This window comes from Ptychodera flava, chromosome 11, assembly GCF_041260155.1.
Source record: "Ptychodera flava strain L36383 chromosome 11, AS_Pfla_20210202, whole genome shotgun sequence".
NCBI classification, from domain to species: Eukaryota; Metazoa; Hemichordata; class Enteropneusta; family Ptychoderidae; genus Ptychodera; species Ptychodera flava.
In genome coordinates, this window is record NC_091938.1 from 39,612,995 (window position 1) to 39,731,994 (window position 119,000).

The following is a 119,000-nucleotide window of genomic DNA, read 5'->3' on the forward strand; positions in this document are numbered from 1 at the left end:
AGATGCGACGGTAGGCTTATATCATGCTATTTTGTCTTGTGTGCAATTTTTTCTGTTGTTAACTCAACAAAGTATTGTATTCTGAAGATTTCCAATACTCATTCTCAGTTCGTCATGAAATGGTTCTAAATAAAAGTGTTCAATTGCTAGAAAGTGCACAAGGTAACTGTTGTCTTCAGATACAACAGGATTGGAAGTAATTTGTGAGGATATTAGGATCTTTTCATGTTCAAATTACCAAACGTGTTAGGTGCCAAATAACTGAAAATTGTAATATTACAAATTGCAAGAAAAGAAAAGTAGATGTGAGCTTAAATTTGCTGCTTAATCCAACATTACCACGACATCCAATTATCCCAAATTAGTTCCAATTATATCATATGCATAGTTTCCTTTCCGTTATTGCACTGTTTCTGTAATTATACCTTTGTAAAGACGTTTCGCTTCCATTTACTTTATTCATCAGCTCCTTCACAACATTATTCAAACTGTTACAATAATTTTAAACATTCACGATGCGATCTCAAAGTCACGATTCGACGACGAGGTTTTGTGAAACCGAATGCATTATCACTTTGGTTCTTATTTTCAACAATTTTTCACTAAGACATCCCGATAACAACAGGTTTTGTCTCATATGACGACTGGTCAATACCTGATATATGTTTTCGCAATGGCGTTTTAAAGTGATACAGGCAACGTTTGCACAAATACTGGAAGTTACGGATCTTTACAGACGAGGGAATGGAACGATTCTAGTCACCCAATTTGTCTTTTCTTGTTTGGGTTCTCTCATTGCTTGAACGCAGAATGAGCCTCGAGGACACATATTCGGACTTAGAAACTTGTTCAATACTTTGTGCGTCTTCCACTCGTGGGGGCTCATATTAAGCTGATGAAGTAAATAAAGTTTCAGCGGCTTATTGTGAAAATCTAAAAACTTTACATTTCCCCGCAAAATCAACACAGGAAGAGCAATAAGACAGCAGCCTAAAGATACATTTATAAGAGTAACACAGTAGTGGTACCTAAAAGGGGTAGATATGATGTGATGGAATATAATATCTGTTCTGATTTAATCTGATCTGATCTGATATAATGAAATGATATGATATGATATGATATGATATGATATGATGCGATTTGATACTGTATGATATTGTCGGGCACTTTTTTCTTTCTGGCGCTGTTAAAGCTATGTTACTTCTGATTAAACCATTATATTTTAACAAAGAGCAAAGCTGTATCAAAAGGGCAATAGAAATAGAATGCCTATGCATGGTCGTGCTTGATACACTACATTTCGAAGAGATCAAATTACAACATCCATGAGATAATTATACAAGAAACTATGCTTCATCTTCGTTAGATTACAAACCTGTAACTGTGACTGAAATGACAACTTCAGTCGAACCCGACGCCGGACACTGTCAAATTACACCAAAAGAAGGTATGTCACTAATTAGGCTTGTTGAAGTATCACAAAGCAAAATTGATACGTATACCAATATCATCTTCCGTACGACCAAATCGATTCAGTGTACTTACTCATATATGCAAATTACTCACTTATGTAGATTGTTTTTCTAATTGCCTTTACGTTCATTGTCGAAAATTAGTGATTACGATTTGCATCACTTATTTTCAGTAGAATCGAATCATTTCATGTTTGTCTTCTTACTCTGTATTCGAGTAGAATTTCATCTCTTAGGGACATTATTTACATGTGAAAATTTCATCTATGTATTAGACTTTGGGACTACATTCACGTTCCAGAATCATAGCTGTTTAGACTATCTATAACAAAGAAATCAAAGACGATTTGAACTTCTTGGGATTAATGATATGAGAGTAATAATAAACAAAGCAACAAACAAACAAACAAACAAACATCAATTATTAATCTACCTCTTCAATTGGGTTCATTTTATGAAAGCGTCTTATTCAAGTAAACCTTATCCTTTAGCTGCCGTTTTGTCACCACAAACTGAATACAACTTGTAAATAGTAATGACCCTCGCTCCTTTATTAGTTCATAATAAATACTAAATGATGTCTGGGTATATTCATAAGTGGCCCTGACTGACCACACTGAAAATCAATCAAAATACTTCATGTTTTGGTGGGCATATAACAGTATTAAAATTTAGATTAGTACTTGTATTTGAGTAAAAACTATTGACAAGCCTTATATTAACATGAAAATATTAATATTGGTCACATGTTTTGAATGACACTGAATCAGATACTGCCATACATTCACTGGTAACATTTGCACAACATCGCAATTTATTCAAAATTGTTTTTAAAAAATATGCAATTATTGTATAACCTATCAATCTTGTTCATTTTTTAACAAATTTGCAAATCCAATTATCCTAAATTCGTTCCAATCTTGTTATCATTTCAAATTACAGGAACATCGTTGATTGATAAATACAAGGTTGACTGTAACCAATGGGAACCGTGGGGTCAGAGGTCATTCTGCACAAACAAAGACACGGATGAATTAGTTTATGAATTGAGAACAATTAATACAAATTCATCAGACCTGATATATAAACACAAGAAGAGCTCGTTCCCGTTGCTATGGTTACCAAGCGGCGACAAGGAAAGTGCCTACAATTTAGATCTCGTAGTTTACGTCAGTGATGACTGTGGTCAGATTGGAAGATTTGCTTTGAATGCAACGGTAAGTATGATGAATAAAATCAGCTTCCATAGCATGACAACTAAAAGTGTACATCGAGGTAAACTGTTTTTAATAAGGGTTCTACTTGTTGGAAGAGGAAACTATAGCTAAAAAGTACACGACACAAGGCCTTAGATAAAAAGTTGTTTTTATACTTACACGATATAAGGCTCGTTACTAGACGTTTCTAAACAAAGTTTAATTTCAGTTTGTCTAGCTGACTGTAAATTCGTAGAAAGAAATAATTTCCGCTAAACACTTGAGAAAGGGGTATCTTGTATTGACACACACATGAAAGCGAAAGTCCGACAACTAAGGGAACCTTCAGTAATTAAAGGAGGTGGGCTAGGGGATTTTTCCGCACCTCTACTGTAAAATGTGACCCTCCCCTATCCGCTTGTCTAAAATTTGACCATTCCCCCTTGTCCGACATTCTTAAACTTGACCCTCCCCAATCACTGCAGTATTCTCCAAGGAATAACTGAACCAGTACCAGCTAATCTTTATAACAATTGGTTTAACTGTTATATAACTTAGGGACATAAATTACAGGTGGAGAGCTTGCGTTTTCGGAGGGAGGGTAGTAATTTAATCATCGTCACAAGCATTTTTGAAGGGTCATAAATTTGCGGGAGGATCGCCATATTTTGCGCACTAAAACAAGGCAAGATGCGGTTGATATAGTTCTTCACCAAAAATATCAAATCATAACACATTGGAATCTATAAGGCAAACTATTGACAGTTTTCCCACGCAAAACAAGCTATATCTGTACATTTATATATGTTTGATGATATATATAAATGTACTTTGCTAGAAGTGGGAAGTAAACCGTGCATGTGTATACAAGATATCGGATTTTGGAATTACACGGAAAATGTTGATTAACTATAAATGGCAGTCTGTGAGGAAACTATGAGTATCTTTGCCAATATAAAACTTGTTAAATCTGTGCAATTATGTACTATTCATTATTGATATTTATGTTTTTGTTAGACTTGGGTAGTTACAAGAGGATATGAGTGCAAGAAATAAGACTTTGGAATTTCACCGAAATGTTGATTCACTATACATTGTAGTCTATGAGACAACTATGAACATTTTCTTTCCAATATAAAACATAAAACTAACAATATCTGAGCATTTATATACGTTTGGTCATTCATATACATTTTCCCACCTGTCCCATATGTTTTTGTCTCTTGTCTTTCATTACTTTTAACTGTTCAATGTGTTTAATGTGGATACCACTGCATCTTCTTTGCTTGTGAAGCTTGTCGATAATGTGTATGCATTTAAAAGAATCAATGTATTTCGTCGGTGATTTCCTATTGAGGAAATGTAACATGGAAAATCAAAGGTTTTGCCATACAATCAGCTTCTGTTAAAAGTGACCAGGCAAGATATGTTTATAAAAATGACCCTCCCCTTGGACAGTTTTCTAAAAGGTGACCCTCGCCCAAGTCCCCCGTCCAACCCCAACCTGTAATTACTGAAAGCTCCCTAAAAACTCACAATTCAATGGAAGTGAACGTAGGTCACTTGTGAACTGAGTGTAGTATTTGCTTTGTTCTCACTGTCAGACTGATTAAAACTAAAGCATGTGACAAAATATGTGAAATGAGTGACTTCATAATGACTTGCGATAATTGTCATTATTTACAATGTTTATTGTTCTTTACCTGTTAGGTATATAGCGCAGACACATCGAATGCTAATATGGAATGGACAAACAGCCTGGTCGAGGATATATTAAATTTAAATGACACTGCAGAGGCGATGGGAGCCTTAAGTATTGTTGCACAATCAGTTGGAAGTACGCCTGGGGTAGGTCACAAAATGTATCGTCTGTATTACTAAATATTTGTATATCAGTCCCCGTTATTATCACAAAAGGTTCAAGGCTGGCCTGCCTAGTCGTACCATTAACCAGATATGAACTGAAAATGCTCACGTGTTTCATACAGTTATGTGTAAATTTGAACCTTTGCCACATGTTTGCAACTTCATTGAAAGTATTATGATCAACATAATGAACAATAATCACCGCTGATTAATTCTCAAAGGTCATGAAGTATACAAATATGTAATTAGCTGAAATAAAAATATTAAAGTTCTTTTACTGCTGTCATTTATATAGCAAGTGTAATTACCGTTGGCCAAGTCCTTCAAGCCATATATGCCGAGCTGTGAAAGCTCATTAGATATGCAAATTGTAAATTAGCTGACATGAAATGTGAAATGACTTTCGATATTGTTTTAACCAGGTATAATCATCAATGTTGTCATGTTTTGCCAACTTTGATCAAGTAAATCCCAGTATATATCCCTAATAAGCAAAGTTCATTAAATATGTAAATTAGGAATTGACTTAAGTAAAAATGCTTAATGATTGTCAATAATGTTGTATCATGGTATCTGCAATATATGTAGCAAGTTTTGTCAACTTTGGTCAAGTCAATTCAGATATATATCTCTAATTAGGAAAGTTCATTAAACATGCAAATTAGGAATTTGCTGAAGAGAAAATGATTAATGACTTTCAATAATATTGTATTACAGTGTCTGAAATGTACATAGCAAGTTACATCAATTTTGATCAAGTCAATTCAGATGAATATCCCTAGTATGAAAATTCATTTAATATGCAAATTAGGAATTGGCTGAAGTAAAATAGCGTCAATGACACTGTAGCTCCCATCCTGGACTATTTAGTGTTTGTTCTCTGGTCAGATATTTGAACATGTGTGAAAGGGATAAAGTGCATGAAGTGAAAATACTTAAATGAAAGGTACTGGAGACAGTGAAATATGTTTAATGTAATTATTCAGAATATAAAATGGAAAAATACAGAATTAGATATATCGAATACTGTGATACAACCATTAACTCAACAAGTCATTTACAATGACATAGTCCCCACTTGTAATAGGAGTACTAGTCTTGATGGGGCAGGAAAATGTGGTCATTAAGAAGTATCATTGGAGTGTATATGTTGAGATCTATGGGCACATAGGTCTATGTCGTTGTTCCCAATTTGAAACACATGAGGCATGTCTAAGTTACGGTTCTAAATCGGGAAAAAGATCAGACCTCTAGCAGTATTGGCCAGCCAAGAAATACATATGCGCATTATAAATGAGGTACAAGATGTGACATCTTAAGGTCTAATATCCTATCAAAATTGGAGGGTATAGAACTTGTGGTTACTGAAATATGCATATATATGTATAATCAAGGTCAAAGGTCATCAAGGTCACATGACATTTTCAAAAAAAATTATATTCCTAATTAATCCCTATATGCCAAAAAAATCAGATCTCTAGCTCTATTCGCTTGCCCAGAATTAGATGTGTACATAATTAATGAGGTAAAGCGTGTGTTGTCATAAGGTCTCCCATCCTACTAAATACAAAGGACATAGCACTTGTGGTTACTTATTTATTGACATAAACATATATTTTAGGTAAAAGGTCATCGAGGTCACATGACATTTGGTCAAAAAATTTCTCTCCTATAGTTATCCCTATATACCAAAAATCAGACATCCAGCTCTATTGGCTCGCTCAGAATGAGATATGCACATAATTATTGAGGTACAGTATGTGGCGTCATAACGTGTCCCATCATACCAAACATGAAGGGTGTAGCACTTGTGGTTACCAAGTTATGGAAAAATATGTATATTGGAGGTCAAAGGTCACCGAGGTCACGTGACATTTTGTCAAAAAAATTGTATTGCTAAGTTATCCCTATATACCAAAATCAGACCTCTAGCTCTATTGGCTCGCTCAGAATGAGATATGCGCATAATTAATGAGGTACAATATGTGGCGTCATAAGCTGTCCCATCATACCATACATGAAGGCTGTAGCACTTGTGGTTGCTGAGTTATGGACAAATATGTATATTTGAGGTCAAAGGTCATCGAGGTCACATGACATTTTGTCAAAAAAATTGTATTGCTAAGTTATACCTATATACCAAAAATCAGACCTCTAGCTCTATTTGCTGGCTCAGAATTAGATATGCACATAATTAATAAGGTACAGGATGTGATGTCATAAGGTCTCCCATCATACCAAATATGAAGGGTGTAGCACTTGTGGTTACTGAGTTATGGACATATACTCATATTTAAGGTCAAAGGTCATCGAGATCACATGACATTTTGTCAAAAAATTTGTATTGCTAAGTTATCCCTATATACTTATTTTCACTTTGTTTAGTGTGATTAGATATTATTTTAGCTGAAAAAAGGGTCCAGGGAAAGTAAGGAAAATCCAGTATTCCACAGTGTAACAATTGGCTGAAAATATAAAATTTCTTTCAGTCTCTAGAATCCGAAACCGAATCCGAAACCGAATCCGAAACCGAGTCTAATTTCAGCATCGTCTAGCCAGAGTGTAACGTGGGGATAGCGCCCTCAAACCACAGATACCGGCTTCCCATAGACTACCATGTATCAGAAAATTAAAACTGTGATAACTTCATTAATATGCAAGCCACGCCTACCAAAACCTTTTCAGTTCTAGCCATTTGAATTCTTAAGATGTCTACCAAATTTGACTGAAATACGTTCAGCAGGCCGTTTTTGAGAAAATGGACCAACAGACAGACAGACACACAGACAGACAGACACACAGACAGACAGACAGACAGACATCGCTGCGACATATGCTCACGTGTGTGAACACGTGAGCAAAAAATGGAGAATCATGCAGCCAATAAAACAGCAACATAATAACTACAGCAAAATATAGATGACAGACTAGCTGTTTGTGACTTACTTTTACATAAGTTGAGATACATGAGGGGAAACTATCATGATGTTTATTATCTCCTTAAATCTATACCAATAATTGTTTGATGCTGTATCCTTTGACACTTGATACCAATATGTTTTTGTTTTCACTCATGCTAAGGCCGCGTTCAAAAAAAATGGTGAGGGGGGGGGGAGGCTGGAGGAATCGCGATTGAAATCTTATTTTTTTTCAGATCCCCCCTCAATACCCTCAAAAATTTTCAAGTCCCCCCCCAATTACCATATAGCCGCTTATTTATTAGGAATGCACGCAGAGTAAAAAAAACATGTAATGTGTGGTTCTGCACGCAAATGTTCAACACTACCTCTTATCAGCAGGTTGTAGAGCCATATACCTAGGGCGAGTTCTTAAATTGATTTTTTTTAAATGCATCAGTGAACTTTTTGGATTTCTCAGTCTAAGCCGACTTGAGTTTATCCAACTCTGGCCACTTCAATGGCATCAGTTGAAAAGCACACAAAATGACAATCATGAGAGAGTATGAAAATTGTGTATTCCTAGCTACGTTTTGTGAAAAAATGAGCACAGTGACCTACCGAATTTTTTTTCAAAAGTACAAGACATATACAACTTAGATGCCACTTATGAAATGTTTTACAAAATTGACAATACTGGAAGGTTAAAATATTCCATGAAATTAATGTTTTAATCTCAGAAATTTTGGGTGTAATAATGGCAAATTTGATAAAAATAAAAGATTCCATTTAGTCACACATTTTTCCATTTAAATTAGAGTCTTTACTGTTCAAAGTTTTACTTTTGTGTTATTGGTACAATGAGATGTGAAAATTTCATTCACTGCATGAACTTGAAATGAATGGTTTTATATATTGATTTTAAGTGATTTTAGAAAAACTGACTTTTCATCGTACATTTGTATCAGATCAAGTATGGTGACCCCATCTTTTTTCTCTAATATTTGATTGTTCTCATATGCCAGAATTCAAAAATCCATGGTAACTGTTAGTTCCCTAGTCTTCTATGTGTTGCTCTCTGGCTGGATCCTGTGTACAAGTAGATGTATGTTTCACTGTCGATTGAGTGTCCTATGACCGAAACTCTTCTTAAACTACATCAGAGCCGCAGAGCTACATGTATCACTGTCACTGCCAGTATGTAGTAGCAGGGCAGTAGTTGTATTAACTTTTTATTTTGACAATATTTTTGTTCAGTTTATACAATTGTGTTCTTGCCCAGCTATCCAGTATTCATCTTGCCAACACAACCTACGTGTACCGTGCATTTGCATCATTCAATTATCACCAATATTTAGACAAACGGCTTTGTTGACAAACTGAACATTGTCTTTTTCAGCAGCATGCTGTAGAGAGACACCAAGAAACTGTGTTTGATACATTGCATAGAAATATTGAAAAATTATCAACAGTTGTAGCTCCTGCCCCATTACAAGGCCAACTTGCTCTACGAAAATTTAATGGCATTCATACATTTTTAGACTTTTTCGAGATTAAAGACATAAAATATGACAAAACGGTTCTAGATTTTGTTTAATTATTACTAACATTCGAACCATCATAATGTTGGAGTCAAAATATTTTGTAGGTCCCCCCTATAGGCAGAGCAAAACTTTCAAGTCCCCCCCTCGAATACCCCACAAATTATCGAATCCCCCCCTGAATTCCTCCAGCCCCCCCCCTCTCCACTTTTTTTGAACGCGGCCTAAAGCTGGCAGTATATATATCCATCAATACGCATTACTCTATTCTGTGGCTGTCTGCAATGTTGTCCTAAAATGTTTATTCGTGCAGCATTATATCATCACAGCATACCTCTAGCCCTCTTTATCCTGTAAATGTCGATTAATGTTAACAATCTCTTTTGGAACTCAAGACAAATCTTTGACCAGACAAATTGATCATGATGACAAGGAATACACTCCACGTTTAACAGCGTCTTTACTGTTAGTGGAACAGACCAAATTGGCAGCTTATCGAGAAAATGTTGTTGGAGAACGAAAATGCTTATGAGAAGCCTTGATTTACTTGAATTCTCTCAAAGACGACATTAATGGTTTGTTAAATATAAAGCTAAGTTTTGCAATGTAACATCAAACCTGCTATCAAAAGGTGGGTAAAAAAGAAATATCAATAGTGCCCAGAATGTGTTGGTAACGTTATTTTCAATAGCTCACAAAACACTATGCTACTAGAGGTTAATACAGCCAGTCTGGGGAAACAGCCAGCGGAAACACCAAAATTTATATCTGCTTTGACAGCAGTTCAAGAGCATTCATCTTTAGAAAAATAGAGACTGATTTGCGAAAATCTCACATTCTTTCCGGTTCTACAGCTTTGGTGTTTTCTACAGTTTATGCTTTTTTGTTAATATAATGTGCATATTTGTACTACAGTTGATTTCACTGCTGAAAACTACGATAACAAAAAAGCAACAAGAATAAATGTTTGTCGAGTTTTTACGTCACATAGATTTTGCTTACTTTCTTACGGTCTCAAATTGTATTTTCCTTAGAGGTGAAATGCTTTAGTGCAGTATCAAAATCATATGGCCAGTTTAAAGAAATTTTATGATTTTCTTATAACTTTATTACTTTATTTCCATTATCACTATGTAACACTTTTCCCATCCACCTATCCATATATGGATGTAGTATTTGTCTTTATGTATCCATCCACCCGTCCACCCGTCCATCCATTCGTCCATCATTCCCATCCAGCTATTAATCCATACCTGTCTGTTTACCTACCTATATACCTATACCTACCTACATGTTGTCATACAGCTATCCACACACACACACACACACACACACACACACACACACACACACACACACACAACACACACGCACGCACGCACGCACGCACGCACGCACGCACGCACGCACACACACACACACACACACACACACACACACACACACACACACACACACACACACGCAGACACACACACATGGTTTACACTGAAAGCCGGTAGAATGACATTGGTCGAAAACACTGACATTGAATTGAGTTATTAATGTCATCGTGTATAGTTGACAAGTGTCAAATATACTGCAATTCGTTACAGGCAAAAGCTGCCCTAGTTAATGCTCTTTCAAATATGTACTCGAATGACGAAGATCAGAGTTTAGACATTTTGGAACCGGCATCGCAAATATTGAGAGATATCACATCACGTGATGCATCTGTTGAATTGACACTGGATACAAAGGTAATAACTTTCAACAATATTTTGAAATAAGATGATTTTTGCAGCATTGTGATACACACACCTAAATGAAAATTTCATGGTGCAGCTTTTTATGATTAAACTAGGTTAAACTACTGAATTTTATTTTCAGCATGATGTTGGCTTTAGACATCGGATCACTTTCTTTATTTGACGTATAGATGTTAACTAGCCGTCCGGAATTTCTTAAGACTTTGTATTTCAGGATATTTCTCCTCCCTTCCTTTCTTAAACAGTATACTACTGTCATTATGGGGTTCATCCCTAAGTAAACAGCTATTCAAATTGTAATCAAGCTATGATAAAGGATTTTTTGAAAAATATTGTCGAAATCAATGATGCTGGGTTAGAAGGTTCGAGGTTTCTTCTATTCGTGGCTATGCTGTTTGTTTTCTCATCTTGGATAAAAGCTTATTTGCTACAAAAATAAATTGATACATTTGTTGTGTTACATCAAATGTCACCATTTTGTAAATAAAATAGTTGTCACATTTCCAGTAAACGAAATCAACACGTTGGATGAAAACAGCTACAGGCTACCACAGCACTTTTAGAATAGCTTAATAATTTATTTCCTATGATATTCGTTACAGAGATTTTCAAATGACCTAATTTTGTCCTTATAACTTTTGGAAGTATAGGTAGGTTTCATGCTGGTGATATTTACAATGGTAATATTGAACACCGGAATGAAAATTATTGTTTTCATTCTTTATGAGATCATTACTGCAGTGCGATTTGTTTTTGTGTCGCTTAAGTACGTAACTATATTAGAGACTACAATTAATTTATAAATATCTAAAATTTCTACAGGGTACAGTCGCATCTATGGTAGGCGATACAGTAAAGTCGCTTTCCTTGACAAACACTAACATGACAGATATCAATGTACGTTCTACTCAAAAGGTAATCTCAAGTAAGTAATTGTCCATGTTCCATAACACAGTAACACATCATACGACATATAATACCGGGCTTGACAATATGTAGAAAGTAGTAAATCACCAGCGACTCCTAACTGGGCCGAGACTGGTTGGCGGTATAAAACACTTTTTCACTAGACGTAATGCACCCGTTTAGGGTGAACATTTAACATTTACTGCAACACTTTCGTGCATAACTTACAAGTTAACTTAAAGTTAAATTAAATATCTCTGACTGAGTAATATTAATCAGTCAAAGATATTGAATTTAGGTGTAATTAGAATGTATATCGTCCTTTGAATTACAATGAGGTTTTGATGAACGATAGCAATAGGAAACACCAAAACAAAATCACTTAAGAATTCTCCCGTAGAGCCATTTTTATGGCCCCTTTCAATCTCGGAAAAACTGGACGTCACTGATAATGCAGCAAATCTTTATAACAGCCAAATCTTCGAAAAGATGACACGTGATAATTTCTCCTGTACGTAACATCTTAAAGGGGTCCATTCCTTCAATTCAAGCAGTATTATTAGAACAAGGAAAAGTAACTGTTTGATCCATTATCATTAATAATTTCATTAATTAATGATGTCGCTCTCATTCATTCTGATACGATGATAGACATTTTCACCGCATCGTCAAGTATCTTCGGTTCATTGATCGCTGGGACGTCACATGAAGAATCAAACAAAGATAAAGTAAGTATAAAAAGTCTCTAAAACCCTTGGGTTAGCTTTTTTTATTTGACGATTCAATGTAAAATGCGATACAAAAATACCTGAAAATGCATTATTATTAATGAATAGTGTCTTGAACACGGTTGGAACTAATTTGGGATAATTGGATTTTCATATTTTTCAAATTTTTAAAAAATGTTAGGTGCCCTATAGCTAAATGTTGCGATATCACAAATTACTCATAAAAAACAAGTGTGGAACTTAAAAAGAAAAGCAGATGAGCTTACATTTCCAAATCAAATAGACATTACTTCACCATCCAATTATCCCAAATTAGTTCCAATCGTGTTCTTGTGTAAAATGACCACCTGCAAACTGTACAACGCCCCGACGTTTCAGGCAAATCACTGAATCGTATCAAATCATTCGGCAATCTACGTTTCTTCAACTTTTCCTCACTTTCACGTTTCATGAAGGTAACAGAAAATGAGAGTCATGAAATTAATATTTTCCATTACTTTGCAGGAAAAGACAATCCTTGCAAGTTTATCGAAAGCTGCTGATGTTGCGCTTGACGTTGCCCTGCTTACACTAGATTCTGAAGAAGAAGGTTCTTTTACTTTGGTGACAGAATTCATTGAAGCGACTGTGGAAAAGAGAAATTCATCTTCCCTTAAAAATAAACAACTAACTTCGAAGTTTGGTGGCTTTACTCTGCCAGGATGTGAACAGGAAAATGGAACTCGAGTCCGGTTTGTCAAGGTGATTATACGTCACATTGACTGAGTCAAGGAAAACGCTCGTCAAAATATCGTGTCAAATTCTGACTCATTGATTCCGTACGAGCCCTATACATAGCCCCTGGACGCATATATATGTATAAGAACGGTAAATTCAGTTATTATGTCTAACATAGACCATATCTAATTTCCTCTTCATCAATCTTTTCACGCTTCATATTCTTCGATGCGTGATAAAATCGTCCAATTTACCCTTACGTTTCAGTTTCTTTCTTCGATGGTAAATACACACCTGTTTGAGTCCCCGGATGTACTGCAAGGTTCACCAGTCGTTTCCTTGGAGATCAATGACGAAGACGGCGTACCTAGTCCATTAGATGGCATCTACACAATCAATATCGCCAAAACCGATGTCATGGCAGCGCGTAATAACATGACTGCAAGAGCAAGTAAACTTAACATCTCAGAAACAGCACCTCTTGAATTATCCTTTAACATCATACATCCTGGTAGTGTAGTATCCATGACACTCGAGTCTACCGATTCATCAGCTCTGTACGGGGTGTACATCCAAGAAGGTTCGATGGCTAATGAAACCATTCATGATTGTGGATGGACAATTCCTGGCAAGCCGGCTCAAACTGTGACGTATAATGCTACGAATATCGGGACCTATTACGTCATGGTTAAACTTGGTACGTTGCTTCATGTAGAAGTACATTGAAGTTCACTAACAAAATGTGTGCATGGTCTACCTAACGCAGTTACAAGCACGATGTGCCCTCTGGCAACATCATTGAGAGACGCTCAGGGCCCTTGCCTTCCACTGTAATAGATATATCCACAATGATCAGGCTTTACTGTTCATTTATATTTAAGTGTGATGCTGCCAACATATTAAGTATTCACCTTTGCATTTTAGCTTATTGTTTGGTTGTTAGCATCTTCACTATTTTATAATAAAACAGAGTACAGCTGATCAGATATATTTCAAATCAATAAATTCACGCTCATTCTTGTGTTTATAGAGCGTCATGGAACTCACTCTGACGTCCATGGAATTTTGATTTATGTTTCCGTCAACATTTGCCGCTTCTGGGATGACACCAAAGGAGAGTGGCAAACCGAGGGATGTTGGGTAAGAATGGCATTTCTTTCACCATTCAAAGTTTCCGTTTGTATATATGATTTTTCATTTATGTTGTTTACGAAAATAAAGAAGATGATATTCTGCATTTTGTGCTGGTACACTGTCCAAGGAAAATGCCATCATACAGTTCCAAAAATCATAGTAACGGTCACCTGTCACCGTCGTATACGTATTTGAAAATTCACTCACAAAAAGAACCACTGAGAGTGGCAAAATGATGACAACACAGTTAAAATCAACATAGCAAAGATACATCAGGCATGGTGACAGTGATAACTGAACTGTTCATTACGTCACGCTCTCTCCCAGGTAGAGGGATGGTGATCCTACAGATACTAATGTTATATTTTGTTCTATGGGTAACATACTCATTCTTGTATCGGTACACAGAAGGTTTCCAAGTGAGCATGAAAAAACAGACTGACTCGTCTAGATCGACGCACGCAAGGATGACCAGCAAAACCTTTCCTTTTTGACGTTACAAATATTCTTGGAAGTTGTGCAAGTGCAAAAATGAAATGAAAAATGGGGGTCACCACGCTTGTTTCCATGGAAAAAACTGTCGTTAAAATGGCGTCGTTAGAAATAAATAAAAATGATATAATTCACTTAAACTAAAGAAAGCAATCATAACACGCTTAGCAAATGAGTTAATTTTAACAAATACCAAGACTTAAGATCCATATCTATCGAATGTATAGTTTTCATGATGTTTGTGAAGAAATTTTGACATAAATATCGATTACAAAATGACGATATCGAATTATATCACTACATAATTTTCGAACTTTCTTCCTGTCGTTTTGAATGGTGTCATTTTGTCCAAACTTGGCGAATAAACTCCTGACATGATACCATTTAGTTTACACTTTCAATGAAAGGGTGTTACCACGCTACTTTTTACAATATCTCCAGGTGAATGGGTAATTTGCGCCATATAAATGGAGAGAAATGTTAATTTTTCGCTCATATTGAATAAAACCCAGCTTCCTAGGGGGTCTAAATATGACAAGGTTATAGGTCACATGTATTTCTAAGAGACTGGGTCAAAAACTTAGGTAAAAGCGCAATTTCAACAATGACAGGTGATGTTAAATACATGCGCAACAAAGTAACCCATTTCCGACAGGCTGGAGTTAAATCTGCGCACAAAGGTTCTAAAGCGTGTGCGCGTCCGAATTCGTCGCCCTTTACCTTATATCGTGACTTGGGATGGAGATGCTGCAAATAGGTAGAAAGACAGGTAGCTAAAATTTGTATCTTTGCATAATTAATTGATTAAATATGTAATTAATAAGGCAATATAAACAAAACATCTGTCAGGAGTGTCATAAATCTTTCTGCGTTGGCAGAGATCTGCCTCTGTCGGTCAGTGTGCATATACAGTGGAATTTGATCGAGTGTCCGTTTTGCCTTGCAGAGATCGACAAGTCTACATGTTGCTTATCATTAGAAAAGTAAACATTTGCAACAAATTGAGTCTTTGATGTTAGATCATACAGCGCGCGCGGCGAACGTTTCCCAGACACTGTCTAGTCTACAATCATGACAGTCGTTTCAGCATGCGCGCCACTCATGCACAACAAGCTTGACGCCACACTATAGCTATAGTACATCATCAAAGTATTCTTTCAGCTAATTTTGTGTACTTTGATTTGGGAAATACTTTGATTTGGGAAATACAACTCAGATAAAACTCATTGGCATATTTTTCTCGAACAATCCTCAACATCAACCGGACTGACGCTGGGCGTGTATGATGTCGTCCGGGAAATTAAGTGCCAAAATACAGTGAATTATTTCAGAAACACTGGGTGTGTTATTCAATGGCGCAAAGTGTACCGTGTTGATTGAATTGCACTTGCATGCGCAAAATCAACACTTTTCTTCAAGTCTATTTTGTAGCTCAGAGAAGTGTCGATTGAGAAAATTTCATTTAGCTGAACAAAAGAGAAAGCGGGATTAAAGTTTCATGCAGGAGTGTTTAGCATTTTCTGCTTGACAATATTCAGTGTTGTATCGTGTCAAACTTGTTGATAGAGTAGACTGCACTGGCAATGCTACAGACTACATGCTGAAGGAACTGTTGTCGTGATTGCTGACATCGAGAGGAGAAGAAAAGTTTTTTTTAAAGAATTTACTTGTTTCTTCATAATTTTCTTCCCAATTTAAAAGTAAACACCTAAAAGGAAACTGGTGATGTGCATGTAGTGCAGTGTTATGCTTGTTGTGAGTGACATGCTGAAACGACTGCAGTGATCGTGACGAGACAGTGTATGGGAAACGTTTGCTGCGCGCTGTAATCTAACACCAACCAAAGACGAAGACTCAATTTGTTGCAAATGTTTACTTTTCTAATGATAAAGCAACATGTAGACTTGTCGAGCTCTGCAAGGCAAAACGGACACTCGATCAAATTCCACTGTATCTACACGACTACCACACCATCTTTCTGACTCTCCACTGACCTTTATTTTAGTTTCTCTGTTTGCATGCCTAACTGATTCATTTTCTCAAAGTTTTTCCAACTGAATGTGGCATGCTTTGGTAGCCTTGGCTACTGTCCATGTTTAAAATGAAAATCTACCTATCAGCCTTATCTCCTGTTTTCCTCTTACTTGCAGCCCGACAAACCAGACAATGTGGCAGTTCTGACCTGCAAATGTAATCATTTGCCATCAGTCAAGCCTACGGATTAAACTAGACTTGACGAAGACGCGAACACACTTAGACGAACAACCTTAGTGGGACTCTTCTCAACAACATTGTTGTCATTTGGTGTGTGCTTTAATCATATATCTGAAAGAGCATACAACAAGACAATCTCTTTCATATACTGACAGAGGGCGCTATATCCAGACATGCCTTTCAGAGTTATCCGAAATCACCCATTACAGTTTTCGAGATGATGCTAGTGTTTATTATCTATATCATTGTATACTTCTACTATATTAACAATTTATGAATATTATGAGTCTGATCGGAAATTGGATTTTTCATATTTCTTTGATGTGTTTGCATTAGTGAAATGGAGTTGTTATAGAAAGAAAGAATAGGTTTGAAAGAAACTATGTAGATACAAAAGGGAGATATGTTGATGCATATAATATAAGTACATGTACATCTAAGCCTCTCCCTCCCTACACTTGTCCATAAAAATGAATTTGTAGATGTCGGTAAGCTTTTAAGAGTGTGGGTTTATTTTTCTCGATGTCCACACAGCTTATTTTGACTTTAGAAAGCTTCGTTTAAAATTGTTCAATGTACATGTATTTTTGAGAATTGGTGACTGTACTATGAGCAGGAGTAGGAAAAATTGCCAAAGATTTGAGAGAAGTTTTTAAAAGTCAATCCATAAATTGTTGGTAGGCAACATTTTGAGGACATTGTTTATGATGTATGAATCGTGTTACCGCTCCAATAAAATGCGCTTTCGAGTTTGTACCAAATTACTTTTACAGTGTTTGCTTATTCTACTTTTCATTAAGATTATTAGAGTCATTTTATTGTAATTATTATTATTATAAACATTATTATTAATAACATTATATCATTATTGTTGTTGTTGTTGTTGTCGCTGTTGTTGTTGTTGTTGACGTCGCTGTTGTTGTTATTGTTCATTATATTGTTGCTGTTATGTAGATTGCACAAGGATGAAAATATCCTTGAGATGCTTATACAATATTGTGCCAACAATATAAAAATTACAGAAAACTTGACACAAATAATTTCACATTATTTTCCCCAAATGTTTTAGTCCATCACGAACAGTAATTTAGAACATCACTTCAGTTTGTCAAGTTAAAAAATAGTTTTGTGCCATCCGATTGTTAATATTATTATTGGTGTTGTTCTTGCTGTTGTCGTTGTGCTGTTATTCTTGTTTGATGTTTAGATTGTACGAGGATTAAAGTCTGAGATTCTAATACATAATTTCTACGAACAAGATAATATTGTAAACTAAAACGTATCATGCTAATACACCCAATTTTTGTATTATTTTCACGGAATGTTAAATTTCGTCACAGAAAGTAACTTGTGACATTTTATAACTTTTGCCGATTTAATAAATACTTTCGCACCATCTCAATCATCATATTGTTGTAAGAATGGTGTGTTGTTCGGGAATGTGAGAGAATAGAAAATTAGTTTTACAGGCTTTTTGTTAATAAAGACATTTTTCAACGTTGTTCATTTAGTTTAACCCCAAACTATGGACATATCCTTCTGCAAGTTCTAAGTTAGAACTGTGTATGGTATACAGTAAAGTTGATGAGCAAGGATTGTATTCTCGTATGTTTTATGGTTTTATGGTAGGCGCCGATTTTTGTTTAGGATTGCTTTTCTTACTCATTAAATTCAATGTTGACTGTATATGGAAATGTAAATAGTTCAATTCTGCTTTATATATCTGTGTGACGTTGAACGAATTAATATGGAAATATAATTTTTACTATACCCAAACGGGATTCGAACCCCCCACACACTCACGGCAACATCGCCTAGCTGCTAGGCCTCACACAAAACCAGTCGGCTACCGTTTCCAACCCAAAAGAGTTGGTCACAGCAACCGAAGCGTTATATAAATGATATTATATCGACATATTTGCGAGACGTCGTCATCGGCCTGAGCAAATACGATTTGTTGAAAGTTTGTTAATTCAACAAATACGATGAGAAAAGTAAGACTGCAAGTCATAAACATCATATAAAATCAACAGTTGCTTTTTGCCGACAATTGGGAAAAATGACAATTAACATACTTCATGCGTCGGAGTCTACTCACACCAGCGAAACATTGAAGCGTGTGTTTAACCCAACATGAACTACTTCAGGGATATAGCTTATGAGACTGGAATGTTTATTTTGGGGGAAATGAGTGCGTTTGTGTTTAAATAGTAATTTAACGAGATTTTTGACATTAGTCTATTTTACAGACCCATTCATTACCTAAACATGCAGCGTAAGCTATATTAGCCAACGCATGTTGTTCTTCATCTTATTTACAGGGAGAGATACGATTTTTCAAAAAATATGTTACAAATCTAAAAAGACAATTTCATCTTATGTAGTTTGCAACCTCCGAGCTTTACCTTCAGAGCTCTCTCTCTCTCTCTCTCTCTCTCTCTCTCTCTCTCTCTCTCTCTCTCTCTCCTCTCTCTCTCTCTCTCTCTCTCTCTCTCTCTCTCTCTCTCTCTCTCTCATACAACACGGAAATATCCTTTCAGTCATTGAATAAACAAGTTCGACATTCTACACTATTTCAATGAAGACAATCACATTGCAAAGTCAGCTATACTTAGTAGTCTTGTGTCATCTTCAGCTGTTATAAGGCTTGTCACTGCCGCGTTGAATGCGATTGGTTAAAATGAAAATGACCGAAAGGGGATTCCCCTTCTTCATCCCATCTTTTCCCTCGCAGTCGTTTCAATAGAAAGTCGTTCCCGGTAGCTGAGGTGCCAGATAGAATGTTTTGCTGTCTGCGCACCGGAGAGAGAGTGGGGATACTTGTTTTTAACCACTGTTTGGCATATTAGGAAGGAAATTTCCAACCGAATCCATCGACTGTAAGACACGTAAGGCAATATATTTCAATTTAGTAGACACGCATTTATGTTTCAATTTGTCGTTTGCGCGTTTTCTGATTTGATCTTAACATATCGCGTATTTCCAGGGTGTATGGATGTAATATATTTGCCAATTCCAGTCATGACCACCCTTCTTATATCCGGTAGAAGAACAGGATGTTCAAAAATCACCATGTAGCGTTTTGTGATGAAGCATTGTAAAAGAAAGAGATATTGAATAATCGCCTGCTTAATTATGTATACATTTAGACCATTCCAACAATCGCTGTTTTTTTTGTTAATTCCTGAAAATAATTATAGAAAATAAAATGAATGTCTGTATAATAAGCGTTTCCGTAGCAACCGCGACTTGTCACGTGACTCATCGTTACGGTCTACGTGTTTCAGTCAACAACGCATTAGGTTTCTTGCTATCTCGACCTGGTGGACGCACAAAATTTCATAGCTTGATAGAGGACAAAGGGCAGGAGACTGCGTTTACAGCTAGTGACATAGGAAGCGAGTGTAAAGGTTTGACTACGCACGTAATCTTGAACCAAAATTTAGTTTGCTGACCTACTAGAATGGATTGATTGTCCAATGATGGCAGCTGTACTCTTGACTACAACAGTTTGGTTCTTGATATATTTTTCACAGCAACAATTATTGGTATATATCAACAGAAGGCAACCATTGCCTTTGTACGTGCCAAAATGGTGCTGGATGTGTCAAAAAAGTGAACCAAAACTGTTACTAAGCAATGAAATAAATTTATGATGTCTTTTCTCGTTTATGCTTTACAAATACGACAAGAAAATTGTGACTAACAAGTGAATGAATGCATTTTGTTTCAGTTTCTCTAGTTTGTATTACATGACGTCTTGGTGCCAGATATCTGCGCAGCGATACATAGAAAATGAAGATCGTGGCTTTCACTTTAGGGTTCTTTCTATTACTGATATCGATTGATTCCTCAAACGGATTGGATTTTGGAAAGTGAGTATTTTGTCTGATCTTCAATTTATGATCTTCATTTTTTTCAGTCATCATATCGTTTTAGCTGATCCATTAGCAACTCAATAGGTCGGTCTGAGTCATACAGTGTGTTGTTGTATTGTGTTGTGTCAATTTTAGAGTGTGTTGATAGATTTGATGAATGTTTTGTACGAAGGTCTATCGACAGATCGTTGAGATTTTTTATGGGTTCCTTCATTTGCAGCATTAGAATGATGGTTTCTGTTCAGTTTGTCAGAATTAATGGCCAATGGCGTATACTATTAGAAACTACGCCATGTCTGTTTGCCTCACTAAATCACTTCCCACAATCCATTGCAAATTAACATGAAGTTAGAAATTCATCGCTGGTGACACAAGATGATGAATGTAATCCTTGAACTCAAATATAAGCTCTCATCGATAACTGTTTTTGAAGATGACGTTTTATCTATTGGTACGAATGTATGTTTATTTTGGTGAGTTTTTCATGTGAAATAACAACGTACATTCACAGCCTCAATGTGTGTGAAGGAGGGACCGTTGAGTCATATAGCGTCAGATATCAACAAATGTATACCACCAACTGTGGAGGGTTTTTTCCGCTGACATGTAGTCGTCTCAGGTAAGATGTAATTTATTTCAAACAGACAACGAACTCCTCTGCGATCACATCACTTATAAGTTTTACTCTCAATTAGTAAATGTCCCTGCATTATCAAGATAGTCTTCGACTTGTATGGCATTTAATGATTCGTCCGGAATTAAATGAATATGTTATATTATACATGATTGAGTAGTCTTCCGTATCCCTCATTATCCACTATATTAACACTGCTTCTGTTTTACATACAGGACAGCATACCGAGTAGAATATAGGCATGCATCCGGGACTTTGCGTTGTTGTGAAGGTTGGCAAGAGGAGAATGGTCACTGTCTGCGACGTAAGTAAAATGACTGAATGTGACTCATGATCTGCCGGCAATGGAGTGACTGGAAATGTCCATGCGATTTATCAAAGTCAAACCAGTAAATATCATACACAGACTTTCTCAAAAAATATTTTGATGAAGAATGTATTTTATTTATTATTGAATGTATTTTTTGTTGTATGATTTATACGTAACTTGCTTTTCTTATACTTTCAGCAATATGTGACCCCCCGTGTCAAAGTGGCGGAACCTGCATAGCACCCAATGTTTGTATATGCCCGTCCATTTTAACAGGCGGTACATGCACCCAAGGTAAAGACAGTTCAATTATCCTACCGTATCGTACAGCGTACTTTAACCTTTCATCGGTATTCCAAATAATTGTTTCTGTAGTCGTCTGACATTTGCCAAAGAGAATTACAAAAACAGCTCCAGGCGATTGTTGAGGTAGCAGTCAGATCATTCTTTAGAATAAATAATCCATGTCTATGTATAGCGATAATAAGTGCCATCAATAAGTCGACTATTAAAAAGAGAGCAACGACCTGGCGAAGATGTTCTCTAGGATACAACATGTAAAAATGCACTGTTACTTTCGTAACGCCAATTTAAATAGTCAGGTTAAAACCAAGTAACGTTCTTCATGTTAGCCATTTTAAGTCACAATATCAGTGTCTGGATACCGACAGCTTTACATCGTTGTGCACAGAATAACGATCTAAAATCATCTTATACCGATTATTTAGCCTCAGATGACTGTCCTGATCCCGGTGTCCCATCTAATGGTATGAGATTCCCTGCTCCTGGAAGTACAGGCTACCGGGCAGGTGACGTCATTTCTTTTTCCTGCAACCCTGGATATATTCTGTCGGGTAGCCTGAGTAGTAGTTGTGATGATGGGGTGTGGTCAAATGTCCAACCGACGTGTCAAGGTATATAACATATTAATTTAGCATCTTTTTAGTTAAGGTTACATAGAGAGAGAGACACACACACACAGAGACAGAGAGACAGAGACAGACAGACAGACAGACAGACAGACAGACAGACAGACAGACAGACAGAAAACTAGTTAAGTGCATGCTGGAGGTTAAAGCGCTCTGTTCATCTAATGAGATATTGAAATTTTTCACATGAATTTGCATGTACATGGATAAGCTTTGTTCTGAAATCGTAAACTCATGACACAACGAGTACATTTACAAATGATAGAAATATGTGATGACAATTAAATAAATGTTTAAGAGAATCAATGCCAAGGCATACAAAACAGCTTTATCAGAAATATGAGGATCTGTAGTTAATGTGATTTTTGTTTTCACTTCTTGCCTCGTCTGTTACTGTGTTCAGACTGAAACTGTCTCACTTTGCGTGATATTCCGTCAATAGCTTTAAACGATTAATGGATTAATATCACTTTCTAATGGCAGGATGATATATTCTTCTCATACTGTCCCCTTTCAGACGTAGACGAGTGCACATTCAATAATGGTGGGTGTGACGGTAACTGTACGAACACCGACGGCAGTTTTTACTGCAGCTGCCCTACTGGCGACACCCTTAACGAAGACGGTAGACGATGTGACGGTGAGAATTTGCTGGGGATGCACTATTGATTCCACTGAAATATTAAACATGGACCATGGATATATGATGACTGAGGATCACCTGATTCCCAAATATTGTTTTGGACTGCGCAATGGGTGTGCACTGAGAGTTATGAGAACATTTTATTACTTCGTTTATTTACCTAACTCTAACAATCTTAGAAGCTGCTGTGAATGTAAGCGACGGCTGATACTACTTCAAAAGTGTCTCAATGGTAGAAAAGTAAACGTGTGACCATAAATTGAAAAGTTCAACCTTTTGAACTTTGATCCCTGGATCATGTCATAGGTCATCAGGGTGTCAGATCCAAAATGTTTTATGTGCAGAACAATGCATTGTGAGACTTATTTACTTTTTCAGGTGATACTGACATCGTAGAGACAACCGTAGCAAACAATGGTATTAAGGGAAAATTTGAAGAAGATGATGAAGTTCAAGATGACTTCAGCATTGTTCCAGTCGCCATAGCAATAGCCACAGTCGGCGTTATCGTCATCATTATCGTTATCGTATTGTATCAGAAGTAAGTTGTTATTACCGCCTTTCTAAATCTGTTCTTATCATGCCCAGGCGAGTATTTACGAATGGAAGTCCATTAGGTAGAAACCATGCAATACATGGCCATCAAATTTCATTCCGTCCCATAGGGTTACCTTTAAACCTTTAAAACCCCTGACATTTTCAACAGGAGAATGTGAGAAACTTGCATGTGCGATTTTGAAAACTTGTGCGATCATAAACCTTTTTATTTCGAGGACATAATTTTATTCAAATTTCAAATATACAACTTAAAATCATCATTACCGTTTGTCTTAGCCTTTTCTCGGAAGAAGTCGTATATTTCATTAAACGTAAGTCCATATAATATAGAAGCCTCTTTCGTTTTCAGATGCGGGCGTAGAAATAAAGTGATCAACAACAGAGGCAGCCGTGACGTGCCTCTGGCAAACATGAATATAAGTCATGCAACCAACAGAGGAATTGACTCTGCCATATCGGCGAATTACACCACTGGAGCCGTTCAGTCGCGGTACACGGAAACTCAAGTTAACGACAGGTATGCTGTGACGTCAACTCAACGTAGCGTTAACTCACAACTCCCGGATGTAGAAGTTCACTCGTTTCCCACGGTACTACCACCACCTCCATATGTACCACAAGATTGCCAGCTGTTTTCCATGTACGGCAAGCCACCGGCTTATTCCGAAGTTGATGATGTGGCTGAAGCACGATACACTTGTAAAACTGTGGATCTGAAAGACACAGAAAAGTCTCGTTTGGAATAACTACATGAAATACTCAGAAGTGAAGCTTAAGGGAGCAACTCGATGAAATCAATAATATAGCATTGTCATGCTTTCAATCAAAATATCGCATTTAACTCACATAATTGCTCAATTCAAGCATGATTTGCGCACTTCATTGCTTGAAGCACAAGCTCGTGCTGGATATAGATTAGCCGGGTTTTTCTATTGAATGAGTGCAGGGCACAATAGGTTAGAATATCATACTATTTGGATCCTATATTTAACAAAGTGCACTTATCAAGGATAAAGACGAAGATTAAGACGTTTAGCTTGTCAGCAATGTGAAATACAGAAGGATCCCAAGATTGTCCTTAATTTACAGTTTGCAATAAATACCATGGCACTTTAACAGGAAAACAGATATGATATTTGGATTTTGTAGATCTCTCACGGATTTTTTTTAAATATTGCTCATAGCTTATGGTAATAGCAAAAGAATTTATACATTATATTCAATGTCCATACATTTTTATACAGGTTTATTCGCAAAAGTTAGCAATTTTGATACAAATTGTTGTTGTGCTCTATACAGCTTCATGCAACATCATACTTTTATTTACATCAACACTGTCACAGTGTACTATGTATGTATGTATGTATGTATGTATGTATGTATGTATGTATGTATGTATGTATGTATGTATGTATGTATGTATGTATGTATGTATGTATGTATGTATGTATGTATGTATGTATGTATGTATGTATGTATGTTGTATGTATGTATGTATGTATGTATGTATGTATGTATGTATGTATGTATGTATGTATGTATGTATGTATGTATGTATGCTGAAATGCAAATAATATTACTCGTCATTGCCAAGTCGTTTAAACAAGTCAAACGAAAACCCCAATCTCCTGAAGATGATTAGAGTACCATAGAAGTGAACATAATATACAATAAATGTTGGAGTTTAATATTCATTCTTCGCTGTTCTTGTATGATCAATCGTTTAACATCGTAGACAAATGATGTTAATATTTCAGATCATGTTCTACGTTGTTTTGTTTGCTTCCTGTTAGAGAAACTGATTTCAGCCATAGACTGTCTATGTTTCAGCGCACATTAACGACTGAACACTGTTTGTTTCACCTGGCACTGTACGCATGACTGCTCAACCACTTGAAGTCAACCCGGACACAAACCCGGATGCAGTTACACGAGTACCTATTGATCGTCATGATTGTTATATTACAACTCATTGTAAAATTTGCATTTCTGTCCGTGTGAATGTTTTTTCGGTTTTCTGTACCCATGGATTTTTAAGCGGCATGTGTAAACGGTATAGTACGGTACAAATAAAAGGTATACTAGTATATAAACCTCTTTCATGAATTGCATAGTTTACTGTAATGGGACTCTCGCAATAGGGGCAGACATGTCATTAACCTTCCCCTATGTCTTTCCCCAACTTGATATTAAGCTGCTTTGATCACTGCTGCTGTATGGGTAAAACATTGACTCCGCCCACTCTACTGAGCACCTGGACGACCGAACTGAATGTTTCAGTCTAAACGTACATGAACGGCTGAGCAGGGAAGAGGACATGCATGATAAGTGGTTCAGGATGGTCAAATTTAATGTTGTAAATAAAATATATCTCACAGACCTGGTAATGTTTCATACCTTAAATGGACCAGTACAGTTTTGTTGTCAGCCTGAGATTGTTGGCCTCTCCTCCTGCGTTTTTAAAGATCCCGTCCCACCAAACTATATCACTGGCAACTAACCGTACACCTGACAAAACCAAGGTCTAAAACAATTGCTTTAGCCTTCAATACACCTTTATATGGAAAATAATGGTCCGACACCCATTACCAGGTCTTTGATTTACCTCTGTCATTGATGTCTTCGATTGCCATTGAACTGACCCACACGACTGACTATAATAATACACAAATATTGGAGTCACTTTGCTGATTCAAGTCGATATCTACTAATAAGTCAAATCATTTACACCAGTTATTTTCCGTATTTATTGCAATTAGTTGCAGAAGTATTATCTGTGTGAAAAATGTCTACTTCAGAAGGTTTGAACGCCATGTTTGGCAGGGGTTAAAAAGAACCGACAGTCAGACATTTTTAGGTTTAGTCATAGCTATTGTCGCACGATGTGATGCCGTGTTTTGATGGAATTCGTCCATTCAAAGCCCCCGAGAACTTAAATTCTATCAGCTTCCTTGAAGAGAATAATAATAGAAGAAAAGAAATTACAACAATGCGACGAAAATAGGCCATGGAATTTCCTGAATCTCTCTGTGGCGAGCTTTGTGCTTCACATAACCATGACTGAATGTAAGAAGACAGAAGTAATGTCTGACTCATTTATTCTTTTTTTATACAAAGAACCTGATATATCGGAATCTAGAATGTCTTTCGATCATGCACTTCCTTCATAAATCGCACTGAGAATACACATCTTAGGCAATCTAAGTCTTTATTGAAGTTTGAATGTGCTCTCGTCCATCGCTACAGTTCAGGTCTGAAGATGACATTACGCGATAGAGAATACATTCATGTAAATTCAGTGGGAACAATTAAAGTTTATGATTGTTTATTCGAAAACAAAGTTTGTTGGCAGCTGTATTCTCACAAACTGTTGTCGAATCTGTGATATTATGAAAAATAATTTTGTCAATGAGTTTTTATGCCTATGATATTTTCTAAATTATCACATAGGAATCTTTCTTGGGAAAGTAACGTAACCACGACTGATTTCAAGTGTTTGAGCGCGGACTAAACTTTTGTTTATCTTAAAAAACTGAAAAAGTTGAATTTACATATCTATTCGTGTTATTCAATTTTGAAACGGAACTACTTAGAAAAATTCACACACAGACGGAACTTGTAGTGAGCAACTCAAAAAGTTCAAACGATTCATCCCATTGTGTGATATCATGCATTGGGACTTCCGTGAATCGATGCCTGTGCGAGTTTGACGTTCAGTAATGTTATAAATTTCAGGAATTGGTCTGATTAACTATTATGTGTACATCGTGGCAGTATTTTTCAGTATTTTAGATATTCCTTGGTTAGACATACACAAAACGCCCAAGAGTTACAATATGATTGGAGTCTTCTTCCTCTCACGTGACACGGTATACGGACTCGGATGTAGACAACTAAGTTTCCAATAATTGAAGGTCGTGCGAAAATTGAAAGACTGATATTTTTTGCCATAACTTTCCCTAAGAAAACTATAAATCATTTCCTTTCGAAGTAAAAATAAAAATCTGATTTGGTACCCGAGTAATAAAAAACCCAATATTTACTGACACCTTAAATTCAAAATGGCTACTTTCCATGTGATAACTCCATGGGTAAATCTTTTCGATCTTCACAAACATAAGACAGTGAAAAGTTTAGTTGTTCCATGATCTTGGAAATTAACCCCCACAAGCGGTAGACCAAATTAGTATTTTAAAAGTTTGAGCGTCCGCATACCTGTAACCGAGAAATTCTACCTTAAGATCTAACAGTTCTGAACGCATCTTTGTTAAGGTACAACGCGCCTCGGGGACAGAAATTCGGAGTTTCAAATTAAATCAATTCTCTTCTGATCTACCACTTGTTGGGGCTTATTTCAAATCTCTTGATCAAAAAAAAGTTTTCACCGTCTTAGTTTTTCAGAAATCGAAAATTTTATTTTTCCCCATAGAGTTAACACAGGCATGGTGACCATCTTGAATTTCAAATATCATGAAAATTTTTGGAGAAGTTTAGAACGTAATTCAAATTTATTCATTACAGACACAAGGATCCTGAGATAGGAACTCTCAGCCAATCATAGACGTTTAGTTATACCCAATCAGACTTTGGTATGTTTCCCACTCAAATTACTTTGCTACTTTTCGGGATGTTTTCTCCAGCGTTCATGGTGACGCCACCAGTTAGGATAGGAACTTGCCACGCTTCTAGTTTAGCATGTTGGAGAGAACTCTATAGATAGCTGATGCTTCACAGCATGGCTGGCCAAGCTTGCTATTCTGGTGTTACTAGTTATTGTTGTTGGATTCGAATTGTAATAAACCAACCTTGGTTTTTACATTGAACCGAATCACTCGCTTCTGTTTCGACGTCAGTTTAACTCGAACCCACCCCGGGGGATTCTCATCGTCACTTTACTCCCCCACATTTTTGGTGCCGAGACCAGGATACCCGAGAAAGATGTCGGAACAAGAACACAACCCTCCACCAGAGAGACAAAACAACGAGGACCAGACAGCCACAGTGTTATTGAAACTATAGAAGAGATCACGTCGCGGTCAACGTGCACAGTGACCCGACGATTCAACCGGGCTGACGCTCTCATGAAAAAGTTTGGAGACGTTGATACCGACCAATTGACTACACTCGACACGCTGGAAGCGCTGAACGATCAACTCTCAAGTAAGATACCTCTACTCGCCGACCTTGAGATCAAAATCCTCGATATGATCGACGAAGATCACTTTGACGAAGAAAATGAAGCTTCAGGCGATTACCAAGCGGAAATCTACGAACGCAACCACGGCATTGCAACATTTGTGAAGAAAAACAGACCAGAGACGCAAACACCGAACGATTTCATCGCAACGCAGAATGGCAACACGTCGTCTCTCGGTAACACGCAACGTAAAACAGTCGCTCTACCGAAGCTCCAGCTGCTACAAACTTTCTCAGGTAATGTACTAGAATGGTCGACTTTCTTCGACGTTTTCAAGTCCTGAATTCACTCGGACTCTAGTCTAGGCAACATTCAGAAGTTTACCTATCTGCGAAGCATGCTCAAAGACGAGGCAGCGAGAACAATCAGTGGATTGTCACTCACCGACGCTAACTACTCTCACGCGATTGACCTATTGAAAGAACGATACGGACAATCTCATCTCATAGTTGATGCTCATATGACTGCCTTGTGGAACCTGCAGAAACCAAAAAACGATGCTCAAAGTTTGAGAAACTTCTACGACTCGATTGAAAGTCACGTTTGCGGTCTGCAGTCGTTAGGTAAGGAGGAACGCACTTACGGCGAACTTTTGGTTCCATTGATACGAGAAAAATTGCCTCAAAACATCCGAAAGCAAATAGCAAGAGACCATTGTAATTCTGCATGGACACTATCGGAACTACGGCAAGCAATTCTACACGAGATAAACGCGCTCCAAGCCGGTATAAAGCCCATAGATGAGATGCCAACAACCAACGACTCCAGAAATCACAGCCGCGTTTCACACAACCGCGCAATCGCCGAACCGACAAAAGTCGCGCACCGCTCCCAAAACCTGCCCGTTTTGCAAGGGATCGCACTTCGCATCAAACTGCTCCGTAATAACAGATACTCGTCAGAGACTAGACATTATTAAGAAGGACAGACTGTGCTTTAATTGTTTCGGAAGACATCGAGTTTCCGAATGCAAGTCGCGATATTCATGCAAGAAATGTAAGAAACGACATCACACTGCGCTACACCGTGATGATGTTGCCGTGGCAACAAGTACCACTATGGACGGTAGGGAAACGCGCCCAACGACTCCTGAGGTTACAGTAACATTTACTAAAGCTGATTCGCTCCCAGACAAGAAAGTGAACACTGGACCCGTGCTACTAAAGACTGCGTTTGTACCGATCTCTGCACACAACGGAATTCCCATTCGCGCTGTTATTTTGTTTGATGAAGGAGCAAACCAAACTTTCGTCTCAGAGAAATTCGCGAGTCAAGTTTCCGCGAAAGTTACGCGTCGCGAACAAATCAAGTTGTCAACATTCGGCGACAAAACTTCAAATGTGCGTACCATGGCATTCACCGAACTAACTGCTCACGAACTGAACGGGAATACTTCAACCATTGACGCGATGATTATTCCTGAGATATCGTCGGACTTAACTAATCACATTTCGCAGGAAGTTCATAACATGAGCCATTTGAAAGGACTGATGCCTTTCGCACATCCAGTCTCGAGTGACAAGTCATGGCCGATTGATGTTCTAATCGGCGCCGACCAGTATTGGAATTTCGTTGGTTCCCACGTTATTTCAGGTACGTCTGGCCCGACTGCTGTATCGTCCAAGTTTGGATATTTACTCTCCGGACCAACTGGAATGCCTCATAAAGTGGATTCTAATGTACGTATGTTTCATGTAATATCTAGAACGGAGAACTCTGTCGATACGCTTAATGGAGATCGCACAACCGAAGACAATCCAGCTGACCGATTGACCAGAGGCATTGAAAACCTACAACATTCTAACTCTAATGGGCCACTATGGCTGAAAACAAGTGATTGGCCAAGTTCTGTATTCGATGCAAATGCAATGCATTCTGTGATTGAGCCTAGTGAAACTGACATTATACAACCACATCTGAACAAGGCCAGTGACTCAACTACTGAAAACAGGGAAATACTTGTACCTCCCAGAGAAACCACGACTGATGACACACCAGAGAAGACTTATCCAAACAACTGCGGCATCCACCGCATAGTAGATATCTCCAGATTCAACAACTTGGATAAGTTGTTGCGAGTGACAAGCTATGTTCTCAGATTCATCGCCCGGATGAAGAAATCCTCCGATGTTAAGACTGAAAGAAGTACCCCCGAGCTGAAAATATGTTGGTAAAATACGTCCAACTTCAAGAATATGGGGACACAATACAGTCGGTGAAACTGAATTTGAGCAAGTGTGCCCCAACCGTGAGACAGCTATAGACTTGTTTGTTGACGATGATGACGTACTCCCTTGTGGAAGTATAATTCATAACGCGCACCTCGATTTCGTCACAAAGTTTTCCGCTTTGATACCGTCGCATCACAAACTAACAGACTTTATCGTACGGAAAGCACATGAACTGATGCTTCACGGGGAGTCCAGTAAACTGTGACTCAAATACGACAGAGATACTGGATCCCTAAGATACGGATCATCGTACGTAACGTTCTACGAGGCTGTGTTATATGCAACAAAGTTACAGGGAAACCTTACGCAAATCCTGTACAAGCACCGTTGCCAAGCTACCAAGTAAACATGGTTCCAGCGTTTACGACAACCGGTGTAGATTTCACAGGAAATCTATTCACAAAAGCGAAAGATGGAACGCGTGGAACAGCTTACGTATGTTTATTTACGTGCGCAGTGACGCGTGCCATTCACTTACAGGTCGTACCGGACATGTCAACGAAGACATTTATGCACGCATTCAGAAGATTTGCCGCAAGACGATCTTTGCCAACTCGTATGCTGTCTGATAACGCTTCGACTTATTTAGCAGCTGCCGATGAAATCAAGACATTGTTTGACACCCCAGAAGTCAACAACTTTCTCGCCGCACACCGAGTACAGTGGACATTTATACCAAAGCGTGCGCCCTGGTTTGGCGGTTTCTGGGAGAGACTGATTGCATTAACAAAAAATGCGATAAAGAAAACCCTCGGTCGAGTGTTCATATCCTTCGATGAACTCTCAACAGTTGTAACTGAAATTGAAGCCGTCCTGAATGACAGACCATTAACATATGTGTCATCCAGTATACACGACAAGATTGGATTGACCCCAAACCACCTGCTGCATGGGAGGACACTAACTTCATTGCCGTACATTGAGGTCACCGACGAGGAGGTAACCGATCCACCGTACTCAGACCATCACGAAGTCAACAAGAGATATGAACATTTATCCAGACTACACGCGCAATTTTGGAGAAGATGGTCGTCTGAGTACTTGACAGCCCTGCGAGAACGACACCTGACTACAGGAAGTCGCAACAATGTCATCAAAGTTGGTGATGTAGTGATTATACACAGTGACACGGAAAAACGTCAGAAATGGCATCTGGGAACCGTAACAAAGTTGATATACGATAACGACAAACTGGTTCAAACAAACAGACCCATCCAGAAGTTATATCCATTGGAAGTCGTGTCTGAACAGCTGACAACAACAGAGCATGAGGAGGAGCTTACAGATGTCAGATCAGACTCCAATACAAATACAGGGGCTACTGTGAATTCGACGCGTATTCCCGGTGACAACACTCAGAAGGCGGATGACGTCTTTCCTAGACGACCGATGAGAGACTCTGCTGTAGCTGCTCGAATACGAATAGCGGGCCTTATCTGTCTCAGACAATTTACACGATTTGCATGCATTCTTTATTCCATCGTGTTTGTTGAAAGTCGAAATATGCTCTCGTGGACAATTTGAGCAACATTTTAAAGTTCTATATATGATGGACATATTAGTGGAACTTTATATGCGATAACTTTCACGTTTTCTGAGATGCAGTGTGTTCATGTTAGCGGTGCATCGAATTATGCATCGCTCATGAGAATGAATGTTGCTGGAGTTGAACAATAAGGGTTTTTCTAAGGCTCTTTATCATGCCATAGGCAGTATAAGAGAAATAAAATGTTGTATCATTAATTGGTCAAGTTTCGCCATTTTCAAGTGTTAATTTTGATGAACTTGTACATGGAACATGGAAACGGGAAACTTCAAATGAAAGTTTGGCGAGTAGCCTGTCTCCAGTCTTCAAAAGGTCATCATATGAGACCGACACCACACAAGTTGCCTTTATCTAAGTTGCTCATCATTTCAACATTTTGTTATGCTTGTGGCGTGTTTTTACACTCTTTGAAACTTCAACGAATATTGGTGGACTCTTCTCTGAATACTACATAGGTTCTGACATGTAAAAAGTATAATGACATGTCTTTAGAATAAGCGTCTCTTATTGATCAGAATGATGATAAATTCAGGGATAATTCTGGAGTCCACTGTGCATACATTCATTTTATCATGGTGTTATGTAGGTCATTTTCCCCCACACTCATGACCTGAGTTCAATTAATCTAGAAAATTCTCAAGGTCACTGTCCTTCACGATCTCACGACCTTGAATTCAATTAATTATGTTTGGAACCTTCTAGAAATTTAATAAGTCATATAAGTGGAGATTCTTTTAGGGCAGTAATTAGCATATCAATAGACGTTTCAAATTGTTCTTATATTCTCTTACATAACCATTTAAGTATAAATACTTGAACAGCAGGCTTGCAGGCAGACATTTTGAGATCGTGTCTCTGACGTGTTACTTCAAGACTTTGGAAATTCCAGCAGTATTTATTTCAAGATTTTTAAGACCTTCACAGCAACGCTGGATTTATTCTGTAGACTTTGCACTACCTCAAGCTTGCGAGAAGGAAATTCAGTACAATATTGTCAAATATTTAGTCAGTGTAGGCAAATATAATTTGAGGAATCCACCTTGAATGATTATATGCCTGAATCCACCATACAGTCCACCATGGAACTCAAAAAATTAGAAATGCAGGCAGATTTGGAGCTTAAGAAATTGGCATTAGAAAAAGGAAAAATTACAAATGGAAGAAAGACAGAGAGGGAATCAGACATGAAGAAAAAGAAAGACTAGAAAGATTACAAATGAGAGAAAGACAGAGAGAAAAGAATCGCAAATGAGAGAAAGACAAAGAGAGAAAGAGAGAGAGGAAAAAGAAAGGGAAAGAGAATTAGAAAACATCGACTACGGGTAGAAATGGAACATTTAGAGCTCGGAAAGTCAGGAAAATTCTTCCCTTCAGACAATTTTGACATCACTAAGCATTTCAGGTTAGTTTCCCCTTTCAAGAAAAGGATGTTGACAAATATTTTCTTCATTTTGAGAAAATTGCTCAGAGTCGATATTGGTCTAAGACGTCCTGGTCTATGCTTTTGCAGAGTACTTTGGTAGGTAAAGCCAGAGAAATTTTCATTCAGTTGTCAGTAGAGCAGGCTTAAGATTTTGATTCTGTGAAGGAATTAATACTCAAGGGCTATAAGTTGGTGCCTGAAGCTTAGAAATTTAGGGACCTTGAAAAAGTGAAAGATCAAACTTATGTTGAATTTGCTCGAACAAAATAATAACTATTTGATCATTGGTGTTCTTCTGAAAAATATGACACGATCATGAAAAATAACGCCAACTTATTTTGATTGAGGACTTTAAAACGTGCATTCGGAGTAACATCAAGACATTTATCAATGAACAAAAGGGCAGATACATTGGAGTTTGCTGCACGTTCGGCCAATGATCACTCATTGACCCGCAAAACTTCATTTGTCAGCAAACCATCCCAGTCCTTTTCATATCGAAACAATGCAGGGAAATTTAACCCCTCCTTTTCATCCAAGAATTTTTCAAAGGAGAGTAGAAAATCAAAGGACAACAGTTCACAGAATTAAAGTAACACTTCGACATTATTGGGTCAAAAGTCTCAATTTCCTTCTGGCAAACAATTTGGTACACTTTCTTGTAACAATTGTAAGAAAGACGGTCATTTAATGTCAGATTGTTTAAAATTGAAAAGAAAACATGAAGGTCAAAGTGGATCTGAGCCCACCGGCTTTATTTCTTCATCATCTCAATTAGAGTCTAATAACGTGTGCAACACATTTTATGATGTTAAACCCCTCTTATCCCCAATTAATGAGGTCAATTCTTCTCAAGATAGCATTATGGCTATTTTCAAACCATTTATGCAAGATGGTTTAGTATCACTTTGTAGTGATTTATCTTCCGCTACCCCAGGTCAAAATTTTAAGAGATACCGGGGCGTCCCAGTCTCTTTTGTTGGCAGATACCCTGCCATTTTCTGAAAAGTCATTTTCAGGTTCTTTATTTCTTATTAAGAGGGTAGATTGTAATGAATACATTACTGTTCCTCTCCATAATGTCTATTTGTCTTCGGACTTCGTCTCTGGACCTGTGACTTTAGGTATTAGGCTTTTCTTGCCTTTCAAAGGGGTTACCCTTCTCCTTGAAAACGACCTTGCTGAGGACAAGAACATTACTAATCCACTTGTGACTGATAAATCTAGTTTAGATCATGATCCAGAGCCAATTGAACAGGAAATTCCTGATTTGTATCCTGCCTCGAGCCATATCAAAGAAAACTTCAGAGAATCAAAATGTTCACAAAACTTATGTCACAGATGTTAACTTAAATGACACCTTTCTCAGTCAGATGTTTGATACAGATCAGTCCATTATCCCTAGTGGATTCAAACTTTCAGTAAAACTTCTGCTGACCAAGGTCAGACATTTTCTAGATCAAATCTTATTGCAGAACAACACAGAGACCCAGATATTTTGTGTTTTTTGACACAGTTGAGGACGAAGGTGAAACGTCGAATAGTCCTGTCTATTATTATAGGAAATCTGGTATTCTAATTTGCAAATGGACCTCCAGATGTCTTTGGTGATGACAATTGGGCTATAGCGCATCAAATTGTGGTTCCAAAGTCCTATCGTGCTGAAATATTACACCTTGCCCATGAAACCCCCTGGGCTGATCATTTAGGAGTCAGGAAGACATATCATAAAATTCTCAGTAATTTTATCGGCCTAATCTCGGGCACGATGTAGCACATTTCTATTAAACTTGCCATATATGTCAAATGGTAGGAAAATCATTCAGACCATTCCAAAGGCCCCTTTACAGCCAATTCCTGGTTGTCAAGAACCATTTAGTAGGATACTTATAGACTGTGTTGGGCCCCTACCAAAAACAAGATCAGGAAATGAGTACATGTTGACAATAATGTGTACATCTACTCGGTTTCCAGGAGCCATACCACTGAAAAATATAAAGGCAAAGGCTATAGTGAGAGCTTTAGTCATTTTTTCCACTTTATTCGGCCTTCCTAAATGTGTCTAGTCCGATCACGGCTCCAACTTTATGTCTGGAATTTTTCAACAAGTAATGGATCAACTGGGCATCCCTTACCGAAAATTATTTCTACTGCAAATTTGCCGTAAGTTTGCTGCAAATATGCAGCAAGCATATAGCTTGCAGGAAGGAGTTGCAGAAGTTTGTAGGTAGATGTGACCCTCCTGCAAACCCTTAAGTCAGTTTGCAGCAAATTTGCGGTAAACGACTAAGTTGCTGCAAATTTGCGGCAAACCAGATTATTGCTGCAAATATGCAGCAACACATGATTGACATATTTCCCACTATTTCATTACCAGGGAGTACACACTACACACTGAGTACTGTTGCACTTCGTGACCAGTCATGTGTAAGCAACATAAAATTGATCTTTCATTTATATTTTATGTTCCTTTATTTCATAACAGACAATCCACTTTTTAAATTATAATAACTGGTAATGCTAGATAATGAACAGCTTCAGTTATGCTGGTGAAAGCATTGCATGGATATAGAGTGCATCTATAGTATATACTGTAGTGACATGATGTAATAAAAGTGCCCTTTGACAATCTGGTTGGGTAAATTATGGTTGGATCGAAAACTGAATTTTCAGGGAAACAAATTTTTGAAACAGGGAGGACTTGTCTGTCTTGCAAGTTACACCCTGTATTTTCTGCGAATGATACCAAAATGCAAACAGTTTCGAACGAAATGTGCGTTTGATGATGGTCTGTAAGGACAGGTCGTAGACTTTGTTACTGCAAATCTGTACAGTAATGTTTCCGCTACTACCTCCAAGCAGAGTAGTGGCTGTGCTCCAAACTATTCATCCATCAATATAGTCACGGTCCTCCACAGTGGAGGGACCGTGATATAGTACATGTATACGGTACGTACAATGCACTGAGCTTACAGTCTGTCCCATCGATGCCGCTGACAAAATCTCGCCTTCTGATAACATGGGTAAAAGGCTTTTGTCCATGTTTTCAGCGTTAGAGTTGTATTGCCGAGCACAAATTTGAGATTTAGGATTACACTCCATCCCGAGTCGCTGTAAGAAAATTCAAAGCGCCGCTTCACCAACGTCCAACATGTATAACACGTACTGTGTATCAGCTGCGAGCAGCCGACATGTTTACACTCTCCGGTCACGGTTCATCAAGGTCAGTTCGCGCATTGATATTGATTCTTCGTGCTGAAAGAATTTTTACTCTCTTTTTAGTCTTTCTATGATAAAAATAACCATTTTCATTAAACTAATAAATTAAATGCTATATTAAGTATGAAATATAACGGATTGGAGCAGATGTAGAGTCAATTCCAGCATTTAAAAACGGGACTACATATCAATCGCGTAATGATTTATAGATCGCACTTCCGTTATCGTCATGAGGCTTGATCGGCGCGAAGTTAGATTTTAATACCATCGGCCAGTGTCGGCTGCGTACTTGTGAGCAGGGAGTTTTCTAGTGGACAATTTCGTGATCTTTCTATGGAATCGCCAGCCAAATGATATCACATAGTTGCAAAAACGTGTATACAGTACCAGGGACAGGCGGAGTTCTAAATTTGTGAACGCGAGCGGCAGTAAAGATGCCGACTATATTTTCTGAGTACGGTATTTACACACAGCACGGTGAGACCTGCAACCGGACCGGGAATCGTCCAGCGTCTGCGAGCCGTTCAGAAATGTAAGTCAATGTACGGTCGTATGTACATCGATCGCTATAATTATGTTCTGTAATCGTTGTATTGCAATCTTTACGTAAAGATAAATTGTCGTTGAGTACTGATTCATACTGAATGCACTTTCGTTTCACAACAGTTACTTACAGTAAGTGCTGAGATTTTTGCAGATTGTCGCCGTCGTGTATGTAAACAACATACGGCGAGTTGTCCGTTGTCGGACATTTTAATCAGTATTAATTTAATTTCGATCATGAATATTTATGCATTTTCTGCTTCAATTTTCAACTTGATTTTGTCTCATTTTCAAATAATTATCGATTTCTTTCATGAAATTTACAATGTTTGGTCAAACGGTAAAGACTTACACTCTTCCCTGAACGATTTATATTTTTCAGAATCCATTGCTGTTACACTATAGGGACAAGAAATTCAGAGAACAGAAAGCCAAATCGCAGCCTTTGACAGTAATGTAAATGTTACATGAAACTTCTCAAGTCAAAAGAAAATCTTGACATGATCATGACACTTATGTGGCATGAAATGAACATGGCATATAAAATAAATTGTACCACAATTGAATTTAACCTTTTTTTCTCTGTCATCTTTTTGTTTATAATAACTTTATTTGCGCTGACCATTGTTTCTCGTGAAACTGGTATTTCAGAGTTAAGTTGGATAAATAATATTTATATATTGGCCGACTGTGGACAGCACAAGATGTGTTTTATCCAACTAAACTCTGAAATACCAGTTTCACGAGAAACAATGGTCAGCGCAAATAAAATAATTTGCTGTATGGAGTTTGCGGCAAATTTTCAGAAACATTCAAATTAATTTGCCGCAAGTTTGCTGCAAGGATTGTGCCGCAAATTTGCTGCAAAGAGTTTGCAGCAACGTTGCGGCAGGGAGTTTGCTGCATATTTGCAGCAAGTTCACAAGAAACCTAATTTGCATCTGAAAAATGAACCACCCGCATATTTGCGGCAAATAGTTTGCTGCAAATTTACTGCAAAGCTTGCGGCAAATTTGCAGTAACAGTTTGCGGGAGGCCTAAAATTTCGGTAAGGGATTAAACAGTATAAGTCCTCCGCTTACAATACAGAAAGTCAGGGTGCTCTCGAGCGATTTCATCAGACTTTGAAAAATATTATTAGGACCTACTGTTTCGACACAGAGAAGCAGTGGGATAAAGGAATTCTTTTTCTGCTCTTTGCTGTTAAAGAGTCAATTCAAGAGTTATTGGTTTTAGCCACTTGAACTTGTATTTGGACATACAATTCGTGGCCAACTCAAGCTTTTCAAAGAGAAATTTCTATCAGATGATAATGATTGTTCTGAATAATTTTGCAATATGTATGAGAATTTCGTACAAACTTACAAAGGCATGCGAATTAGCATCTCAGTCATCTCAGCAGTTCATGAAAGTAAAATACGATAAAAAACCTCAAAAGGATGTTTGAACCTGTTCAAATAGTACTTGTTTTTCTTCCAGTTCTTGGCAAAACCCTCCATGCTCGTAACTGGAGTTCGACTTGCATACTTGTGCCAAAATCAGATCATAGTTATCGTATGTGCACGGACTACAGGAAAGTGGAGACTCTAACAAAGACGGACACTTTCCAAAATTCCAATCCCAAAAATTGATGATTGCATCGATCGAACGGGAAAAGCAAAGTAAGTGACAACATTTGATCTACTCAAGGGATTTTGGCAAGTCCTTCTGACGGATTGTGCTAATGAAATATCTTGCTTTGTTACACCAGACGGATTGTTCCAGTTCAAGCTAATGAAGAACTCTCCGGCCACATTCCAACGGATGATTAACGACATCATATCTCGGACAAGCCCCCAATTTTATTACGTGAGAGAAAACAAACAAAACGGTGAACTCATCAATAACCTTTAAACGAAATTTATTACAAAATAAAACTAATCGCTAAGTCAAGGGATGGAATACAAACTGTAAAAGTATACAGGCTACTTATTTCAGCTGGGACGGCACTAGCTCCAGTGTCAGACAGTGAGACAGAGTAAACAGTTCTTTGGCTTGCTTGCAGGCTTGAAGTTGTGCGAAGTCTACAGAATAAATCCAGCGTTGCTGTGAAGGCCTGAAATATCTTGAAATTTGTATTGCTGGAATTTCCAAATTCTTGAAGTAACACGTCAGAGACACATTCCCAAAATGTCTGCCTGCAAGCCTGCTGTCCAAGTATTTATACTTAAATGGTTATGTAAGAGAATATAAGAAATATCCAGAACTTCTATTGATGTGGTAATCTCTGAACTAAAATTATCTCTACTTATATGATTAATTGAATTTCTAGAAGGTTCCAAACATAAGTAACAGCATTCAAGGTCATGAGGTCGTGAAGGACAGTGACCTTGAGAATTTTCAAGATTAATTAAACTCGGGTCATAAGTGTGGGGAAAAATGACCTACATAACAATGGCAGATCTCTTTCATGTGAGCTCTGGACAGATTGTCTGCAATTCCCCCTTTTCTTGGAAATTTTGGACCTCCACAAGTTTATTGAGCCTGTGCACATAGCATTAATATAACTACATGCATAAGAAGTACTATTCACCGGTCACACCTCTGCGCCTCACTTTCTCATCTAATCACGTGATTTACTATTGTTGATAACACACTGCTCGCTCTGCATTTGAATACAATTTACATGATGGGGATTTCCCCGTTTTGTACCTGCTCAGTTTCAAGGCTGTTGCAAACAGGTATGCGCATAGATCTGTTAACACAGACAAAATTGAGGAGTCACAAGAGGGGCGACAGTCACTCGCTTAATGTAAGTTTACCGTCGATTTTAAACGTATTGCTGTGATTCATATCTGCGACTAGGAGTTAAAACTGATAAATGAGTAAATTAACATATATACGGGGCTGTATCGTATTTAAAGTTTATACAACATAAGTTATTTCTTCACATTTCTGTTTCCTCATAATGTCACTGAGTATTCCTGTTTACTTCAGTTTATATTTTTATTTGCGTCTCTCTCTTGTTTCCATAATTGAGATACCATTGTTTACACATTGTCATTTCATGTATGAAAATGCATAGTCATTAGACTGTCGTTTTCCATCATTGCTTTCGAAAACAAATGCGTATTCAGAGGTCGGGTAGTATAGTATACTCGATAAATAAAATACCCTGGCGTTTCGAGGATATCACGCTCAGCACAAGTTGATTACACTTTCAACACACCACTAGTTGGAAGCTATCTTCCTTGTGAGTGACAGGATATTCTCTAATCTTCACTTAGTGTTGTTCGCCATCACAAGTTTACATGAGTTTTTGCAATAGTTTCGAAACCATACACCTAGTATGAATACTGAAAAAATGCCATCAAACAATTCACTACCCATTGGATTGCTGTGAATTGTGAGCATCGCGGAAGTTTGCACCTGGACTTACCATTGCGGGAATGTCCATGGTTCAATACTACAGCAGTCTCATGCATTTGTCTGCAACTACCTGTGTAACTTTAATATTGGCTTGCATAAATTGCGTAATTCAGGTAGCAGGGTTATGTTGATAGCTCTTATCATGATTTATCTCCGGTCGGATCACCGATACTTTCGAGTTTGCAGTTAGTTTCCTGGTTCATACTTTTATCATATCCTTTCCGGGTGTTACATGATCGGTAGTGAAAAACTTTCTATTCTTCGATCCGGCCGCATGAAATTTGATTTGACATATGTTTTTGAGGGCATATTGTATACAGTCTTACATTACGATGAACGCCGGACTTTTGTGTCTAATGGAATGAATGTATTTCTCTGCTGCTAGCGAGTCACCTCTTCTTTATTTAGAATTGTTGTTCATCTCCTCGGCAAAGGGGAGAGGGGAATAGTTCAAAATATCGTACAAAGCGATATAGGTTTATGACTTTCCTCTTTCCTTATCATTTTTCTTTAAACAGTATCTCTTGAACGGCAACTGTCTTGTTGCTCGCATCACTACAAACAGAAATGTTATGTTACCGAACAAACAAGCAAACAATCAAACAAACAAACAACCATATTCAATTAAAAGAGCTACCTTTACTGCTGTATTGAAGGTACTGTACAATGAATTGTCGTAGGACGAACTACCCCCTCCAAAGACAGGTTTTACACAATACTCTTCTTTTAAGCCAATGCAGTAAACAGTCGTCTATGATGTTAACATTATCACTTCTTTCATACATCTATTGTGATTGCTGTGTTTCTGATGCTTATTATAATTAACTAGGTGTTGTCGATCATTGAATCGAGGGTGAAAAGTGAGGATATTTGTATGTCTGCACACTTTCTCGAGAAATGCATTAAATACTGTATGAACAATGCGTAATATTTTATAAACTTGTTACAGGATCGTTTCTCGTTAGTTTGAATATTTTCATCAATTTTTCTCACTTAAATACGCCCTTCCTGTGTGTATTGTTCATTAGACCTTTTGGGACTTCCGATGAGTGTACAATAACAAAAACAACACAGACATGAATACAAGTCAACAGGCAACACTTTACACCACGTTGCTGTCAATCATGCACGTTGCTATGGTCAACGCCTTAGTGCAAGGAGGGTAGGTACTTCTTTATCCCTCTTTGGTATTTTCAATTTGTTCTCAGGGAAACCAAATCTCTGCTTTCGCTTTAATACCAAAATGTTATTGTACAATTGTTCATAAAGTTTTGAATCTTTTGGTAGAATCCACAGTTACAGTATTATGATTCCTGTCGAGTACTTAAAGTTTTCATCGTCTTGGTTTGGTGAAAATCGAAATATTGGCTGATAGAGCTAACACACTGTAAAATAGCAGACGCTAGATGCGTCTTTACGCATTCAAAATGTACATGTTGGTGTTCAAATTTGAATGACTAGTGTTCATATTTTTAACACTAGTGTCATATTATTAACAATGATATTCTAAACCTGAACACGGTGTATTAACAACCATCTCCTTCACATGTTTTAAAACTAAGCATTACAAAAATTTTACCATACCGTAATACAATTAGGGAGCCTTCACTAAATACAGGGGGTGGGTCGGGGGAATTGGGGGGAGGATCAATTTTTACAAAACTCTTCGAGGGAAAGGGTTGCATTTTATAAACCTATCTTGGGGGAGGGTCACTTTTCACAGCAACTAATTTACAGATTATAAAAATATATAAAAATTATAAAATATACAGATATAGCAAGTTTTCTGGGGGAAATTGTCAATAATTTGCATGATAGACTCCATGTATTAAGATTTAATACTTTATGATGAAGCACAATATCAGCCACATCTTGCCTTCTTATATAGCTGCACCAAATATTGGTAACAGTCGCTCAAACGTAAGATATACCATCTCTTTGAAAACTCTTGCATGATAAATTGCGACTGTCCCTCCAAAAACACCAGCCCTCCCCTCCGTAATTTGTTCCTAACTTACATAACAATCGAACCAATTGTTATATAAATTAACTGATACTGTTTCAGTTATTCCTGGGAATACTGCAATTTTATAAACCTATCTTGGGGGAGGGTCACTTTTGACAGAAATTAATTTTATGGCCGAAACTTTGATTGTCCTCGTAATATTTCCTGAATAGCAAATCACCAATGAAATACGCCGATTCTTTTAAATACCTACACATTATCCTTAAATTTCCAAAGCAAACAAATGCATTAGTATCCTATATTAAACACCTTGAAAAGCTGATGGAAAACAAGAGACAAAAACATTTGCAACAGGTCGAAAAGTGTATATCAATTATCAAATGTACACAAATGCAAAGATATTGTTAGTTTTATATTGGAAAAATGTGCATGATTCTCTCATAGACTACCATGTGCAGTGAATCAAGATTTCAGTGAAATTCAAAATCACATTTCTTGCACAACCATTTACTTATAACCACTCTAGTCAAATCAAGAACATTCATATCAATAATCAAGCATACATAAATGCACAGATTTCCCTAATTCTGTATTGGGAAAAAATCATTTATATTTTTCATCATAGACTGCCATGTTGAATCATCATTCGGTGAAATTCAAAAATAACATTTCTTGCAAACACAATAATAATAACAATAATCAAGCACACAAACATGTACAGATTTACCCAGTTTTGTATTCAAAAAACATTCAGTTTCATCATAGACTGCCATGCATAGTGAACGGCATTTCGGTGAAATTCCAAAATCACATTTCGTGCACACACATTGACTTGTAATCACTCTAGTCTCATCAAGAACATTAATATCAATAATCAAGCATACATAAATGTACAGATTTACATAGTTTTGTATTCAAAAAAAATTATTCATAGTTTCATCATAGACAGCCATGCAAGTGAAACGACATTTGGTGAAATTCCAAAATCAAATTTCTTGCACAACCATGGACTTATACCCACTCTGGTCTAATCAAAAAAATTAATATCAATAATCAAGCATAAAAAAATGCACAGATTTACCTAATTTTGAACTTGAAAAAAATTATTCATAGTTTATCATAGACTGCCATGTATAATGAATGTACATTTTGGTGAAATTCCAAATCAAACTTCTTGCACAAAAATGGACTTGTAACCACTCTAGTCTAATTAAGATCATTAATATCAATAATCAAGTGTACACAATGCGTAGATTTACCTATTTTTGTATTGGAAAACCTATTCATAGTTTCATCATAGACTACCATACATAGTGAACCAACATTTTGGATGAAATTCCGGAATCCATTTCTTGTACAAAATGCACATTCTACTTCCCTATTCAAGCAAAGTACATTTAAATACAATATCAAACATATGTAATATACAGATATAGCATGTTTTGTGGGGAAATTGTCAATAATTTGCCGGATAGACTCCATAATTTAAGATTTGATACTTTTGATGAAGCACTATATCAGCCACATCTTGCCTTCTTATATAGCTGCACAAAATATGGTAACCCTTCCTCAAATATATAAAATACCATATCTTTAAAACTCTTGCATGATAAATTGCGACTGTCGCTCCAAAAACACCAGACCTCCCCTCCGTAATTTGTTCCTAACTTACATAAAAATTAAACCAATTGTTATATAAATTAACTGATACTGTTTAAGTTATTCCTGGGAATACTGCAGCGGTTCTGGGGGAGAGTAAATTTTTAGAAAACTGTTCAGGGGGAGGGTCAATTTTTATAAAACTATCTTGGGGGAGGGTCACTTTTGAAAGAAATTAATTTTATGGCCAAAACTTTGATTGTCCGTATAATATTTCCTGAATAGCAAATCACCAATGGAACACGCATATTCTTTTAAATACCTACAGATTATCCTTAAGTTTCCAAAGCAAAGAAAATGCATTTGTTATCCTATATTAAACACCTTGAACAGTTAAAACTGATGGAAAACAAGAGACAGGTCGTAAAGTGTATATCAATTATCAAATGTACATAAATGCAAAGATATTGTTAGTTTCATATTTGGAAAAAATCTGCATGATTCTCTCATAGACTACCATGTGAAGTGAATCAAGATTTCAGTGAAATTCGAAATCACATTTCTTGCACAACCGTTTACTTGTAACCACTCTAGTCAAATCAAGAACATTAATATCAATTATCTAGCATACATAAATGCACAGATTTACCTAATTCTGTATTGGGAAAAAATCATTCATAGTTTCATCATAGACTGCCATGTTGAATCAACATTTTGGTGAAATTCAAAAATCACATTTCTTGCACACACATTGACTTGTAAATACTCTAGTCTCATCAAGAACATTTATACAATAATCAAACACACATGCATGCACTTATTTACCTAGTTTTATATTTAAAAAAATTATTCATAATTTCATCTTAGGCCGCCATGCATAATGAATCGACATTTCGGTGAAATTCCAAATCCACTTTCTTGCACACACATTGACTTGTAACCACTCTAGTCTCATCAAGAACATTATTATCAATAATCAAACACACATGCATGCACAAATTTACCTAGTTTATTCAAAAATTATTCAGTTTCATCTTAGTCCGACATGCACAGTGAAATGACATTTCGGTGAAATTCCAAAATCAAATTTCTTGCACAACCATGGACTTATACCCACTCTTGTTCAATCAAGAAAGTTAATATCAATAATCGAGTGTACACAAATGCAAAGATTTACCTATTTTTGTATTGGAAAAAAATATCCATTGTTTCATCATAGACTACATACATAGTGTACCAACATTTTGGATGAAATTCCAGAATCCATTTCTTGTACAAAATGCACATTTTACTTCCCTAGTCAAGCAAAGTACATTTGAATACATTATCAAACGTATGTAATATACAGATATAGCATGTTTTTTGGGGAGGGGAAATTGTCAATAATTTGCCGGATAGACTCCATGTTTTATGATTGAAACTTTTTGGTGATGTGCTATATCAGCCACATCTTGCCTTCTTATAGCTGCACAAAATATGGTAACCCTCCCTCAAATGTATGAAATACCATCTCTTGAAAACTCTTGCATAATATATTGAGATTATCCCTCGAAAAACACCAGCCCTCCTCTCCGTAATTTGTTCCTAACTTACATTGACCCAATTGTTATATAAATTAACTGATACTGTTTCAGTTATTCAAGGGAATACTGCAGCGGTTGTGGGGGAGGGTCAAGTTTAGGAATGTCAGTCAAGCAAGGGGGAGGGTTATATTTTAGACAGGAGGATAGGGAAGGGTCATATTGTACGGTAGAACTGTGTGCAGAATTCCCGGCCCCACCCCCTGTAATAACTGAAGGCTCCCTTTACAATATATAGAGTTTTTTCTTTACTGTGGCTATATTAAATTTACTACTGCCTCGCTGTCCGGCAAACGTACACGGATTTTTATGTTACGAATTTCACACTTAGTGAAATATCTCCGTCTATATTGCTGAAAGTATGTTTTTGCTCAAAAGTGATGTATACAAAATAAGTTTACACGTTTATTACGGGTTGAAATTTCGAAAATTAGAAAAGAAAATCAGAAAACTATCATGGACGTTTTAATTTTAACATTGGCGTGCAAGAGGCGTTATACTCCTAAGCACTTGGTGGTAAAGTTTGGTGCCTTTTCCTATCCCATCATGTATCAAAACGGAAAGTGTGGCATTTTTCATGTAAACGCACGCTAAAGTCGTGATCATGTGGACGGAAGACCGGAAAGGGTAAGTTTTTTTCGTCCAAAATAGTAAAAGGTGTTAAATTTTGAAGGATCTGTATTATTATACTTTGAAATTAATTATATAGTACTTTGGAATAGCTAAAATACGTGAAGAATCCTTTTTCTTTCGGTGGCTGGTATACCAAGCGTCGCAGCGATACCTTGGGCTAAGTCATATTGATCGCACCTGGTTCAAGGGTCATCGCCACAGAACTGCACACACTTTCTGCATATTGTGCATTACTGTGACACTTTGACAACATGTTGAGTTTACTTTAGTGTGGACAACTATGTATCATGTGCATCAGCGAACCTTGACTAACTTTTTCCAAATTTACAATTGTCTATACAACAGGAAATGTCTTTAAGAAACCATCTTACAATAATGGAGTATGCATCTCATACATATATGTGTTTTCAACACAATAAGTGTAGCGCGCAAACAAATTCCTTAAGACTCAAAATTATTTGTCTGCAACTACTTTACAATAGTCGTCCACAACTGATATTTACAATGACAAACCCATGTGGATTGGCCTGAACGACAAAAGGGAAGAGGGGACTTTGAACTGGAACAACGATAACTGTATTCCAGTAAAATATACAGGTACATGGCTGACCGGAGCATCGAACAACGATGAAGAGAGGCACTGTGTGGAGTTGAGTTATTTAAATGGACAAATACGCTGGATATTCAACAGATGTACAGTACATCGACATTTTATCTGCCAGGGAGATGCCTAAAAGCGATGCAGAATCCTCTTCTGAATAAAAAGAATACTCTACGACAACGACGGTGAGCGAGGCCGACCAGATGTCTACATCACAACCCCTTGGCGGGTGTATTCACGAATTTTTGAAATTTTTATTCAATTTATTCCAATTCTTTTCGAGTGTACCAATATTGCTGACATCGGATTAAATACGATGAAATTAGACATGTTACTAACACTGAGGCCTCTATTTGTGTCACAATACACTGGTTGACCATGATATTCTTATAGATAAACTCCAGAAGAGGGCTGGAAGAGTAATTTTAGGGGTTGACATGAGTGTTCCCTCACAAACTATCTTTTTAACTTTGCATTGGTTGCCGATTGACCTACGTATTATCTATTTCACCGCATTATTGACATTCAAATCATTGAATGGCTTGCACTCTCTTATTTGAGTGACGTTTTTCATCGAATTTCATTAAACACCCATAATGCCAGTCGTGGAAATTTGTGTGTTCCAAAATTTAAGACTACCTAAGGTCAAAAATCTTTCTCTTTTCGTGCTGCAAGTACTTGGAATACAATTCCCCCTGCGATTAGAAATACCTCAACTTTACCCACTTTCAAAGTAAAGTTGTGAGATTATCTTATGACGAAGTTTACAAATGAGGGTTCAGATTTAGATAAATTTATTTTCTTTTTGTTGCAATGATGATGTTACTCATCTTTTTCTTGAACACTTGTTGTATTTACATGTACATTGTATTTGCTATCTATACGCATGTACTTTTTTTCGAGCTCACAGAGGGCTCTGATGTAAATTACAATTTGTTTTGTAACCCTCTTTAAATAAAGTCTAATAATAATATAATAATAATAATAATAATAATAATAATAATAATAATATTCCGGAATGCGTTTCCTCTTAAATAAGATGAAGCAAATATCTGATCTAAGTTTCACATGGATTATTCGAATATAAGCATGTCTTCCAGAAAGAGAATAACAAATTCTCTATACGTATTGGAATGATTAACTGAAAAAAATCGAACAGAAATGATACAGGGAGTGAGAACTAAGCTACATTCACACTATGACACAGGAAGTAAATACTCTCTATGATACAGGAAGTAAATACACTCTACGACACAGGAAATTGGAAACAGGAAGTAAAGTAACAGGAAGTAATACTCCCTCTGAGATGACTCAGGGGTCATAATAGGTGGGATGGTCATGTGACCGACCTCAGTACACGCCCTCTAGCGGTGGCTGGATGTTTACATTTGTTGACAAAATCTCATTTGCATAAAAGCAGCCTTGACTTAGCGAGTGAACAATTACCTGCTTTGAAACAATCACTAACTCAAAGTTGCATAAGAATACAGTCATTAAAACTACTTTAACTGAAAAGTCTCAAAGGAGGTACTATAAACGTAATCAAAATCCTTTGAATGTGTCCATTATAATGTTCATTGTTCGCATACTTCAATGAGTCCTTGGCCCTTTGTTACGCGCACATGCTAATAGTCTCACAATGGAACAACTATTCAAGGTTCCTTCAAGAATGCCCGCTTAATTCACAAAAAGAATCACTGAATCGACTCACCAATATTTGTGTGGGCTGTATAAGACTATCGCATCAACAGGTTCAAAGCTGTTCCATCAAAATGGTCTTTACAAGCACTAGTACAGAAATTTGCGAGACATTTGCGAGAAATGGACACTTTCTGGATGTATTGCGAGAAGTAAGCGAGAATACATACTTTCTCGTGATCAAGCTGCAAGAACTGTGCTCTCTCGCATGCATCTGCGAGAAATTGAATTCTCGCAATCAGTCAGCGAGAACTAAGTTTTCTCACTCTGCATCTGCGAGAAATTGTGAAATTTTTGTGAAATGCTTACACAGAAGAATACAATTTCTCGCAGATGCAGAGCGAGAAAACAAATTTCTCGCTGGTTGATTGCGAGAATTCAGTTTCTCGCAGATGCTGAGCGAGAAAACACAGTTCTCGCCAGCTGATTGCGAGAAAATTAAATTCTCGCTAAATTATTGCGAGAAAGTATGTATTCTCGCTTACTTCTCGACAAAAAAACGAGAAAGTGTCCATTTCTCGCAAATTTCTCGCAAATTTCTGTACTAGTGAAACAATCTGGTGAGAGCTATAGCCGGTCGCCTTCAGAGACATGCCCACTCTCTGAAGGTCTAACTTAAAGTGGCTAAAAGCACACTTGGAATGGGTACATGTGCGCATTGTGTAATACAAAAGGTAGACATTGAAGGGGCGAAAATTAATGGTAACTCATTTCACATGACTTTGAATTTGAACTATGGCCAAATAAGAGGATGTTGATTTGGACAGTAACATTCCAGTCCCCAAATTGTGTAGCTGTGACTCGGAACAATTATAAATCCAATATTCTAAACTGCTCAAAATTCAATCTAACTAAACAAATATGAATAATATACTGTTCATATATCGCTAGTAAAAAAGAAAGATTAAAGCTCTTAGCTGTTCTTGTGTACTTCAGACAAATCTTTGATAGCACCAGCCTCCAGGAGCACACACAACTTATCCACCAGCCATCGTAGAGTAGTGGTTCTGGTCTTGACTTCTGGAAACCTGACGAGTCCCTTCTTGTCTTTCATCACTTCGGTGATTGTGCCAATGGACCAGGAATTTCTCAGCGCTGTGTTGTTGACGATCAACACCACGTCTCCAACGTTGAGGTTTCTTCTGATCTCAAGCCACTTCTGTCTCTCTTGTAGCAATGGGAGATATTCTTTCACCCATCTCTTCCAGAATATATCCGCCAGGTACTGCACTTGTCTCCATGGACAGCGTACATAGTTGTCATTCTTCTGAAACAAGCCGGGTGGCAGAGCCTGTTTTGGTTTCAGCATCAATAAGTGGTTGGGTGTTAATGCCTCTAAGTCATTCGGATCTTCTGACAGCCTGGTGATTGGTCGGCTGTTAATTATGGCTTCCACTTCACAGAACAGTGTTCGGAGTGCTTCATCTGACATGCGAAGTGGTTGTTCTTTGAGCAAGGAAAAGATGATTTTCCTTTTGGTTCTGATGTGATGCTCCCATACTCCTCCAAAGTGGGAACCTGCTGGGGGAGGGGTTGAATTCCCATTTGATGTCTTGTTGGTGGAGCATCTCAGCTATCTTCTCTTGAATCCATCTCCTGATACTCTCCTTCAGTTCTTTGTTGGCTGCGACAAAGTTAGTCCCGTTGTCTCATCTGATGGACCTAACTTGTCCTCTTTGTGCTATGAATCTTCTGATGGCGTTGATGCACGAATCTGCATCTAATGAGCAGGCTACTTTTAGGTGTACCGCATGAGTTGCCATACATGTGAAGATCACTCCATGCCTCTTCTCAGTGACACGACCTAGTTTGACCTCCAGTGGTCCGAAGTAATCTACACCTGTGCGATTGAATGGTGGCTCTTCGAGAAGTGATGCGGTCATTAGGTAGGTCTGACATCTTCTGCTCACAAACCTTTGCTCTATATTTTCTACAGAGGACACATTTGGTTACGAGATTGCGGATTGCTGTAGGCGCCCATAGAATCCAATATTTCTCTCTTAGCTTCGCCAGCATCGAGTTCCTTCCAACATGTCCGACTCCTTTTTGGTTTTTTGGAGTATGATTGATGACACTGGTGAGTCTTTAGGCAGCACTATTGGGTGCTTGCTGTTTTGTGACACTGAGGCACATTCCAGTCTTCCACCAACTCGTATTATTCCTTAATCCAAAATTGGGTCCAGCTTATATATGGGCTGTATCTCCTGACCTGCTTCTTTTGCTTTTGGAGTGCCATTTCATCTGGAACGTGCTTTCGTTGCACATACTTCATGATGGCATCTTCTGCCCTTTGCAGATTCTCTAGGGATTGTTGTTTCACAGCTCTTCTCCATAGTATCTGCGTTGGAGTCTTCATAGCTTTGTTTTCTTTTGCGGCACTTATCTTGAAGGTTTTTCTTTGCTGGCAGGAACCATCCGATTATCTTCTTTAGTTTCATCGTTCTGGAGTAGCGTAGTACTAGATCTTCTCTACCCCAAACTCTTGTTCTACTAGTATGGTGCTGTACACGGATGCTTCCCGCTTGACTTCTGGGTCTTTATTACATAGCGCTCTGGAGATGTACTGTGTAGGCCAGTCGCTTTCTCTTTTCCACAGGAAATCCCGGTACTCACAGCCATCTTTGCTTTGCAGGAACTTGTCTACCGTCAGACCCCTAGATGCGTCGTCCGTTGGGTTAGATTTTGTGTCGACGTACTTCCACTGCTTATAAATCTGAACCTTCATGTATAATGTTGATCCGGTTGGCTACGAAGGTGTGGAATCAGGAGGTTTCATTGGCGCAGTACTTAATCACTGATGTGCTGTCTGTCCAGAAGTATACCTTGTTAAATAATAATGTCGAGTTATTCCTCCAACATTCTGTTCATTCTCACGGCAACTGTAGCTGCTGTCAGTTCCAGGCGTGGGATGTTTATTTTCTTCAGTGGTGCAACGCTTGCTTTCCACATAAGGAAGGCACAGTGAATTCTTCCGTCTTCATTTATGAGTCTAATATACGATGCGACACCGTATCCGTATTCACTGGCATCAGAAAAGAAAAGTGATGTATTTCACGTACCTTGACTTCGCCAACGTTCTGCTGGTTTGTAGCACCTCTGAGTTTATATGTTTTCTAGTTTTGGAAGATCTAAGAGCCATCTTTGCCATTTCTTCTGATCCTCTTCTTTGATCTTTGCATCCCAGCCAATACCTCTACGACACAAGTCTTGAAGTAGTGTTCTTGCTGGTAGGATGAATGGAGCTGTAAGTCCAATGGGATCATATACTGAGCTGATAATTGATAGTATACCTCTTCTTGATGCAGGCCGGTTTTCAATGTTGATCTTGAATCCTATTGTGTCTGACTCAATTGACCATGAAGTACCTAGGGGACGCTCTACTGGTAGGCAATCGTATTCCAGCTCTAGGTCTTTGATTTCCTTAGCTCTTTCTTCTTTTGGTTTTTTTTTAATTGTTGTCATCAGCAAAAAAAGCTATTAATACATAACTGAAAAAACCCGCAAGAATTCACTCGCAGAAAGCTTTAAGGAAATTCCAGTATTTGTCATGAGTCTCATTTCCCATCACCCTTGCTTGGTATTTATCTACCTTAAGAATGTAATTAAGGAAGAAAATCAGTCCGTATAAATTCGGTAATATTCCTTTAAATCTACAATTGAAAATAAATTTCTTTGTTAACAATATGAAGTAATTTATAGCTTTCCACAACTCATTTGTGAGGTTACGACGCTGATCGTTTTTTATACCTAATAGAATATCAAAGGGAGAGAAGCATATAACAATATTACATCTTGCCTGTAAGCGTACCTCAACTTCTTTCCATAACATAACATCACATTCAAAGAACAAATGCACAAGGCTTTCTTCAAAGTATCCACAGAAAGTATATTTTTCAGAATTTGTCTTCCCTCTTATCTTCAGAAATTTGTTTGTAGTAGTAATTCTACTAATAATTCTGAACTGAAAGTTACGCAAAGTACAATCCTTTGTTATGATAAAGGGAAGAGCAAAATATACTTGAGATTCAAAGTTACCAAACAGAAGTTCCCATTTCTGTATGCACCTTATTGGTTTAAGGTTAAAACTTAAGTAAAATAGTATAACTCTTTTTACACGATCCCTTCTCATAAAATACGTTTCGGGAATCATCATTATGAACTCGATCAGATTGACGAATCTTTTTAAGCCAGGATATAGGAATAGAATTTATCAAGCCCATATATTTAAGCCGGTCAGGTGTAAAATTATATCGATTACAGAACTCTCTAAACGACAAAGAAAACCATTGTCGTCAACTAGATTGGCAAGATATGTGACCCCTCTATCATACCACTTGCGGTAAAATACAGTACCATTATTTACAGACACTTCTGGGTTAAACCATATACACCTAAACAAAAGGTTATCATGTGACCAGCATGGTACAGTTTTGGACCAACTAACTAATACTGCATACCAAAAATTTATGACATAAAAAACGTTTCTTCGCAAGTTCAATCACTTGATCTGGGGTAAAAAATGAGAGGCAAGAAGGCTGGATACCTGCCCATATTTTGAACATTTCCGACCACTGAGAATTTTGATTCGACATTAATCTATGAATCCAAGACGCTTGCACTGCTTGCAGGAAAGATGGCAGGTGTGTCATACGCAAACCGCCATCTTTATAATCACAACTAATTCAATCTATTAACCTTATCTTGCTTGGAATTCAAATAAAATTGTAAAATACATTCATTAGTGCGGGGTTATTTTTTTCCGATGTACAGGGTAAGATTGAAAAAAATGTGAATAAACTAGGACAAAGCAAGTGTCTTTATAATTGTAATCTTCCCGCACAGAGTCAAAGGACGCCAAGACCATATATCTAGGTAGAAAGCAACAACCTCCACTTTTGGTACAAACTTGACCTTTTCTAACCTATCTAGATCAACATTTAAAGTAATCCCTAGTGCTGAGAACGCTTCATCAACCCACAATAGATTTCGGCTTGGTAACAAAATATCCCTTGAATGACGTTTTGCACCAAACCAAATCAGCTTTGTTTTATCGTAATTGATACGTAACCCTGACAACCTTGCGAATGAACACAGGGTGTCTAAAAGATGTTTTAAAGAATTTTCGGAACCATCTAGAAAAGCAAAAGTATCGTCAGCGTATTGCCCAAGTAAAAATACTTTTCTCTAAGAGTTATACCCTTTGTATTTTCATTCCTTCATAATTCATAGGTAAGTATTTCAACATAAGTAATAAAAAGACAAGGTGACAGAGGATCTCCTTGTCTGACACCTCTCTCAAGAGAGAAGAACTCTGAAAAATTACCATTATTTATTACACAGCTTGTAATATTTGTATAAAACACTTTAACCCATTTACCGAAAGATGTCCCAAAATTAAATCTATGAAGAATATTATCTATGAATTCCCAGGAGAGTGTATCAAAGGCCTTTTCGAAGTCTAACAGTACAAGTAAGTCAGGCATGTTATCAATATGGCTAGTTTCAATCGGATTTGAACCCACTTCGAGGTCAACAAAACGTCGTAAAGGAGATGAGTATTTTCACCTATATATCTTCCTTGAGAAAACCTTTTTGATCGGAATGAATAATGTTCGGAAAAAAGTTTTCATACGATTTGCCAATTTTTCCTGTAAAACCTATTCTTATCAGGTTTTGGATACACGTAATAATGCCTCGCTTCTGAGAAATAGACATTTCACCATAGAAATAGGCAGAATTTATAGAACGGACTACATATGGCCAATATCAGCCCAGATAAACATAAAACGGACTACATACTGGCAATATCAGCCCAGATAAACATAAAATTCAGCCGAAAACCATCTGTTCCTGGTGATTTGTTATTTGCCATCGAATTAAGCACTACTTCACATTCTTGCATGGTCAAAGTCCCTTCTAAACTATCCCTCTCCCCGTCAGTTAAGTTTGGAAGGGAATTCTCATGGAGCATGAAATTGTTTGAACTATTTAAATTACAATCTACGTTTTCAGATGCCGCATACAGATTCCAATAAAAGTCAGCTTGCGCACAGAGAATATCTTTATCTTCTGTTATTGACGAACCATCCCTTAGGTAAAGCTTACCAATAGTCTTATTTGTGAAATTCCTTTTGGTATAGTCTCCAATACTTCACGGCTGTTGCTCACCCACTTTGTTAGATGGAAACCGCCCTTCTTGCAAGCAGCAGTCAGATCTTGTGACAACTTGATTGCCTTCTTCTTATTTTCTACTGATTTGAGGCTGTCATCTACGTAGAAATCTCTCTTTATTGTTTTGACAACTTCCTTGTTCAATAGATGGCTGTTGTCGTTGGCCATCTTGTGTAGTGCTGTGCTTGCGCAGCTCGGGATGATACTGCACCAAAAAGGTGAGCATGATTTTATAGACTCTTGAAGGGCTTTCTATGTTTCCATCTGGCCACCAATAGAAGCGTAGACAGTCACTGTCCTCTTCTTTAACCTTTACTTGGTGGAACATAGCCTCTATGTCTGCCATTAAAGCGATTGGTTCCTGTCGAAATCGTAATATCACGCCTAGTAGATTATTCGTCAGATCCGGCCCTTGTAGTAATAGGTTGTTCAACGACACCCCTTGGAACTTCGCTAAGCAGTCAAAGACAAAACGGATCTTCTCTGGTTTCTTCGGATGATATACTCCATGGTGGGGTATATACCACACCTTTCCATCGTCTTGATCTAATTCATCGTTAGGGACTTGTATGCGTATCCCTTCTCAATTATGTCTGCCATGAACTTCTGGTAGTCGGCATGGAACGTCGGGTTGTTTCTCAACTTTCTTTCAAGGCCTTTAAATCGTTGTAAGGCATAGTGCTGGTTGTCCGGTCGTCGAACTCTTTCAGTTTTGAATGGAAGTCCCATTTTGTAGTGTCTGTCCACTAGCCCAATGGTTTCGTTTACTTTCTGCATGAACTTTTTGTCTTCTTGGGAGTGTTCCCTTTTGTCATCTATCATGATGCGCTCAGGAAAATCAAGGTCAATGGAATGTCGCACTAACCTGTCTAGTTTATCCAATTCTTCCATATCCTCTATGGCAACAACTTCTATTCTGTAGCTGGGAGGATGTTGCCCTTGTTCGTTCAATCTGACTACATGCCAGGGATCCATCCTACGGGGGATCCATCCTAGTTCTGCATGCGTGAGGGGTTGAGTCGGGACCACGTATCATTTCCAGAGGGGTGAATACTGCTGTTTGTCCAGTACCTATCATCAGTCCTATTTCGGCATCTATTCTTGGAAGCCTTATATCCTTCAAATGCGGCCATCTCATGAGATCTTCTTGATGGGGAATGTAGTCCTCAGAGACGCCTATCTCTGGTTTAGTGTATACTGTTTTCAGCTCTACCTGTGGCTCTGAACAGTCTAGGTCGTAAACTTCTATGCCTGTGACTTTGTCGCAGGTCTGGGTGCCTAAACCATTCACTGTATTTACCGTCACCTTTTTCTTCCTGCCTATGGCTCCAATTTTTCTCTGTAACGCTTCTGTGCAGAATGATATGACACTACCTGTGTCCAGAAAGGCATAAGTCTGTACCATTCTGTTTGAGCCCTTCAACTTCACTTTGACAGGGATAATAGTCAGCAGGACCTTGCAGTTATCATCCTCACCACTGGTGTTGTCATCTTGACCACCGGTCCCCATAAAGGACTGTACTTGATCTACCTCTGCTGTGGTGCATGTAATGCGCCACTCTCCATCTGTATCAGTCTCTTTGAATCCTCATCTTTATCAGTTGTCGGTCGACGATCCTGATGTAGCACTGTTGGGTGTTTTCCTTGTCATTTGGAGCATTTGGCTTTCTGCCTGCATTCCTTACTCTGATGACCAGGCTTCAGACAACCAAAACATACACCTTGGTCTCTCAGGAACGAACAGTATCTTCTTGACTGGCTGCAATCAACCGTTTGCACTTTTCGAAAGGATGATCGCTATTTTGGCAGTGCAGGCACGGTCTTGGCCTTATGTGGTTTTGAGGCTGAAGTGTTTGCTCTACTTGCTCCCTTGGTTCGTCTTCTTGTCTGTGCTCGTGACACTAGTGGCGTAACACTAGTGGCGAAAGATTGTTCCACTTTGTAAGTGCCTTTTTCTGTTTCACCGGATTGTCGAGACTAGCCATTGCTTGTCTGCTGTAGTCCGGGCATGACAGTCTGCTTGCTTCGGACTTCACCAGATCGACCACGTCTTCAAATCTTACTCTTGTCTTGGCTTTGCGTATCTTTACTGTGCATTTCCTACAAGAATCTTACATAAAGTAAGGAACATTCTTGACGATCCACTTCATATTTTCTGAATGTTCTAGTATTTCTAGGCCATCAACACATCGGGTTGCTGTCTTACATCGATTCAAGAAGATGGCGAACTTGTCTAATGAGGCAACGTTGTCTGGCTTGATTGGAGGCCAGTCTAAAACCTTCCTCAGGTAGGCGTTGGCTATCTTGTGTGGATCACCATAGCGCTCTTCCAGCTCCTCCATGGCACCTTGATATGCTTCACTTGCATCTATACCTGCATACCCTTGAACTATTTCATGGGCTGTGCCTTCTGTGAACTGTCTCAGCAGAGTGAGTTTATCTTTGTCATCTTCGGCAGTCAGTACAAGTTTGGTCTCAAACTCATCTATGAATGATCTGTACTCCATGATGTTACCATCAAACTTCTTTATCACTGTGGACATTTTCTTTATTGCTCTGATCATCGCCCACTGTGCAGAGTCACGTGTTGTCTTACTCATGCTATTGCTGTCGCTACTTCTGATGGAAATCCTGGAAGCTGCAACGCTGACTGCCTCTTCTAAATCATCAGACTCGCTGCCGCTCTTCCTTTCTATTGTAGGAGTTTTCGTCTTATGTACTCGTACTAGTGTTGTGGTCTTCCACGGTTTTGTTCTGGACACAATGGACTTGTCCTCCAGTGGTTCAGTCTTAATATTGATGGCGATGTCGTCCTCGAATTCGTCACCAAAAAACTTATTCAGAGATCTAGCTCTGGCATTGGCTACGGCAATCTTCGTGTCAAGTTCATGTTGCTCCTCCTTGAGTTGAAGCTCATGTCTTGCTAAGGCAAGCTTCATTTCTTGCCTCTGCTGCTCTATTTCTTGCGTCTGCCGCTCTTATTGGAGTTGAAGAAAAATAATCGCAATCATACCAATCCATAATCCAATGACAGTAGGTCAGAATTCGCAAGACAATAGTTGTAAACATAGACACAAAACAGCACAGAACAGACAGCTTATACTAGGCACGCTCAATTTTTTGTTTCTTCTTAAACTTGGCTGGCATTGCCAACAATTCAGCCTTTTTCCTTTCGCCTGCTATTTTGGTAGCCGAGAGTGCACTGTGGCTTGTATGGTGGCTGATTCCACTCAGTCCGCCGACTATAGACGGTTTCATAAGCCGACTTGAGAGACACGGTTCTACATCATCTTGTGGATGAACTGGTGTTGTATTCACTTCATGTTCGCTCAACCATACACTGGTGTCTTCAAAGAAAGTCCCAAAAACGTCTTCGACGTCGACCAGCCAATGAAGGTGCTCGTCTGGCACCTGATCCTTTGGGAGTAATTCTTCGTATTCCTTGCCTGTGGAGACAAAGCCTTTATGCAGCTCCTTCCACACTTCAAACTTCAGTTTGATTGTGAATAAGTCTGCCTTATCAGCGATGAGCGCTTGTACTTCACTGGACTTTTTGGTTAGTGAACTCGCTGTTTTCTCTAAGAAGCTAGCTTTAGTAGCTAACATATTTTCAAGTCCTTTTTCAGACGGTGTTCTGACACGGCTGCTACGCCTGAGCTCTTGCAATTTCTTTTCCAATGACGAAGCTTTTAAATTCTGTTCTTCATCTCTCATGGTCTTACTTAGGTGAATTCACAAGTCCGATGTACATATCGTTAATGAGAAATGTAGCACGCAAACAAATTCCTTAAGACTCAAAATTATTTGTCTGCAACTACTTTGCAATAGTCGTCTACAGCTGATATTCCGTAATGCGTTCCCTCTTAAATAAGACGAAGCAAATATCCGATCTGAGTTTCACATGGTTTATTCGAATATAAGCATGTCTTCCAGACAGAGAATAACAAATTCTCTATACGTATTGGAAGGATTAACTGAAAACAAATCAAACAAAAGGATACAGGAAGTGAGAACTAAGCTACGTTCACACTATGACACAGGAAGTAAATACTCTCTATGATACAGGAAGTAAATACACTCTATAACTCAGGAAAGTTGAAACAGAAAGTAAGTAACAGGAAGTAATACTCCCTCTTAGATGACTCAGGGGTCAAAGGTCATAATAGGTGGATGGTCACGTGACCAACCTCAGTAAACGCCATCTAACGGTGACTGAACGTTTACTTTTGTTGACAAAATCTCATTTGCATAGAACAATTAGCTGCTTTGAAACAATCACTAACTCAAAGTTGCACAAGAATACAGTCGCTAAAACTAATTTAACTGAAAAGTCTGAAAGGAGGTACTATAAACGTAATAAAAGTCCGTTTAATGCGTCCATTATAATATTCATTGTTCGCATACTTCAATGAGTCCTTGGCCCTTTGTTAGGCGCACGTGCTAATAGTCTCACAATGGAACCAGGCTAATTAAGGTTCCTTCAAGAATGTCTTCTTCAGAGACATGTCCACTCTCTGAAGGTCTAACTTTAAGTGGCTAAAAGCACGCTTGGAAATGGTACATGTGCGCACTGCGTAATACAAAAGGTAAATATTGAAGGGGCGGAAATTGATGGTGACTCATTTATATGACTTTGAAATTGAACTATGGCCAAATAAAAGGATGTTGATTTTGACGTAACAATAGGTATGCCAATTTTGAGCTTTTCAAAAGTTTTTTTGTACGTTATTAACAGGTGCGAACATAAGACGTAATTCACAATATTATTAAAGACTGTCTTGTCATAACTTGTCATATTTTTGAAAACGATCTACTGTGTTTATTTGGATTTTTTTTTGTTTATGTTTTGATAGGAAAGGTTTTTCAACGATCGGCGTTTTCCTATAAAAACTTTACAAAGTGGCCATGTTTATTTGTCCATTTTACGCTAGTTGATTGTATTTTTTTTGTATTTTCAGAATAAAATAATTTCACTGAATATCAGTGGTCCGTTTTGTTATTTCCAGCCTTGAACACCCCTAAACGCCAAAATTAAAGGCGTTCAACAAGTGCTTATTATGTGTTTTAGCCTTTAATACACTTATCGTTGAATGCGTCCGTCCATGCGTTCAAAATGTGTCAAAGCCCTTTGAACGCGTAAATGCGTCCAATTTTTGATCACATTGCATGTGCAACGTGTGTTCAATCACGGAGCACCATGGTGTTACATGTAAATATAATGTCTGATGAACACCTAGTGTTCAAAATCTGCACACGTGTGTTCAAAAATTGAACTTGGGTTAAAGACGTCGTGTTAACTTTCTGAACGTCTATATATAGACGCGCTCAAAAAGTGTTACAAAAAGGCGTGTAATTGGTGTTCTATCCTTGAACACTTAACTTTACAGTGTTTAACGGCCATTTTGATTTCAAATATCTCGAACTTTGCACTGTAACCCCTGATTTTCCGTCTTTTATAATTATGATATTGAGAAGACAGTTTAAAGTTTCCTTGAGGAACTTTGAGGTTAAAACTGTTCTGTTAGCTTATACAGTACATGGTACACTGGTACATGTTAGCTTATACAGTTCTAGATTAGAAGCTATTATACACCTACTTATTATTGCCAACCTTCACCATGTATATTGAACACAAAGCGTATTTTGATCAGACTGTCCCTCGTACTGATTTATTTTCGCATAGTCGTAATTGGTTCTATTGGCGAGTAACATAGGTGGTGGATTCTTGTATAGCCGAATGTCGCAGGTACATCATTAGAACTTGACCTGATACCTAGTGGGTGAAGCTAAAAGGCCAAGTCAGCAGAAGCAGCTGCGTCAGTGTGACGTATGGGTCAATAATTTGTAAAAAGGCGATCCAATGCACTGTGGGCAGTAGACGAAAACAAATGAATTACAAACAACAAAATACAGTAATTTCTCACAATTGCTTTTGGTTTTGATGAAATTTAACACAGTCTACTTGCTGTTCCATAGAGACTGAAGGCAGTCTTTTAAATTTACAGGGTAATTTCGATTGTAGATTTTGAGGCTGTTAACAAAACAATCAAATAATACCTTTACAAGAAGTCACGGACCACAGACATTATATTCATATTGCTTTCCAAAGATTCCTTTCCCGTGACTAACCACTGATGGCAAGCTTACTGCAGAACGCAGCTTGCTTGTCAGTCGGAGAAGTGATATTTTTGGGATGAAATTTCTGATGAGAGGATAGTTTACACGCCGTGAACAATTTTGCATGTGCATGATAATATTTGGTGGCCTTTCACGAGTCTTGTTTCCCGTTACTGATACAGGACAAATGTGTGTGGAGGAACCGGATTTGAAACGTACCCTGTCAGCTATGCACAGCGGTATACCACATATTGTGGAGGTTTTATACCTTGCACTCTGTATCGGTGAGTAATGTCAAACAATTGCAATACAAGTAACAAAATTGAGTGTTTAGGTTTGTTCCTCACAGATAAAGAATATATAAGATGCTTATTGTTAATCCAGCCACCATAAACTCTTTTATAGGGATCATGTTGATAATATGTGATTTTACCAGGAAAAATTATCATTTTGTGGAATAATCGGTTACGATTATTTCTGTCATTTTTATCCTCTACAATGTCACAATGTGCGTGACACGTGGCATCTATTGTATAATTACACCCCACCTTGCTTTTTTGACATACAAATTCATGTTTACACCACCCAGTTATATAACCAAGTACCAGGATTTGTGCAACGAGATTTATGTCGTATGTGATGCCCTCCGTGATTCACATAATTGGACATATTAATTTTATGTCACAATTAAACATTACTTATGATGCACAGTTTGGTCATATTATATGCCTACTAGTCTTTAAACTTAACAACAAATTTACATGCACACGAGATATTGTGTAATGTGAAACTGATGACATAGATGACATACAATGCATAGCTATTGTATATCTCCCAGTGATGTGAATACGTAACCGTAAATTACATTATATCACGCCATAATATCTTGAAATGATGTGGGGGCAAGTTTAAGCACATCTCAACTTTGCTCCAATCAGCAGATTTATGAAAGAAATGTGTATACAGTGTAGGTTTCATGCGGGTTGCCGTCTCCTTTTCTGATCATTCAGAACTGCCTATCGGATAGAATACAGACTTGCATCCGGGGTCTTGCGTTGTTGTGATGGATGGGAAGAAGACAACGGTCAATGTATAAGACGTAAGAAACATCGTTTGAATGAGTTGAATGTGACACAGTTTTAATATTTAAATTTTGAAAAAATAGACAAAAATGCAGCATCGGATTTTGGTCGATTTGGTTTATTGTCGCCGGCTACACCTTGGACTTGTGTTTGAAACCGTCTTCAACGTGTGCTTTGGGGACGCCAGCGAGAACTCGCGGGTTTGTCTCGCTGGCTTACCCTAATCGAAGAAAAGAAACGGAAGGCCATATCAAATGGAAATTTGTTTCTATTTTTTTTTTTCTATTTTTTTTTTTTTTTTTTGATGCGTGTGTGACAGTATGACGTACATTCAAGTTTGCTTGCGTGTACTTTGCTTTAATGAAATAAAATTTTAAAACATCGGAAACCTACTGCCCATCGACAACGTCAGTTTAATGGACCTGGTAATATATTACCTTGAATGGTAATATTATTGGACCAGTTTAATGTCATATTTAATAGTCGCGCCAGCGGCTTACTGACTACGCATGCGCAGATTCATAATATACTATGCGAGTAACCGGAAGTGTACCCTACTTTCATGGGCGCCGCCATGTTTTTTTGAGTGCTCGTAAATAAACAAATACAAAATGTGCAAATTATTATATAACATGCCATTTGTAAAATATATCTCTTTTATTAGCCAGTAAGTATTATTATCCACCTTGTCGCTGATACAAAATATCGTTAATATAACGCATAAAAATAGAAAAAGGGAGAAAACTGTCGTGCATATGAACGGGGCATACGCAAAGAATGCTGGGATTGAATTTTAGAAAAGCGCCCCCTGTGTCAATAATTAGATTCAAAAATTGCCAGTTTTTAGACGGAACGCTGTAGTTTTCAGCTTGCAAGTGGAAGTTGGGCAGTGCGGTTACCATTGCAATGATAATTATTGCATAATACGTCCCTTGTTTAACGCATTAGGCTGTTATCATGGTAAAAATTGCCAATTTTTGTCCAACATTTTTACACATTACAGAAAATCTATACCTGCACTGCTGCAGGGTTTGACGTCGTGTACGTACGTGAACTGCTTTCATCAGAGGGAAACTGGGCATAGTTGTCATATGAAGTAACAATTAATTATATTTTATCATGAATCAATACAAATAACATTGCCAATCTTAACCCCTGGCGCGACACCAAGGGCTGAGCCCTATATAATATTATAAAGGAAAATGAGGGCAACTCCATAAATCGGCTCTACCAAGTTTGTTTAATATTATGATATGGTGAATAAACGGATCATTGCATTTATTTTGTGTGGATACATGGCGAGACACCGGTGAATCGATAGTGCTTTGACCCTAGTCATGTGATCTGGGTCCCCGGTAAACCGGTTTGTTGATTGAGTGATTCGTCTTACGGTGTTTCGGAAGTAAAAATGGGGTTCCTTCATCAGTCGCACTCTTGCTTTGTATCCCCTCCGCTTGGTTGCATGATAAAGTCATCTTCGTCCTGGAAGAGGAGAAGCCAGATTCGTTATTGAGAGAGTTGGCCACTATTAACTGACTCTATAGTGAGCGATCCGGTGTGTGGTGTCATAATTAACATGACCCAGCATCGACCGGAGTTTCTGGACGCTTATACGGATATTTGTTTTAGGGCATATTTTGAGCGTTGCTAGTGCTCGTTATGTTAACAGTAAATGTGGTACTAATTTGGCAACGATTAGTTCGTTTTAGGCATTTAAATCGATTATCCAAACTTTTGGTTTTGTGTCAATTTTTCATGGACTTTTTAATAGATTTCGGGTCGATATTGGTGCCTGCTTTCCGGTGTTTGAAAAGCATGTTGTGAAGGGCTGTTTCGAGAAATAAATCATCTTATTTCTCTGTGTTTAGCCATTCCCAGGTTTCATGGTTTCGTTAACAATATTTGTTGTAAACGGCCTTTGAAATCGGTTTGGTCTGAGGAGAGTATTGGTTTATATAATTCATGCCGCCGACTTTGATTAGTTATATGGCAGCTCCTCAGTTTTTGATTCTTTGCCAGATGATGTTTTTTGTATTGCTCAGCAATCTTTTAGTTTGGTTGATTGTAGTACCAATTCGATGACAGATTGCATCTTGGTTGTGGCGTAAATGGAGACAAATTAAGCAAAAGACATTCAGAGTCCCGTTGTTAAAACCGCTATCGTGAAACCTTCTTTAACTGTTTGAGCGATGTGGGCAAAGTGTGTTTGAATTAACTCACCGGACTTTTCGGTTGTCGTTCCGGATATCGACGGAATGCTTACTCCTTCACATGTTGGTCAAAGTTACATAACGAGCTATGATTTTGTAAGAAGGATTTGTTTTAGATGCTCATTTTATAGACCATGAGGAGTGTCGTTAGAAAACGACTCGAGGGTTGATCCCAAAAGAAAGCTCAGCTGCAGTGATTTTTGTTCACTCTCCTGTGTTGATAGAGTCCTCCCTTATGTGCTCAGTTTAAGCGAGCAGACCGTACATACGGAGACATCGCTATCTGTGCTCGTCTCAGACTGGTTTGACGAGACTTTGAGCTTGTTCTATTTGTAGCAAGGCAGGATGTGATTACTGGTTTGAGTATATTTACATTACGTCAACGTCAAAGTAGACCGTTATTTGATAGGTTAATTGGTTTCAGGCACTAAACTTTGATGGAGTTTATTTTGTTCCAATGGTTTCCGTGTAAGAGCCATGGTTAAAATATGTATATATTTTGTACACAAAGATAATGGTTGAAATGATCCATGTTTTTGCTGGTTTTTTACTGCGTTACATATGAGGTAGTCGATGGATACCTCATACCTCATAACTCAGGGTATTCTCGTGTTTCCTAGCCCTCGACTTAGATCACACACGGTCTTTTCATAAAATGGAGTGTCCGTGCTTGTAACGTGACCTAAGAAAGCAATCAATACGCAAGCAAACTTGAATGTACGCCATACTGTCACACACGCATCGCAAAAAAAAATAGAAACAAATTTTAATTTTGTATGGCCTTCCGTTCCGTTCCATTTCTTCGATTAGGGTAAGCCTGTCTCTCTTGTAGCAAGTACAGTACAATATGACTGTCTTTGATCACAAGTCAGGTTCAACCACTCCTACATTGCTGTGATATATTCTTTTCTATCTGACGCTCAATCATCTAATTTTTGCAATTTGTTATTGAATTCAATCAGCTGTATGTGATCCTCCATGTCAAAATGGCGGGACCTGTGTGGCACCTAATGACTGTAATTGTCCAGCAGAATATGAAGGCCAGATATGTGACTCAGGTAAATATTTTTGTATATTTAATGCCTAAGCTTGGTAAAGTCTAATTTGTTTCGGTAAATGGGTAACCTGAGTGAAATCCTCAATAAGAATAAAGTGTGGACCCTTGCCGGCGTAGCTTCCTAGAGGTTGCCTTTGAAAAGATGTGCAACAAAGGATGGTAGGAAAAATAAAAAAGATTGCCAGCAGAAATAAACTTTTAAAAAATAAACGTACCGACATTCTTTTGGGTCATTACTTTTCATTTTCGGTGCGCCTTTCGGGCAATTAATGTTCATTCCATTATCTCAACATTACACCCTGTAAATAATTAATTTTTAACAAAAACATTTTCTATTTATTGTGCTTCTATTACAAACACGATTGGAACTAATTCGGGATGATTTTATTTTCTCATTTTTCAAATTTCTCAAAAGCGTTAGGTGCCATAAAGCTGAATGTTGCAATATTGCAAATTACTCATAAAAACAAGTGTGTAATATAAAAAGAAAAGCAGATGAGATTACATTTATAGATTAAATCGACATTAATTCACAAATCACCATTGCATCCAATTATTCCAAATTAGTTCCAATCATATTTACAGTTTTTCTTCCTTGTTACTCCCTAAAACGTACTGAAATACTCTATTCATTCATTTGTATGTACATCGTGAGGTTCTTGCACCGACTCCGGCCCAATATTAAATAAAGGGGTGATGAAAAAACTTCTTACTGTAAGCCTAGGCTTTAATATAGTGTTTCCAACTCCTTAATAAATTTTACTAAACAGGACAATGTTACGCAGACTTAGTATGCCAACGAGATCATTTAAAGCCCGGCGCGAAATGGACCGGGATCCGGATTAATGCCAAGTTTGGGTGGGCGTTTTGGGGCATGGCTCTGCATAATGAGTCTGTTGGTAACGGTTGCTATCGTTTGCATTATCTGCGTAATCTGTTTGCTCTCAAATCACGCTCGGACTATAGGTACAGCCTTCGCAATACGCGAAAGAAAAAAGAAAGAAGGAAAAAATATCAATTTCATCAAACAGGAGCTTGCTGAGTTGATCTACTGAAGTTTTTGCTGCGTTGATTTACTGAAGTTTTGGGGTCATGTCATCGTTCGAGAATGATTCGGCTACTGACCGCCATGCATACGGAATTGGCCCCGTGCGAAGTGGAAATAATCATCAAGAAAGTGATAAACATAAACATTAAGAATAATCAGAAGCTGGCAATTTCGTATGTTGAAATGACGAATTACCAATTTGAAAATTGACTGAGAAACACGGCCAGGAAAAGTGTAGGAAATAGGTGAACGACACGGCGTCTTGGTCTTTTATACCCCCCCCCCCCCACCGGGGTTTAATAGCAGTACAAACAAATGCACGGGTCCAACCGCGTATGGAAATGCACGTATTTCTATGAGCGTCTGTGCATTTGGATTGTCGTCAGTATCGTGGTTCATTCGATTTTCAGGTTTTCACCAAATGTATGCAATTCGTCTCCCTCTGTGCATTGTGCAATTTTTCAAAACATTTTAGGGCTTACTCCAAAAGCGTTTAGCCCTAAATTTAGGGACGTTGATGGACCTTTGAAGAAAGAACGAGATAGGCCCGCTTCAATTAACTTGGCACTCCAAATGACGATACCTAAAGAGTTCATGTGGGACACACTAGACAGCGTCAAGCATGTCTTACAGTAGCATTACCTCTGCTGCTGAGCTGGCCTGGTTGGGGGGGGGGGTCGGAGGAATGCTTAAGAAACTCCAAAATTTCGAGTAACCCCCACCCTGCCAACCATGACGTGTTTGAGTAGCCCCCCCCCCTCTCTGATACAGAAATTTTGAGTGATCCCCCCAAAATAAAGAATTGGGAAAGTTAAATGTCTATACAGTAAAATGGATTGCTGCTGCGACAGACCCTGTACAGACGCTGTTTAAACCCTGTGGTACAGGTCTGTGTCGGAAAGAGGTTCCATTGCTGTGACAGGGGCTGATGTATAGGTCTGTATCCAGTGCTCTGATGACATGCAGTGTTTTCCGTAGGATTTTTTTTTACAAGAGGGGACGAAGATGTTGTGCGAAAGCACCACAAGCGACCGCACAACGGGGGTCGGAGCTTATGAAAAAAAGAGATTAAAATTGGTGTTATTTGGTGGCACTTGGGGAGTATTTTTTTCAGATTTTTTCTTATAAAAAACTCAGTGGAACATAAATCTGAGATAGTATAGAAAGCAGACGTTTCTCATGAATTTTCGGGCAAGTAATACTGAAAAATGTACTCAGTACTAGCCTCTAACATTAAAGGCTTGCCCCGTCGAATAGCTAATCATCCTCGTCTAAAGATCACAACAACGTGAAACACATAGTGTAATGAGATTTTAGTTTCACTTGACACCCCGTATTACGATATATATATATATATATATATATATATATATATATATATATATATATATATATATATATATATAAATATATATATATATATATATATAATATATATATATATATATATATATATATATATATATATATATATATATATATATATATATATATATATATCGAAGTATACAGATGTCCTCAAGGGAACTATCTGAGGATTGCAAGATGCATGAAACTTAAGTAATAGATTTCATTACTTTGTACTTGAAGTAATCTGTTTATTTATATATATATATATATATATATATATATATATATATATATATATATATATATATATATATATATATATATATATATATATATATATATATATTATGTTGTGTTTGTGTGTGTACATATAGTGGGTATGAACATACATATCTCAAGCATACATATTGCTGTTATTGATTGTTGTAATATTATATAGGGCTCAGCCCTTGGTGTCGCGCCAGGGGTTAAGATTGGCAATGTTATTTGTATTGATTCATGATAAAATAGAATTAATTGTTACTTCATATACGTTTGTATGACAACTATGCCCAGTTTCCCTCTGATGAAAGCAGTTCACGTACGTACACGACGTCAAACCCTGCAGCAGTGCAGGTATAGATTTTCTGTAATGTGTAAAAATGTTGGACAAAAATTGGTAATTTTTACCATGATAACAGCCTATTGTGTTAAACAAGGGACGTATTATGCCATCGTTACCATTGCAATGGTAACCGCACTGCCCACCTTCCACTTGCAAGCTGAAAACTATAGCGTTCCGTCTAAAAACTGGAAATTTTTGAATCTAGTTATTGACACAGGTGGCGCTTTTCTAAAATTCAATCCCAGCATTCTTTGCGTATGCCCCCCCCCCCCGTTCATATGCACGACAGTTTTCTCACATTTTCTACTTTTTATGCGTGATATTAACGATACTTTGTATCAGCGACAAGGTGGATAATAACCCTAACTGGCTAACAAAAGATATATTTTATAAATGGCATGTTGTAAAATAACAATTTGCACGTTTTGTATTTGTTTATTTACGAGTACTCAAAAAACATGGCGGCTCCCATGAAGGTAGGGTAAACTTTCGGTTAGTCGCATAGTATATTATAAATATGCGCATGCGTAGTCAGTAAGCCGCTGGCGTGACTATTAATTCATAACTTCACTAAATGCTCGGTACATGTCAAAAAATTGAGTAGCCCCCCCCTTCTTGTTCTCCACTTTTGAGCAGCCCCCCCCCCCATTGTAGCTTTCGATTTTTTGAGTGACCCCCCCCCTCCGATTCCTCCGACCCCAAGGCCATAAATAATGACGGCTCCCTAAAGCATAAGCTAAAAGTATTGGAATATGGTTCAATGCTCGATACAGCAAAATTTTGGAGGAATATATTAAGGTTCAAACTAAATTTATTTAGGAACATCATGGGCAAATGCTGTGTTCACAAGGACAATTTGCATGCTTGTCAACAGTTAGATTCGCATATCAACACTACTGTATTTCGCCTTCCAGCTGTAGGACCAAGTGGTTGTTGACCAAGGGGCGCCCTCTAACGGCTATAGATTTCCAGATCCAGGCAATGACGGCTATGCTGGCGGTGACACCATCACATTTTCTTGTAGCGCCGGATACAATCGGACCGGAAGCTCTAGCAGTACCTGCATTGATGGGTCTTGGTCTAACGAACTCCCAAGTGGTGGAGGTAAACTAAAAGTGACATTCTGAGTCTCACAGAAGATATCGATTCTACAAAGTGAGAGCACATGGACGCCAGGGAAAGACAAACAAACAAGCATGCAGACAAACAAACAAACAAACAAATAGATAAATAAATAAAACAAAAAATAAACAAACATACAAACATGCTACAAATATTATAAATAAATAATAAATAACATACAGATAAATAAGATAAATAGAAACAATAGATAAATAAACAAACAAACATAAAATATCATAGAACATTGAATAAATATCTACCCTGCCGACAAAAAAGCTAAAAATGCTCCCTGCCCAAGCAAAATTATAATTTCTCCTGCCCTCAAAAAATCGCTTCCGGAATAGTTTGTTTGATGAATAGCTCTGTTGGCTACACCTGTATGGTGCAGAAATGAAACCACAAGCACCCCTGGGCTGGGTAGTCTGCTTGATCAATCAATCGTCTGCTTGATCTATCGATCGCGTGCTCTTTGCTCTTCCCGCCACAACTGCTACCCATCCCGTGAGTGCCTTTGGGCTAAACCCTGCTATTTTGACTGTTGTATGAAAATTCACAAAAATATAGTTTGGCTTTGATACAATGTCACACAAGGTCTGTTCCTACTTGTAAAGGTTTGTACCTATTTCTGCTATTTGTCATACACCAAACTTATACTCCACGGTAGCTCAGTTATCATGCTTTTCAACTGGAAAGGGAATTCGGTTTTTCATTTCTGCTTGATTTTGAAGAAATGTGATATTATATTCGTTTATTGGTCATTAACGACCGATTATCATATGTAATTTCAAATCAAAATATATTTGTCTGCCACGCTTTTTGTAGTCGTTGGCCAAGAAAGCGACAACTTATATTAAGGTAATATGCACCTCAAAAGTCAAGATTTAAACTTTTGCTCAAATTTTCCTCAAGGAATATGTCAACCCTTTTCGCAATCAAGAATAAAAATCGGGGGTCACTGGTCAAATTTCGGTACTAGAGATATAAATAGCCCAAGATTTACTGATAATTGAAATTCAATATGGCCGCCAACCCTGTGTTAACTCTATGCAAAGTTTTCCTACACCGAAAGCTTTAACAACAACAAGTGGCCCAGATCAGAAGAGAATTATAAAATTTTGAAAATCTGAAGATATCTGTCCCCGAGACACATTCTACTAGTTCGCGCTTTGAAATGAATAGGTTATACCTTTGCTCAAACTTTCCGTAAGAGAACTTTACGCCATTGGAGGAAATTGAAATTTTCGATTTTCACAAAAATAAGCCAGTGAAAACTTTATTTACTCTGTGAACTTCAAAATGATAGCCCCAAGTGGTAGACCAAAACCAACTGATAAAAGATCGAGAGTCCAAATTGTACCTCAATCGGGAGTTTTCTACTCTGTCAATGTCATTCAATCTATCATTCCACTACTCCTTTTGCAAATAGATATCAACGAATGTAGTGGAAGTCATGGCGGCTGTGACAGTATCTGTACAAACACAATTGGTAGTTTCTACTGTTCATGCCCGTCTGGTTATACACTCAATGGGGATGGCAGATCATGCGATGGTAAGTTAATTATGATCACATTGTAATGAATATGTCCACTCCGTAATTTATGCCAAAGCAAAACAATCAGCAAGTCATTATAACTGTTTGTGAAATCCTCAACCAGGGCAAGTGCAGTGTGTCGTTGTTCAGTCGTGCACATTAATTCCCTAACTTCCGGAATGTGGTTTTCCCTTAGATACCGTGGAATGCGTCCTAAACGACGGTGGATGCAGCCATAGTTGTATAAACACACAAGAAACATACTCATGTGCTTAATAATATAATAATAATAATATTTATTGCTTAAAAGCGCACTATACTACGTCACAGTGCCCTGTACATTACAATAAAATTACATGTAGATATGACATCAAACAAATTTCAGCAATATAAAATTACAGATAAGTACTATAACACTGCTTAACAAGTCATCGTTGATGACACAGTCCCCACTTGTTAATGGGTACTTTGATTACAGGTCCTCAGAGAGGATAGAGTCCTCTTCATTAGGTCTGTGATAAAAATACTTTGATACAGATGGCACTCAATGGCCAAGAATGAGTTCCATGGTGATGAAAACATAAAACCAATGTAGGCCACTATCCTAAAGGTCATTAAATGAGTCAACTGGGAATTAGTTGACAGGATCTTGCAAAACATTTTTTCATACTATCCTAACACTAATAGATTATCACTGGTACCATATTTCATAAAGTTTAATGCAGTATTTACAACACTATGAGATCAACATCTGTATCAAGTTTCACCAAATTTGACGTTGTATTTGTGGATATATCATTCTAATTAGGAAAGTTCATTACATATGCAATTACAAATTAATTAAAATGACACTGATAAATGTCTTTTCACTGTTAAAGCAATGTGAGCTTAACATCTGTACAAAGTTTCATGAAATTTGATGCAGTATTTCTTGACATATCAGCCTAATTATTAAACTTCAATAATTGACATGATACTGCTACATGACGTGAAACAAATTGACGAGCATGTATGAAATAGGTCAATGTCCTTGTACCAACTTTGAATGATACTGGTGGAAATATGTCTGAGTTATGGCTCAGTACATGAGAAAATCGTAACAAAATCGCCACCACGCAGCGATATTTGATCTTACTGTTTAAAAAATCAACACGTATATGTATGACATAAGTCAATGTCCAGGTACAAACTTTGAATAAAATCAGTTGAGACTTGCCAGAGTTATGGCTCTTGACATGAAAAAAACATAACAAAATTGCCACCATGTGGCCATATTGGACCATATCGAGAAACAAATCGACGTACATATGTATACTATAAGTCAATGTCCTTGTACCAACTTTGAATGAATTTGCTTGATACATGTCTGAGTTATGGTTCAGGACATGGAAAATCATAAAAAATGCCCACACGGTGGCATATTGGATCGTATCACAAAACAAATCAATGTGCATATGTATGACATAGGTCAATGTCCTTGTACCAACTTTGAATAAATCAGTTGAGATATGCCTGAATTATGGCTCTGTACACGAAAAAATCATAACAAAATGGCCACACAGCAGCCATATGGATCATATCACAAAAAAATTGACGTGCATATCTATGACATTGGTCAATGTCCTTGTACCAACTTTGAATAAAATCTGTGGAAACATGTCTGAGTTATGGCGCTGTACATAAAAAAAAATCGTAACGAAGTGGCCGCCTGGCGGCCATATTGGATCGTATCACAAGGCAAATAGGCGTGCATATCTATGACATTGGTCAATGTCCTTGTACAAACTTTGAATGAAATCGGTTGAAACATGTCTGAGTTATGGCTCTGTACATGAAAAAATTGTAATAAAATGACCGCCTGGCGGCCATATTGGATCATATCAGAAAATAAATCGACGTGCATCTATCTGTATGACATATAAAGTAATCCTCGTACCAAGTTTGACTGAAATCGCTCCAGGCATCTCTGAGATATCTGCGTGAACGGACGGACGGACGCACGCACGCACGCACGGACATGACCAAACCTATAAGTCCCCCGGACTGTGTCCGTGGGGACTAAAAAGATGAGTGTAAGACAACGTTTATAATAAAAGACTCACAAGACCAACTAAGACACTGAGCATCAAAAGAAAGCTCATTCCACAACAATGGGGCAGTAATTGAAAATGCGCAATAACCATAATAAACTGTAGTGCCCCTAGCGTCACGCCTGGTAAAATGAGGGCAACTCCACAAATCGGCTCTACCAAGTTTGTTTAATATTATGATATGGTGAATAAACGGATCATTGCATTTATTTTGTGTGGAATACATGGCGAGACACCGGTGAATCGATAGTGCTTTGACCCTAGTCATGTGATCTGGGTCCCCGGTAAACCCGTTTGTTGATTGAGTGATTCGTCTTACGGTGTTTTGGAAGTAAAAATGGGGTTCCTTCATCAGTCGCTCTCTTGTTTTTTATCCCCTCCGCTTGGTTGTGTGATAAAGTCATCTTCGTCCTCGAAGTGGAGAAGCCAGATTCGTTATTAAGAGAGTTACCGAGACAGCCACTATTGACTGACTCTATAGTGAGCGATCCGGTGTGTGGTGTCATAATTAACATGACCCAGCATCGACCGGAGTTTCTGGACGCTTATACGGATATTTGTTTTAGGGCATATTTTGAGCGTTGCTAGTGCTCGTTATGTTAACAGTAAATGTTGTACTAATCTGACAACGATTAGTTTGTTTTAGGCATTTAAATCGATTATCCGAACTTTTGGTTTTGTGTCAATTTTTCATGGACTTTTTAATAGATTTCGGGTCGATATTGGTGCCTGCTTTCCGGTGTTTGAAAAGCATGTTGTGAAGGGCTGTTTCGAGAAATAAATCATCTTATTTCTCTGTGTTTAGCCATTCCCAGGTTTCATGGTTTCGTTAACAATATTTGTTGTAAACGGCCTTTGAAATCGGTTTGGTCTGAGGAGAGTATTGGTTTATATAATTCATGCCGCCGACTTTGATTAGTTATATGGCAGCTCCTCAGTTTTTGATTCTTTGGCAGATGATGTTTTTTGTATTGCTCAGCAATCTTTTAGTTTGGTTGATTGTAGTACCAATTCGATGACAGATTGCATCTTGGTTGTGGCGTAAATGGAGACAAATTAAGCAAAAAACATTCAGAGTCCCGTTGTTAAAACCGCTATCGTGAAACCTTCTTTAACTGTTTGAGCGATGTGGGCAAAGTGTGTTTGAATTAACTCACCGGACTTTTCGGTTGTCGTTCCGGATATCGACGGAATGCTTACTCCTTCACATGTTGGTCAAAGTTACATAACGAGCTATGATTTTGTAAGAAGGATTTGTTTTAGATGCTCGTTTTATAGACCATGAGGTGTGTCGTTAGAAAACGACTCGAGGGTTGATCCCAGAAGAAAGCTCAGCTGCAGTGAAATTTTGTTCACTCCCCCTGTGTTGATAGAGTCCTCCTTTATGTGCAGACCGTACATATGGAGAAATCGCTATCTGTGCTCGTCTCAGACTGGTTTGACGAGACTTTGAGCTTGTTCTCAGTATTTGTAGCAAGGCAGGAAGTGATTACAGGTTTGAGTATATTTACATTACGTCAACGTCAAAGTAGACCGTTATTTGATAGGTTTCAGGCACTAAAGAACATTGATGAAGTTTTTGTCCCAATGGTTTCTGTGTAAGAGCCATGGTTAAAATATGTATTTATTTTGTACACAAAGATAATGGTCACAAGTTGAAATGATCCATGTTTTTGCTGGTTTTTTACTGCGTTACATATGAGGTAGTCGATGGATACCTCATACCTCATAACTCAGGGTATTCTCGTGTTTCCTAGCCCTCGACTTAGATCACACACGGTCTTTTCATAAAATGGAGTGTCAGTGCTTGTAACGTGACCTAAGAAAGCAATCAATACGCAAGCAAACTTGAATGTATGCCATACTGTCACACACGCATCGCAAAAAAAAATTAGAAACAAATTTTAATTTTGTATGGCCTTCCGTTCCGTTCCATTTCTTCGATTAGGGTAAGCCTGTCTCTCTTGTAGCAAGTACAGTACAATATGACTGTCTTTGATCACAAGTCAGGTTCAACCACTCCTACATTGCTGTGATATATCTTTTCTATCTGACGCTCAATCATCTAATTTTTGCAATTTGTTATTGAATTCAATCAGCTGTATGTGATCCTCCATGTCAAAATGGCGGGACCTGTGTGGCACCTAATGACTGTAATTGTCCAGCAGAATATGAAGGCCAGATATGTGACTCAGGTAAATATTTTTGTATATTTAATGCCTAAGCTTGGTAAAGTCTAATTTGTTTCGGTAAATGGGTAACCTGAGTGAAATCCTCAATAAGAATAAAGTGTGGACCACTTGCCGGCGTAGCTTCCTAGAGGTTGCCTTTGAAAAGATGTGCAACAAAGGATGGTAGGAAAAATAAAAAAGATTGCCAGCAGAAATAAACTTTTAAAAAATAAACGTACCGACATTCTTTTGGGTCATTACTTTTCATTTTCGGTGCGCCTTTCGGGCAATTAATGTTCATTCCATTATCTCAACATTACACCCTGTAAATAATTAATTTTTAACAAAAACACTTTCTATTTATTGTGCTTCTATTACAAACACGATTGGAACTAATTCGGGATGATTTTATTTTCTCATTTTTCAAATTTCTCAAAAGCGTTAGGTGCCATAAAGCTGAATGTTGCAATATTGCAAATTACTCATAAAAACAAGTGTGTAATATAAAAAGAAAAGCAGATGAGATTACATTTATAGATTAAATCGACATTAATTCACAAATCACCATTGCATCCAATTATTCCAAATTAGTTCCAATCATATTTACAGTTTTTCTTCCTTGTTACTCCCTAAAACGTACTGAAATACTCTATTCATTCATTTGTATGTACATCGTGAGGTTCTTGCACCGACTCCGGCCCAATATTAAATAAAGGGGTGATGAAAAAACTTCTTACTGTAAGCCTAGGCTTTTAATATAGTGTTTCCAACTCCTTAATAAATTTACTAAACAGGACAATGTTACGCAGACTTAGTATGCCAACGAGATCATTTAGAGCCCGGCGCGAAATGGACCGGGATCCGGATTAATGCAAAGTTTGGGTGGGCGTTTTGGGGCATGGCTCTACATAATGAGTCTGTTGGTAACGGTTGCTATCGTTTGCATTATCCGCGTAAGTAGTAAGAATATCTTGGTTTCTGGGACAGATCTTGTTTTTCATACAAAACATCTTGTTTTTCCTACAAAACATCTTGTTTTTTCATACAAAACATCTTGTTTTTCCTACACCTAACATCAATATATATTAAAAAAATAATTCCCCAGAACTGCTCCAATATGCGGTAACCCTCGGAACCCCGGCTTTGTCACTGATATGGGTAACAGATGGTTATCTAAAAATAATCCAGTGTGGAATTCCGTGGTATGTATAGACATGTATGTGAAAGCTGCAGGTAGGGTGACCTATGAACTCACGTACGCACAACAATTTTGACGCAGCAGTGCATTGTCCTGAACTAAGCAGGGAAATTCCCTGCTGAGTCAGGCCTGGACTTGCGCAATACACTAGCTATGACTCACCCCCACTGAGCAAAACGGAACGACATTCTATTCTCTCTCATTTGTTAGATAGATTCTGACTGAGCTGTACCGGAGCCGGTCTGCTATTACAAAGACCCGTATCGGAGCTGATTCTCGTTTCTGGATGTGAATTTTATCTGCTGGCTGGTCCGTTGGAGTCGTCGGAACGAGATTTTCCCCTACCCTATCGGAACACTGTTGCGCAATACCTTTTCAGGCAGGAACTTTCCGGTAGGGAATTTCGCAATACCCTTCCAGTTGCTTAGCAACTTGTGATGTCATGTTCAATGTCTGTTATTCTACAGTTTTCAGAAAATCGTTCCGATAGGTTTCTACAGAATTTTTTCTGAATCTAACTTTCATATCCATTCAATCCATAATGTCTTAGGTATCTTTCCAGAGGTGGACTAAATCCTTCTTGTTTTTGTATTTCTAGTGCCTGATGAAATATGTCCTGAATAAGTTCTGACTCGTTTTCTGTTGTTGCACCTTTTTCTTGTATTTGAGTAAACAACTGCTTATATTGCACATAATAATGTTTATACTTCTCTCTTCTTTTTGATACTCCCGTTTTTCCTTGTATTACATCAATAACGACGCCAGGTATAGGAGTTAAGGCTAACAGTACCGGAACTGTTGGAATTGCTGCTATTACAGCAGAGCTTACAAGAATTCCCTTAGTAATATTGAGAGCCATATCAATTCGACCCATTAATTTATAACTTCGTCGATATGCAGCACTTGTTCTTTCTATGTAATCAGCCAATTGTTCAACGCTTTCAACAACTGAGATGTGCATTTCTTTTTACTGTATATGTAAGGGATGATAAAAAATAATTGTAGTAATATAGAAATACAATATGGCAGAAGGAGGAGAAGATATACCACTCCAGGATTTCGATGATGCAAATTTTAATGACGATGATGATGCTACTGCTGAAACATACTTCATAGACGACGATAATGCTCTTGCAGAAGCTGATCCTTTCCTGGATAGCCCGAAGGCGGATCTTTTGACTAAACTTAGAGTAGATAAAAAATTAAGTATGGTTAATCAATTCTTAAATGAGAATAAAATTACTGATCCGGATGCACTAAATGTATTGGCTACGGAATCTGAGATTAGGGACGGAAAGCTGTATTATAAAGACCTCAAGCTGTCTAAAGACAGAGGAGGTGGATTTTATAAGCTGTCCACATTAATGGGTAAAGAAGGAGGACATGCATTTATTAGAGAAGTATTAGGAGGTCGCTCTAGCGCAGAGCCCGAATATGTGAGACGTGAATTGCATTCTGAAGATGTGAGAAAAGATAAAATACCGGCTGAGAAGATGACACCAAAAGACATGGGTATATACAAAGATAAACTGACAGAGTTACGGCAAGATGCTTCTGGTAATGCACACAAAATACAAGCTTTTGAAAATAAAATCGAACAATGGAACAATCTAAACCCCGAATATAGAGCTTTTGTTGATGAATTAAAGATGGCAAATATGCGTCTTGATGAGCTTTACAGTGAAAGAGATAAAATTATGTCAGAGCAGAGCAGACAGAACTTACACCTGAACTCAGAACAAGACTAGCTTAAAATTAATAATCGAATTGAAGTACAACATGATATGATCAGTGGGGCACGTGAAAGACTGGCGTACGACTAGGTCTCTTCGTGATGTAATTTCTGATCCAGAATTATCACTGAGGCTGAAGCTGACAGAATTATTTAAACGAAATGGTATTACAATCGCTGCAATACTGACTGCCCTTGGAATGACAATATCAACAATTGCCCTGGCTGTAACTAGAGGAGGAGGGGGAGGAGGGGAGGAGGAACTGGAGCAAACGCAGGAGGTTCAGGTCCGCCCAAAGTATATACAAAAGCGAAAGAAATTGTAAAGCAATTTGGCGAATGGTTAAAAACATTGGCCGCAAAAAGTGCTGCTGCAATACCAGGTTTAATCGGCTCCCTCGTCAGTTTTCTATTAAAAACAGCAGGATCGGTGGTTGGATTTGTCGGAGAACAGCTATGGATATTTTTAACTGGTTTAACATTAGTCATTATAAATAAAATTATGTATTAATATATGACACCCTACGGAATCGACATGTTTGGTGAAAAGAATATTGCAAAGTTCTTTCTAAAATAAAGACCTGTTTGGTTTCTCTGTCGAATTGGAATGGTGCAAACTTCGGCGGGTAAATCGACATATCCTTCGAGCAAATCCAGGTGTCCGACTCAAAGATGATAATCTTATCATAACATATTAGCTTTCGTGAAGGAATGTCAAAAGACTAACTTCTTTAAGCGACTAGAATTCATAGCTGTATTCCAGGATACTGAGGATGACCAAGAGGCTCATCATCTCCAAGAATATGGGTCCTTCGATTGATTCGCGACACAGGTAATCGATTTATCTTTCAGGCAGACGGAAATATTTACGTAAAGATGTGATTAATTTTCTTTTTTTCTTCTACTATATACATTACACGAAAAATGGGGTACGATAGACATTATTACCGACTTTCACCAACCGAATACCGAATGGAACGAAGTCAGAAAGAACTCATCATGTGATTGCTCATAATCCAACTGTGGCAGATCCAGGCCAGACACTTAACATACGATGTCCAAAGTTAGAAAGCGGAGTAGTACTAGTTCCTAACACTTTCGACCTGGTTTTTGATCTCGAAGTAACAGGAGATGAATATAACCGAGTAGTTCAAAATGTTGCAAAAAATTTGGTGGAGCGTATGGTTCTCACATTTGAGGGGCAGCAACTTTTCAATTTGAATAAATATAACCTTATTGAATGTTATCGCGATCTCTTCAAACATAAAAAGGAGAGAACGAACATGACACTGTACGGAATTCAGAACGAAAATCTAAGAAAATTGAGAAGTGGCGCGACCGATGCAGATGCCGCCGTCGTGGACGATAAGTTACTTTTCGACACATATAAAACAAAATATGCTATTCGTCTGACTCATCCCCTCATAACAGGTCATGGAGTTGCATATCCATAAGCGTTAGGGAGTCATATTGAATGGGAAATTACGTTTGCACCCGCCTCCCAATTACTTGTCAGTAATCAGGTTGTTACAGCCAATTATAAATTAAAAAACATTCAAATGGAATACGAAACAATAACTGACCCCGAACTCGCGAGGTCAACTGCTGGTTATTACAACAGTGGGAAAAGTTACCTTTACGAGCATATACATTATTTTAGAACAATCCCATTCAAAGAATCGGACACGGTTATCAATGAAAATATAAATGTACCACGACGTAGCATTAGAGGTATCTTATTACTCTTCACTAAAAATCAGAATCAGACAGAACTGAACAGTGAACTTTTCTTTAACCCATCCATTGAATCTGTGTCTGTAATGATGAAGGCATTGCAAATAAAGTGTACGCTCAGAAGATGATACCAAGACAATTTTGGCGAGAGGTGCGACGGTATTTTGCTGAAGATAAAGATTGGTGTGAAATTGATATAGATGAGGTCGATTATTTGAAGAATAAATTCTGTCTGTTTATCGATCTGCGTAGTTTTAAAGATATTGAGTTTCATGGAAATGGTCTTAAAGTAATGAACACAAAGGATGGAATACAGCTTGAGATCCTGAAGAAAGATGCCTCTGAGATGGGAGAGCCTCGTGGGGTGGCGACGACGCTCACAATGATAATATATTTGCTCACGTTTATGTTATTAGCGATGCCCAGGTCACTGTTGAAAATAGTAGATTAAAGTCTTTACAATTTTAACCATGACCCGTCATTCCTATCGGCCGTGTTTCTGCCAGCCATTCGCCCGTGTCCAGATTGTATAACTGCACACGTTTGATATCATTTGGTGCCATCATGATTTTACTACGCTTTTCACTACGGATTTCTCCAGCCTTTTTCCGTACAAACTGTACAAATTGTGCCGGCTCCGGCTTCTTCCCAGTTTCAAATAGATCTTTATAATCTTCAAAGTTCAAATGTTTTCTAACACAAACATCTTTCACCCCTTTATTTTTTTTCGTCTCCGAAGTTGGAGTTCGAAAAGCATACACTTTCGAGCGTATGCCGACAAAATCAAGAATAGGTACACCATTCAACTCATCTTTAAATTTACCTATCACTTTTTTATTAATCTTCGGAAAGTTGGCCCCACTCATCCCACTAGTATCATATATAGACTTCTCACCATTCTTTTCAACATCTTCTCGGACTATATCATTGAAAGTTACGTCCGGGTCCGGGATCGGTACACTGTAAACAAAACTGTCAGTATCCATGTAGGCTAATCGTATTCCAGGGAACCGTACCCGAAAGTAATTGTAATGCGTCTCATACATAAGCAGCTTAGAAAGTTCAAGCACCGCCGCGCCAATGAAAACTGGTTTTACATATCTATGCTCATCCGTTTTCAGTTCCAGTAGGACACTGTCGCAGGAATCACCATCCTCTTCGGAAGTTATGAAAGTTATATGTTTCATCTTTGGATTATACTTCTGAATCTTTTTACGTCCACTATCCGTGCCGTTCCAGTCCGAAACAAATTTAAAGTCTCTGTACTTTCGAACATCCTCTATTGTCTTACCGAACATTGCATTATTCATCAGCTTATAGAAATTCTTTTCAAAATCTGTCCTCCCCTTTGTCCTCATTTTAGTGTTAAAGTCAATATATTTCGCGAGACATGGAGCCTCATCGAAAGCAAGCACCCGATAAATCTTTTTCAATCTCATTCCCATCCGAAGATAGAATTCCAGCAACTTGTAGTGTAAGACGTATCTCTCTCTGTCCAACACACTTGTAATCAGTCGAGTGCCCTGCCTCGGAAATTCATAGTGATGCGGCGCTAATGGCAAATCGCTGTGTTCTAGATGTAATTCGGCTGGATATTCTAAGTCTACTTCTAGAAAACTTGGTGGAAAGGTGGAACCAGGTCCCCACCCTCCGGAACCCGCTCCCCCCTCTTCTTCCCATTCCTCCCACTCTTCCATCGTCATCCAATGAAGTCCGCCCGTAGGCATTGCCTGACTCATTGCCCAGCCGTAGAGATTGTTTGCATCGAGATATTTTATTTCGGTCACCGGCTTCTCTGGATCCCAGTTCCCATCAGGCTCATCTGTTGCATAAGCAGGATGATTTGTCTGTAAGTAATGAATATTACACTGGCTGATACCGCCTCGAATTCCCCTCTGTACGAAATTCATCTGCTCAGCATCTTGAATGAGCCCAAATTTATTACCTGTGTAAAGTAACATAGCATCCCATGTCAAGCCGGGCGCCGACATGTAATGGGCCGGATCTAACTTATATGCTTCTAAACATGTGTCACGGAAATTTTCGAATATATTTGCAAGAAGTAGAACGTCCGTCTCACAATAGAATTCCATATAATCACGAATCGTCTTACATTCAACTTCGTCCCATACTCGCAAAGCATGTTCGTAATCGGACTCTGAAATCCCCTCTTCCGTCAATTCGCTATAAAATTCCCCCCTCTCCGGGAGCTCCTCCTCTCCCAGTCTGTCAACCGAGTCTAATATTCGTAGGGGAGAAACCTTTCGCCCTTTGAATGTTCGAGTACGAAAGTGGTACCGTCCACCCATCCTCCGGCACAGTTTTTGCCAACTTCGCCAATGACCCCATCATCAACTGAGCACTGTCCATAAACTTTATAGAAAAGAAACGTTTCTTTATCTCCCTCCCCCCTCCGGCAACAACAATTGAGGCGTGAAAAATAAATGTTTTCGAGAGACCCATAATTCCACCATTGCCCGTCTTAGCTATGATTTTAGGCTCTGGTCCGGTACCCCCATCATCTATTTCATGTAATTCTTTCAAAATAAAAGAACCATCGTATCCCTTGAGGTTGTGAAAGTAGATAGGAATGGTTCTCGACGGACGGCACTTTTCACAATAAAAAGTCGTTCCGTCTTGGTATCCTGCCGGCTCTCCACATGCAATACAGACTGGATTGCCGTAATTAGAAGGATCCCCCATCGGTTTTATTTTCCAATAATACGATTTCGAATAATCCTCAGCCCGTTCTTTCATATCCTTCAGAAAGTCTGTAACACAGGAGAGCCCGGTGAATGTTCTTTTACCATAAACTTTTGGCCTCGTTCCGAAGGGACCCACCCACCGTTCCACCATAACATACGAAAGACAAATTGGAATGTGTCGGCCGGTCCCCTTCTCAATAATTGCCTCAGTATCTGCATAGACGACGTAGGGACACACCACCTTCTTCCGATGTCCTTCAAATTGACATACTTCCTTAGGAAAAACTGCAAAGCCAGTGTCTGTTCCACAATACATCTCATGTTCTTCCAACTCTCCTGTTGACGCAAATCCTTTTCCACAAACCGTACAAATACACTTCCGTCTGTGCACATTCTTATGATTTTTATTAGAATTAAGAAGGCGATTTTCCGCAGTAATTGGTACGAAGTGGGCCCCGCCGTCTTCGCCGACTATTAGTAAAATTTTCGCAGTCTGGACGGTTCCGGGACGGGTTCTGTTAGGAGCTCCGCTACTATAAAACACAGTTATGCCGGACGGATCGGGATCGGACTCGTAGATCTGAAATACTTTGAGTCTGATGCTCGGATTTTGTCGCTCAAAACGCTCGAAAATAGTATCATTGGCGGGTGTTGGAATGGTATTCCATCCCAACAGTAATCGGCCATAAATGGAGTGTACGTATTCCAGTGCTTTCTGGTATTACCAGCCTTCTTTTTACGAAACTGGGGGTCGGCCAACTTTAAACTTGCCACGACGGCATACTGGAAGCAATTCTCGGCGCCTCTGAGTAGCACAAGATCGCTCACACATTCTTATTTTTCAACCATTCCGGCAGTTGGACTGTGCCAGCCCCGAGTAGTACTTCTACCAGTCTTACTTTAAATTTAAGTATCTCCTCGAGAACTAGGCCGGAACCCTCACAGCTTCAGTTTTATCAAGCCATTCTTTGTAGTCTTTTACTAATTGTTCTTTCACTGCCGCCCCTCCCTTATCTTTTGTGTATATACCCCCTTATAGTTAACATAGTGTGTGCGATTTTGCACACTTTGATCTTTTGGATTTGAAAATTTGACTTCCATTTCTGTAAAAACACGGTACATCTTTCTTTCTTTGGCCATACCTTCAATATCGATCTTGACGATATCCTTGACTCGCTTGACTTCGTAGGAAAAATCTTTTTCTATAACTACACCTTTGAATGTCCTCCGTAAGCGACGTTTTTTTATGCTGTAATGCACAGTAAGTCTCCTTGGAATAAACTGCGGCGGCACATCCTCCCATTTCTTCACCAATTCTTCTCTAAGATCATTGAAATCTATCCATGGTTTTTTACCGAAGGGATTTTCTAGAGTAAAACCTTGACCTGAAGAATCTGTTAAATCTGTGTGAGTCATGGTATACAGGTAATTCTGAGTGTCTAGCCCTCTATTTAAATCGAGGTTAAGTATATCGACCAATTGGTTTATCTTATATTCATTCACGATTGGATCCATTGTACTGACCTATATATATATCATAGATATTTTCTTAAAAGAAAATATCTATTCTAATTCATCAAAATCCACTATAATATTTTTGCCAGCATTTATTTGTTTATATATCTCGCCTAATCTTTCTAAGTCGACTAGTTCTTCCCTATCTTGAATTTCTGGTTTATTAGGCGCAGCACAAAATAACCTCTCAACAGTGAAAGAAAGAGCACGTTTATTTAAGCGCGGTTTAAATGCTAAGAATTCTATCTTACTACCTTTCCGGATATTACGAGGTACAATAGCAGGATTTTCTCGGACTGGCAATTGGCTCACTGCTTTAAAACCGCAGTCAATTTCTTGAACCATATCAATACATGTAGCGAAATCGTGAGCCCCTCTTTTAAACTGAAATTTAAAATACGCAACTGGCTGCGCCCCGCTCCCTCGCTTCTGATACACTTTAGATGGATTGTAAAATCCAGTAGTATTCTTGGAGTGAGCGGCCAGGCTTAGAGCATAACTTTAGCAGTAGATGCATCGAAACTTTCACCTAGGGTACGGAATATTATTAAATCAGGTAAACTTTTGAAGACTCGGTTGCCAACGGACACACACCCATCGCATGTAGCAGGATCTCTAGAACCGTACTTAGGTCCGATGTTGAAAACTACTTCTAGCTCACTGTCTACATATATAATAGGATCTACCAAAGATTCACCAAATATGAGTTTGCCGTCACTGATTTGAATATTCTCTTCTCCGGTTTCAAGTATTTTTATTGCATCTGAAATAGAAAGGATTGTCATTGTCTTATCGTATATATCTTAATAAAAATAATTTTAAAAAATTTCTATGATATAGTATCCCCAAAATGTCATACATATTCATAAATGGACCAACTGGAAGTGGTAAGAGTTACGATGCAGTAAATTTGAAAGAAGAGGGAGTTGCTACGATGACTCACGTACCAGAATTTGACACTAGTTTTTCCAGCAACATTGCCGACTTTTATAATGGGCGTGTCGTTGTTTCGATTGCTGATTTTCAGAAACAGTTTATAGAACATACTCTTAATTTACAATATCAGGCTTGGGTGAGGGAGGAGTGGGAGGGGTACACCCCTTCAGAACACTACATTATTTGTGACTCTTCCATAATTCAACATCTGACTTTTTCTCGAATCCGGGGCGTTTCCACGGAATGGGAAGAAAAAAAGATTGTTTCTAGAGCATTTGACCATTTACCCAGTTTCATTATCATATTCAAAGATATGCCTTGGGATTATTGCAGGCGGAATGTGTTGACTCGAGCCAGGTCGTACGAAATAACCGCCTTAAAAGAACTAGAAGAGATTCACAACAAGTTCAAACAGACTTTCTTAGAAATTTGCCACGACTACAGGCTTCCATGTTTGGTAATTCGGAACGCTCTTACGCCTGAAGTTCTCAAGAATATACTTAATCCAACAATTGATACCGAGACAGTCGGACCAGTAGATTTCCACAAGCTTTGACTTTGGAATTGCATGGAGCAGCGGCAGCCAAGGATTTTTAATAGACGGTTTCAAGGAGGAGGAACTTGAAAAAGCGTACTTCCCACCTGGTCAAGAACAACTAGAACAACCTCGAGTCTCACTAAAGAACCTACACAAACTTCTTAACGCTTGTGAATCTGTGTGTGCTTATAATGCTCCGTTTGACCTACGAGCACTTGACATTATGAAAAGGGGGGACTTTGAAGTTACTTGTCTATGGCTCATGTCAGTTGTGTACATTATACTTCAACCAGAACTTATAGATAAAGCTGAAAAAGGGGGACTCGAAAGAACGGACTGTGGTAACATGAGAAGTCGTTTTGAAGATCTTGCAAACTTAATATGTTCAGGAACTGAGATACCACCTCATCCACATACTGCCGAAAAAGATGCAATAAGTGAACATTACTTACGACAGTACATGATAAATACTTGGCCAGGTGGGTGGAAGAATAATGGTAAACTGACACTTTCGGCTTTCAAGAAATTAAGACTTTTTCCATGGTACTTACTGAATAACTTTCGTAAATACTTACGTTAGAACTTACGTAGTACTTACGTTAGTACTTGACAAGTACCAGCACAGGAACTTACGAAGTTCTTATAACATTTTCCTCTGGCTCCCAACTATTGAAACTTTCCGGATAACCTTTCCATTTTATCAGATAGTATTTCTTTCCTCTAATTTTTTTCGTCTTCAAAATTCGTTCTACTCTGTACAGCTCGTCGGCTCCAGCAGCGCTCTGAAGTTCATCAGAATAGAAAGTGCCGAGTATTTCCTCTCCATTCAGATCTTTTATTTTGTAAACTGGCTTTGTTCCCAGTCCAGCCGTGTACACAACTTTTGAAACCACGAAAATCTCCTCTGTCCAATTTGGTAAATATCCTTTCTTAAAAGTGGTCTTGTATTTTGTAATTCGAACCCGTTCTCCCGGCTTGAATTCAGGGTCAACTCCCCCGGCTGCCAACTCAGGGTAGAGTGTATAAAATGCCTGCCAATCGTTCTCCTCTGTTACGTCCCTGGGTTTCATTTTGATACTTCCGTGAACGGTGTTATTGTAATTCTCAAGAAGTTCTGGTAGAATAGAAAGCCATTCTCGTGTCTGTCTGTATGTAAAGTATTTCCACATCATCGTCTTAAGAGTCCGATTAAAACGTTCAACAACGCTAGCTTTTTTGTCACTGTAGGTGTGAAACCAGTGAATTCCCGCCTCCTCCAACCACCCCTGCATTTTTCGGTTCGTAAATTCCCGCCCCTCATCTGTCTGAAGTTTGTCAGGTTTCCTCCCGGATTTCTTAATTATGTCTTGTAGCGCCTGTAACGTGTGATCAGCCGTTTTTGACTGTATCGGCCTGGCCCATGCGTATTTACTGAGTACATCGATTACTGTTAGCATGTATCGAATGTTACGATTCTCTTTTAGGAACGGGGGAGGGAATTCCACGAGGTCAGCCTGCCACTGTGAGTCTATCGATGTTACAAAAACAGGCCGGCCCGTAGCACGAGTACGAGGTACCGGTTTATGTAGATTATAAGTTAGCTGAGTTTTTAACCACTCCTGCACCTCTTTCTTAGTAACTTGGAGTCCGCTGGCCCGTGCTGCGTCATATAATTTTTGTACACCTCCAAAACCAGTTTTTGGGTTGTAATATAATTCTCTAAGAGTGCCTTCAGCTTCCATAATTGCTATATTATACGAAAAATTTTATGTCGCACGGATTCCGTAAACGAAATACTAGTTTACTGAATGGCCTACTTTTCAATTGCTTGATTAGACCCACGGCTTCCCGTTCTGACAACTCCATTCCATAATCTTTTATAATAGTTTTGTTGTCTATCTTTTTCGGTGTGTAAAATAGTACTAACATCTGTATGTTTTCCCTAAACGTTTACTAATACTAGTATATTGCTGAGTCAGAACCCAGACAGAAAATCCTTTATGTCTTCCACTGAAACCAAGTTCGACTAAAGCGTCAGTGCGCTTCTTTATATCTTTGGACGCGGCGCAGTCGTCGAGTACTATTAAAGTGTTCGTGCGGGCCCATTCCTTATATACGTAGGCTAGTGTATCACTCACAGCATCGAGTCCGACTGGAAATATAAACACATTATCTTCAGCGAAAATGAATCTTCTATTATACGCTTTATTATCCATGAATGTCGGGCAAATGAAAACATATATTCGAATTTCCTTAAGTACGGACCGGTGAGGAGGTCCAACATAAATTCTGTTTTGCCAGAATCTGTCGGTCCAGTTATAATCATGTTGAATGGCGGGTTTACGTATATTGACATTTCCTCTGGATCTATATACTGTACATAAATGTAATGAATATTGCTAAAGATAACAAACCGATTTTACCATATTCGTGAATAGGGTCTGCAGATGCTGCCCGTTCCGGGGGGAGGGGGATCCTCCGACTCGTATCAGTCGCTCCTCTGACCCCTCCCGAGGGGTCATCCTGCCACTTCACAGGATCCTCCGCCTCCCCCCCTCCTTCCATCTCGTGTGTAGCACTTTCTCGAACTTCCGTGTTTATATCACCGTTCACTCCGAACACCATAGATTCTGTTGCGTATTGCAATTCATTATTATAACCTGAGATTAAAGGGCCTGAAAGGATGACCATCTCAGATGGTAAGAGAAGTAAATGATTGGGTGCGAAACTGCCATATCAAGTTTGACACCAGTATTCATTATTGTGTCTTGATATCGCCTATAACTAATTACTTTGTCGGTATTACGAATTTCATCTTCGAGGAGAACGCCGAATTCTTTTCTTACTTGCACTGCACTGCCAGTATCACCTACTATGGTACTGCGAATATTCGCTTGTGCGCCGAGTATGCAATATACGTAGGCTTCAAGGCTTTCATTGAGGCGGGCTAGGCCAGCCTTTGTCAATCCTGAGTCTCCCTTCAGAGGAATGAAACTATTATATTGTCCCTCCGATCCATCATTTCGGAAGAAATAGTAGTGTGGTCGGTCTTTGTCGGGCAGTACATGTTTTTTCTTTCCAAAAATGGTATGTGTATAGAAAACGCCTCCGTCGGAGGAGAGGAAAAAGTCATGACCGTTGTATATCGCTTTTGGCTGTCGAACAGGCCCACGATCAGTGTAATATTCATAACCATAACCAAGACCTGAGTTTTGGCCTTTTCGATATCGAAAGTCGGACTTCGTTGGGCTTATATTTCCAAATTCTGTACAGAGAAGTTCATATTGGACGAGATTGTACGGATTGTCGCCCGCTTTGAAGGTGGGGTATCGTCTGGAAGTGCAACGCCCATTCATGAAGAATACGACGTATTGTAAAATATACATGGAAACGGCAGAATGATCGTATTTGCGGAGGAAATTTCCCTTCGGAACCAAAGAGATGGGCGAATGATATACCACAACCAGTAGTGCTACACCATACAGCGAAATTCAGTTGCTGGTCCCAGTATTTCATGTTTGGTCCGCCAGCCAGACATTACTTTCTTTCGCTGATCGATGAGTGATTATGTTATCTTTAAAATATCCCGTGGATGAAAAGTAAATTTTTCTGTCGGCGTTACATATATTTCTAAGTCCATGAGAATAGGTTTTATTCCTCCGTTTGGATTGGAAGGAATATCAGAATGCTGTACTGTCGGTATGCTCGTCTTGTTCAATTGAAAAGCAACTGGGAATGCGTCTGTACTCATTATTCGTGTTTCTATATACAGATAGATTTAAATGGAGGAGAATTTTCCATACTTCGGAATTGTACTAACATTCCAGACCATGTTAATATATATTTCGGATTCAGGTTTAAACGAATTTTTTATTTTTTACTAAGAATAGATAACATACTGCAAACAATGGAGAATTTAATAAAGTCATCGGCAGCGGCAAATATGGCAGCGCATTCCGAAGGGCTCGAAGCTCGCAGCGTCGGACGCTCGATCCATAATAGAGACGAAACGTGAAAAAATACTCTGTGTCATCGCAAGTGGCCAAAGTAAGTTATTTTTTGGTAAGGAGATTTCAGTTGCGGATGTAGAAAAATGGGCAGATGAAACGGTGAATAAAGCATTTAAAGTCTATGAAGCGAAATACAGTTCTCTTATAAGTGATAATATCACTCAAAGTTTCATAGATCTAGGAGCCCGTGCAATAAGTCAGGTAGTTCCAATCGATGACCGAGATAACTATGCCACTGATCTTAAAAAGGATTTTATTCTAAACAGTGAAATAAAACGATTATCAGGACGGATAGCCTACACATGGGGGCCCATGATTGCTCTAGTTTCCACCAGTTTAATTACGGGTAAACATTTAAATTTTAAAAAATCGGGTTTAATATAGTACCTGAAATAAATGGATTCAACTTCGCAAACGGTTCCGACTCAGCAAACGACTCCGTCAGAAGCCCCGCCGACGACGGGGCCGGACCACAAACGGAAACGACTCCGTCAGGGACTCCGTCAGAGGCTCCGCCAGGGACGATCCTACCACCAACACCGACACCTCCGACACAGCGCAACGTAGAGAAAATTTTGTTACCGACGAAGCATCCAGGGAGAGTTGCTGCGGGCAGGCGATTAGCGGAATGGAACAGGCAAAACAAGAAGAATAAACTCCAAGTAATGAAGGGGGAGGGGAGGAGGGGAGCGATGCGGTAGCGAGCCCTTTTCTGGACCCCTCTCAGAACCGTTCCGACAGGGGTTCCGGGGGGAGAGTACCACAACAGTGTGATAGCTCACGCGATAATAAATGGTATAATAAATGTTATCTTGTTTTAGGAATTGTGGGAGTTTCATTGACTGCATTAGGGCTATATTGGGGGCGTGTTCGACATAATTGTCCCCCCCGGAAAGATGAACCGCTTCAGAAAGCGAAAAAAACAGAGTCCGTAGCAGCTCCCTCCAGAACAGTTCCAACAGGGGTTCCGAGGGGAGGGGAGGGAGAGGGGGGACCCAGCTCCTCTACATTGTATGAGATGGATTAACTCCATAATTATTTTTATTTTTCTATTTTATATACTAGTCAGCAATCATGGATACTAAAACAGTTGTAAACACAATGTACGATGGTATTGTAATCGCAGGACTTACGATGGGATATCTAATGATCTCCAGCAAATTTTTGAAGATGGATATGGGCGATCCAAGTCGACCAAATTTGACTCGCTTGGCAAAATTAGGCGGTGCGACTGCTGCCGCGGTTGCGACAAAAGATCTCCTTGAACAGAAAAATATTATTCCTGCAGAACCTTATACTTTGTAATATATAATATATATATATATATATATAGACCTTCTGAACGGACCTTTGGAGAGTCACAAAATAATAATATTATTATTCCTACAGAAACTTATACTTAGTAATATATATCAACATACAGTTAGCTATGGCTTCAGCTATAGGAATGACAGTTCTCGGTGCTGTATTAAATGCAACGGCATTCACAGGAGGAAATATTATCGGACAAAAGCTTTCTGGGAATGGTGAGGCTCTTATTGAAGAGAAAGTCCGACATGATAAAGCATTAGAAAAATTTGAACATGATCGCAACGTCTGGTCAGAAAAAAGATTACTACAGGCTGACTGGGAAAGAGAAAATCGGGCAAAGGATGCACATGCTGCGGTAGAATTAAGAGATACAGATGCAGAAATCCTAGAAGAAGCAGAAGCGGTGCAAAGCCGTTCCGAAGGGGCAGTTCAATTCTCAGATTATTATCAGCCAAGTCAAGAGCAAAAAAAATATGAGATGATCTATATTGCTGGAGGATTGGTCGTGGGATGGTTTATCTTCCGATAGGGTTCCTTCGGAACGCACCTGTAGGTGGAACGACTACAATAATTCAATACAAAAGCTAGTTGGCCAGTTATTGAAATCGATCATGTTTCCATCCTGATCTGTTATCCAGATACGCATTGAACTCATATGGTCTGAACCTTTTCTCAATGACATGGAAATTGAGCCGTCTTTAAAATTATAGGTGACCTTTTCACCTATTTCTTTTGTATCCTGAATGGGAAGTGTTTTTAAAGAGTCTGATACTACTCCCTGTACGTATTCGTCAGAGCCCAAGCCAACATAACTTCCAGTAAAATCAACAACATCTGAATGAACTATGTATTTAGTGACTGTTAAGAAATCTGCTCGCTTTGGACTCATAGTACTTTTTGTCACGGGGTTGTTCTCAGGTTTATCTGAAAAGCCGACGACGTTGGCAAAGCTACCTGTGGCATTGAAATAGACTTTAATATCTTTCGCCAAAGTTAGAAGAACGTGGCCTGTCGGCAGATGTTTTTCAAAATTAATTTTTTGCTTCAATCCGATTGCTTTGTTTAACGTATCGATATTGTAGTTACCTGGACGTATTGATTTAGTCTTCTTTGGTTGGTCACCTTCTTGGTATTTTAATACATTATTCGTCGATGTTATGTTATGCCATGAATTGTACAGTCCACACTCTAGCAGCCTTATCTTCGTAAACTGTGATATGTCAATGCAAGGGTTAAAATACATAGTAACCGGTTTGCCTGTTTTGCTTTCAATCTCAATGATCATCGTTGTACGTTGTATATTATTACAAGGTATTATTTATTTTTCACTGTATATAGGTTAATCATGTCTGGTCCAAGTAACTCCGGTCTAGGTGTAATTCGTGTACAAAATCTTGAGCTTGAAGATTTAAGTGATGTTAAAGTGAACAATAATACTAAGATAGCTACTAATCATAATAAGGATTATGTCCTTCGTTACAAGGACCGCGAAAAATATTTCGTTTTAGCCGCGGCGCCCCACGAGCATGCTGTAGAATTTTCTGAACTTACAGACATTGATGAAACCGTAATTGACGCCACAAAGGCTTCGAATGATCCTACTCCTTTTGCACTGACATGGAATTCGACTAGTCAGAAATTCATGCCTTATAATGTACCGCGTAACATCTTAGATATATTTGGATAGTGAAATTAGTGGTGGAGTTGCTGAACTGCCAGGAACTCCAAATGTTATTTATTTTGATAGCAATGTTAACAAGTACAAGTTGCTAGATTTTCGTAGTTGGCTTACTCCTACGAATCCATACATTGCACTTCTTGGTATACCGATTCACCTTAAAATTAGTCCTCTTAATACAATAATGAAGGCAGATAATACACTAAGAAGGTGGATAAACGAGGGGGAGAATTATTGCTCGTATACAGCTAGCGGAGTTCCAGTAAGATTATTTTGGGACACAACTTTAAAGAAACTGGGTCTTAAAAGTGTCGGTGATGAGGCAGCTGAATTAACTTTACAGACAGTAAATCAACAGATGACTGATAATATGAAAATACTTCAACATGGTACAGTTCTCATTAGATTGTGTAAAGTTAGCTACGGGAGACGAGTTTGACGATTTGGTGGATATTATGCTATGAAAACAGATAACAGAACAACTTGTGATATTATTATAAGTATTGATAAAGATCGTAATGAAATGAGTATTGAATGTTTTGTTGGAGGGAATAGAGTAGAGAATGACTTAGGAACTACATTTGTACGTAGAGATAAAAGAGTGAACACTTTAGATATCAGTACCATTCATCTGAAACGACTCATTTTGTTTGAAGTAATGGTCTTCCGACATATTTTAAGTTCAGAGGAAATTACTAAAATTTTATCTATCGGGTGAACAAGTTAACTAGAGTCGTTCAGAAAAAATTCCACAGAAAATTTTCTGAAAACTGTAGAATGGCAGACATTGAACATGACATCACAAGTTGCTAAGCAACTGGAAGGGTATTGCAAAAGCGGTATTGCGAAATTCCCTACCGGAAAGTTCCTGCCTGAAAAGGTATTGCGCAACAGTGTTCCGGTAGGGTAGGGGAAAATCTCGTTCCGACGACTCCAACGGACCAGCCAGCAGATAAAATTCACATCCAGAAACGAGACCCGCACCTTCGGAACTGTTCCGGTACGGGTTGAAGAGCAGACCGGCTCCGGTACGGCTCAGTCAGAATCTATCTAACAAATGAGAGAGAGAATAGAATGTCGTTCCGTTTTGATAGTGGGGGTGAGTCATAGCTAGTGTATTGCGCAAGTCCAGGCCTGACTCAGCAGGGAATTTCCCTGCTTAGTTCAGGACAATGCACTGCTGCGTCAAAATTGTTGTGCGTACGTGAGTTCATAGGTCACCCTACCTGCAGCTTTCACATACATGTCTATATATACCACGGAATTCCACACTGGATTATTTTAGATAACCATCTGTTACCCATATCAGTGGCAAAGCCCGTTCCGTCTCCACGGTTACCGCATATTGGAGCAGTTCTGGGGAATTATTTTTTAAATATATATTGATGTTAGGTGTAGGAAAAACAAGATGTTTTGTATAAAAAAACAAGATGTTTTGTAGGAAAAACAAGATGTTTTGTATGAAAAAACAAGATCTGACCCAGAAACCAAGACATCCTTACTACTCGCGTAATATGTTTGCTCTCAAATCACGCTCGGACTATAGGTACAGCCTTCGCAATACGCGAAAGAAAAAAGAAAGAAGGAAAAAATATCAATTTCATCAAACAGGAGTTTGCTGAGTTGATCGATTGAAGTTTTTGCTGCGTTGATTTACTGAAGTTTCGGAGTCATGTCATCTTTCGAGAATGATTTGGCTACTGACCGCCATGCATACGGTATTGGTCCCGTACATAGGGGAAATAATCATCAAAAAAGTGATAAACATAAACATTAAGAATAATCAGAAGCTGGCAATTTCGTATGTTGAAATCACGAATTACCAATTTGAACATTGACTGAGAAACACGGTCAGGAAAATGGTAGGAAATAGGTGAACGACACGGCGTCTTGGTCTTTTATACCCCCCCCCCCCACCGGGGTTTAATAGCAGTACAAACAAATGCACGGGTCAACCGCGTATGGAAATGCACGTATTTCTATGAGCGTCTGTGCATTTGGATTGTCGTCAGTATCGTGGTTCATTCGATTTTCAGGTTTTCACCAAATGTATGCAATTCGTCTCCCTCTGTGCATTGTGCAATTTTTCAAAACATTTTAGGGCTTACTCCAAAAGCGTTTAGCCCTAAATTTAGGGACGTTGATGGACCTTTGAAGAAAGAACGAGATAGGCCCGCTTCAATTAACTTGGCACTCCAAATGACGATACCTAAAGAGTTCATGTGGGACACACTAGACAGCGTCAAGCATGTCTTACAGTAGCATTACCTCTGCTGCTGAGCTGGCCTGGTTGGGGGGGGGGGGGGGTCGGAGGAATTGCTTAAGAAACTCCAAAATTTCGAGTAACCCCTCACCCTGCCAACCATGACGTGTTTGAGTAGTCCCCCCCCCTCTCTGATACAGAAATTTTGAGTGATCCCCCAAAATAAAGAATTGGGAAAGTTAAATGTCTATGCAGTAAAATGGATTGCTGCTGCGACAGACCCTGTACAGACGCTGTTTAAACCCTGTGGTACAGGTCTGTGTCGGAAAGAGGTTCCATTGCTGTGACAGGGGCTGATGTATAGGTCTGTATCCAGTGCTCTGATGACATGCAGTGTTTTCCGTAGGATTTTTTTACAAAAGGGGACGAAGATGTTGTGCGAAAGCACCACAAGCGACCGCACAACGGGGGTCGGAGCTTATAAAAAAAGAGATTAAAATGGTGTTATTTGGTGGCACTTGGGGAGTATTTTTTTCAGATTTTTTTCTTATAAAAAACTCAGTGGAACATAAATCTGAGATAGTATAGAAAGCAGACGTTTCTCATGAATTTTCGGGCAAGTAATACTGAAAAATGTACTCAGTACTAGCCTCTAACATTAAAGGCTTGCCCCGTCGAATAGCTAATCATCCTCGTCTAAAGATCACAACAACGTGAAACACATAGTGTAATGAGATTTTAGTTTCCACTTGACACCCCTGTATTACGATATATATGTATATGTATATATATATATATATATATATATATATATATATATATATATATATATATATATATATATATCGAAGTATACAGATGTCCTCAAGGGAACTATCTGAGGATTGCAAGATGCATGAAACTTAAGTAATAGATTTCATTACTTTGTACTTGAAGTAATCTGTTTATTTTATATATATATATATATATATATATATATATATATATATATATATATATATATATATATATATATATATATATATATATATATATATATATTATGTGTGTGTGTGTATGTACATATACCGAGTATGAACATACATATCTCAAGCATACATATTGCTGTTCTTTACTATTATTGTTGTAATATTATATAGGGCTCAGCCCTTGGTGTCGCGCCAGGGGTTAAGATTGGCAATGTTATTTGTATTGATTCATGATAAACTGTAATTGTTACTTCATAAACGTTTATATGACAACTATGCCCAGTTTCCCTCTGATGAAAGCAGTTCACATACGTACACGACGTCAAACCCTGCAGCAGTGCAGGTATAGATTTTCTGTAATGTGTAAAATGTTGGACAAAAATTGTGGTAAGTTTTACCATGATAACAGCCTATTGTGTGAAACAAGGGACGTATTATGCCATCGTTACCATTGCAATGGTAACCGCACTGCCCACCTTCCACTTGCAAGCTGAAAACTAGAGCGTTCCGTCTAAAAACTGGAAATTTTTGAATCTAATTATTGACACAGGTGGCGCTTTTCTAAAATTCAATCCCAGAATTCTTTGCGTATGCCCCCCCCCCCGTTCATATGCACGACAGTTTTCTCACATTTTCTACTTTTTATGCGTAATATTAACGATATTTTGTATCAGCGACAAGGTGGATAATAACACTAACTGGCTAACAAAAGATATATTTTATAAATGGCATGTTGTAATATAACAATTTTCACGTTTTGTATTTGTTTATTTACGAGTACTCAAAGAAACATGGCGGCGCCCATGAAGGTAGGGTAAACTTTCGGTTAGTCGCATAGTATATTATAAATATGCGCATGCGTAGTCAGTAAGCCGCTGGCGTGACTATTAATTCATAACTTCACTAAATGCTTCGGTACATGTCAAAAAATTGAGTAGCCCCCCCCCCTTCTTGTTCTCCACTTTTGAGCAGCCCCCCCCCATTGTAGCTTTCTTTTTGAGTGACCCCCCCCCCTCAGATTCCTCCGACCCCCAAGGCCATAAATAATGACGGCTCCCTAAAGCATTAAAGCTAAAAGTATTGGAATATGGTTCAATGCTCGATACAGCAAAATTTTGGAGGAATATATTAAGGTTCAGACTAAATTTATTTAGGAACATCATGGGCAAATGCTGTGTTCACAAGGACAATTTGCATGCTTGTCAACAGTTAGATTCGCATATCAACACTGTATTTCGCCTTCCAGCTGTAGGACCAAGTGGTTGTTCTGACCAAGGGGCGCCCTCTAACGGCTATAGATTTCCAGATCCAGGCAATGACGGCTATGCTGGCGGTGACACCATCACATTTTCTTGTAGCGCCGGATACAATCGGACCGGAAGCTCTAGCAGTACCTGCATTGATGGGTCTTGGTCTAACGAACTCCAAGTTGTGGAGGTAAACTAAAAGTGACATTCTGAGTCTCACAGAAGATATCGATTCTACAAAGTGAGAGCACATGGACGCCAGGGAAAGACAAACAAACAAGCATGCAGACAAACAAACAAACAAACAAATAGATAAATAAATAAAACAAAAAATAAACAAACATACAAACATGCTTACAAATATTATAAATAAATAATAAATAACATACAGATAAATAAGATAAATAGAAACAAATAGATAAATAAACAAACAAACATAAAATATCATAGAACATTGAATAAATATCTACCCTGCCCGACAAAAAGCTAAAAATGCTCCTGCCCAAGCAAAATTATAATTTCTCCTGCCCTCAAAAAATCGCTTCCGGAATAGTTTGTTTGATGAATAGCTCTGTTGGCTACACCTGTATGGTGCAGAAATGAAACCACAAGCACCCCTGGGCTGGGTAGTCTGCTTGATCAATCAATCGTCTGCTTGATCTATCGATCGCGTGCTCTTTGCTCTTCCCGCCACAACTGCTACCCATCCCGTGAGTGCCTTTGGGCTAAACCCCTGCTATTTTGACTGTTGTATGAAAATTCACAAAAATATAGTTTGGCTTTGATACAATGTCACACTAGGTCTGTTCCTACTTGTAAAGGTTTGTACCTATTCTGCTATTTGTCATACACCAAACTTATACTCCACGGTAGCTCAGTTATCATGCTTTTCAACTGGAAAGGGAATTCGGTTTTTCATTTCTGCTTGATTTTGAAGAAATGTGATATTATATTCGTTTATTGGTTATTAACGACCGATTATCATATGTAATTTCAAATCAAAATATATTTGTCTGCCACGCTTTTTGTAGTCGTTGGCCAAGAAAGCGGCAACTTATATTAAGGTAATATGCACCTCAAAAGTCAAAGATTTAAACTTTTGCTCAAATTTTCCTCAAGGAATATGTCAACCTTTTCGCAATCAAGAATAAAAATCGGGGGTCACTGGTCAAATTTCGGTACTAGAGATATAAATAGCCCAAGATTTACTGATAATTGAAATTCAATATGGCCGCCAACCCTGTGTTAACTCTATGCAAAGTTTTCCTACACCGAAAGCTTTAACAACAACAAGTGGCCCAGATCAGAAGAGAATTATAAAATTTTGAAAATCTGAAGATATCTGTCCCCGAGACACATTCTACTAGTTCGCGCTTTGAAATTGAATAGGTTATACCTTTGCTCAAACTTTCCGTAAGAGAACTTTACGCCATTGGAGGAAATTGAAATTTTCGATTTTCACAAAAATAAGCCAGTGAAAACTTTATATACTCTGTGAACTTCAAAATGATAGCCCCAAGTGGTAGACCAAAACCAACTGATAAAAGATCGAGAGTCCAAATTGTACCTCAATCGGGAGTTTTCTACTCTGTCAATGTCATTCAATCTATCATTCCACTACTCCTTTTGCAAATAGATATCAACGAATGTAGTGGAAGTCATGGCGGCTGTGACAGTATCTGTACAAACACAATTGGTAGTTTCTACTGTTCATGCCCGTCTGGTTATACACTCAATGGGGATGGCAGATCATGCGATGGTAAGTTAATTATGATCACATTGTAATGAATATGTCCACTCCGTAATTTATGCCAAAGCAAAACAATCAGCAAGTCATTATAACTGTTTGTGAAATCCTCAACCAGGGCAAGTGCAGTGTGTCGTTGTTCAGTCGTGCACATTAATTCCCTAACTTCCGGAATGTGGTTTTCCCTTAGATACCGTGGAATGCGTCCTAAACGACGGTGGATGCAGCCATAGTTGTATAAACACACAAGAAACATACTCATGTGCTTAATAATATAATAATAATAATATTTATTGCTTAAAGCGCACTATACTACGGCACAGTGCCCTGTACATTACAATAAAATTACATGTAGATATGACATCAAACAAATTTCAGCAATATAAAATTACAGATAAGTACTATAACACTGCTTAACAAGTCATCGTTGATGACACAGTCCCCACTTGTTAATGGGTACTTTGATTACAGGTCCTTAAAGAGGATAGAGTCCTCTTCATTAGGTCTGTGATAAAAATACTTTGATACAGATGGCACTCAATGGCCAAGAATGAGTTCCATGGTGATGAAAACATAAAACCAATGTAGGGCCACTATCCTAAAGGTCATTAAATGAGTCAACTGGGAATTAGTTGACAGGATCTTGCAAAACATTTTTTCATACTATCCTAACACTAATAGATTATCACTGGTACCATATTTCATAAAGTTTAATGCAGTATTTACAACACTATGAGATCAACATCTGTATCAAGTTTCATCAAATTTGACGTTGTATTTGTGGATATATCATTCTAATTAGGAAAGTTCATTACATATGCAATTACAAATTAATTAAAATGACACTGATAAATGTCTTTTTCACTGTTAAAGCAATGTGAGCTTAACATCTGTACAAAGTTTCATGAAATTTGATGCAGTATTTCTTGACATATCAGCCTAATTATTAAACTTCAATAATTGACATGATACTGCTACATGATGTGAAACAAATTGACGAGCATGTATGAAATAGGTCAATGTCCTTGTACCAACTTTGAATGATACTGGTGGAAATATGTCTGAGTTATGGCTCAGTACATGAGAAAATCGTAACAAAATCGCCACCACGCAGTGATATTTGATCTTACTGTTTAAAAAATCAACACGTATATGTATGACATAAGTCAATGTCCAGGTACAAACTTTGAATAAAATCAGTTGAGACTTGCCAGAGTTATGGCTCTCGACATGAAAAAAACATAACAAAATTGCCACCATGTGGCCATATTGGACCATATCGAGAAACAAATCGACGTACATATGTATACTATAAGTCAATGTCCTTGTACCAACTTTGAATAAATTTGCTTGATACATGTCTGAGTTATGGTTCAGGACATGGAAAATCATAAAAAAATGGCCACACGGCGGCCATATTGGATCGTATCACAAAACAAATCAATGTGCATATGTATGACATAGGTCAATGTCCTTGTACCACCTTTGAATAAAATCAGTTGAGATATGCCTGAATTATGGCTATGTACAAGAAAAAAACATAACAAAATGGCCACACAGCAGCCATATTGGATCATATCACAAAACAAATTGACGTGCATATCTATGACATTGGTCAATGTCCTTGTACCAACTTTGAATAAAATCGGTTGAAACATGTCTGAGTTATGGCGCTGTACATAAAAAAAATCGTAATAAAATGGCCGCCTGGCGGCCATATTGGATCGTATCACAAAACAAATTGACGTGCATATCTATGACATTGGTCAATGTCCTTGTACCAACTTTGAATAAAATCGGTTGAAACATGTCTGAGTTATGGCTCTGTACATGAAAAAATCGTAATAAAATGGCAGCCTGGCGGCCATATTGGATCATATCAGAAAACAAATCGACGTGCATCTGTATGACATATGAAGTAATCCTTGTACCAAGGCATCATCTGCGTGAACGGACGGACGGACGCACGCACGCACGCACGGACATGACCAAACCTATAAGTCCCCCCGGACGGTGTCCGTGGGGACTAAAAAGATGAGTTGTAAGACAACGTTTTATAATAAAAGACTCACAAGACCAACTAAGACACTGAGCATCAAAAGAAAGCTCATTCCACAACAATGGGGCAGTAATTGAAAATGCGCAATAACCATAATAAACTGTAGTGCCCCTAGCGTCACGCCTGGTAAGAAGTATTGTGTTAGATGAACGGAGAGCACGCTCAGGGATATTTATAGCCACCAATGATGACAAATACTGTGGACATTCGCTACGAAGAATTTTGAAAACAAAAAGCAAAATTTGAACTTGATTTCGAATAAACACTGCAGACTCTAAACGACTTTTCGCGATCGTTGATGAGCTGACTGGATCGAAGAAGACCAGTGCAAAAATTCAGCCGACAAATGTCCATCCTAATGAGCTTAATGACACATTTTTGAAATTCTTCCAGCAGAGAGTAGAGAAATACAGAGAAGGCCTAGTTCCAGTTATTGACAATGCTATTTATCTTTTTCTCAACTGTTCGTTGTCATCTTTTAGTCTTGTCAGTGAAAATTATGTTTTAAAGTTAGTTTTAAAATCAAAAATCATATTTTTATCATATTTTAATATTGCGGCCATTTTATTACGATTTTTTATGTACAGCGCCATAACTCAGACATGTTTCAACCGATTTTATTCAAAGTTGGTACAAGGACATTGACCAATGTCATAGATATGCACGTCAATTTTTTGTGATATGATCCAAAAAGTCATCTTCTAAATCGTGCATTTTAGATATTTTACCAACTGAAGTTTTTAAAGATTGTATTTATGAAATCGCTCCGTTTTTAACTCACCTTTTTAACAGCTCGCTTTTATCAGGTACTGTTCCGCACGTTTTTAAAACTGCATTTATTAAGCCTTTGATAAAGAAACCTAGTCTTGATAACAATATTCTTAAAAATTATAGGCCAGTTTCAAATTTATGTTTTTTGTCCAAATGTTTAGAGCGTATTGTCGCGGATCAATTGAAAATCTATTTATCAGAAATAAATTGTATGCAAAATGCCAGTCAGCTTACCGTGCTAATCAATGTACTGAAAAAGCCTTGCTTAGGGTTCATAATGATGACATATGACAGCATTATATTCACGAAAGGATGTCATTTTGGTTATGCTGGATTTATCAGCTGCTTGTGATACTCTGGACCATGAAAATCTTCTCAATAGATTGCAGTGTGTCGTTTTGGAATAACAGATTCATCCTTACAGTGGTTTCGTTCCTGTTTAACAGGCCGTGTTCAACGTGTTTGTATTAATTCCACAATATCACAAGATGCTGTTCTACGATTTGGTGTCCCACAAGGTTCTGTCTTGGGACCTTTACTTTCAACTCTTTACACAACTCCTCTTGATGATATTATTTCTTGTCACGGCCTTGATTACATGCTTTACGCTGACAATTCTCAGATTTATGTTGTTTGTAATAGTCCAGACGATGTTAAGTTGGATCTTGAATTATGCATTGATAATGTGCGTCAATGGATGAGGTCAAACATGCTGATCCTAAATGATGAAAAGACTGAGGTAGTTCACTTTTCATCGCATTTTAAGAGAGATGTGACTAAATTCGACAGTCTCAAGATCGGTACTTTCGATGTTACCACGTCCATTACAGTTAAAGATTTTGGTGTTCTGCTCGATTCGAATGGTTATATGTCAAATCAAATAAATAAATAACACGTGTAAATCTGCCTTTTTTGCACTGTACAAAATCGGTAAAATTCGTTCTTTGATAGATATGCCGACCACAGAGATATTAGTACATGCTTTTGTCACCTCACTAGACTATTGTAATAGCCTGATGCACGGGATTCCTGACTATCAGCTTAGAAAACTTCAGTCAGTTCAGAATGCGGCCGCACGTCTCGTAACACGCACTAAGAAATGTGAACACATCTCACCTGCTTGCTATCTTAGACAGCGACCTGAGAAGCTGCAAAGGTGCCACATATACTTTTGTTTGGCAATGTCTCATCTTATTCTGTATCCTGTTTGTTCATCTTCCTCATGAATGTACATACTATCTTACAGGATGTCATTCACATAGCATAACAATCGCTCAATAAAACGATCAGTTTGATATGAGGGATAAGTTATGTAGTCCAGTTGCATGACAAGAACAAATTGTGTTTCTTTAAGTGGAATCAAGATGTCAGGAGTCTCAAGACAAAACTGGACATGTAAATTAAATTTTAGTATCTTTATTTGAACTTCTAACAAACACTCTCTCTCTGCTATCACCTTTCTCATCATTGATATCATCATGATACTTTCATCATCAGCATCATCATCATCGTTGTCTGAACAGATTGTGATCTTAAAATGTACAACTTCTAAATTTATCTACTGTTCGCTACGTCAAAACATCGATCTCCCAAGACAGACACCATAAGCGATTCTATGAATAGCAACCCTAATAGACATGCAGCTTAATTGTATGGACAACAGAAACTGGTTTAATTGTTATACAAAATAGTTTTCACTGTTATTTAAACAATAATGTACCCCCTCTTGGCCCATATGGATGAAAGCAAACTGTGCACTATATAATTTAGGAGGCGAAGCCAAGTACATTATGGATTACAAGAAAGTTGTGCTATGCCAACAAACAATACACTGTTGCAGGGTCCTTATTATTATGAAATATATCGGTCGCAGTACAAGTAAATGTGAACTGAAAAATTCGAAGTCCCGAGGGTCAATTATTTGCCGGGAGGGGGTACATTATTGCTATTAATTTATAGTTTTGGCGATGCCAGTGAATTTGTAGATGTAGAAAACATCTTGGGCCACAATGCTGGATAATCAGATACATTATCAGTAATAATCTGAGGGTATGACATCACAAAGTTCACTGGTATTGACAAAGCTATAATATAATTTCCCATAATATAAAAGGCATGCCACAATAGACCATAAGCAGTAGAATGAGGCAATGTATATGATGTAGAATGTATTCAGAAATATTGATTTAAATGAAGTCTCAGTTATGTAGAAGGACTAATATTTAATTTTCAATGTTTATAATGCACAGATAAGGATGAGTGTCTGTACAACAACGGAGGCTGTCAGGGAAGCTGTTTCAATAACATGGGTAGTTTTACCTGTAACTGTGGTTCCGGTTATCACTTGGCAGATGACAACCTACAATGTCTAGGTGAGTACTCAAACAGACCTTGGCACATCCTCATTGCCTTACACAGGTGTTGTTCTGCTACATTTCCATCAATGCTGGCACTTCAAGAAATACTCGTACAACTCGTTTAACAAGATGGGAGTTGTCACATTGTCATAGATTATAGAAAAAGAAGATTTAGATGATACAAGTGACAGTTAAAACTTCTCAGGCCTAAACCCCTATATGTAGATGTTAAGGTATGTAAGCAGAAAGTCAGGCTTTAGAGGGTCAATGAAGAAGATATGTACCTGTATCCAAATGATAATAATAATAATCATCATCATCATCATCATCATCATCATCATCATCATCTTTTATTTTTCTAGAGCAATTTCTATCAATAAAATATCAAAAGGTTTTACAATAAAATTACAAAGATCATAAAAATAGAAAGATTACAAATTAGTATTATTTTAAAACTGCACTGATAAAAAGACACACTTAACAATACTACATGCTAAAATAATTAATTAAGTATAGACAAGAACAACAAACCGACGACTTAGGTACAGTGCTTTCTATGTTTAAAAGAAGCCAAAATGGTGACAACCTAATTTCATTTGATAAGGCATTCCATAGAGTTGGAGCTGCATTCGAGAAGAAAGAACGATAGCCAAAGTGTTTCTGTTCCCAGTTTACTGATTCCAAAACGGGTGCGAACGCTCAGCATGTCAACCATAGGAACGCGAACTGTCACCAGGTCAGAAAGATAGGCAGGTGTCAAAGTGTGCAAGATTTTATAAACAAAAAGAAGAATTTTGAAGTAATTCTTTAATGAAGACGGTAGACGATGTGACGGTGAGACTTTGCTAGGACTGCACTATGATTCCACCGAAACGTGGACCATGGATATAGGATATGTGGTGACTGAGGGATCACCTGATTCTCAAATATTGTTTTGGACTGCTCAATGGGTGCGCACTGAAAGTTAGGAGAACATTTTATTACTTTGTATATTTACCTGACTCTAACAATGTTAGAAGTTGTTGTGAATGTTAGCGACGGCTGGTACTACTTCAAAAGTATCTCAATGATAGAAAAGTGAACGTGTGACCGTAAATTGAACAGTTCAACCTTTTGAATTTGGATCCCTGGATCATGTCATAGGTCATCATAGTGTCAGGTCAAAAATGTTTTATGTCCAATACAATGCATTGTGAGACTTATTTACTTTTTCAGGTGATACTGATATCATAGAGACAACCGTAGCAAACGGTGCTGTTAAGGAAGTGTTCAGAATTTGCTTCAAAGGGGGGCCTGGAGGATTTTCTATTTTCCTGGTGATTTTTTTCCATGGCCACCACTGGTAAATTAAGGAGAAAATCTATGCCCCCTCATATTTCCTGAGTTTTTTCTATGCCCCCAAATATATGTGCATGCTTACATACAGTCTGACAAGTTTATCACACTTTGCAGGATAATACATGATATAAAACATTTTCAGAGTTACAATTAAATCGCTGTAAAAATCTTTTTACCCAATATATCATGAAATGAGAGAGAAATTTTTGCCGTACTTTTAATATGATTTACCAACAATAGCAGACTTTACATTACTCATGCGTTCACAAAATCGTGATACTCTGTTAGGGAGCTTCAGTTTTTACGGCCTGGGGGGGGGGCGGCAAAATCTTGTCGCCGGTGTTCAAAAAGATATAGACCCCCCCTGCATTTTTTGTGAAAAAATGATGACCCCCCCCCCTTTGTCAGACGAAAAAATTGATGACCCCCCCCCCTGAAAAATAACCAAAACCCATATGTCAAATTTACCCGCATGGTTTGGATTTGAACTCCGGTACGCGGCGCACTTTATTCGATGCCAGTGCACAAACTTCTCAGCCACATCCATTGAAACGTCTGTTAATTAGGACGACTGTAAGGCATTTTTAACTTCATTTCCATAGACAACTCATGTCCATGGACATTGTATAAAGTAAACTTTATCGGAGTGGTTCGCCAAAGGCAGCCCTCCGGTTAAGAGGGTCATGGGATTTACGTAAAGTCAACTTTATTCTAGTGGGCCACCAAAGGTGGCACGCCGGTAAAGAGGGTCGATCATGGCTATTGCATAAAGTAGACTTTACTGGACAGGGCCGCTGAAGGTGCGCGGCCATTACCATTATTCAGTGCGTGATCCCAGGGGTCCCTCAAAAATGTTTCTAATACAAGCCGCGGCTTCAATTGGCAATTTTACGGTAAGATTGCCGTGGGGTATTACATAAAGTCAATTTATTGTAGTGGGCGGCCGGAGGCGGCCCGCCGGTAAAGAGGGTCAATCATGGCCATTGCATGAAGTAAACCTAATTGGAGTGGGCCGCCAAAGGCGTCTGCCCTTAAGAGGGTCTGGGTAATACATAATGTATATTTATTGTAGTGGGCCGCCGAAGGCGGCCCACCAGTAAAGAGGGTCAATCATGGCCATTGCATGAAGTAAACCTAATTGGGGTGGGCCGCCAAGGCGTCTGCCTGTTAAGAGGGTCATGGGTAATACATAATGTATATTTATTGAAGTGGGCCGCCGAAGGCGGCCCGCCGGTAAAGAGGGTCGATCATGGCCATGGCATAAAGTGAACTTTATTGTTGGTATTATGTTTTTGAAAATGTGGTGACCCCCCTTTCCTACCAGTGAAAAAGCGATGACCCCCCCTTTGCGGATTCCAAATTATGATGACCCCCCCCCCCTGGATTTTGCCGCCCCCCCCCCCCCGCCGTAAAAACTGAACGGTACCTTAAGTCTGTCGAAATTCCTGTTTTTATAGCTTAAAGGTTCAAAACAAAGTGGCTGCCACCGAAAGCAACAATCCTGAGGAATATTTCAGAACCTTTGTTGAACAGAAGACCTTATCCATAACATGAATTCATATAATGTATACGTTATATTTCTGCTATAGTTCCATTCACAATTCAGTGTTCATAAATACTGATAACCCTAGATACGTCAAAGTCAGTTTTTCAGCAGAACATTTTTTCAAGTTGACAGAGCATGCATATTTCACATTCTTTTACAAGCTTAAAATAGTCATGATTGTTTTCAGGTGATAGGAAACAGAACATGCTAATTTGTTTTTTTGGCCTTTTCTGCCAGCAGTCACTGAGAAATCCTAGATCGTATTAATCAGAACAAATGGGATTCGAATGTATTAGTATCGTTAAACAATATGTAAGCCTACCCACAATTTTCCTTGATTCAGACAGACTGAGATCACTTCTTAGACTACAGCAAATTACTTGTGTACACAGGATGCTATGGTCAATATTTCAACAATCTGACACCATAGAATTGGTGCACATGATCTTCTGGATGTACATACAGAATTATTTGAAAATCCACCCTTTTCACGTAGGAGCCAGTAAATTTTTCAGCAGACATTTTTGACAGCTATGCATAATTTTAAAGATCAGGACTTCTGGCAAATTGATTTAATTGATGTGATTTTTTCCTTAACCCCCCTAAAAGACTGTGATATTTTTGTCTGCCCCCTCCCCCTCATTTTCTTGGGGAATATGGGTGCCCCCCCCCCTCCCTGAAAATCATCCAGGCCCCCAGGAAGTATATTCCGAACACTCACTAAGGGAAGATTTGAAGAAGATAATGAAGTTCAAGATGACTTCAGCATTGTTTCAGTTGCCATAGCAATAGCTACAGTCGGCGTTATCGTCATCATTATCGTTATCTTATTGTATCAGAAGTAAGTTGTTATTACCGCCTTTATAAATATGTTCTATTAATGGCCAGGCGAGTATTTGTGAAAGGAAGTCCATCATGCCTTATCAGCTTAGAATAATTCATAAAATTTTAACGAAATACGTGGCCCTCAAATTTTATTCTGTCCCATAGGTTAGCTTTAAACCGTCAATTAAGCAAAAACAGGGGAACATGAGAAAACTTGCATATGCGATTTTGAAAACTTGTGCGGTTACAAACTTTTTTATTTTGATGACATAACTTTATTCAAATTTTCAAATATACAACTTAAAGTCATCATTACCGTCTGTCTTAGCTTTTTTCAGAAGAAGTCGTATATTTCACTAAATGTGAATCCACATAATATAGAAGTCTTCTTTTGTTTTCAGATGCGGGCGCAGAAAAAAGTGATCAACAACCGAGGCAGCTGTGACTTGCCTCTGGCAAACATGAATATAAGTCATGCAACCAACAGAGGAATTGACTCTGCCATATCGGCGAATTACACCATTGGAGCCATTCAGTCAGAGCACATGGAAACTCAAGTTAACGACAGGTACACTGTGACGTCAACTCAACGTAGCGTATAACTCACAACTCCGGGATGCAGAGGTTCACTCATTTCCAACGGTACTACCACCACCTCCATATGTACCACAAGATTGCTAGCTGTTTTCCATGTACAGCAAGCCACGTGCACCAGCTTAATCCAACGTTGATGATGTGCTGAAGCACGATACGCCTGTAAAACTGTGGATCTGAAAGACACAGAAAAGTCACGTTTGGAATAACTACATGAAATACTCAGAAGTGAAGCTTAAGAGAGCAACTCGATGAAATCAAAAGTATAGCATTGACAATCAAAATATCGCATTTAACTCACATAATTGCTTAATTCAAGCATGATTTGCGCACTTCATTGCTTGAAGCACAAGCTCGTGCCGGATATAGGTTAGCCGGGTTTTCTATTGAATGAGTGCAGGGCACAATAGGTTAGAATATCATACTATTTGGATCCTATATTTAACAAAGTGCACTTATCAAGGATAAAGACGAAGATTAAGACGTTTAGCTTGTCAGCAATGTGAAATACAGAAGGATCCCAAGATTGTCCTTAATTTACAGTTTGCAATAAATACCATGGCACTTTAACAGGAAAACAGATATGATATTTGGATTTTGTAGATCTCTCACGGATGTTTCTTTTAAATATTGCTCTCAATAGCTTATGGTAATAGCAAAAGAATTTATACATTATATTCAATGTCCATACATTTTTATACAGGTTTATTCACAAAAGTTAGCAATTTTGATACAAATCGTTGTTGTGCTTTCTACAGCTTCATGCAGCGTCATATTTTTATTTCCATCAACACTGTCACAGCGTGCGTATGTATGTTATAGAAATAACGGGCGACGCGCTGACCATTAACGTTTATTTGTGGGCAAGGGCGAGAGGAAAGCCAAAAATTAACGGGCGAGGCTTGCCGAGCCGTTAATTTGGCTTTCCTCGAGCCCGCGCCCATAAATAAACGTTAATGGTCAGAGCGGAGTCTGTTATTTCCATTATATTATCAGCGAACCAAAGAAAACCGTCAAAATTTCCGAAAATTTCAGGAGCGAACGACAACTGGGCCCCAGAAACTGAGCAATACGCGACGCACTGTCACGCGCGCTGTAAAAAATTGGCAAATCCGGAGATGTTTTCAGAAAAAAAGTATCTCAACTTGACCTACAAGTGCTCCATTTTATTTTGTGATTGATTGTGATTTACGTTTGAGCTGTAAAATTACGATACTTTGAGTTATTAATCTTATTATTCAACAAACCATTATTGTGTATTGTGGTCAGTCACGTGGTTCAGCTCGACCAATCAAAATGCGACGGGCAGGGCATGGTAATATAATATTAATTCTTCGCTGTTCTTGTATGATCAATCGTTTAACATCAGAGGCAAATGATGTAATAATAATAACTATACATGGACTATAATAACTATATATATGGAAATTGCCTTTCCACATGCGCTCATAAAAGACAAGACAAACCGAACATACAAGTAAAATTATACATACTAAAAATGCTGTCAAAAACGCTGATAAAAAATACAATTATTGAGCGAAACCTTGAAAACAATGGCGCACAAAGCTAGGATTGATTTAAAATACGTATTGCAGATGGATAAAAATATTATTAAAGCGGACCGTTCTCGTTTTGATACTCCGATATCGCCTACTAGAGGGTAACAATAGCGGGATGACTCGAGTCGTTGATTATTGCCTCAGCTTTGCGGATAGATCTTGAGTGATAGATGGATTGTAAAGACGGCAATTCTGCCCAGTGATTGTTTGTGATACACGTACAACACGTTCAAGAGCATTCAATTCGTTCTCGGTGATATTGTTGAACCAGATAGTGATGCCATATGTTAAAATACTTTCTATTACAGAACGATAAAAATTGAGCAAGATATAGAGCGATTCATACCAAATTTCTTTAAACGTCTGAGAAAATAGAGACGCTGCTGTGCTTTCTTTACTAGGTGTTCTATTTTCATGCCATGACAAGCCATATGAAAGGTGAACACCAAGAAACTTGAAAACAGTGACGTGATATTTCAGATCACGTTCTACGTTGTTTTGTGTCTTTTACGTCCTGTTAGAGAAACTGAGTTCAGCCATAGACTATCTATGTTTCAGCGCGTATTTAAGAGTATTAACGACTGAACATTGTTTGTTTCACCTGGCAAGGTACGCATGACTGCTCAACCACTTGGAGTCAACCCGGACACAAACCCGGATGCAGTTGTAAGAATACTATTGATCGTTATGATTGTTATATTACAACTCATTGTAAAATTTGCATTTCTCTCCGTGTGAATGTTTTTCGGTTTTTCCCTATACTCACGGATTTTTAGTGGCTTGTGTAGCATTAGCATCGTACAAATAAAAAGCAGGTATATCAACCCCTTGCATGGCTCACATTGTTTCATTGGACTATCTCTATGGGGACAGACATGTCATTGACCTTCCCCTATGTCTCTTCTCCCCAACTAGTATTAAGCTCCTTTGATCACTGCTGCTGTATGGGTAAAACATTGACTCCGCCCACTCTACTGAGCACCTGGACGACTGAACTGAATGTTTCAGTCTAAACGTACATGAGCCGCTGATAGTGTGAAGGAATAATAATCAAAGTACAGTACTGTTGAAAAGTAACCATGTGCTCAAATCAAACCTGTAACCTTGACGTATTGAGCACGGTGAGAAAAGTATAGTGAAAACCCTCGGAGTCCCCTAAACGCGATGAGTTTTGTTTGTTACGATCATGTTTTATCATGTTTTATTTATCTATATCCCCTGAGCAGGGAAGAGGATATGCATAATAAGTGGTTCAGGATGGTCAAACTTAATATTGCAAATAAAATATATCTCACTGACCTGGTAATGTTTTATACCTTAAATAGAGCAGTTTTGATGTCAGCCAGAGATTGTTGGCCTTTCCTCCTGCGTTTTTAAAGATCCCGTCCCACCAAACTATATCACTGGCAACTAACCGTACACCTGACAAAACCAAGGTCTAAAACAATAGCTTTAGCCTTCCATACACCTTTATATGGAAAATAATGGTCCGACACCCATTACCATATCTTTGATTTACCTCTGCCACAGGAGTGTAGTTGATTTCTTCGATTGACTTTTGTTGACCCACACGACTGACTATAATAATAAAAACAGATATTGGAGTAACTTTGCTGATTCATGTCGAAAAAAGTCACATCATTTACACCAGTTATTTTCAGTATTTATCGCAATCAAATGTAGAAGTATTGACTGTGTGACAGTTGTCCTCTTCAGAAGGTTTTAACATTACGTTTGTCTCGATGAGATCAGATAATACAGTGCGACTCATTCTTGACGAGTCTTTCAATGTACTAACCACGACTGATTTCAAGTGTTCGAGCGCAGACTAAACTTTTGTTTATCTTAAAAAACTGAAAAAGTTGAATTTACATAACTATTCGTGTTATTCATTTTGAAACGGAACTACTTGGAAAAAATTACACACAGACGGAACCTGTGGTGAGCAACTCAAAAGTTGAGATGATTCATTCCATTGTGTGATATCATGCATTTTGACTTCCGTGAATCGATGACTGTGCGAGTTTGAAGTACAGTAATGTTCTAAATTCAGGAGTTGTTCTGGTTAACGTATTATGTCGACATCGTGGCAGTACTTTCAGTATTCAGATATGTCTTGGTTGGACATACACAAAACGCCCAAGAGTTACAATATGATTGGAGTCTTCTTCCTCTCACGTGACACGGTATACGGACTCGGATGTAGACAACTAAGTTTCCAATAATTGAAGGTCGTGCGAAAATTGAAAGACTGATATTTTTTGCCATAACTTTCCCTAAGAAAACTATAAATCATTTGCTTTCGAAGTAAAAATAAAAATCTGATTTGGTACCCGAGTAATAAAAAACCCAATATTTACTGACACCTTAAATTCAAAATGGCTACTATCCGTGTGATAACTCCATGGATAAATCTTTTCGATCTTCACAAATATCAGACAGTGAAAAGTTTAGTTATTCCATGATTTTGAAAATAACCACCACAAGCGGTAGATCAAAATAGTATTTTAAAATTTTGAGAGTCCGCATACCTGTAACGAGAATTCACTAAGATGTAACAGTTCTGAACGCATCTTTGTTAAGGTACAACGCGCCTCGGGGACAGAAATTCGGAGTTTCAAATTAAATCAATTCTCTTCTGATCTACCACTTGTTGGGGCTTATTTCAAATCTCTTGATGAAAGAAAAGTTTTCACCGTCTTAGTTTTTCAGAAATCTAAAATTTTATTTTTCCCCATAGAGTTAATACAGGCATGGCAACCATTTTGAATTTCAAATATCAGGAAATCTAAGGTAATTTGTCTCTCTAGTGTCAAATTTTGCACGATGATCCCCGACTTTTATTCTTACTTTGGTAAGAGAATGATGAAAAGTTTCACTGAGGAAAGTGTGAGCAAAAGTTTAAGTCGTTCACTTTCGAGGCGCATATTGCCTTAACTGTGCCTAATTGATTAATAGGCAAAGCGGAAGAGCTCTGAGCCTAATCTTTGGTATAGAATCAGATTTTATCAAGGGCTCTCCTATGGCCTTACGAATAGAACTGGCCCCTAGGATTATGTTGAGATTTGATTTGTAAACTGATTTGATTTGTAAATTGGTATGTGGCTCAGTATGCCGTATCATTGTAGGTTATCCTGGTTTAATATTTGCATGTCATTCATCTCACATGAAGCTGTCGGTCTAAATTTCAGTGCGATGAAAACTATACTAGCATAAAAATATGAAATGCAGTGTGTTCATGTTAGCGGTGCATCGAATTATGCATCGCTCATGAGAATGAATGTTGCTGGAGTTGAACAATAAGGGTTTTTCTAAGGCTCTTTATCGTGCCGTTGACGGGTTAAGAGAACTTAAGGTTGATCTGAAGTGGCCAACTTTCGCCATTTTTTGCTCACGTGTTCACACACGTGAGATATGGTTAGACATGTCTGTCTGTGTGTGTGTGTGTCTGTGTGTGTGTGTGTCCGTGTGTCCGTGTGTCTGTATCCCCATTATCTCAAAAACGGCTGAACGTATTTCAGTCAAATTTGGTAGACATCTTCAGAATTCAAATGGCTAGAACTGAAAAGGTTTTGGTGGGCGTGGCTTGCATATTAATGAAGTTATCACAGTTTTAATTTTTGTGATACATGGTAGTCTATGGGAAGCATGATGACCATGGTTTCTGGACATCTCGACCCCTAACCAACTCGACCCCAGTCAACTCGACCCGCTACCAACCTAATCCTGGTTAGACCTTATAGCCTTGCTCCTTCATGCCAAATATCAAAGTCACAGGTCTTGCCAATTTTGAGAAGAAGATTTTTAAAGTATTATTTTTCTGATTTTTCTATGACCTTTGCACCTCCCCTATACCTATGCAGCTAAGCTATGGCAATGGCTTATTCTGGCCTATGTTAAAGTCCAAGACAGCCAGCGTCTATTCGGACAATGGCCAGTAGGGGACCAAATTGCTCTCCACAATTTTGGGGATTCCACTTGACCTTTGACCTTGGCATCTTCCTGCAACTCTTTATTATGTGCATTTCTAATTCTGAGCTAGCCAATAGAGCTAGAGGTCTGATTTTTGGTATATAGGGATAACTTAGCAATACAAATTTTTTGACAAAATGTCATGTGATCTCGATGACCTTTGACCTTAAATATGAGTATATGTCCATAACTCAGTAACCAAAAGTGCTACACCCTTCATATTTGGTATGATGGGAGACCTTATGACATCACATCCTGTACCTCATTAATTATGCGCATATCTAATTCTGAGCCAGCCAATAGAGCTAGAGGTCTGATTTTTGGTATATAGGGATAACTTAGCAATACAATTTTTTTGACAAAATGTCATGTGACCCCGATGACCTTTGACCTCAAATATACATATATGGCCATAACTAAGTAACCACAAGTGCTGCACCCTTCACATTTGGTATGATGGGAGACCTTATGACATCACATCCTGTACCTCATTAATTATGCACATATCTAATTCTGAGCCAGCCAATAGAGCTAGAGGTCTGATTTTTGGTATATAGGGATAACTTAGCAATACAATTTTTTGACAAAATGTCATGTGACCCCAATGACCTTTAACCTCAAATATACATATATGGCCATAACTAAGTAAACCCAAGTGCTACACCCTTCATATTTGGTATGATGGGAGACCTTATGACATCACATCCTGTACCTAATTAATTATGTGCATATCTAATTCTGAGCCAGCCAATAGAGCTAGAGGTCTGATTTTTGGTATATAGGGATAACTTAGCAATACAATTTAACTTGATTTTAGTCATTGAAACTTGCTATATACATCAAAGATACTGTGATATAACATTATTGAAAGTCAAAAGACATTTTACTTCAGCCAATTCCTAATTTGCATATTAAATGAATTTTCATACTTAGGGATATTCATCTGAATTGACTTGATCAAAATTGATGTAACTTGCTATGTACATTTCAGACACTGTAATACAATATTATTGAAAGTCATTAAGCATTTTCTCTTCAGCCAATTCCTAATTTGCATGTTTAATGAACTTTCCTAATTAGAGATATATATCTGAATTGACTTGACCAAAGTTGACAAAACTTGCTACATATATTGCAGATACCATGATACAACATTATTGACAATCATTAAGCATTTTTACTTAAGGTGGTTGGAAAGGCTATTTTTGCACCAATTCTTTTCTCAGAGTTAATGTCAAATTTCAAGTGTTAGAATCAAGATATTTAGTTCACATTTTCAGGATAACTCCCTTAGTTAATATTTTCTCCAAAGAATATAAAAATTGTATATTTGCAGCCACGATTTTGAAATATGACACCAGTAAATATTAAAATTTAATTTTTCATATTTTTTTTACATATTTGAATTTAATAATAATTGGATAGTATTAATATTACCAAATTAGTAATAAATATGTTGACACTATTTATTGTAAGATTTGTACTGCAGGATTTGTAAATAAAATTTGTTTTTATGATTTTACATGGGTTTATATATCAAAAAATTAATAAAAATTCTTTCAAATTTCAAAATGTAATTTTTCAAAAAGTACTTCAAATACAGGAAAATTGTGCCGTACAAATCTTATCTGTAACCTTGTTAATAGGCTGTAAAATTCCATGTCCATATCTCATTTCAAAGTTGGAATAAATTGGTATACAATTATGTAGGAAAACTGTTATTCTGTCAAAAATGTTGAAAACAAGCCATATTTGCACCCCTCTTTTGAAGTCATAGAGCAGTTTTTTTGGTTAATCTCACTTTTGACACCTCTTTGACACTCAAAGAATCTAAAAATGCATTTACAATAGCAGTCACTCACTGTGAATGCCAGCACCGCCTTGTCAAACTTTCCTGAAAAACAGCAAATAATGACTTTCCCTTTTCAAACATTTTATTAAAAGCTAGGGGACCTCTACCATAGTTAATACACTAAGGACTCCCCAACTTCTTCTTATTTGGTCAGTTTTTCAGAAGTTTTAACAGGCTATAACTCTGCAATGCCTTTGTGCCCAAATGTCTAGTTTTTCTTATTCCACAGGGAATGTTGACTACTTTTATATTTGAATAGTTTTGTTGAAATTTATAACTGACGCTCTAGCCTTTCCAACCACCTTAAGTCAGTTCCTAATTTACATATTTAATGAACTTTGCTTATTAGGGATATATACTGGGATTTACTTGATCAAAGTTGGCAAAAACTGACAACATTGATGATTATACCTGGTTAAAACAATATCGAAAGTCATTTCACATTTTCATGTCAGCTAATTTACAATTTGCATATCTAATGAGCTTTCACAGCTCGGCATATATGGCTTGAAGGACTTGGCCAACGGTAATTACACTTGCTATATAAAATGGTGATACAATGACGGCAGTCAAAGAACTTTAATATTTTTATTTCAGCTAATTACATATTTGTATACTTCATGACCTTTGAGAATTAATCGGCGGTGATTATTGTTCATTATGTTGATCATAATACTTTCAATGAAGTTGCAAACATGTGGCAAAGGTTCAAATTTACACATAAATGTATGAAACACGTGAGCATTTTCAGTTCATATCTGGTCAAGTGTTAATTGAACTTGTACATGGAACATGGAAACGGGAAACTTCAAATGAAAGTTTGGCGAGTAGCCTGTCTCCAGTCTTCAAAAGGTCATCATATGAGACCGACACCACACAAGTTGCCTTTATCTAAATTACTCACCATTTCAACTTTTTGCTATATGCTTGTGGCGTGTTTCGACACTCTAATTGAAACTTCAACGAATGTAGGTGGACTCTTCTCAGAATATAAAATGCTGCAATAGTTACAGTGACTTACGCGTAGTTCTGTGCTGAAATAAGATACCCATCATGACATCGTAAAAGCGCTGTTCTGAAGTCTTTCTTGAAGGTCGGGGCCACAGTAGTTTAACTCTTTGTTTCATGTCCCTGCGTGCGTAGGTTTCTGAACATTTTCATGTAAAAAGCAATTCAGAGTATTTGAATATGACTCCTGTTTACGAATCCTTGTGACATTGTCGTGTGAATTATGGCGGTGAAAATGTTTTCTTTCTTCTGGAATGGGCACACATGTTACATGGTAATAATCAAGTAAATATAAAACTTGCGTGTATAAAATCTTATGTTTCTGGCTTAAATCGCTTGTCTTTCTAAATTTTAGTGGACGCGAATCAAAGATTTCAATTACTCTTGCCGCATGGTTTTGCGCGATAAAAGGCAGGTCAGGAGTAACATCGTACGAAAGATGACATATTGGTTCCAAGCCTGGACAGACTTTTTATGCTATTGTACGTGCAGGTACTAACTAGGCAGTCGACCGGTTGTCAGTGAAAGTGCATCCGTACAAAGAAACGCGTAATGGTGTGATCTATCGAGTCATTTAGACACACGTACAACATTACCTCAACTATGTTGCCTAGCCTTACCACTTAGATCAACAGTGCTTGTGTTATCCTCTTACAAACCACATACTAATATGGAAATTTTTAATATTTCCTATCATTAGTCGAAAATGCAAAAGAAAACTCTCTCTACAATACCACTCGCCTAGTATGATATCCTCAATTATCATAGCACACACGGATATAACCCGGACACAGCCCTGTCTAATGGTTGACGCATTCACTTTTATAGATACCCATTGTTGTCATGTGTACATTGCGCAGCCGTTGTAGGGGATTAGGCCAACATTTTGCATACGCTTCGTTCCCTCTACAAAACCTGTTTTGTTGTAGGGAATTCCTATTGCATTACCTGTTGCATTATACATGAAATACCTCGCCTTTATTGTCACGGTGGTTAAGCGCTTTTTTCAACGAGCTGAAAGTCTATTTTCCTAAGGACATTTCGGCAAGTTATGCAGACACATCACGTACATGCAAACACTCTGCGTGCTAACCGTAATTTTGAAAAGCAGCTAAAATAAATCCTTTTCTGACATGTAAAATATAATGACATGTCTTTAGAATAAGCGTGCCTTGTTGATCAGAATGATGATAAATTCCGGGATGATTCTGGAGTTCACTGTCCATGCAGTCATTTTATCATGGCAGATCTCTATCATGGCAACCCTGGACGGACTTGTCTGTCCCCCTTTTGGTGGAAATTTTGGACCTCCACAAGTTTATTGAGCCTGTGCGGATAGCATTAATATAACTAACTGTAAAAAATGCTATTTACCGGTCAAACATCTGCGCCTCACTTTCTCCTATAATCACGTGATTTACTGCTCTCATCTGCATTTGAATACAATTTACATGATGGGGATTTCCCCGTTTTGTACCTGCTCAATTTCAAGGCTGTTGCAAACAGATCTCTGCGCACAGATCTGTTAACACAGACAAAATTGAGGAGTCACAAG

General features: G+C 38.2%; 5 protein-coding genes and 1 long non-coding RNA gene across 10 annotated transcripts; all 6 read left to right on the forward strand.

Annotated features, from left to right (window-relative positions):
* The first annotated feature begins 1,373 nt into the window (after window positions 1-1,373).
* On the forward strand, window positions 1,374-13,122 carry LOC139143193 (polycystin family receptor for egg jelly-like). The gene is made up of 4 exons (XM_070713325.1): window positions 1,374-1,450; window positions 2,418-2,692; window positions 4,382-4,519; window positions 12,862-13,122. The coding sequence occupies exons 1-4, from the start codon at window positions 1,396-1,398 to the stop codon at window positions 13,120-13,122; spliced, it is 729 nt and encodes a 242-aa protein (XP_070569426.1). The 5' UTR covers window positions 1,374-1,395.
* Window positions 13,123-13,345: 223 nt separating this feature from the next.
* Window positions 13,346-17,199, forward strand: LOC139143158 (uncharacterized). The gene is made up of 3 exons (XM_070713294.1): window positions 13,346-13,771; window positions 14,105-14,214; window positions 16,851-17,199. The coding sequence occupies exons 1-3, from the start codon at window positions 13,354-13,356 to the stop codon at window positions 16,923-16,925; spliced, it is 603 nt and encodes a 200-aa protein (XP_070569395.1). The 5' UTR covers window positions 13,346-13,353; the 3' UTR covers window positions 16,926-17,199.
* Window positions 17,200-19,698: 2,499 nt separating this feature from the next.
* On the forward strand, window positions 19,699-25,064 carry LOC139144248 (uncharacterized). 2 transcript variants are annotated; one of them, XM_070714914.1, is made up of 9 exons: window positions 19,699-19,802; window positions 20,648-20,789; window positions 21,304-21,411; window positions 21,642-21,730; window positions 21,935-22,030; window positions 22,465-22,650; window positions 23,183-23,305; window positions 23,687-23,849; window positions 24,216-25,006. In XM_070714914.1, the coding sequence occupies exons 2-9, from the start codon at window positions 20,710-20,712 to the stop codon at window positions 24,610-24,612; spliced, it is 1,242 nt and encodes a 413-aa protein (XP_070571015.1). In that variant the 5' UTR covers window positions 19,699-19,802; window positions 20,648-20,709; the 3' UTR covers window positions 24,613-25,006. The 2 variants fall into 2 exon arrangements, with proteins under 2 accessions (XP_070571015.1, XP_070571014.1); XM_070714913.1 differs by lacking the exon at window positions 19,699-19,802 and adding an exon at window positions 20,191-20,324 and having other exon boundaries at window positions 24,216-25,064.
* A 6,578-nt stretch (window positions 25,065-31,642) lies between these two features.
* On the forward strand, window positions 31,643-34,045 carry LOC139144531 (uncharacterized). Its single transcript, XM_070715229.1, has 2 exons — window positions 31,643-32,698; window positions 33,914-34,045. Exons 1-2 carry the CDS (start codon window positions 31,643-31,645, stop codon window positions 34,043-34,045), a joined length of 1,188 nt encoding a protein of 395 aa, XP_070571330.1.
* Window positions 34,046-37,678: 3,633 nt separating this feature from the next.
* Window positions 37,679-38,596, forward strand: LOC139143159 (uncharacterized). The gene is made up of 2 exons (XR_011554551.1): window positions 37,679-38,014; window positions 38,408-38,596. It is a non-coding gene; the product is annotated as an uncharacterized lncRNA (long non-coding RNA).
* Window positions 38,597-40,722: 2,126 nt separating this feature from the next.
* On the forward strand, window positions 40,723-111,437 carry LOC139144249 (epidermal growth factor-like protein 7). Of its 4 annotated transcripts, none has more exons than XR_011554793.1 (11): window positions 40,723-40,816; window positions 42,462-42,595; window positions 61,981-62,082; window positions 62,809-62,897; window positions 66,053-66,148; window positions 71,698-71,820; window positions 75,992-76,087; window positions 99,454-99,576; window positions 104,644-104,766; window positions 105,967-108,476; window positions 108,862-111,437. XR_011554793.1 is itself a non-coding variant. In XM_070714915.1 (11 exons), exons 2-10 carry the CDS (start codon window positions 42,510-42,512, stop codon window positions 104,764-104,766), a joined length of 1,029 nt encoding a protein of 342 aa, XP_070571016.1. In that variant the 5' UTR covers window positions 40,723-40,816; window positions 42,462-42,509; the 3' UTR covers window positions 108,862-111,437. The 4 variants fall into 4 exon arrangements, 3 of the variants coding, with proteins under 3 accessions (XP_070571016.1, XP_070571017.1, XP_070571018.1); XM_070714915.1 differs by lacking the exon at window positions 105,967-108,476 and adding an exon at window positions 97,817-98,007; XM_070714916.1 differs by lacking the exon at window positions 105,967-108,476.
* Window positions 111,438-119,000: the final 7,563 nt, after the last annotated feature.

Excerpts from the sequence above, each read along its gene's own strand:
- LOC139143193 (XM_070713325.1), top strand. The coding sequence starts at position 1,396 with ATGACAACTTCAGTCGAACCCGACGCCGGACACTGTCAAATTACACCA. Across the intron at positions 1,451-2,417 it reads TCAAATTACACCAAAAGAAG|GAACATCGTTGATTGATAAA; the intron begins GTATGTCACTAA and ends TTCAAATTACAG. Across the intron at positions 4,520-12,861 it reads CAGTTGGAAGTACGCCTGGG|GAAAAGACAATCCTTGCAAG; the intron begins GTAGGTCACAAA and ends ATTACTTTGCAG.
- LOC139144531 (XM_070715229.1), top strand. The coding sequence starts at position 31,643 with ATGGTTCCAGCGTTTACGACAACCGGTGTAGATTTCACAGGAAATCTA. Across the intron at positions 32,699-33,913 it reads GACCGATGAGAGACTCTGCT|TCCACCATGGAACTCAAAAA; the intron begins GTAGCTGCTCGA and ends TCCACCATACAG.
- LOC139144249 (XM_070714915.1), top strand. The coding sequence starts at position 42,510 with ATGAATACAAGTCAACAGGCAACACTTTACACCACGTTGCTGTCAATC. Across the intron at positions 62,083-62,808 it reads ATACCTTGCACTCTGTATCG|AACTGCCTATCGGATAGAAT; the intron begins GTGAGTAATGTC and ends CTGATCATTCAG. Across the intron at positions 66,149-71,697 it reads AGGCCAGATATGTGACTCAG|ATATCAACGAATGTAGTGGA; the intron begins GTAAATATTTTT and ends TTTTGCAAATAG.
- LOC139143158 (XM_070713294.1), top strand. The coding sequence starts at position 13,354 with ATGGTAAATACACACCTGTTTGAGTCCCCGGATGTACTGCAAGGTTCA. Across the intron at positions 13,772-14,104 it reads TTACGTCATGGTTAAACTTG|AGCGTCATGGAACTCACTCT; the intron begins GTACGTTGCTTC and ends TTGTGTTTATAG. Across the intron at positions 14,215-16,850 it reads GGCAAACCGAGGGATGTTGG|CCCGACAAACCAGACAATGT; the intron begins GTAAGAATGGCA and ends TCTTACTTGCAG.
- LOC139144248 (XM_070714914.1), top strand. The coding sequence starts at position 20,710 with ATGAAGATCGTGGCTTTCACTTTAGGGTTCTTTCTATTACTGATATCG. Across the intron at positions 20,790-21,303 it reads AACGGATTGGATTTTGGAAA|CCTCAATGTGTGTGAAGGAG; the intron begins GTGAGTATTTTG and ends GTACATTCACAG. Across the intron at positions 23,306-23,686 it reads AGACGGTAGACGATGTGACG|GTGATACTGACATCGTAGAG; the intron begins GTGAGAATTTGC and ends TTACTTTTTCAG.